The sequence below is a fragment of the Eublepharis macularius genome, chromosome 3 (assembly GCF_028583425.1).
Source record: "Eublepharis macularius isolate TG4126 chromosome 3, MPM_Emac_v1.0, whole genome shotgun sequence".
NCBI lineage: Eukaryota > Metazoa > Chordata > Lepidosauria > Squamata > Eublepharidae > Eublepharis > Eublepharis macularius.
Genome location: NC_072792.1, coordinates 182994800 through 183131420, shown reverse-complemented (window position 1 = coordinate 183131420; position 136621 = coordinate 182994800). Strand labels below are relative to the sequence as shown.

Below are 136621 nucleotides of genomic sequence, written 5' to 3'. Positions count from 1 at the left end.
GCGGACCAAAGCATCTCTGCTAAGAAACAAATCCTGTTTAACTTGGTTGGGCCTTCTGAGTAGATCAGTGCAGCTCTCCCTGTTGCTTTGTGCATTTCTGTTTTAGCCAAAAAAGAATAAATGTGCCCACCAAAGCAGTCCCATGAGGTTGATTCAGCAGCAGGAGGGAATCTGGGGCAGTGAGCTAATGACCCTTTATGGGTTCAAGTATTTATTTACTTCATTTATTATCCCACTTTCCTTCCCATTGGGGACCCAAAGCTGCTTACGCTGTTCTCCTTTCGTCCCTTTTATCCTCAGTTTATCCTGGGAGGTAGGTTACACTTTGTGTGTTGTGTGTTTTGTGTGTGAGAGAGAGTGAGACTGGCCCAAGGTCACCCCACAAGCTTCTGTAGCAGAGTTGAAATTCAAACCTGGATCTCCCAGATCCTAGTCTGTCACCCTGTATCAGTGACTAGAATGACAAAAGGGGACTCACATATATTGCAAATGGTTCCTTTTTATGGTTATATGTTCAAGGCTGAAACAAGAAAATAATTTGGTGTCGTGCTTGTAGGTTGGTGTTTATTTGCTTAGCAGTACCTTCTTCCTCTTGGGGTGGGTGCAGCAAAACCTGACGGATGCTGGACTGTATCCCTCAACTCCATTTAGTGAAGTTTGAAGCCTACTTTTAGTAAGCGTCTCTTCTGCTTAAGTTGGAGGAGGACCGTCCTGGGCGGAGTGGAAGGTAACAGGCTCCCATCTTTGACAGTGCAAAGAAATCCTTCCAGGCATTGAGATTTGTATAGCGCCATCCTTGTAAGCAAGGAAGACTGAGCCCTGCCCCAGAGAGAGTGAGGAAGGCAGTTTCAAAGAGGTGGGGGACGAGGGCCCCCTGGGGTGCAGCCACTTGAAATTTGTCCAGGGCACAGTATCTGTGTCAGTCTTTTGCAGCAAAATGAAAAAGTCTGGGTGAGGTGCTAGCCAATGTATTTATCGTGTCACAAGCTTTAGGAGACCCGGAGCTGTGTACTAGTGAAAGTGCCGCGCCAAGATCTGTCCGTATCGCCCTGCCGAAGGAACGAGAGATCCTGGCAGGAAGCGGGATTAGGGGCAGAATCATGGCTTGGTGGAGTTGACCGCCTTACCAGCTGGTGACATGGATGGGGTGCTAGCTCCCCACTTGGTTAATGGTCATTTGTCTCCATGTCAATGTGTAAGAGAAGAAGTCGGGCCTCGGTTTCCTCCAGGGTGCTTAGACATCTGGGCCTGGCCGTTGTCCACCTGAAAGGCAGCTGGCTTTCTCGCTAATAGAAAGGTCAAGCTGTTTTCCTCCTCCCAAGCTCTGGGAACTGCTCCAAGTTAACCTCTGTGTTATGATATCAAGAGGGGGGGAGAGGGGAAGCCACCGACTGAACAAGGATAGAATAATTGCAGACTGGCAAGTCTGGAGCCCCAGACTACGAACAGCAGGACTCGGGGCTGACGCATGTTGACCACGGCTGCACGGGGCCTGCTACGGGAGCACTTGCTGGGAAGCTTCGTCAGGCCTCGGTAGGGGTCCGGGACCCAAAATCAGATGATTTTGAGTTGGGATGGGGAAAGAGGCTGGAAGGTCAGCAGTGACGCACACAGAAGTCATAGAATCATAGAGCTGGAAGTGATCTCCAGGGTCATCTAGTCCAAGCCCCTGCACAGTGCAGGAAATTCACAACTCCATACCCCCGACATACCCCCGGTGACCCCTGCTCCATGCCCAGAAGATGGCAAAACACCGTCAGGATCCCTTGCCAAACTGGCCTGGGAAGATTGCTTCCTGACCTCAAAGTGGCGATCGGCATTACCCTGGTTGTGTAAGAAGGGGCCACGAGAACTAAGCACAGCGTCAGAAGACAGTCCTAGTGCAATAAAGGGGTGTATAAGGATGGTGAAAGCCACAGCCTTTTCCGATCACCCTGGTGTAACCTCTGAAACTCTCCCGGTCCAGCACACAAATACAGTCGCTGGGAGTGAAAGACAAACTTTGTTTTATTTCTACCATGTTCTAAAGAAGCCCTATTGTGGGCTTGCAGCTCAGGCTCTGGTCAAACGTGCCCGTTTTCCCTGCTGTATCTAAGCTAGGGTGCTACCTTACTCTAACAACGGCCACAAGCATTGGGTGGCTTTGAAGGATTCGTGGAGGAGAGATCCATCGATTGCCATGAGCTGTGGTGATTGAAGGGAGCCTCCTTAATCAGTGGCATCAAACATCAGTACCAGAGTTGGGCCCAGAAATCAAGAGACGGGTTGGCCTTTCCCTTGTTGGTCTTTATAGATGCTGGATTAAGTGGTGGTCTGACCCACCAAGTTCTAGTTATGTTCTTATGGCCATTAGGTGGCCCAGGGACTTGGCAGAGGCTCACTGTATGCATATTCAGACACACACACACCCCAAGCCCTTTTCAACTGACAAAGTCTCCCATCATCTGAAGAAGGGAGTTCTGACCCTCCAAAGCTCATACCCAGAAAATTTTGTTAGTCTTTAAGGTGCCACCAGACTCAAATCCTGCTGTTCTCATGCAGACCGACATGGCTACCCACCTGAAACTATCCCATCATAGGAGTCTGACAGAGATGTTCTGCTAATGAATAATATACATATTCTGAAGGATCATTTTTCCTCCAAATTGTGGACATGGGATTCATGCCTTGATCCACTGATTTTTTTTTTATTCCCTGCCCACCCCGCGCACCTTGTTTCTTTTCTCTCGTTCTACAAAATTTTCTGAGGTAACCTGACAGACCCTTCAGCAATAAATAGGACCATTTAGGAAGATTTTCAAGGGGGACCTGTCCTGGAGCCTTAAAGATATCTCTGAAAAGTTTGTCCTTTGAGTTATGGTGGTGCCACCCACGTTCTGAGAGTTTAACTGTCTTTTGTGTTTGTCTTGATGCTGTTCCCTGTGGTGTATAGCAGAGGCTTTTTGTTACCCTGGTCTGAATCGATCCAAAACGTCTTCTGAATTGACACTTTGGTTTGTGCCTATTCTGCTGAAGACAGACCTCTTCCTTGCATAGCCAAAATTCGTTTGACCTCTCGGAACAGTAAAATTATGCACAGAGATAATAAAACTCAGATAGAAAACCCATTGAGACACTTTGGCCTTGAGGGAATCTTGTAAAAATGCCAGCCAGATACCGTTCAGGGATTTAGTTTGTGCCATAGGAAGATGATGTATTTTATTTTCCTTTAAGATGAAGATATTTTTCCTTGCAGCCAGAGTTTTAACAGCATAGCACGATGGTGTGAAATTTATTTTAAAGCACCGAGGTTATAATCCCAAATATAAAGAGGTGCCTTATACCTGGAGAGGAATATAGTTTGGCGTGCGCTGGAATTCTTTACCAAGGCAATTCACGTTTGGAATTAAGTGAACCTGAATTTGTGTGTGTGTAAAGTGCCATCAAATCACAGCCTACGAATGGTGATGACCCCATAGCAATTTCAAGGCAAGAGACGAACAGGTGGTTTGCCGTTGCCTACCTCTACTTAGTAAACCTGGGATTTCTTTGTGGTCTCTGATCTAAGTACAATCCAGGGTGAAACCTGCTTAGTTTCCGAGATCTGATGAGACTGGGCCATCTAGAATCTAAAAAAAAATACACTTGAATACATCCAGAGGAGTTAGCCGTGTTAGTCTGTAGTAGCAAAATCAAAAAGAGTCCAGTAGCACCTTTAAGACTAACCAATTTTATTGTAGCATAAGCTTTCGAGAATCACAGTTCTCTTCGTCAGATGCATGGAGGGCCAAAATAAACTGGTCAGATATAGAGGAGGAGAGGGGAGGGCGGAGAAGATGCAAACAACTCCTCCTGATATGGAGATGCAAACAGCTCCTTCTGATATGGAGATCAGTTTGCTTCTGTAAAGGTTCAGAGGAGTTAGCCGTGTTAGTCTGTAGTAGCAAAATCAAAAAGAGTCCAGTAGCACCTCCAAGACCAACCAATTCCACTGCAGCACAAGCCTTCGAGAATCACAGCTCTCCCCGCCAGATGCTTCTGACGAAGAGTACATCGAATACATCGAAACCCTTCTCAACATGTAGTTTAAATTTTTTAAAATATATACCCCTTAGCTTTTGCACCTGAGGCATTTTTCAATAATATAAAAAGTTAAGGTACACAATAGCAAGCAATTATCATAAAACCAACAGCAAGACCAGAGATCAAACCAGCAATTTTGAATTCCTGCAGCATAAATCGGGGCCATCATATAAGTATTTAGGAAACAAGAAATGCCACGGAAAAGAGAGGGGAAATCAATGGAAGGCCTGCTTTAGGCCACCTAAAGCTCAAACAGCTTGCAGTAAATTGCTGTGCTGGAGGAAATGTACATTCAAAATATAATATGTCAAGGAACATCCAGACATGTGATTTCCTCCCACCTGCAGTCTAAAGCGATACAGTCCTAGAACAGTTTCCCCAAATTATCTGTTATTGCCTCTCTCGAGAACTGAGAAGCAAGCATCAAACAACTCACTTTCTCCCAACCTGTAACATGAGCCACACATTTATAGATTATAGCCATTGGAGCACTGGCATGGCATTGGGGATGAATCTGGGCACTGAACAATCTGACTGCCATCCATTGATATCCTTCCTAGCCCACCTGCTGAGAGGCAACTGTAAAATGGCTTGTCTTGGGATCCCCCACCTGGCCTGCACCCCTGTGGTTACCCAGCCACCTGGAAGCAAAGCTGGAAGATGGTCCCCAGCCATCCTTTAAAGGGACTCAAAACTGTGGTGAGAGCCAGCTGGCGCGGTCTCCCCCCAGATGGATCTGGCTCAATGCCCTAAGAAACCACCACCACATTTTATGACAACAATCACGTGCAAGCCGAGCATAATTCACTCATCATTATCAGCCGAGAAGGGGAGGCAGGTTGGTCGTAGCCATTGCCTTGTGGCTGAGGAGAGGGTGAGGCAGACTCTGAGGGGAACCCTGCCCCCTGCCTGACACGCCTGTCAGGATTGCATGGGAATGGGTGACCTGGTGCAGTGCTAGAACTGGACCAAGGAAGAATAAGCATTCAGCAACGAAACTTCCAGGGATAGCAATTTAAAATAACCCTGAAGGTTTTTGGTTGTCTGTGTTGGTTTGGACCGGTTTCAGTGAAGAGTCGATTTATAAGATGGAAAGTAATTGTTGCTCTTTATGATTGCAGTTAGCTAGGGGGGTCCTGGTTTTCAAGCATCTAAATCCCCTTAAATTCCATAGACATACTAATTAGGAACAGTTTTCTTTAAGCTTCTCCAGTTTCGATAAATTTAATGGATGCTTTGTGCTTGTCGTGAACGCTGTTACATAATTTTTCTTTCGAGCGTACCATAATAGCCTCCCGCATCCCCTGCTGCTTAAGAGTGACTTCTCCATGAGACAAGTTACTCGGCCTGGCTGACTTCAGCCTCCCCTTACGGATGAAAGCAGCGGGGCCTCATTAAACTCCACAGGCCTCCTCAGGAAAGGAAAAGGCCAAGGAGAAAAACACAAAGCTCTCCTCTCTCTGAACGAGTGCTCAGACTCGGTTCTGGGAAATCGCAAAGGTTTGCTAATGTGGACTGGGATGAGGAGTCCAGAGAAGAACAGCAAGAAGAGGAGGTGACTTGTTTCAGAACTTCAATCTGCTAGAGTGCCTGAGGGTAGAAGATGGTGGTACAAGATGTGTGGATTTGTGTTTCTCCCCTCTTTCTAAAAATGTGTGATATCACACAATGGGGTGTGTTCAACCATCTGTGGATTTTGTGGAGCAGGACTTTTCCCTCTTCCCCTTGTGCTGCACCACAGTTCACCAACCAACCTGGGGGATCCTCTGCAATAACGTTAGGGGGCAAAGGGGGGGTCAGCCGTGAGGAATCGGTAAAAATCACTACCCCCCCCCCTTACACAAAAGGAAACATGAACGTGATGCCAGTCCTCTAAGAGTCATTGAAAACTATGGTATTGCCATAGAATTCCTGGAGATTCCTAGAGAGGCATGATGTCGTTTCCATTTTTTTCCAGGAAGTGATGTGTTGCTGCTAGCTGCCCCCTTTGCCTTTGCTCCCCTCTGGTTTCCAGCTGGTGATTAGGCCAGGCCTGGCAACACTACTATAGATTCATGCCAATCCGTGGTTGCCCCATCACCAGCAGTTAGGTATGTAATGGAAATGCATAGCTCAAGGAGATCATATATTTTGTAGCAGTAGATTAACTTGCTGAACATCACACTGCCGTTAAACATGACCTGGAGGCCCACATCTACTGTGGAGTTACTTTTCAGATCACATGTTGCTTAAATGAGCGGTCCCCCTTCAACTGGCACCCGCTAAGTGTTTTTAGAAAGGCGGGGGGCTTTTGCCTTGTAGAACTTCTGATTATCTCTGCAGTTTTTTAAAAATATTCCTTCGCGCCACCACAGCACAAATATCTTCACTTAGGGTTGCCAGGTCTCCTTATCCTCTTGGTGGGAGGGGAGGGACCCAATGTTTACCTTTTCTTCGCTCTCATCGTGTTCTTTGTGCATGCACAAAGTGCACTGGCACCCCTGTGCCTGCACAATGACATTTCCTGTGCAAGTGTGGGGGTGCGAGCACTTTTCAGTGGGCCAAAACCAGCCCACTGCGAAGTGCAGGAGGGCTCTCAGGGCAGCGCAACGACATCACTCCCAGGACACCACCCTGGAAGCATGCCTTCCCCCCCCCCCACCGGCCGGCCAGCTTAGTGGGGGGGCAGAGGGTGGGAGCGGAGATCCCCTCCCCCACCAGAGAAATGGGATCCCTATCTTCACTGCATGACTGCAAGCTGGGTATATGCAAGAAAATATTATTAAACAACATGTTCATTTTAAAAGGCATCCTGTTAAGTGGAGCTTTTGCCTTAAATGTTGAAAAATTACTCTCAGAGGTGGGCATGACCCCATTCCCTGACTTTTTCTGGTTGTCTCCGCCTCCTGGGGCACCCGTTTTGTAATTGCGCCCGCTGCCCTGTATCGGGATTCCAAAGGTGCCCACAGGCTCAAAAGGGTTAGGAACCCCTGGCCTACACATTTGACTTCAGACTCGTACGTAGGATTGCCTGGCTCCAGGCCCTGGATCTTCCAAAATTACACCTGAAGACTACAGAGATCAATTCCCCAGGAGAAAAGGGCTGCTTTGAAGGACAGACTGTATGGCATTATAGCCTACTCCCAAACCCCGGCCCTTCTTACGTGCCACTCCCAAATCTCCAGGAATTTCCCAACCCAGAGTTGGCAACCCTGCTATCATCTCTTTCATCTCCCCCCCCCAACCTGGTTTCCCCCTGCTTAGCAGATCAGCTTCTTGGTGAAGACCTACTTTGTGCTTAGCTCCTGGACTCTTCCTTGGCCTATGATTTTAATTAGACACTGGTTGCCCGGTCCAACAACTACCTGGGCATTCGGCCCAGGTGGAATAACACAACTGTCATAAAAACAGTCCCATCATTCAATCCTTCTTTCCTGAACAGGAAGGTGGGGAGAGATCTTGTTCCCCAAGCCCAGGGCTTTTTTTCAGTGGCAACGCGGTGGAACGGAGTTCCGGCACCTCTTGAAAATACTTGGCAATAGCACATGAAAATAATATTACTTCAAAGAATCCCGCGTGCTTCTCCCTCATTTCCCTCTTGAGAGTTCCACCACCTCTTTTCCCAGGAAAAAAAACCCTTGCCCAAGCCCTTAACATGACTACCTTCCTAAGCACTTAATGAGTTTTCATTGGATTATATTTCCAGGTTGCCACATTCAAAGCTTGGCATGGTGACATCTAGCCATATCTGAAAGTCAGAGCATAGTTATTTTAGAATTTTCAGGAAGCCCCAAAAAGCAGAATTTACCACCTATTTGTAAGTCCTTTGTAAATCCTTCACCAATTTACCCATTTAGAATCATAGAATCATACGGTTGGAAGGGATCTCCAGGGTCATCTAGTCCAACCCCCCTGCACAATGCAGGACATTCACAACTACCTCCCCACCCACCCACAGTAATCCCTGCTCCATGCCCAGAAGATGGTAAAACACCGTCAGGATCCCTAGCCCAACTGGCCTGGGGAAAATTGCTACCTGGCCCCAAGGTGGCTATTGGCTTTACCCTGGGAGTGTAAGAAGGGGCCACGAGAACTAAGCCCTGATGTAACCCTTCCTGCCCTCGCTCTCATGATCTGCCCAGGTTCACAGAATCAGCATTGCTGTCAGATGGCCATCTAGCCTCTGCTTATAAACCTCCAAAGAAAGGAGGAGAGCCCACCACCTCCCGAGGAAGCCTGCAGCCTAGTTAGCTGATGGGGTAGCTTCTGCTCCAGGTTGGTCAGCTGGAATCTTGTGGGTTGATGCAGTTTGAGCCAGTTCCTATTGAATCAAGGCCTGGTGCAAGTTTCACTTCTGTAGAAAAGCGGGGGCGATGGGGACTGTTTCCAAAGTCTAGGAAACAGAGTTATTCCAGGTTACATTTGATTTGTTCGTTAGAAATATTTTCCGGCTGTTCTCTCCATAACAATGCTCGAGGCGGTACACAGGACCATTAAGGCATCACAGAGCTGTCAAAATTCACACGACTCTCTATATAAACATCGATAGAACCACCAAATAAAAGCAGCCATAAAACCTGTGGCGGGGCAACAAAAAATGAAAAAGTGGCAAGTACAAAGTGAAGCCATGTACATACAAGGGGGAAAGGCTTGGGCAAAGCACCTGGGCAAATATGTTTTCACATGGCACCTAAAATTTAACAATCCAGGTAGATTGCTAGAGGAAAGGCATTTTGTAATTAAGGTACCACCCCAGAAAAAATCCTGTCTCTGTCGCCTTAGACGTCTCAGGTAGAAGGCACTGGCTCTACCGCACTGGTGAACAGGAACTCAGCTAGAATTGCCAGCTCAGGATTGGGATATTCCTGGAGATTTGGGGGTGGAGCTTGGAAGGGGAGTATATGGGGACGGGAAGGACCTTAGCGGGATATAAGGCCAGAGAATCTGCCCTCCAAATCAGCCATTTTATTCTGGGGAACTGATATCTGGAGGTTAGCTGTAATTCTGGGGAAACTCCAGGCCCTGCCAGGAGGATGGCAACCCTAGAACACACTAAGGTTCCAAACGGTGGGTGTAAATTACTGACAGAGATTGATGGGTGAGGTCTGGCCTCTGATTGGCCCTGCAGATTGTTGCAGGGCCCGTTACCAACTCTCATCACCTTGAGATGGCCTCATCCAAAGACCGGGGAGTCTGATCAGCGACTGTTTTTGTTTGATTCAGATCCAGGAATCCATTTCTGGGTGGATCACAGAAGTATTGCAAGCACATTCCAGGAAACCCCATAATACATCGATTAAACTGCTGGCTCTGACTTCCCTCTTTCATAATTTTTGCTGCTCCTGTCAGTTAATTGCACAGGGTGGGGGGTGGGGATATTAATAATAACAATAACATTCGATTTATTTACCACCTTTCAGGACAACTTAATGCCCACTCAGAGTGGTTTACAAAGTATGCTATTATTATCCCCGCAACAAAACACCCTGTGAGGTGGGTGGGGCTGAGAGAGCTCTGAGAGAGCTGTGCCAGACCCAAGGTCACCCAGCTGGCTTCAAGCGGAGGAGTGGGGGATCCAACCTGGCTCTCCAGATTAGAGTCCTGCCGCTCTTAACCACTACACCAAACTGGCTTGATTATCAGAGATGCTGAATTTTGGTGGAGAAGGGTAATCCCACCATTTTTACAAAAACTATATATTCAGAGGATTTGGCTAGGTGAGGAAAACACCGGTTCACAGCACTTTTCTGTTGGTTTTTTTCTTGGCAACAGGTCCTGTTTAGAAAAGAAAAAAGGCCACCATGCACCTGTCCCACTTCAGAATGCTTGAGTAGTGCTGAGTGTTTGAATCGTTCCTAGAATTGCCAACTCCAGCTTGGGAAATTCCTGGAGATTTTGGGGGTGGAGCCTGGAGAAAGTTGGGTTTGAGGAAAGAAGGCATCACGGCAGGATGTAATGCCATAGACTCCACCCTCCAAAGCAGCCATTTTCTCCAGGGAAACTGATCTCTACGGCCTGGAAATCAGTTGTAATTCCAGGAGATATCCAGACACCACCTGGAGGCTGTTCCCCATTTGTGGAAAGTGAGCATGTGAGAAATGAAAAATTTTCACCCTTGACAATAATTTTAGATGGGTAGCCATGTCGGTCTGCAGTAGAACAGCAGTATTTGAATTCAGTGGTGCCTTAGAGACGAACAAGATTTTCAGAGTGTAAGCTTATGAGTAGACATGGGCATGAAACAAAAAAACCCAAACCATGTGATTCGTGGTTCGTAGCATTTCACAGAACCTCGAACCACAAACTTCTGACCTTTTCCCAGTTCGTGGTTCCGTGGCATTTCAACCGCCCTGCACTGGCTGCTGAAGCTGGTGCGGGGTGTTTGAAACAGACAGCCCCTTTCTTCTGCTGCCCGTGCAGCAGGAGAAAGGGGCTGTCAGTTTCACAGCCCCAGTGCTGGGTTCAGCGATGGGCTGAAACCAGCATGGGGTCTGTGAAACTCCAAACCAGCCACAGAACGGCTAGAAAAATTCGTTTGTTCCGGAAAAACACGTTCCCACAGAACACGTGTTTCGGTGCAAACGAACCGGCCATTCTGTACGGAATTTTGTTCCATGGTTCGTTTCATGCCCATCTCTACTTATGAGAGTCATGGGAGCTCTGGCTCTTGAAAGCTTATAGCCTGAAAATCTTGTTGGTCTTTAAGGAGCCGCTGGACTCAAATCCTGATGTTCACCCTTGACAAGTTTTCTACAAGCAGGGATTTATTTATTTATTTGGAGTACAACACAGTGTTCAGTAATGTAGTCCCACACCTGCATTCTGACGTGGTGGTGGTCCCAGGTGGGCTACAACATGTAACGTTTTCCAAACACGTGTTTTGATTCCAGTTCCCAAAAGCATGGAAGCCCAGGGTGGCCAAAAGGGGGCAGTGCAGTGTCCCATTCTGCCTCTCCTCCTATATGCAGGAATTCAAGGCTGGTACATGACACCTGCATCTTTGCCAAGTGAGCAATTGCCATTCCCTGAAGCCTTTAGACTCTGATAGCAAGAAGCTTGTTTCCTCCAAACAAGTTCTAACGATTGGGGGGGAAATTTAAAACCGCTCAATAAAATAAAATTCAATTATAAAGGCCCCGCTTGCCAAGCCTTTGTGATTGCATGGTTTGGTAGCTACCGATTGAGAGGATCCAAGAAACTAGAAAGAAGATCGGTGCTTGCCAGCAACATTAAAGGAAGAATCCAGGTCCTCTCCCGCCCAGCATTGCGCAACCAGCCAGGTGCATATGACAGTGCCGGCTGAACGTACTCTTTGAGAGGTTAGGGCGCTCTGACAGTTTGCTAGTAGGAAGGCCTTGAAAACGATGGGATTTCCTATATAGTGTAGCCATTGCTACGCCTCCCAAGCTCCCAATGGCTTCTGTTCCAATCCTGCCAGACTTATTCATTCAAAGGAATTTGTATCACACCCTTAACAGGCATCTGGCCAAAAACAGGTTGCCATTTTGGATGTTGACATGCCAAGTCTCTCAGGTACCTCTGTATTCTTCCTGCTCATCATGAAAACCCCTTCCCTTCAGCACAACTAGAAAATTATTCACTGTGCAGACAGTAATTCCTCCGTGGCCCAGAAATACATTGCTAGAACCCAGGGTCATCTGCCGGAAGTGACGGAACAAAGGACTTTACAAAATTCGTTGTCATCCTACAGAACTCATTGCCACAAGAGAGCCTGTGCGGTGTGATGGATAGAACGCTGGCCTATGAAAGATGCAGTTACGGCCCTTGGCTGACGTGTACTAGAAAGGGGCTAGACAAATTCAGAGACGGAACTGTCCATGGAACTATGTGAATGAATGAATGAATGAATGAATGAATGAATGAATGAATGAATGAATGAATATTGGGGAGGGGCTTACAGTGAGGGAGGGAGGTTACCGTCACATCTTTCATTGGCTTGCTAGAGGGGTCTGGCTGATTATTGTTGGAAATAGGATACTGGGTAGATGGATCTTTGGTTGTCGCGCTTCCAACTGACTAGAGATGGGCATGAACCAAAATATGAACGAAAATTCAGCACAAACCAGGCCGGTTTATGGTTTGTGAACCAGCGGTTCATCAGAGCCCATTTCTGATGAACCACCATGAACTTTAAGCTGGTTCGTTTTTTGGTTCATCACTGCAGACAGCCTGGCACTGATCAATCAGTTTCCTAGGCAACAGGGGATGGATTTCCTGCAGACCCGAAAGTAGCCTTCTGCTGGCCTGGAAGTGACCTTCTGCAGATCGGGAAGTGGTGATTTGCTGGCCCGGAAGTCACATTTTCACAAACCAAAACAAACTGATTTGTGAACCAGGGCAGGTTCGTGAAACTTCGTCATCTGTGAAATGTGACGAACCACGAACCGCATGGTTCATTTTTGTTCCCGTGCCCATCTTGACAACTGACAGATGTGGACTTGGGCTTGTCTGGAGGGGCACAGAGTTAAAACTCTGCTCCCCCTTTCTCGTAATCCAACTTCTGCACACCTTTTTCTGCTGTGGCACCTGATCTGGGGAACTCCCTTCCAAAAGAACTTGCCCTTTAGGTCTGTACAGGTGAAGACCTTTTTATGCCATAGGGCATTTGGAACTGAAGTAGAAATGATGGTGAATTTTACCCGGTGGTTGTTATTAGTCTACTCCAGTACTGCGGAGCAGTGGTTAGGGGTGCTGGGCTTTGATGGAAGAACCGAGTTCAAATCCCCACTCAACTTGCTAGGTGACTTTGGACCAGTCATCTTCTCTCTTTGCCTGACCTACCTCATAAGGTGGTTGTGAGAATAAAATAAACTATGGGAACTTCAGGAACGCTGTGGAACTAGGCTGCCGCTTGCTTACCAGCATATTTTATGCTTGACTCCATGGCTGAAGCCTATTTTCAATCTTTATTCAGTCCTCTCCCCCCACCACCCATGTCCTTACAACAATCCTGTGAGGTACTGTAGAACGAGAGACAAGGGACTGGCTTAGGTCACCTTGTGAGTCTCACGGCTAAGTGAACATTTCAGTCCTGATCTCGTAGGTCTTAGTCCAACAATCTAACCACTATGCCACACTTCAGAGTGGCCAATTAAGCCTAGTCAATGCCCTCTTTGTGGTTTAAGGGTGTCCTGGTGTCTGTTGTTTTCTCTTCCCAATATTTTTTCATTATCTTGTTCAAAACGGTGTGTCAGGATTACGGATTTCATGCCACTTGCCCTGTAAATCCCTTTTGATGCTCACCATGTGCTGAGAAGTTGCTCCACGCTCAGAAATGACTGTGCAAGCTGAAAGCCCTCCTCAGGGACAAAAGGCTGCATAAAGAGCCACCTACTCTATGCAACCATGGCCAGGCAGAGATGCAGCTATCCTTTCAGCACCCAGAGCTGTCTGCTTCCCGCCCATATCTGTGTTTTGCTTTCACTTGCTAGAGAGACTCATTTCACTGAATATGAAAGAGGAACACTCAAGAATCAGGTGGCAGGGAGGCCTGCCCATTGAGGCAGAGAACCTGGGGAGCAGCAGAAGATTGGAGACCAGTTGCCAACAGTGTAGAATTTGTCCTGGGTGGTTTACATGGTGCAGTTCTATCCCCCAAGCTATTCAATCTTTATGTAAAGCCTTAGGACAAATCATTCATAGATGGGAGATTAGTTACAGACAGCGTGCTGATGACGCCCAGGTTTATATCTCCTTTTTCAAATCTCCTGATAATGCAGTAGAGGCCCTGAGCAGTGGTTAAATGGTTAAGAGGGAATAAATTGAAACTACATCCTGACAACATGAAGGTGATGTGGATTGGAAAAACAGGAATATTGAAGGACGTTGAACTTCCCATCTTCGATGGGGTTCAGCTGACCAAATAAATTACACAAAAAAGAAGAAAAGAGTCCAGTAGCACCTTTAAGACTAACCAACTTTACTGTGGCATAAGCTTTCGAGAATCACAGTTCTCCATCTGACGAGGAGAACTGTGATTCTCGAAAGCTTAAGCTACAGTTAAGTTGGTTATTCTTAAAGGTGCTACTGGACTCTTTTATATTTTGCTACTACAGACTAACATGGCTAACTCCTCTCGACAAAAAAGAAGAAATGCTCAGTTGTTCCTACCGAAGATTTATCTCAGATACCAACTCTAGATCCCCTTTCTTGTCCTATAAATCGTCCGTGTAAGACAGTAAGTGGAAGTGAATTCATTCTAGCAAGAAAAAAACTCTGATAACATGGTACTGTAATACTATTGAAATAATGTGGTGACTGGTGTTGATTACAATATATGAGTATCCAAAATACATGGGCTAACATACACGCCAGTTCCCTTCCTGGAGACCTCCGTGGCTGCTTTACAATCGGTGCCCTTTTAAATAGAGCCATGTATTACTTTTTTGGCTCTCAAGGCCAGATCTCTGAAATAGGCAATAGAGAAGAAAGAAGCTTGGGAGCTTCCCAGGGGCATCCAAGCTGCCATGACGGGAAATAAGACATGGGACAGATTTGGGTATGATCCAGCGAGGTATTGCTCAGGTGCAGAGCAGAGGGATGTGTTAACTCCAAAGTGGGTTAAAACTTCTCCTACCAACAACAATGCTTCCCCTTCCAGCCCTTGGCTCTGAGCAGTGCTGCCGAAGGGTGTACCAGCCAGGTTCGCAAACCACAAGCGGGCGTGTTACCCTTGTACCTGCACCCCACCCCGTGCCGTTGAAAACCTTGAACTGGAGCAAGCTCCAAGAACAACACGAGAGCTGCTGACAATCCACAGCGCAGCCTGGCGCAACGGGGAGAAGGCCACATTGCGCAACGGTGCACCTGCGCTCAGCGGCACACCCCAGCTTGTAACCGGCAAGCGCTGGAGGGGACCAGTATGGCAAAAGGCACGTGGGAGATGTTTCTCCTTTCTCTCCAGTTCCGTTCACCGAAGAACTTCAGGAATGCTGCAGCGCCCAGGGCGAGAGGTGTTCCTTGTACGACTTTTCTGCCCCGCACGATTGGACGACGAAGCAGGTGCCTTGGGCATTTTACAAGTCATCGTAAAGGGCCAGCCTCCTCCAATAATGGGATCGTAATGCTTGCCACCAACGTCAATTTGTTACCAGAACTGCTGTGACAGGGAATGCATTGATCTTTGGGTCAATGTGGTGCTTTCCTGCCGCTTCAAAGATTCAATCTACAGCAAAAAGGGCCACATAGTTGAATGTAAGACAAACAACAATTGCAACCATGGAGTTGGAAAATTCCAAACAATATAAGGGTAAGTAGTCATAAGTATCTAGTAACAAACCTATCAATGACTCGTGTAGTCTACTGTTCGCACAATCAATGCAGCTGGTCATATGCAATCCAAAATAAATACCATTTACTGGCAAAATTCACATCGAATATAAATCCTTATATCATGCCCATCCTTATATGGCATGGAAGCTTTGCTGGGTTAATATATTTTTTATTTAAACTGTAAACGATACATAAGTGTTCTGTTTCAGTGATTCTTCAACCCCATATTGGATCCTTGCTAATGCTCTGTCTTTGCAAACTTGTATTCATTTACCCTATGACATTGTTTATGGAAATGTCCTTGACACTGTATGGAAATGCCTGCCCTTGTCCTTGCCACTGATTGTACTAATCTCACACTGTGTAATCCGCCTTGACTCTCAGTGAGAAAGGCGGAATATAAATTAATTAAATAAATAAATGATAAAACAAAATCATCTAACAAACAAACCAAACTAGCAATACATGTAAACAAGAAGAAGAAGAAGAAGAAGAAGAAGAAGAAGAAGAAGAAGGAAAGGTAGAAAAATAAGAAGAGAAAGATGTAGAAAAAGAAAATAAAAGAAGAGAAAAATACTAATTAAACTACAAGCAGGGTTCCAATTTTCTCTGCGACAAATATGTGTATCATTGTCAAATTTTCATTTGCTCTATGTTAAGAAAAAAAGCTCTCTTTTTTCTAAAGTTCGTAATCCATAAATAAATAAATCCTTAATCCATAAATCCTTAATCCATAAATCAACATACCATCAAATCATTATTATCTATTTCATGTAAAAATCTATAAAAGGTTTCCATTCATCCAGCTTTTCTGGATGTTCTCGGGGTAGTCAGTCTCAACCTAACCTACCTCTCAAGGTTGTTGTGAGGATGAAATGGAGGAGAGAAGAATGCTATGAGCCACTTGGGGTCCCCAATGGGAGAAAAGCGGGGTATAAATGAAGTTAATAAATAAATGTATTATAGTCATTGGGAATCATTGCTTCCCATTATCTATCTGTTTGTCCGCCTTCTTGCTTGTCCTGCCATGTGTGCCTAAAGTGTCCAGCCTCCAGCTGATGGCTGGAGATCTCCTGGAATTACAACTAATCTCCGGGTGACAAAGATCAGTTCCCCTGGAGAAAATGGCTGCTTTGGAGGGTGCACTCTATGGCATTATATCCCACTGAGGCCCCCCTTCCCAAACATGACCCTTCCCAGGCTCCATCCCCCAAATCTCCAGGAATTTCCCAACCTGGACCTGGCAACCCTATGCAACCAGAAAACTAGAACAGCAGGGGGAAAGCCAGGTGATATTTTTTTGCTTGTAGGGCATTTTCACATGGAGGGATGTGCAAAAAATGAAAAATGCAGTCAGATGTGGTCTATCACCTCATCTGCCTTCTATCACCTTCTTCTGTTGCATCCTGTGAAGAAGGCTAAAACACTGGCATTTCCAGTCAAACCCGGGGCAACGTTATAGAAGTCTACAGAAGTACATGCACTAGTCAAGAGGGGTCGGTCTTATAAGCCTCCCTACTACCTAGGGGGAAAGGAGGAAACCTAAAGAGCCCAACTGCATGTTTGTGCTCATCAATTGGTGGTGGAGAGTGCCCTCAAGTCATAGCTGACTTACGGCGACCCCTGGTGGAATTTTCAAGGCAAGAGGCTAACAAAGGTGGTTTGTAGAGATGGGCACAAACTGATTTGTATTTCAGTTTGTGCCCATCCCTACAAACCACCTTTGCCCATCTCTACAAACCACCTCTTGCCTTTCATGACAAAGTTTGTCATGAACCGGGCCGGTTCGTGGATCGTGAACCGGCAGTTCATCAGAGTCCATTTCTGACTAACTGCCACGAACTTTAGGCCAGTTCGTTTGGTTCGTTTTTCGGTTTGTCACTGCAGACAGCCTGGCACCAATCAATCATTTTCCTAGGCAATGAGGGTGGGGCTTTCTGCAGACTTTCTGCTGCTCTGGAAGTGACATTTTGACGAACCAAAAGAACCAGTTTGCAAACAGGGGCAAGTTCATGAAAGTTCATGGTTCGTGAAACACAACGAACCACGAACTGCACGGTTCGGTATTTTCCCGGTTTGTGCCCATCTCTAGTGGCTTGCCATTGTCTGCCTCTGCACCCTGGGCTTTGTTGGAGGTCTCCCATCCAATTACTAATCAAGGCCAACCCTGCTTAGCTTTTGGGATCTGATGAGGTCAGGTTCATCTGGGCTATCCAGCTCAGGGCTTTCATAAATTACTTTTTAAAAACTATCCAGCCCCTCATCCAAGAGCAAAAGAAGGGCAGAATTTTACCAAGGGTGGGTACCAGAAAATAGTGATGCCCTCCTCACAGTAGAGACAGAGGCTACCCCATTTGTGGTCTACTTGCAAGCTCTCTGGGGCATCTGGCAGCGGGAAACTGAATGCTAAGCGGTCCTCAATCTGATCTGCTGGATCAGAACTTTGGGAGGGAGTGTGGATTGTACACGCTGTTCCTGCACAGCACCTGTACCAAACAGAAAATACCCAAGGCTAGAGAGGTTAGAGATTCCAGCACCCTCCCGCTTTCCAAACAATCACACCTGAATGGAACCAGGTCTGTTTCCGTTAAGGCCCCGTTGTTCCCAGCTGGTTTCCAGGCAAGCCCCATGCTGTGAAGCTTGTGTTGGTGGTAAGTTTCTCCCAGCGGCTCCCTGCTGGGAAGGGCCGTTGGCCCAGGGTGGTAAAGGAGCGAAGGCAGAACAAAGTGACAGAGCCCAAGTCTCTTTGTTCTCGGCAAGTTTGCACTCCTTCCAGCGGAAGATTCTCTGGCAGCCGGCCAGCTGCGCCTTGCTCATCAGTCACGCTGCAGGAAACATCTTGGCTGGAGGGTCAGGCTTCTTGTGCCTGTTCAGGCACCTTCCGGCGGTGTAAGCTGTGGCACGTGAAGCCGTGCGCAAAACCCAAATGGGATGGCTAGTGAGCTGAAGCAATAGGTTGCATAAGAATGGGCAAGTATCTGCCATGCTGTGCTCCATGTGTGTTATTATGGGGCATGGGGAAGAGGGGTAGTTTGAAGGACATTGAAAGTCTAGGGATGATGGATGCCCATCTCTTCCAAAGGCTGAGGGAATAAATAATAATTACATTATAATAATAACATTCGATTTATATACCACCAGGGTTTTTTTTCAGAAGGAACATGGTGGAACGGAATTCCGGCACCTCTTGAAAATGGTCACATGGCTGGTGGCCCCACCCCCTGATCTCCAGACAGAGGGGAGTTGAGATTGCCCTCCGCGCCAGCACGGAGGGCAATCTAAACTCCCCTCTGTCTGGAGATCAGGGGTTGGGGCCACCGGCCACGTGACCATTGTCGCCGAGGGCAATTTAAACTTTAAAAAACGCCCCCCCCCTTTGGTCTAGCTAACCCAAAGTTTCGTCATTGTGTGGTCCTGAGTTCCACCACTGAGTTCCACCACCTCTTTTCCCAGAAAAAAAGCCCTATGTACTGCCCTTCAGGACAACTTAAGGCCCACTCAGAGCGGTTTACAAAGCGTGTTATTATTATCCCCACAACAAAACACCCTGTGAAGTGAGTGGGGCTGAGAGAGCTCTGAAAGAGCTGTGACTGACCCAAAGTCACCCAGCTGGCTTCAAGTGGAGGAGTGGGGAATCAACCCCAGCTCTCCAGATTAGAGTCCCACCCTCTTAACCACTACACCAAACTGGCTCTCTCCTAGTAGGGTCTGACCTCTTAGAGTCTTCCTCCTGGACAGAGGAAGATGAATGATCAGAGAGGGAACAATAGTCCTTAGCCTGGTGGGTTTTTTTGGAGAATGGGGTCTCCCAGCCCTTCCTTGAAGTCTTGTAGCACTACATACAGTGCATTTCAAAGAAGAGTTACTCAATGGGCTTAGACTGAAGTAATTCTTCTTAGGATTGCACTGTTAATGTCTTTGAGATAGTCACTTTTGGCCTGGCCTTAAAGGGAAAGAACAGCAGATGTAAATAATTCTATCTGAGTCGCTGTCGGTCGGGCTGTACAATGCTAGGTGCTCGATGGACCGAGGGTCTGGCTCCATTTCACTTCAGTTTACAGCGGAGGCCAGCAATGGTCCTCCATTACGCTCAGGAAGGGCTCGCATTCCTCCTGAGTTTTGGGTTTGCCTTTGGCTGTGTGCAGAGATGTCAATGGCGACCTCTCAGAACTGACTAGCTCATGGGACGCAACACATCTGGTGATTCATAGTGAAAACAATCCAAAAGGCCACTAGCTCATTTTCTGCTCAGCAATCGTCTCGCTACATAACCATAGACAAGACTGTAATAACATCACCTAACAACAACAATAATAATAAACAAAAATTCATTTGTACTGCTCTTCTGGACAGATTAATGCCCACTCAGAGTGGTGAACAAAGTCAATGTTATAATAATAATAATAACAACAGCAACAAGAACAGCATTTGACTCGTATACCGCCCTTCAGAACAACGTAATGCCCACTCAGAGCAGTTTACAAAGTCTGTTATTATTATCCCAACAGCAAATACCCTGTGAGGTGGGTGGGGCTGAGAGAGCTCCTAGAAGCTGTGACTGACCCAAGATCACCCAGCTGGCTTCAAGCGGAGAAGTGGAGGATCAAACCCAGATTAGAGCCCCATGCTCCTAACTACTACACCAAACTGGCTCTCCTGACAATATAAGTAGGGAGCTGGGCTGAGAGGAGTCCAAGGTCATCTGCTGAGCTCATGGCAGGAGTGGGAGTCGAACTAGCAGAGTGTTGATTTGCAGCCCAACCACATAACCACTATGCTACAGCAGCTTACATATCAGTGCACTTATACATCACTCTTCTAAATAGATTACTGCCCCACTCAGAGCAGTGAACAAGGTCAGTGTTATCATTAGCCCCACAATACAGCTGGGGAACTGGGACTGAGAGGAGTGGCTTATCCAAGGCCACCTGCTGAGCTTGTGGCAGTAGTGGGAGTCGAACTAGCAGAGTGTTGATTTGCAGCCCAACCACTTAACTACTATGCCACATTGGAGTAAGCAACCTACAAAACGACAGGCTTTCCTTTTACACAAGTTTAAGGAGAACTGGGGCCTGACAAATCACCAAGTCCTCCTCTTAATATCTCAGCAACTGCTGGAATCAGGAACTATGGCACTATTCCAAAGGACGCCATGGAGTCCCAGTTTCCTGTTCCTTGTAGATGCAAGAAAATGGGCCAATTTTCAATACAGTTTATAGGGTGCAGGGTACGCATTATCCTACTCATGAAAACAGCAGACTTCCCTGTTCCTCGTTTAGCAGGTTCTTCTTTAAGGGGTTTTCACTGACACCTGCTCAGACGGAGAATTCTTGTTGATCTGGGAGGTTCCACAGGTGGTAATACGACTTCTTCAGGGGTATAGTATTTTCTTGGCACACTGCTAGGGATTAGGGAATCTTGCCAGATAGTTTTTTCCGGGGACACGATTCGACACCAGACTGCTCCAGAAGACATGTCTCTGAACCACATCATTTCCCTATATCCATCTCCTCCCTGACTCCACCAAGAAATCCCCAGGAACTATTTCAGGGCAGCTGGCTCGGGAGGATTTCTCCCAAGCAAGACTCTGTGAAGTTGGTAGTTACAACAGTCCCAATGGGAGAAGGACCACTCTGAGAGCCAAACTACAAGTGACGCCTTACACAGGTTGGACACTTGTCAGCTTCCCTCAAGTTTTGATGGGAAATGTAGGCGCCCTGGTTTTACTGCTTGGCTCTCCATTACAGCAAATAGAAGAGGGAAAAAAACAATCCACAGGGAATACAATACTAGTCTACAAAATTACAAAAATGTATTCAGAGTGCAAAGGCTACAAAATTTCATCACTGTGTTCAAATAAATACTCTTAATACAATTTCCAGGCACATACATGAACAATACAATACTTTTTACATAATCATATAGGGCACATTGCAGTGGACATCCACAGTTTCCACAGTCTTTTTGAAATAATTATAACAATTCTTTCCAGGGCTCCCCTTGGCAAGTGAATGGTGAAGCCCAGCCGTGAAGCAGACTCCAACCCACGCTCAATCTGGGGCCGGCTATCTGTGGCAGATATCGGAATCCTTCATCAGGAGCGTGTGGAATGCTTTACAGCAGAAAAGGAAACTTCCAATGTATTCAAATCCTGCATGCCCAAAACATAAACTTGAAAATCTCACACGCATAAGAGATTTTCAAGTTTATGTTTTGGGCATGCAGGATTTGAATACATTGGAAGTTTCCTTTTCTGCTGTAAAGCATTCCACACGCTCCTGATGAAGGATTCCGATATCTGCCACAGATAGCCGGCCCCAGATTGAGCGTGGGTTGGAGTCTGCTTCACGGCTGGGCTTCACCATTCACTTGCCAAGGGGAGCCCTGGAAAGAATTGTTATAATTATTTCAAAAAGACTGTGGAAACTGTGGATGTCCACTGCAATGTGCCCTATATGATTATGTAAAAAGTATTGTATTGTTCATGTATGTGCCTGGAAATTGTATTAAGAGTATTTATTTGAACACAGTGATGAAATTTTGTAGCCTTTGCACTCTGAATACATTTTTGTAATTTTGTAGACTAGTATTGTATTCCCTGTGGATTGTTTTTTTCCCTCTTCTATTTGCTGTTTCATAAGGGAATAGCCATTTTGTTCTGCATTGGCTCTCCATTACAGCTGCAAGACCAGAATGCCTACGTTTCCCATCAAAACTTGAGGGAAGCCGACTAGTGTCCAACCTGTGTAAGACGTCACTTGTAGTTTGGCTCTCAGAGTGTCTGTTCTGGGGGAAAGTGGTAGCCAGTTTGGTGTAGTGGTTAAGAGGTCTGTTAGCCCAAGACCTTACTGCAGTGATCCGTGCAATGGCCTCCTCCAGATTAGACTACTGTAATTCACTCTACGCAAGACTTCCCTTGGGTCTGACTCGGACATTACAGTGGGTCCAGAATGCCGCTGCGCAGGTCCTGATAGAGGTACCATACAGGGCACATATTATTCTGATCTTACAGCAGCTGCAGTGGCTCCCCGTGGAGTTTCAGATCAGGTTCAAGGTTTTTGGTTTTAACCTTCAAAGCCCTAACCAGACTGGGACAAACATAACTGAAGGACGGCCTCTCCCCGTATGTACCCCAGAGAGCGTTAAGATGGGCAAGTAAACATCTACTGGTGGTCCCTGGCGCCGGGGAGGCTCGGCTGGCATTGACCAGGGCCAGGGCCTTTTCAGTCCTGGCCCCCACCTGGTGGACTATCTGTCAGAGGACACTCGGGCCTGACAAGACCTTTTTGATGGACCTGTAAGACAGAGATGTTCCACCAGGCGTATGGATGAGGCTGGTCTAGATGTTCTGGACATGCCTCCCAACTGGTGTCCCATCGAGGAGGAGGGCTACAAAACATCTCCCCCCCCCCAAGAAGTCACAGTGATGACATCGGTGTGTACCCCCTCCCCCCTTCATTTGTATTATGGCTGGATTTTAAACGTATTTATTGATGATCTGGTTTTAATGTATTTAATGGTTTTATGCTGTAGATGTGGTTGAGAGACGTGTATAACTACATTGTTATAACCCACCCTGAGCCCGCTTGCTGGAAAGGCGGGGTAGAATTCGAATAAATTATTATTTATTATTATTATTAAGAGCAGCAGGACTAGGGTTACCAGGCCCCCTCAACCTCCCGGCAGAGGACAGGGGCTTGGCACTTACCTTTGGGGAGGGGGGGTGAGCATGCGTGGAGTGCGCGTGCGTGTGCGCGTGCACCCCCACAGGCATGATGACATCACTTTAGGAGTGATGTCATTGCATGGCCCCTGGGCAGGCCTGTTTTCGGGCACTGTGGAGCGCTCCTGCGATTCATGCTGAAACAGGCCCATTTGGGGGCGCTGTGGAGCGCAGCTGCTGAAAACGGGCCCGGTTTGCTGTGGATCGGGCCCATTTTGAGCGCTGCAGAGCGCAGGAGCCCTCCTGTGCTCCACAGTGGCCCCGATCCGGGCCAAAATGGGCCCGATCCCAGCAGCTGTGGTGCACGGGAGCATGCCGCGCCGCACAGGAGCACGCAAGGAAGGTGCGCAACCCCCCCCCCAGTGCTCAGGTAAGTGGGGCAGGGTTTGGGGAGCAGGGGCGGCGGATCCCCCGCCCCCACTGGGGGTCTGGGATCCCTAGGCAGGACTCTAATCTTGAGAACCGGGTTTAATTCCCCACTCCTTTGCTTGAAGCCAGCTGGGTGATCTTGGGTCAGTCACAGCTTCTCGGAGCTCTCTCAGCCCCACCCACCTCACAGAGTGATCGTCATAATAACGCACTTTGTAAACCGCTTTGAGTGGGCATTAAGTTGTCCTGAAAGGCGGTATATAAATTGAATATTATTATTATTGAATGTTATTACAGCATAATCCAGGATGAAAGCCAAACTTTATGGAGCTCTGTGTGGGTTTAGCTGTCATTTCTCACACTCCAGGAGCACCTGGACGGAATGGAGACCTGCAGTTACAGTGAACACGTCGGCAAGAGACAGGTAGTATTGGGGGCAGCAGAGGTACTTGCTCTGGCATAATGATAATAATACCAACAACAACAACATTCGATTTATATACTGCCCTTCAGGATGACTTAACACCCACTCAGAGCGGTTTACAAAGTATGTTATTACTATCCCCGCAACAAAACACCCTGTGAGGTGGGTGGGGCTGAGAGAGCTCCAGAGAGCCGTGACTAGCCCAAGGTCACCCAGCTGGCTTCAAGTGGAGGAGTGGGGAATCAAACCCGGCTCTCCAGATTAGAGTCCTGTGCTCTTAACCACTACACCAAACTAGCTCTCAGATATAGAGGAATTTGCCTATTCTATACTGCGTGTATAGCTCATCCTGTGGGCCCTCGGATTAATCTACTACCTTTCAGTAGTGTTCACTTCCGTTGTTTTATTGACCCGGTTTTCCAACTGGTGATGGGTCTCCACTCAGGGACACATGCTGATAGATATGAAGTGTCATAGAAACATAAAGCTGGAAGGGATCCCAAGGGTCATCTAGTCCAACCCCCTGCACAATGCAGTGAATTCACAACTATCTCACCTCCCCCAGTGACCTCTGCTGTATTCCTAGAGGAAACCAAAAAGACCAGCATCCGACTCCAAAGTGGCAATCGGCATTTCCCTGGGCATGTAAGAAAAGGCTATCAGGAAAGATTGAAATTAGGAAAGGAAATTAGGAAAGAGGTAGGTCTGGAAAAGAGGCCCACCTCCACCCTCCCAAAGGGGGAAGAGGTGGAGAGGCAGCTTGCCTGCCCCCTCTTACCAATTCCATATAAGGCTGGGAGCGTCTCCTACATGGTTCTCAGGCAGGCAAGGTACTGCCTGGCCCAGGATGGTACTGGCAAGGTACAGGATGGTACAGGCAAGGTACTACCTGGCTTCAGAAGGGTTGGCAATGCCTCGCCCAGCCATGCAAGCTTGCTCATAAGACAAGGTTCCTTGTGCGGACGGGCCTGGTGCTGTCTACCAGCCCCGGCCCTTCTTGGACGTTCCTTCAGGAACTTCGGTTCCGAGGAGTGAAGGGCTATAAAGGTGATCCCTGAGCCCCTTGAGCCGACCTCAGAAACGGATCAGCAGCATGGGCAAAACTGCCGCTGCTTGCGAAATAGTCTGGGCACTGGCTGTGTGCCAACTGGTGTCTTACCTGTTCAGTTTTTACACTGCTATGTTTGTAAATCAGCAGAGATTCCAGAAATATCACATCTCTGATCCTGTTTTCTGTCAAAGAAAAGTGACCCGAGAAAGTTACTGTGTCCCCACCTCTCTAATTTCAAAATAAGCGAAGTCCATGAACATTTTTGAAAATGCAGCATGGACAGATGTTTTGTTTTTTTTTTTATAAAATTTTTTATTGGAATTAGAAATATTTGGTCATTTATAACAATCAAAATACTCTAATATTCCAGTTCTAACCCCCTCCCTTTCCCCCCCCCGTTTGTTGACTTCCAACAGTTTTCCAACCCTTTGTCTATTCTTCCCCTACTCATTTCAACTTATTTTGTCAATTAAACATATACTTTCACACTCTTCTAAGCTAATCTATTATAACACAGTGCTAAGTCAGTTTCCCTTCACTTATCAACTAACTGATATATTCCTGGCATATTATTCAATAGTAATAATACTGGTAATATTCTCAATATCCTGTACTCTAACTTATTCATTCTAATGTCATCAATATGGGACAAACAATTTATCCCTCCCTATACATAACTTGAGTACTCATAAGTGATGAATACATTTATAAGTCAACCAATTTAACTTATACTCTATATGTTACTCTTTACTTCCTCTTATATCTCTTATCTTTATAACATAAAGTCAATCAATTTGACTCGTTTTCTACACATTTCTAAATATAACTATAAACACAATATACATTCAACATAAGTCAATCAATTTAACCTATATTCTATATGCTACTTCTCATTCCCCCCCTTCTTGTATTCATGAATTTTAATTCTGTTAATTCTCAATTACACCCCTATCTGCCAGCAACGTAATTAATTAATTAATTTCTATTCTTATATATCACATAATAACTATTACTCAATACTGTATAGAATAATCAAATAGAATAATTGCTTAGTAATTCTTCTTTAACTCTCCTCCCCCCGGTATAGTCACTTCTCTCTTCTTTTGTTTTTCTTCAATAATTTTCAAACTGCCACAGTTCTCCTCCCACCTCCCATTTTTTCACCAAATATTGTTTCAGCTTCTCCCAATCTGTGTTAAACTGTCCTGGATCAAGGTCTCTTAGTTTTCTTGTCAGTTTATCCATCTCCGCCATGTACAGCAATTTGTAAATCCAGTCCTCGATAGTTGGCACTTCTTGTAATTTCCACTTTTGCGCATACAAAAGTCTAGCCGCTGCTGTCATGTAAAAAAGCAATGTCCTATGTTGTGCTGGAATATCTTTCATTCCCAAGTTCAGTAGCAGGAGTTCTGGGTTCTTATTAACTTGAAACTGTAAAATCTCACTTATTACTCTTATTATTTCCCCCCAGTACTGCCTGACTACCTCACAAGTCCACCACATATGATACAAAGATCCTTCATGCTTTTTACATTTCCAGCATTTATTAGACGTGTTCACATTCCCTAGCGCAATTTTCTTTGGTGTCAGGTACCAACGATAGATCATTTTATAGACATTCTCTTTAATGTTAGTGCATGTCGTAATCTTCAAAGTATTTTTCCACAAGTATTCCCACGCCTCCATTGTTATTTCTTTATTAAAATTTATAGCCCACTTCACCATTTGCACCTTAACTACCTCTTCTTCAGTATACCATTTTAACAACACTTTATAGACCTTTGAAATTTCCTTTTTGTCTTCTTGTAAAATTACTTCCTCCAAGTCCGAGTTCTCCATTCTTATCCCTCCCTTGGCACAATCCGATTTATAAAGGTCTCTGAGCTGTCTATATTGAAACCAGTCATAGTTTGGAGACAACTCTTCTTGCGCCTTTATTCTTAATTTAGAAAATTCTATTTGTGTTATCTCCTTATACGTTAAACACTGTTGTTCATTATCAACAGTTCTCGGATCTATCACTTCATAAGGAACCACCCAGGAGGGAATTCCTTCTTGTAGGTAATCTCTGTACTTTTTCCATATTGTGAAGAGGCTTCTCCGAATGTAATGGTGTAAAAACATAGAGTCTGCTTTTACTTTATCACAGCATGGACAGATGTTGACTGGCAAAACCGAAACAAAAAGCAGCATAAAAAACAGAAGAATTTCCCAAGTCTAACAGAGAACTGATTTCTAAGATCTTGCCTTTCTGTCAAAAAGAGTCCAGTAGCACCTTTAAGACTAACCAACTTTATTGTAGCATAAGCTTTCGAGAATCACAGTTCTCTTCGTCAGATGCATGGAGGGCAAGAAGAAACCGGTCAGATATAAATTGCTTATGTTCTGTTTCAGCATTTTCTTCAACTCTGAATTGGATTCTTGCTAATGTTATGTCTTCGTAAATTTGTGTTTATTTAAGGTTGACTCAGCCTTCCATCCTTCCGAGGTCGGTAAAATGAGTACCCAGTTTCCTGGGGGTAAAGTGTAGATGACTGGGGAAGGCAATGGCAAACCACCCCATAAAAAGTCTGCCAAGAAAATGTTGTGATGCGTCATCCCCCCATGGGTCAGTAATGAGTAGGACTCGGTGCTTGTACAGGGGACTACCTTTTCCTCTTTTACCCTATGGGGCCTTGACCTGGCTAGCCCAGGTGAGCCTGATCTGATCAGATCTCAGAAGCTAAGCAGGGTTGGCCTTGGTTAGTAATTGGATGGGAGACCTCCAGCGAAGACCAGGGTTGCAGAGGCAGGCAATGGCAAACCACCTCTGATAGTCTCTTGCCATGAAAACCCCACCAGGGGTCACCATCAGTCAGCTTTGGCTTGAGGGCACCATACACACACACACACACACACACACACACACACACATTTACCCTATGGCATTGTTTATGAAATTGTCCTTGACACTGACTATACTAATGGCACACTGTGTAATCCGCCTTGAGTCTCATCGAGAAAGGCAGACTATAAATGACATAAATTAAATAAAAATAAATTCGTGTCCAACACCTTCCTATTGCAGCATCCCAAGTTCTGCACCACGCATCTGTAAGATTCAGTGGTTTGTGGAGATGGATTCAGTCTTGTCCAGACAAGCTCCTTTCTCTGTTTTCTTTTGAAGGGGAAGTGAAATCCTCACCTGCAAAACATTAAATAGCCAAATTGTCAGATGGTGGCTTAGATAAAACGGCAGGTGCAAAACAATTCCTCAAGAGATAATAATTATTTATTGTAATCTACCAAGGGCGAGAATTCATGGGGAGGATGAATTACGATTGCAGGATTTGGGTGAGGTGCATCTGCCTCCGATAACATTTCCCAGAAAAAGCAACCGAATCTGTTCTCTCACTGGGATAACTGGCACAGTGTACAGGTTTTAACAGCTTCAGTGAGGAAATGGGTCATCGAAAAAGTACGGGGAACCGCACACAGGTGTGCAAGGAACCTCATACATTGGTCATGTGAGCAGAACGACTTGCAACATAGGAGATGTACTTGTAAACAGTGATGAGCAAAAGGAAGTACTTCTTCACTCAACGAGTAATTAAATTGTGGAATTCGCTACCGGGGGATATAATAATAAATGGCTGGAAAAGGATTAGACTGATTCAAAGAGGAAAGGTCAGTCTAAGGCTACTAGTCAAGGTGACTGAAGGGAACGTCCACATTTAGTGACAGAAGACCTCTGGATCTCAGCACGAGGAGTAGGGTTGCAAGGTCCAGGCCAGGCAATTCCTGGAGATCTTGGGGGTGGAGCCTGGAGAGGGCAGTGTTTGAGGAGGAGAAGGACCTCAGAAGGGTATAATGCCATAGACGTCACCCTCCAAAGCAGCCATTTTCTCTAAAGGAACTGATCTCTATGGCCTGGAGATCAGTTGTGATTCTGGGAGACCTCCAGCCACTACCTGGAGGCAGGCAACCTTAGGAGGAAACATCACATCAATGTCTTGGCCTCTATGCCCCGTTCATTATCCCTCCAGGACAACAGATTGACCGTTGTGGGAAATGGGATGCTGGACTAGATGGAATGTTTTGTTCCAGGTGAACTCATCTTGTGTTGTTGTGTTCTCATGTGTAGAACCAACATCACCTCCAACAACAAAGTGTTGCAGTCAGAACATGGGGAAATGCAATTTACCCTGAGAGAAGTGCTAGATAGGACAGCACAAACCAGCAACATTTCTTGTATGTAGATCCAGAAAAGTTAGCCGTGTTAGTCTGTGGTTGCAAAATAGTAAAGAGTGCAGTTAGTAAGACTAACCAACTTTATTGTAGCATAAGCTTTTGAGAACCACAGCTCTGACAAAGAGCTGTGATGCATCTGACAAAGACAGCTGTGGTTCTCGAAAGCTTGTCCTACTATATAAAAAGCTAAGCGTATTCAAGACAACTCATTTCCTACCCTGGTGAACCACAAGAGGGCGCTGCTGTGGAAGGAAGCCCAGATGAGGCAGCCAGACCTCCAGAGAGCACGCCATGGCAGGAGCCCAGGCCAAGATCAGGCATAGAGTAGGCAACAATGTCTGCTCCCCGCCTTCACCCAGCTGAGATCAGAAACAGAGAAGGCGGCAATGGCCACCCCCTGCCTTCACCCAGCTAGGATGAGGAGTGGAGCAGGTGGCAATGGCCGCCCCCTGCCTTCACCCAGCTGGGATCAGGAGCAAAGCAGGTGGCAATGCCCATCCCCCGTCTTCACCCGGAATCAGGAGGGGAGCAGTTGGCAATGCCCATCCCCCGGCTTCACCCAGCTGGGATCAGGAGTGGAATAGGTGGTGATACCCACCTGCCCTTTACCCAGCTGGGATCAGGAGGGGAGCAGGTGCCAATGCCCAGCCCCCCTTCACCCAGCTGGGATCAGGAGCAGAGAAGGTGGCAATCCCCACCCCCACCTTCCACCAGCAGGTATCAGGAGCAGATCAGGTGGCAATGCCCGCCCACCCTTTGCCCAGATGGGATCAAGTGTGGAGCAGGGGGCAATGTCTTCCTCTGCCATCACCCAGGTGGGATCAGGAGTGGAGCAGATGGAAATGTCCATCCCCTCTTCACGCAGCTTCCATCAGGAGCAAAGAAGGTGGCAATGCCTGCTCTTCTCTTTATCCTGCCAAGATCAGGAGCGGAGCAGGTGGCAAAGCCCAAACCACCCTTCACCCAGCTGGGGTCATCCATGGAGCAGGAGGAAATGCCTGCTCCCCTTCACCTAGCCGGGATCAGAAACAGAGCAGGTGCAATGCCCGCCCCTTTCACCTGCCCAGGATCAGGAGCAGAGCAGAGCAATGCCTGCCCCCCGTTCACCCAGCCGGAATCAGGTATGGAGAAGGCGGCAATGTCCGTTCCTTCTTCAGCCAACCAGGATCAGGAGCGGAGCAGGTGACAATGCCCACACCCCCTTCACTCGGCCAGGAACAGATGCAGAGGTGGCCATCTTCGCCCCCTCCCCTGCCTTTATCCGGCCGGGATCAGTGACAGAGGAGGAGGGAATGCCCACCTGCCTGCCCTCCCTTTTCTAGAGCCCGTTGTATTTTCACCCCACAACGGGCTTTGTTGCTCGTACTACAATAAAGTTGGTTAGTCTTAAAGCTGCTACTGGACTCCTTACTATTTCTTGTATGTGTTCTTCTCTAGGTAGAACACTGTCACAGTACCTTCTGTCTATCCTTCCAAGTCCGTGATCCTCTTCAGCACTCTTCTATTGGTCCAATCCAAGATCCACAGTTCGATGTATCATTGGAAATGTCGCCATGGAAGAGGCATTCCCCCTCCTCGTGAGAAATTAAAGGAGGCATCCCCTCTAGGCATGAGAGGTTCTCTGCCAAACTGGTGTCTGCCAGCTTGCTTTTATATGTACATGTATAAAAAATAATTAGCTTTAAAAAAATACCTGGTGCCAGATGAAATCTAGGACAACTTTTTAATCAATTTTCTGTACTGGTAAATGTAATCAATTACTTGGCTAAATGCTGCAGCCCTGCAGGATGATTATATAAGATTGTGTAACGTTAAGGATAATCATTTAAAAAAATGGGCACCATGTCAACAATAGATAATAATTTGTTTTTCTCTTCCTTCCTAATTTACACTGCTGGTTACAAGGCGGGGTTTTGCCGGATGAGACCGGCTGTGATGTTCTGGGTAAACGGACTCCTGTACCACAGTATGGCTTTTGAGAGTCTACCCATAAGGCCAACTCCATTAGGAACATAAAAGCACTAAAGCAAAAGCAGTTGATGGTGGAAAGGAGGAATGTGGCTGGAGCACAACTCCCCCACGGGCGAACCCAGAGGGAATGCAGGCTGTCTCTGATGCTCTACCCAGTTTTCTCTGCCAAAAAAAAATCAATCACATATAGCAGATAGAAACTAGACAAATAAAACAAGTATTCCTCTTTGGGTCTGCCCGTCTCAGGTTTCCACTCCACCACAACTTTGTGCCTAAAAAAAAAAGTCACAACTTTGGGGGAGGAGTAATTTTTTTTATCCTACAAAGGTGCAAATAGTAAAGAAATCCATAATTTCCTGCGGTCCCAGAAAAGGTGCCAAAAAATGGAACCCAAACAGCCTGCAACCATTTTGTAAACAGAGGTGTCTGGATTCCTGGAGAAAAGTCGCCAGTGTTCCGTGAGTGGGCCATCCCTATACGGATGTGCGGAAACAGCCTAAGAAAGTTCAGAGGTAATGAATGAAAAACATATAATAATAAAAAGAATACATAATACAATATTAGTTACAGTGAAATCCTAAGCAGGGCTGATTCCAGACGGCCCTCCGCATCCCGAAATGTCGCGCATCGTCACGCGGAAAACGTGAAATATCGCGTTTTCTCGCGCAAGTTTTGTGCGAGGTTGTGCAAAACTCGCGCGAGAAAACGCGATATTTCGCATTTTCTGCGCAACGATGCGCGACGACACGCGACGTTTCGGGATGCGGAGGGCCGTCTGGAATCGGCCCAGTTTTAGGTCACTTACACATGCTCCAATTTTTTGGGGTTTTCCCTTTCCCAAAGCCGCGTCTTCCCAAACTGCTTTGAGAACTCATCTTTCACATGCATCGCCCTCATGCGTGTTTTGTGGGTGTTTATTGCACACACAAAAAGAGTCCCAAAACAGAAAATGTGTTCTTTATCTGCGCCTCATCACAAATGACATTGGCGCATTCCCACCCAACTTTCCCTTTTTTTAAAAAGCGCATACGGGATTGCGCTATACCATTGTCCCGTCTTTCAGCTTCTGTAGAAAGTGGGCACGCGTAGTACAGCATTCTCTACCATTGATTTCCCACTCAAAGTTTTAAATGCTAAAGTGTTTCATAAATATGTGAACAGTAGAGTAGTGCAGTCACGTGATTCCATATCCTACTATATAAAAGGCAAACTGACCACTCGCCCCTTATCCACATGCAGGCGTAGTACGCAGGGATAAGAGGCAAGTCGGGGGCAAAACGGTTTGCCTCCCTGCTGCCTCCTTGGGTTTCCAGAGACACAGAAAGAACCAAGCCACAAGTGACGCCTGACACAGGTTGGACACTTGTCAGCTTACCTCAAGTTTTGATGGGAAATGTAGGCATCCTGGTTTTACAGCTTGGCTCTCCATTACAGCTGCAAGACCAGGATGCCTACATTTCCCATCAAAACTTGAGGGAAGCTGACAAGTGTCCAACCCGTGTAAGGCATCACTTGTGGCTTGGCTCAAAGGCTCAGTGTGGCTCCAAGACCCTTCCAAGGTCCTGCAGCATCCAGGGGCAGGGCTCCCCCCCCCGCCTCCACAGGGCCTTGGGAGGGTCATGCACAAGCTGAGCGGCGGCTAAGGGGCCAGAGGAAGAGCAGCCCCTGATCTCTTCCCCCATCCCTTCTTCGACTGATGCCGCTGTGGGAGGCGTGGGGAGGGGAGTGCTGCTAGGGCCCGTTGTAATTGACAATCCAATTGCTAAGTGATCCAATGTAGCAAGCACTGCAGTATGATTCCCTTTATCGTAATAGTGCAAGGACTGGTTTTAAACGTTTTTAAAAGGGGGAGGGTTTATACGATTGTGCATGCGAGCCGGACACTCACATGTGTCGGGGTAGGAGGAGTAATAGCGAGAGGAGGGATTGGGGATTTGTGGGAGGGCTCTTCTGAAGTGAAAAAAAGTCCTCCAGGTGCATCGATACAGTAGATAATTGCGCGAAAACAGCAGCATCAAAAATGAAAACGGAACAAAACAAGTTTCACAAAAAACGCTTAAAAACCGGGATCATTGTGATGTGAAATGATGATGTACGTAATGAGTGAAATAACCCACCAAATTTCTGTTAGCAAGCCGTCCCATTAAGGTCGTGTGGAAACGACCTTTCTCAGTAATCAGATTTACAGAAATCAGATTTGCTGATTTCAATGGGTTTAGGCTGGAGTAAATTTTCTTAGGATTTCACTATTATACACATAATATTCCTTCTGTACCTTCTTCTTTGGTTATATTTTAATCCAACAAATATACAGCTGTTAGGTTTTTTAAAAAACCTCTTAGGCACATTGCTTTCTCTCCCACTTATCATAGATCCAGAGGAGTTAGCCATGTTAGTCTGTAGTAGCAAAATCAAAAAGAGTCCAGTAGCACCTTTAAGACTAACCAACTTTACTGTAGCATAAGCTTTCGAGGATCACAGTTCTCTTCGTCTCCCCGCATCTGACGAAGAGAACTGTGATTCTCGAAAGCTTATGCTACAGTAAAGTTGGTTAGTCTTATAGGTGCTACTGGACTCTTTTTGATTCTCCCACTTATGTCTACTGTACATATTGCTACTTTTTCTAGGAATGTTGTAAATTATGGCTCACAGAGTCAAGTTTCTGTGGAAGTTACTATGTGTGTATGTGCCGTCAAGTCGTCTCCGATCTATTAAGACCCTATGAATGAAATTACCATACCCGCTGTTTATCCATATGATTGATATTAATCTCTAATATCACTGAGCCCATTTGTGGGGTGGGCAGGGTATAAATCAACTCAAATCAAATAAATAAATAAATAAATAATGCAATTTATCTTATATTCAGAAACATAACTAAATCTTCCAGAACTTCTGCTAAGGTTGAAACAGATTTTATAGAAACTTGCAGAATAAATACATCACCTGGATATAGCATAATTTTGCAATATGGCCCAAGTAGTTAATTTCTTGGATCAAATTGTGTTGACAAATCTTTATGACCAGGATTTCAATTGATATATGAAATGGAAAGGACCATGCAAGATCTCCTTACCTCACTCTGCAATGGGCTAGTAATAGGGGTGGATTTGAATAATTCCAATTATTCCAAACTCTTGCTTTAGAGGACTAATATGTGTATGTGTGTACCATCAAGTCACAACTGACCTCTGTGCCCCAAAATACTCTTTGGATCACCCCAAATCGCACAGCCCTGAATTCCAGAGACTGCCCCCTGCAAGAGGACATGTGCTGGTGCTGATCCGGTCCCTGGTTCTGGAGCTAAGGCCTCCTATTTGGACTGCCTCCCAGAGCAATCTATTAGACCTTGCCATGAATAAGGAACTGGGGAAAATAAAGGCCCTCTGTGCCCAAAAACAATCTTTGGATCACTCCAAATCACACAGCTCCACACTCCAGAGACTCTGCCCTACAAGACGGCATAATGAAAACATTAGTGGATTGCGCAAGACGGATATGTGAGCCGCACTTTCTCAATGAGGAAATTAATCATCTAAACCACGCACTTCAGGCAAATGGCTACTCCAGAAATGAAATCCGAAGAGCAATCAAACCCAGGATGAATCAAACAACCAAGGAAAAACAGTCTCCTACAGGAAAAGTGTTTTTGCCATATATCAAAGGAATTACTGATCAGATGGGAAAGCTTATGAAAAAGCATAACCTTCAAGCAGTGTTCAGACCCACCCGAAAAATACAACAGATGCTACGATCAGCAAAAGACAGTAGAGACCCCCTCACCTCTGCAGGAGCACACCGTATACCCTGCAGCTGTGGACAAGTTTACATCGGGACCACAAAGCGTAGCATCCAGACAAGAATAAAAGAACATGAAAGACACTGCAGACTTGGACAACCTGAAAAATCAGCAGTGGCTGAACATAGCCTAACTCAAACAGGGCACAGTATCTTATTCCAGGACACCAAAATACTGGACAACACTTCCAACTACTTTGTCAGACTGCACAGGGAAGCCATTGAAATTCACAAGCATAAGCAAAACTTCAACAGGAAAGAAGAAACCTTAAGAATGAACAGAGCATGGTTTCCAGTTCTGAAAAACACCAGGCTAACAAAACATTCTATCCCCGACAATAGCCCTGCAGAGAAGATGAGCACATCAAGCCCCAATCCATATGCAAAAGAACCTCCTCAGGATACAGTGAAGCCTCCCGCCATTAGCAGTCCACACCCTGGGAAACTCTTACGGGATGACTCGGCTCAACCCCACCCCTCCTGAGTAGATACAAATGACCTGCCAACATCTTTTCCACACTGTGACACTGAGAGATCTCTGTCTTTTGGTGCTACACCTCTGAAGATGCCAGCCACAGCTGCTGGCGAAACGTCAGGAACTACAATGCCAAGACCACGGCAATACAGCCCGGAAAACCCACAACAACCATCGTTCTCCGGCCGTGAAAGCCTTCGACAATACATCAATAATAATAATGTTCAATTTATATACCACCCTTCAGGACAACTGAATGCCCACTCAGAGTGGTTTACAAAGTATGTCATTATTATCCCCACAACAAAACACCCTGTGAGGTGGGTGGGGCTGAGAAAGCTCCAGAGAGCTGTGACTAGCCCAAGGTCACCCAGCTGGCTTCAAGTGGAGGAGTGGGAACTCAAACCCGGCTCTCCAGATTAGAGTCCTGTGCCACTACACCAAACTGGATATCTATCTATCTATCTATCTATCTATCTATCTATCTATCTATCTATCTATCTATCTATCTATCTATCTATCTATCTATCTATCTATCTATCTATCTCTCACAATGGTGAAGTGGTTGGGCTGCAAATCAGCACTCTGCTAGTTCGAATCCCACTACTGCCATGAGCTCAGCAGATGGCCTTGGGTGAGCCACTCCTCTCAGCCCCAGCAGCTCCCCAGCTGTATTGTGGGGATAATAATAACACTAATTTGTTTACCGCTCTGGGTGGGGCACTAATTTGTCTAGAAGAGCAGTATATAAGCGCTGTTGTTGTTGCTGTTATTATTATCTATCGCAGAAAATCTGTTTGTTGACATGTGAAATTAGGGTTGCCAAATTTAGGTTGAGAAATTCCTGGACATTTGGGGAGGAACCTAAGAAGGGTGGCTGTTGCAAACGGGAGGGACTTCAGTGGGGCATAATGCTCTAGAGTCCACCCTCCAAAGCTGCCATTTTCTCCACAAGAGCTCATCTCTGTTGTCTGGGGATACGTTGTATTTCTGGGAGCTCTTCTGAAAGCTGGCAACACTATGTGAAATATAGAATTGCCGATTTCTCACACCTTCAGCGGTGACTTCAGAAAACTTCTTAGTTAATTGAAGAGTTAGAGGTTCACCAACCCACACTTCCACCCTTTTCTTCCCTTGTGTATGGTGGGCAGGGGAAGGGGGAAGGGTGCCCCATCTGGAATGTGGATATCCATGAGATGTTATTTTATTGGTTTTACTTATTGTAGCTTATTTATGATTGTGACCTGCCCTGAGCCTGCTTGCAGGGAGGGCAGGCAAAAAATCCAATAGATAAATAAATAAATAAGACACCCTGGAAATGATCGAAGATCTAAGAAGCCTAGCCTACCTCACAGAGTAGCTGCGGAGATTAAATGGGCCGTGTTCCCTGGCCTTACGTACCTTGCCCGGAGCTCCTTGGAAGACAGATTGGATCAAAATAGGATTAATTAACACATTAAAAAACAGGAGCACTTGAGAAGGATGTTTGGCTTCGAAAATGAGTTGGATCCAACCTGTTGGGTAGAGATACGAATCTCCAAATAGATTTATCCAAACAGCAGCCTTGATTAAACCAGGGATAAGTCACGATATCACTGCATGGATCTCTGCAGCCAGTGGGTGGGAACGCAGGTGCGACTGGCATACTTTTCTCTTGCCACGAAGTGGTTCCACTTTCCTCTTTAGGAGGCTCACCCCTCCTATGTGTGTAGTACGAAGGATATGGGAAGAGATGCTTGGATTTGCCCTTGCAAAGTGCTAAGTTATTCAGGAGGGCTTTTCTACACAGGTAACAAGACTGTGCTATAGAGAAACCCTGTTACAAGGTTTTTAAGCAGAGGCTAGATGGCCACCTGACAGCAGTGCTGATTCTGTGAACCTGGGCAGATCATGAGAGGGAGGGCAGGAAGGGTTACATCAGGGCTTAGTTCTCGTGGCCCCTTCTAACATGCCCAGGGTAATGCCAAATCACCACTTTGAGGTCAGGTAGCAATTTTCCCCAGGCCAGTTCGGCTAGGGATCTTGACAGTGTTTCACCGTCTTCTGGGGTCACTGGGGGTGTGGGGGGCAGTAGTTGTGGATTTCCTGCATTGTGCAGAGGCTTGGACTAAATGGCTCTGGAGGACCATTCCAACCCTGTGATTCTATGAAATGGTTCAGAGAGATCCTTTGGTAAAGGAATAGGGACTGTAGACTATACTACTGTGCACTGTCTGTTGCTGTAAGTAAGTATGCTCCTACTGGCTAGTTTCCGTATCATCTTAAATTGTTTCTGTTCTGTTTCATAATTGTTTCAGCTCTATATCGGATTTCTGGTTGTTTTCAAAGTTCTGCAATCCGTACCCATTTGTGTTGTTTATTGAATGTCAATAAGGCCAACCCTGCTTAGCTTCTGAGATCTGATGAGATCAGGCTCACCTGGGCCATCCAGGTCAGGGCCTTGGATCCGTAGGACCCCATTAACAACAAAACAGACTCCATCACTCACATGCACCATTCCCATCCCTCATCTTCAGTGGGCTTTATATGTGTGCGTGAGTTTTAATCGGTAGTAGGACATTATAGCAATATATCTGCCGTACACATGTCTTTTTGAAATGTTAAAAAAGTCTGCTGGTGGCCAGAGCAGAGGAATGGTGAGTGCAAGGGGAAATGGTACCAGATGTAGGTGGGGAGGTGTGGGAATCTACACCTTCCTATCCACACTCTCTCTAAATCTGCTTTAGGTGTGATCATTAAGGACAGGAGGGCCCATGGCTCAGTGGTAGAGCATTTGCTTGGCATGCACAGAAGGTCCCAGGTTCGATTCCCAGCTGGGTCATAGGTCATGTGAAAGACCTCGACCTGAGACCTTGGGGAGCTTTTGTCAGTCTGAGTAGGCAGTACGGACCTTGATGGACCAATGGCCTCATTCAATATAAGGTAGCTTCAGGTGTTCACATGTGTGTGACAGGTTGTACCAAAACAGGTTTGAGAAACTGCAGAGTGGAGTCAGAGAAAATGCAAGAGTTGGATGACGGCAGGTTGATGTTGTGCAGAAACCTCATATGAAAATGGCTGTGAGTGTTGCAAAGAGGCTCTAAGAGTGGATATCAAGTAGCAATGAGTTCCATCCCCAGAAGAAACCTTTGTTCACAGAACCATAATTGACACAATCTTGGAAGGGGCCACGGCTCAGGGGGGGAGCACTGTTGATCTCCTAACCCATGTACGTAACTTATCACTAAAATCGGCCGCTGTATCAGAAGACTGGATACTAGCAACTCTTACACCAATTTTTGAGAAGCCAGGACCAATGCAGCCGCAACAGAACCAAACCCAACCCAGAGAATCCCACCAGAACCAATGTCAAAAAACCAAACTGAAGCAAGGACACTGTTGCAAGCCCAAGAGAATCAACAGCTTCAAACCATTACCAGACAAAGGGGGGGAACCTCACTCACTCACTCACTCACTCACTCACTCACTCACTCACTCACTCACTCACTCACTCACTCACTCACTCACTCACTTTCCCTTCCTCCTTCCTCATTCCCTGCTCACCTGGGGAAAAAAAGCCCTGGAAAGCCTTAGAAACCTTGGCAAACACAAGGGGGGAAGTAAGAGATGCCTCATATAGAGATGCGTTCATCAAGTGTAGGGAGATGCAATGTTAGCCGGGAAGCATAGTTTTAAAAGACAGAGCTGGCAGAAATCGCTCCTCAGAGGGTTTGTTAATTTCATCTCCGCCGCCTGAAGGCCATGTCAATTTCACCTCTCCAGTCTAAAACTGTGTGGGATGGCAACCAGAGGGCGGCCAGGAATGGAAATGGGCTGGAGCTGCCTTCCAGAGCCGGGCTTGGACCTGGAGAGGTTTTAAGAGGCTGACGTTTCCCTTCTGGCATTTCACAGCCCCTTCACACAGCTCCAGTGTATAGCACAGCCTTTGCCCTGCTGCCAGCTCTGTCTTTTTAAACTACCCTTCCCAGCTAACATTGCAACTCCCCACATCTGTTCTTCACATGCCAGATGTCTTGTGTAGAGAGACTCTCTGTGTTTGCGGAATAAACCCAAATGTATTTAGGATCCCATTTTATTTGGGATTCTCTAATGTTATTTGATATACTCAGAGAATGCCTAATCTCCCATTATTCAGGTATGTATTTGCTATACCAATACTGAATCGTACACCCCTATTAGGCACATAGAGGAAGAAAGCCTGCTGAGGGAAAATCAGCACGTCTTCTGGAGTTCTTTGAGAAAGCAAACAACCATGTAGATAACAAAGACCCGGTTACTGTATACTTGGACTTCAATAAGCTTTTGACAAGATTCGTTGGCCAAGATTCCTGGGTAAGCTTAGCAGTGAAGAGATAAAACGATGGGTCCTCTTATGGGTTAAAAACTGGTCAAATAACAGGAAGCAAAAAAGAATAAATGGACAATTCTCTCAGAGCAGAACCACAAGTGACAAAAGGCACAGATTGGACACTTGTCAGCTTCCCTCAAGTTTTGATGGGAAATGTAGGCAGCTTGGCGGAATGTTGGACAAGTGACAGTTGAAAAGTCCATTGGACAGCAGTCAGAGAGCGAAGCTGCAAGACCAGGATGCCTACATTTCCCATCAAAACTTGAGGGAATCTGACTAGCGTCCAACCTGTGTCAGGTGTCACTTGTGGTCCCGCTCTGAGGACAGAAGTAAGCAGGGGTCCCACAAAGATCAGTATTGGGGCTGGGCTATTTCAGTTGTTCAGAAATTACCTTAAAAGGGGGTGGTGAGCAGTGTGGTTGCCAAGTTTGCAGATGAGACTAAATTATTCAGGATGGTGAAAACCAAGACCGACTGTCAAGAGCTCCAGGAGTGAGTGGGCAACAATATGGCAAATGAAGTTCAGTGTTAGTAAGTGTAATATGATATACACTGAAACAAAAAAATCCCAGTTCTGTTAAATTGAGTATATGCTGATGGGGTTGGAACGTGCTGAAACTAAGAGAGAAAGAGACTTTAGGGTCGTAGTGGACAGTTCAATTAAAGGGCCAATCCAGCGTGCTGTAGCAGTGAAAATGGCAAGCTCTTTGCCGGACATTATTAGAAAACGGCTCTAAATGTAACACTGTTTAGGATTGAACTGGCAATCTGCAAGGAGGCTAGCACTGGTGCATGAATGCCGTTTGTTATGGCTGTGCATATTTCAGAAGTTGCATGCATTATGTGTGTGTTATGTGCTGTCAAGTCGCCTCCGACCTATGGCAACTCTATGAACGAAAGACCTCCAGAACGTCCTATCATTAACAGACTTGCTCAGATCTTGCAAACTGAAGGACGTGGCTTCCTTTATTGAATCAAGCCATCTCATTTTAGGTCTTTCCCTTTTCCTACTGCCTTCCACTTTTCCTAGCATTATTGACTTTTTCAGAGAATCTTGCCTTCTCATGATGTGACCAAAGTACGAGAGCCTCGGTTTTGTCATTTTAGCTTTTAGGGAGGCTTGAGGCTTGATTTGATCTGGTACCCGCTTATTTGTCTTTTTGGCTTTCTACGGTATCCGCAAAACTCTCCTCCGGCACCACATTTCAAATGGAACCATTTTCTTCCTGTCAGATTTCTTCACCTTCCAACTTTCACACCCGTACATAGTAATGGGGAATATTGTCGCTTGGTACTACATTAAATAAATACAAAAAATTATTCCAGTCAGGGCTCGTCTCCCTGCATCCCTTGAAGTATTCTTGAGTGGTTGGTCTGCACAAGTGTTCATCACTGCTGTGCTTAAAAGAAAAAGAGTTTCTGAAATCAAAATTGCTTTACAGGATAATTACTTTATTTTATTTACAATATTTGATCTCTCTTTTCAACCTTGGTTCTTAAATCTGTCAGTCAAGGGGGTTGCAATGGTGGTTAGGAGTTAATGCTTGGCTTTCCAATAAATAAATAGCTAAAGTTGAGTCACCCAAGACCAGAGTTAGTTGCAATCAACTGCCCTAAAGACTGCCCTATTGCTGGGGGGGGGGGATGCTTGGCCTCATTGGCTGTTGACAGGCTAAGAGCCAAGCTACAAGTGACATTTTACACGTGAAGGATAAAGGATCATTTTCGCAAGGCTTTCTGGGAACTGAAGTTCCTCTCCCCCACCCCTTTTCCTTTTGTTCCTTCCCCTCGCTACCTGAAGAGAGAGAGAAAGCCTGCGGCAACAGCAACTTTTGCAAATCGTTCCTCCAGTCACAAGCCTGCTCTCAGTGATCTTTGGGGCAGGCAGCTGCAACTTTCTCAGCTTTCTCCGCAGCATTCCCCCCCACCCAGCAAGACGATTTGCAAAAGTTGATGTTGCCGTAGGCTCTCTCTGTCTCTTCAGGCAGCGAGGGGAAGGAACAGAAGGAAAAGGGGTAAGAACATAAGAACATAAGCAAAGCCATGTTGGATCAGGCCAGTGGCCCATCCAGTCCAACATTCTGTCACACAAAGTGGCTAGAAATCCAGTGCCATCTAAAGGACTGTCAGTGAGGCCAGGACACCAGAAGCCCTCCCACTGCCTTCCTTCCAGCATCAAGACAACAGAGCACCACCTCCCCACAAAGAGAATACCATCTATCTCCTGTGGCTAATAGCCACTGATGGACCTCTGCTCCATATATTTGTCCAGTCCCCTCTTGAAGCTGGCAATGCTTGTACCTGCCACCACCTCCTGTGGCAACGAATTCCATGTGTTTATGGGGAGAGGAACTTCAGTTCCCAGAAAGACTTGCGAAAATTATCCTTTATCCTTCACGTGTAAAATGTCACTTGTAGCAAGGCTCTAAGAGGCGGCCAGAAGTTCTCCTGCACAGAAGCAATGAAAGAGCTTGGTGGTAAGACTTTCTCAGAGGACTGAGCCCTAAGGCTTAAAACTCCAAGCGGCCCAGACACTAAAATAGGCCTAGGAGCCTTTGCACAAGAAGTGTCATCCTTATGGTTGCCAACCTCCAGGACAGGCCTGGAGATCTCCAAGAATTACAACTGATCTCCAGGCTACAGAGATCAGTTCCCCCGGAAAAAAAAGAACTGCTTTGTACCAGGGACTTTATGGCATTATAACCTGTTGAGGCCCCTCCCCTCCTTAAACTCCACCCTCTTCAGGATCCACCCCCAAATCTCCATGATTTTCCTACCCTGGAGTTGGCAACCTGCCCCCTCTTGGAACATTTCAAAAGTCCATCTGCCTCTCCGTGGGAATTCGAACTGGGACTCCAAGTGGCCGGATTATTCTTAGCAGTGGTGTTTGCTGGTGTTTTTGTAGAGCTGGCTGTAGATTGCGTGTCCTCTCATTGCTGCGATAGATGATTGAATAATGAAGTTGGTCATATATATTAATATAATATACTCTCTTTCTGTCCTTCTTCTTATAAGTTCCTCGTTTCTCTGTCTGGACTTTCCATAAGCTTCACTTCTTGCCCCTGCACCAGAAACGTGTTCCAGTGGGCTAGAAACAGAAGAGAGATGAGAGAAAGTTCATTAGTTACTATTCCCATGGAATCCATATCCACAAAGACAAAACACAATTTACAGACTTTTATCCCTCTGTCAGGAAAAAGAACCCAACAGCAAGAAATAAAGTCAAGAATCCTGCAAATCTTTAAAGGTTCATTTATTGCAGTGACAGCTTTTCTTGATGAATTTCCTTTTAATAAAAATAGTAAAGAGTCCAGTAGCATCTTTGAGACTATTGTAGCATGAGCTTTTGAGAACCACAGCTCTCTTTGTCAGACGCATCTTTTCTGATGATGCATCTGACAAAGAGAGCTGTGGTTCTCGAAAGCTTATGCAACAATAAAGTTGGTTAGTCTTCAAGGTGCTACTGGACTCTACTATTTTGCATCTACAGACTAACACGGCTAACTCCTCTGGATCTTTTGAGAAAAGAATTTATTTCTCCTCTCCACCCACACCCCTTAATGCAAGAAAGACATAGTGGAATTGTAAGACCAGTGAAAAATAGATTTCAGCCAACTATTTATTTACATCCACCTTTCTCGCTGAGGCTCGAAGGGCATTAACTTATTGAATTCCATACCCCAAGATGTAGTGATGGATCAGGGAGACTTGAAATGGGACTAGAAACATTTAGGGAAGAGGAGAAATCCATGTTAGTGGCCGCATATCTCAGAATATGAGAAGAAAAATATAGGGAGAGAGATGTTCCCTTTATGCCCTGTTTGTGAGCTTCCTGGAAGCATCTCGTGAACACATGACCTGCCTCCCACTGAGTCAGACCTTGTCCCTTCTGAGTGGCAGTGGCTCTCTGGGGTCTCCAGTTGAGAGCTGCAAATCAGCACTCTGCTGGTTCGAATCCCTCTCCTGCTGTGAGCTCAGCAGGTGGCCTTGGAGAAGAAGCCGCTCCTCTCAGCCCCAATTCCCCAGCTCCCCAGTTGCATTGTAGGGAAAATAACTCTGACTCCGTTTGTCATTTTGAGTGGGGCACTGATCTGTCTAGAAGAACAGCATATAGGCACAGTTGTTGTTGTTACATCACCTCTTTCCCCATCCTTTTGACTAATAATGCTGGGGACTGAACCTGAGACCTTTTGCACACAGAACGTACACTTTCTAACTGAGCCACAGCCCTACGCCCACCTGGTTGGACAACATGAGAAACAGGATGTCAGGGTAGATAGATCCTAGTTCTGGACTAGCAGTCCTCTTCTAACATACTAAAGCCTTGACTATACATTACAATTCCTTTCAAATTGATTTAATCGGAGGCATGCTGTGAGTCCAGTGGCAGAATATCTGCTAGCATGCAGAAGGTCCCAAACTCCATCCCCACAACTTCAGTTAAAAAGATCAGGTAGGAGGTGAAGTGGAAGACCTCTGCCTTGAGAAGGCAAAACTGGGCCCTTTTCACACTACACACCTGCTTCCAGAACATCACGAAACGCAGCGCAAAAACCGCGGAAGATCGCGTCTTCCTGTGAGAGTTTTGCACGATGTTGCGCAAACTCACGCGACATCACGCAAAACTCTCGCGAGAAGACACGATCTTCCGTGGTTTTTGTGCTGCGTTTCGCGATGTTCTGGAAGCAGGTGTGTAGTGTGAAAAGAGCCCTGGTCTTGATAGATGCTGTCGAAGGCAGCTTCCTCTATGGGTTAAATCGTCGTCCTTTGCTTGTTTTGCAAACTTAGCTGACAGGATTGCTTTATCAAGGAGAAAGCCATCCCTGATGATCTTTTACCCAGTCAGGAACAATGAGGGAAACTGGAAGGCTTAAAGCTCCCCTACCATTCTCTTCTCTTAGATAAAGCAATCCTGGAGGCAGTATTTGCAAAAGAAAAAATTATTTAAAATAAACATGGAAGAAAGACTAACGAATAGTTGACCCCGTCAGCCTGCATTTTCAGGAGATGGAGTGAGGGCAGAGTTCTTTTATGTCTTTATAGTAATATAATCAAAATGTTGCTCCAACGGAATATATTTCATGCCCTCTATGGAAAAGGGTTGTCTCCTGATGACTCTCAAATTATGTTTAAAATTACAGTTAGCCAGTAGCCCAACTACACATGTCAATGCCTATTCATCCATCCAGTGCTTTGAGATCCTTTCTGAGATTTGTAAACAGCATTGTAGCGCTGTATTTCCGGGCATCGTGAAATCTTAGGGAACCAAGATGGAATCCTTTTCAGCCAAAGAAATTGTGGACTCCTAAGAGGATTTCCCAGTTGTTTGCTGGGATTTCTCTTCACACCAACTTCCACTTTTGAACTCGGTTTGGCTAAAAGAATTTCTCAAATTAGCTCTGGTTTTGGATTGCAAGCAGTGTGGTCCTGCGGTCTGTTCTTCCAGCTTTTCTTCTCTTCCCTGGTGTTGATGTGGTTCCATGCACATGCAATGTACGGCAACCATACTGCACAGTTGCATTGAGTTTTTCTTGTGTTGTCTTTTAGCAATCCACAGTGCACCACCCTGCACACTGTTAAAGTACAACACAACAAAAATCTTGATGCACATCCCAAGCCCAGAAGGAGGAAAAGAAGTTTTGGAACAGAACGTGGCAACAAACTCAATGTGCGCAGCCTTCTCTACAAATTCCAGAAATCAAAACAGGCATGGGAGAATTCCTAAGGCATCAGTTGCACTCCAGAAAGAAGTTATTCAGAACTCCCAACATCTGGGTGGGAAATTTGGATGAGAAGGTTGGAAGCATCTCTAAACATAACCCCCTGGGGGCGGAATTCTGTTCTTTATTTTCTGAACTCTTTGCTCTTGCAGCCTCTGGTAACGCTATTAGCATATTATGACTATTATCAGAATGTTGCAGTAGCAATTTTTAATATGTGGGGAGAGGGGAGTGGATTGCCCTCCTCCCCACTCCTAAATTGCATAACCCCTTTCCAAAACATTGAATGGATTGCACAGACAAACTTCAGTAGGAGGAACAACATTTCAGACTCCTTTGCTCCCTTTAGAGGTGATGCAAGCGACACGATTGCCTTTAAAGATCTGCTTGGTCATTTAGGGACCTATTAAGGTCAGCTGGGTGCCTCTATTAATTGTTCTTTACTATTTCTACTGTTTTCATGTTCTTACATTATTGTATATTAATTTTTAATTTTAATGTCTATTTATTGTATTTCATTGTTTTATACTTGTTGTAAACCGCCCAGAGAGCTTCGGCTATGAGTTGTATAGAAATGAAATGAAAAGAATAAATAACTATAACAACAATATTAAACAACTGTGGAACCTTATACATAGATACTGTTTTAAATACATGTTCTTATTTGCTCCACATTCTATTAAATATTTTTGTGTTCGTTTTTCTGTTTTTGGCCTATCCTTTGCATTTGTTTCATTTTGGTTTGTTTTTCTCACCTTTTTGGTTACCTGATTTGGGGGCAGATCCTGGGGAATGCGGGGTTTGGTGAAGGGAGTGAATTCAGCAGGGATGTGATGTCATGAAGTCCACCCTCCAAAGCTGCCATTTCCTCAAAGGGAATTGATCTCTGTAGTCTGGAGATCAGTTGAAATTTTGGGCACTCTCCAGGCTAGACCTGGAGGTTGGCAACCCATAAACAGACACACCTTGCTTGGCTTGACCAAATGCCTGTCTGCAACACATCCACATGACCCAACCCACCCATAATCATTTCCACTGAATTATTTTTACCTTCGTTCGTCTGGGAGACCAAGCGGAAATTCTCCATTTCTTGCCTGAACTCCGGTTTGTTGACCTTCTTGATCTGAACCAAATGAAATATACCTGAAAACGAGCACACAGAAGGGTATGAGCAGATTGCGTGCGAAATTTCCTGCTCATGTACTAGAATATCAGGACGCCCTTTTATTTATTTTATTTTTATTTATTTATTTCATTTATAGTCCGCCTTTCTCATGGAGACTCAAGGCAGATTATACAGTGTGAGATTAGTACGGACAATATCAAGAACAGTTCCGTAAACAAGGCCATAGGGTACATAGATACACGTTCACAAATCTAATTTAATTTATCAATTGTAAAACATCCAACATCACCAGAGCATTACAGAGGATATTCAACAGATGGAGGATGTCACTAGCGGGGAGTGTGCGACCCATACTTGACCGGACAGGGGGGCTCCACCTAGCACCAACCATACGTCTGGCGGAACAGCTCCGTCTTACAGGCCCAGTGGAAGGATAGCAAGTCCTGCCAGGCCCTGGTCTCATTAGACAGAGCGTTTCACCAGGATGGGGACAGGACCCAAAAAGCCCTGGCCCTGGTCGATGCCAGGCGGGCCCCCCTGAGGCCAGGGACCTTCAACAGATGTTTACCATTAGAATGAAAAGTCCTCCAGGGTTCATATGTTCACAAAGACATAGCATTAGCAGGAATCCAATACAACATAGTGGTAAAGTCTATGGTTCCTAACTCATTCGCAGATCATCTGAGATCCCCTCCCTACAATATGGCTCTCCTATCTGAGTAAAAAGGCCTTTTTGAATAATTCGGTCACCACTGAACCCATCTTGGAAAGCCAAAGGACTGCCTGAGTTGGCTGGTTTGCTAACTCTGAATTTACACAACTCTTTGGCTCAACACGATTTGACAACCCCTTGTTACATACGATTTTTTCTGCTGTAGTTTCATTTTTCTTATTTATTTTTTTATTTATAACATTTTTATGGTGTCTTTCCATCCAACTTACAGTCCCCAAGGTGATGAAAAATCAAAAACTTTAAAACAAGTTTTTTTAAAAAATGCAGATTAGAAAAACAATAAAAAGCAACAATACAACAAAACACATAAGCCGTTCAAATGCACAAGTCATTAACAGTTCTTCACCTTCACGGGCTTTGCAAAGGGTCTAGAGAGTGGACAAACCTGGGGTAAAAACGTAAGCAGGGTCGTTTTTTTAGCCAAATCCCTCCAAGCAACTGCTTGAGGCTGTGTAAGGAAGAGGAGCGTGCTGATATGCTGTGGAGGTATAGCTCCCTCCCAGACATGTACAGGACTGCTGTCCCCTTCCTTCCAAGGTATTGAAGCCAGTCCCAACCGTTCCACATAGGGAACCTGTATAATCCATAGTCAAGGGTAATATGCAGATCCCACCGCTGACACCTGAAAGCTCGCTCCCAGGCATGTGTATGATTGCTGTCCCCTTTCTTCTAAGGTACTGCAGCCTGACTTCCAGCTGTTCCACATAGGGAACCTGTATAAACCATAGGAGTTAGTCGGCTTAGTCTGTAGTAGCAAAATCGAAAAGAGTCCAGTAGCACCTTTAAGACTAACCAACTTTACTGTAGCATAAGCTTTCGAGAATCACAGTTCTTGTATCTGACGAAGAGAACTGTGATTCTCGAAAGCTTATGCTACAGTAAAGTTGGTTAGTCTTAAAGGTGCTACTGGACTCTTTTCGATTTTGTGTAATCCATGCAGATCCCACTACTGACACCTGGAAGCTAGACTACAGAGCTCCACTAAAGTAACGTCCACTCAGTGATCTGACACCTTCGAGTTACTTGAGTGGTGGTGCTATTCACATGTTTAGATGGCAATCTGTACGAGACTCTAACATTCCTGACTCCAAGCAGTATTCCCGCTAACGTGCGCACCTGCTCACATGCACATGGATTCTCCCTGCTCCACTGATAGCGTCTCATCTAAAGTGCAGGGGTGCTTCCTCTTGGGGGTGCTCCCCCTCACTCAGCCAGAACTTCTCACCCAAGTAAATACTGCTACAAAGCGAGCAACTGAAAAGACCCATCTGAACACCACAGGATGTGCGCCAAAGACGCATACATACCTTTCACTGGTTTCCAGATATAGATTTCCACATCATCCGAGGATTCCCTCTCTATGGCGATTTTCCTTAAGTTCTCAGAGGAGGTGGCAATGAACATGTAGACAGACACTCTGCATTTGTTGGTGTTGATTGCTGGGGCGAGCATCGTCTCGTCGTCTGAAAGTACACAAACCCCAGGGTCAATGTGAGCAGCTTCTCAGGAACACAAGAAGGGAAAGTTACAGGAATTACCATGAGGGTAGAAAAGGAAGAGAGCACCATGTGCAGCCCTTCTGGTATTCAGCCAGCTCGTCAGGTGAGAGGTACACTAAACCTTTCTCTCTGACGCACTAGTGAAAGCCATCATGGAGTAATGGTTAGAGTGTCGGACGAGGATCTGGGGAGACCCAGGTTCGAATCCCCGCTTGGTTTTGGAAGCTTGAGCTTGCCGTGTGACCTTGGGCTTGTCACACATTCTCAGACTAGCCTACCCCGCAGGGTTGTTGTGAGGATAACTGGAGGACAGGAGAACAATGTAAGCTGCTTTGGAGCTCCATGTAAATGCATTTGTACATATGCATGAAGCCGCCTTCCAAATGAGTCAAACCACTGGTGTATCAAAGTCCGCCTTGTCTGTCCCTTTCATCTCCAGTTAAAAGGATACGGCCAGAGGTCCTGGAGACTCATGGCCAGTCAAATCAGACAGTACTGATTTTGTGTGTGTGTGTGTGTTCAGACGGAACCCATGTGTTCAGAAACATAATACGTTTGAACGTCCACTGCAGGGGAGAGCTATCGCCTTCATGACTAGCTGGTGCGCTGGCATCGCTTTGGCCAATGTGGGGAATGGCATGCTGGACTAAACGGGTCACCAGTCTGGTTCAGCTCTTATTCTATACATTCTTTAGCCGATGGGACAATGAGCCCGTGTGAAACGGTCCAGGGCTTGGCCAATTCCGCAGCCTAAGCTCCAGTACAGGAATGAAGTCCTGCCCCCAGCCTCCTGACATCCATACACCAAGATGTTAGCTGAACTCTCTCCTACCCACAATTCCTGGTTTGGGCCTTGGCATGTTCATTCTTAACCAGCCAAAGGTCCAGAGACAGCTTCTAGCACTCCCATCCGTCCCAAAGCTGTTAACATTTCGTTTTTCTTGTGGTGTAATTTCAAGTCAGTGTTTGGATGTTGGCATATTAACCCACAGAACACACAGTCTCTCTAGTCTCTACACATTACTGTTTACCTAGGGATGCTCAAATAAACCTCATTTCATGTGTGTGTGTGTCCCCTTCCAACTTCCCATGCACTCACTCGCACAGTCCCACTTCAATTTGTTCCCCATGAGTACATTCACATATTCAATATCAGTTCCTCCTCAACTGCTAAAAGTATCCCCGTTTCCCCCACCCTCCACTTCCATTCATGGAAATGCAGATCTTGACAAGTTTCTCGCACCGTAAAGAAATGAGAATTGGCAAGTCAAAGGAGCCTCACAATGAAAACAGAGCTGGACTCACTTGAAGATACAATCGCACCAAGGGAGCTCCCGTGAAAGCGGCACGCACATGCACTGAGCAAGGACAGCCTGCATATGAATTGAGTATCACACATAAAATCCTGCACTGCGTCTCCAGGTAATTCGCAACGTGTAGAGAGACTGACAGCCGTGAGTCCATTCCTCCAGACAGCATGATTGTGTTCGCCGCGCTTTTCTCACTGAGGCATTGCTCAACAGTAGTCATTTGAAAAAACTCTGCATTATAACCTCTTTCAGGTTCATGATGGCAGACCAGCGGCAACAACCCAAATCTCAGGAGAAGATTCTTTTGCTGTGCTGGAACCCACCTAATCACAGAGCGGACGTTTGTCTCACCAAACATCCATGCTGTTCCAGCATAATTTGACATGTTTTTATTCCTCTGGTTCCCGCTTTCTCCCTCTTTGCTGTTACTGTCCTTGGCTTCGCTTGCCCCTACTGCTCAATTCTATTGGCTGTGGCAACCAATGAAGGCCACATACATCAGTTCCAGAACTCTCACAAGAACCTCATGCAGCAAGTTGCTTTCTCAATATTGTGAATGTTGGTGAGGTGGGCTGATGCAGGGAGAATGGGGCATGCCCAAAGCAGCCTTGGGAGCCTACAGCTGAGACGAGATTTGAGACTTCACACCTTCAGCCACTCAGCTGCCCAAGTGTTCAAATATGGCACAGTAGTAGAGGACAATCTTGACCAATGGCCTCAGGAAGCTGTTTGAGGGCAGGTGGCATAGCCTCCTGATTGAAGCTACAAGAGTCTCAGAGTCAAGCTACAAGTGACTTTTTTCACGCGTAGAACACTTGATCGTTTTCGCAAGTTTTCCTGGGAACTGAAGTCCCAGAGTCCTTCCCCTCTCTGTTAGAATCGCTGCCTGAAGAGCCAGAGAAAGCCGGCTGCAGGAGCAGCTTTTGCAAATCTTTCCTCCAGTCACAAGCCTGCTCTCAACGATCTTTTGGGGCGGGCAGCTGCAGCTTTCTCCCTGGGCATCTTGCTCCCAGGGAGCTGCTCTGGATTTGCAAAAGCTGTTGATGCAGCCGGCTTTCTCTGGCTCTTCAGGCAGCGATTCTAACAGAGAGGGGACGGACACTGGGACTTCAGTTCCCAGGAAAACTTGCGAAAATGATCAAGTGTTCTATGCGTGAAAAAAGTTACTTGCAGCTCTCAGAGCCAAGCTACAAGTGACAAATTACACTTGCCTGGCAAGTGAACAAACTCACATGTATTCCTCCCTGTTCACTTGCCATTCACTTGCAATCCACTTGGAGTGCAAGTGAATGGCAAGTGAACAGGGAGGAATACACGTGAGTCTGTTCACTTGCCAGGCAAGTGTAATTCGTCACTTGTAGCTTGGCTCTCAGTCTGGTTAGTTCCTGGAGGGGGGCCCTCCCAGATGAGATCTTGGGAGTTCTGTGAATGGAGCTCCAGGCTGTTTTTAAATTCGATTACTTGGTGCACAGATGCCTGGTTTCAATTGGGAGCACGGCACAAGGGAAGGATGGGTTAAACCTACTATGTAATTTGCTGAAGGAAAAATGGTTCCAGGGAATGGCTGTTGGCTCCTTCCTGGAAGACCCGTATCAGTGCCCAGATACGACAAATGGAGCCCCAGTGCACCCAGGGCCGTTTCCACATGGCTTATCTTATTCTGCAAAATAGCGAAATCTTGCGCGAAATCTCGTGAGAAGACACTGTTATCACGTCTTCTCACGCGATAACTGCGTCTTCTCGCGAGATTTCGTGCAAGATTTCATTATTTTGTAGAATAAGGTAAACCGTGTGGAAACGGCCCTGGTGTTTGAATTAAAAAATAAATCCTCGGAGCTCCAGAGATGGCAATCTCAGGATCACATCTGGTTTGGCCCCCATGAGTATAGAAAACTGTCTGATGTAAGCTTTTGATGTGGAGTCAGACCATTGTCTACCTCTGGTCAAACACGATGGACTAGAGCTAGTTTTGTGCAGCGAAAGGACGGAGGCTGCTTGAATAAAGTCCACACAAGACTGGTTGTTTTTGGAAAGAAACGGATAATCTTTATTGTAAAAGAAATCCACGCTGTGATAGGAAAGGCAGAAGAAGCATTCTATCTCGCTTTATCCAGCTTTCTGACTAAAGGATGGAGACAGACGCTGAGAGCACATCTTGCTGTCCTGGAGGTTGGAGGGGAGAGGCAGGAAGAGAAGCAGACAGCCGGAAGGAAGGAAGGAAGTCCCTGAGAATAGCAATCTGGGTAAACAAAGAGACAGCGACAGAAGAGAGAAAGAGGAACCTGACTTGTCTACTGCCTCCTCTGGAGTACAGCTGTGCTTGGTACAAAGAGATGTTGCGTAGGCATTCACTCCAAGCATTATAAACATTTTTCCTATCATCAGAAATCTGTTGAATGAATCCCTGAAGTGTTTCAGGCAGTCTTCTTGGGTATCGGAAGGAGAAGCTCTCTATGCCTGGCATTTACACCCTGGGCCTCTGCTCTGCCCACTAAGTCCCAACGGCAGCTGCGCTACCCTGCAGCCGTAACACAAACTGCTCAGATGGGAGAAGAGGCTACTTCACCTGGGCATACTTTGCAGCATTTCCCTTCTACATGCCGAGGCTCTTCGCAAGGGTACTCTCCGGGACACACAACTTTTTGGCAGTCTTGGACCCCATCCTTGCAAGTGCACAAAATGCAAGGCAGCGGTACAAAGTAACGGAAGGTTGGGTGCCACACGTCCCCGTGGGAGTAGGTCTTCCCGTTGTAGGCACAAGCTAAAGGAAGAGGAAAAGGGTTCCAGGAGAAAATAGAAACAGGAAACACTTAAAAAAACCCTAATCCTAACCCCCACCCAAGTAGGCGTTCAAAATGGCTTATAACCGCCATGGCGGTTTATAATGTCTGTCTGTCTATTTATTTAAAATATTTATACCCCATCTTATCTCCTAAGACTCAGGGTGGTTAACAAAGCAGCAAAAGGACACAACATCGTAAGTCTCCAACAAATTAAAGCCAGTGCACAATAAAAACTGGATCGAGAAGCTTGGCACTTGTACAGTAATTTTTGTTCAACAGGGCCAAGCTTTTGGTTGCTTTTGACCAGTCCGAGAAACAACTTTATCATACAGGCATGTATCCCCTTGAGCCAGGGTTGAGTCATTATAGCAACTTGTATTATAAAGTAAACTACTTTTATTATAAAGCAAGGAATCACTTGCAGTTGGTTTCCTTTATACGCCTGTGAAGTTGGATGCGTCCTTTAAAGGACCAATATCAACTATTGTTTGCTTTCTGCACCTGCACAATTAGGGGTATCTATTCAAGAAATGATCGCAATAAATGACTGCAAATTTAGCCAGGTTCATGGACAGGCACAGAAGGCCCACAAAGACACTAGTAGTAGCTCTCAATACAAAAATAATAAACTGATTCCCCCCCCCCCTCATGTGACTGTGTGTCTTTTAAAATTCGAGGCAGTGGGAGACAAGTTGGGGAGGGGCTACAAAAAACTACAACACTGAAATATGTGGAAAGTGGCATAATCCTGCAAACAGACACATCCAAACTAGGGTTGCTCACCGCCAGGTGGTTGCTGTAGAGATCTAGGGTTGCCAGCTCCAAGTTGGGAAATTCCTGGAGATCTGGGGGGTGAAACCTGGAGAAACCTGGAGAAAGTGGGGTTTGGGGAGGGAAAGGACCTTGGCATGGCATAATTCCATGGAGTCCACCCCCCAAAGTAGCCATTTTCTCCAGGTTAATTGATCTCTGTGGCCTGGAGACCAGATGTAATTCCGGGAGATCTCCAGCCACTACCTGGGGGCTGGCAACCCTAGAGAGATCCCACAATTACAAATGATCTCCAGGCTACGGAGAGCAGTTCCCCTGGAGATGATAGTTGTTGCCATAGTATTCCTGCTCAGTACGAGAGGAACCACCGGTTCAGACATTTGGTGTATGCCCCTGGAGAAAATGGCTGCCTTGAAAGGTGGACTCTATGGCAATATGCCCTGTTGAGGTCCCTCCCTTCCCCAAACGCCAGCCTCCTTTGCTTCACCCCAAAAATCTCCAGGAATTCCCCATCTCAGAACTGGCAACCGAAAACCAAACATCTGGCTGCACAAGCGGCTCCCTGCTCATATCTGGCGAGTGTGACAAGAGTAGCCACAGTAGCTTGAATGTGAGAGTGCTTAATCTGAACCCACGTTACCTCTCTTGTGCCTCTCTTTCAAAATGATTCTGACCGTCGTGCCACCCCCTCTCAGCTTGCTGCTATGAGGGATGAACTCTAGCGAAGGTCCGGTTGGCATATCTGCTGCTTCCAGGGGATCTTCATTTCTCGCCTCCCCTGCACACCGCGATTCACTCTGGAGGCAACAAGGAGAGACCAGTCAGTTCAGCAGATCGGCTATCATTTAGAACAGTGTGAACAAACGGGTGTGGAAGCTCCCCTGGATGGCCTGCTAGCCAATGCTCATTCATCCCACGCACTTAACTACTCCTGCCAGCCACTTGTGTGCCAGCGCTGGCACCCCACTTCCCTAGGATACCAGGCATGTACAACAGTTAGGTTTGCCACCTCTTACAGCAACTTATGCTATTTTGTAACTTCTCTTTGCCAGAAGTGATTGCTTCCAATTATTTGGCAAAGAAATAAAAAATTGAAGGGGTCTACTTAGCTGACCCGATTCTATGTAACGATCGGAACAGCATTTGGCAGTGACGCCTGGGCAAATGGAGGTGTTTGGCTCAACACTTATGCACACACATGAAGCTGCCCCATACTAAATCAAGCTAATTATTGTCTACTTTGATTGGCAGCAGCTCTCCAGGGTCTCAGGCAGAGGTCTTCCACATCACTTGCTACACAATCCTTTTAACTGGAGATGCCAGGGATTGAACCTGGAACCTTCTGCGTGCCAGGCAGAGGCTCTCCTACTGAGCCACAGCCCCTCCTCTAATGCAATGACTTAACATGCTGCTGGTGGGATGTCATATCTTCATTTCCCATGGCATTGAACAAGAAAGGAAGGGGGGAAAGGGGGGAAGGAAAGTGGGAAGAGGGAGATGATGACAACAACAACAATAATAATAACATTCAATTTCTATACCGCCCTTCAGGACAACAGAAGGTTTACAAAGTATGTTATTATTATCCCCACAACAATCACCCTGTGAGGGGGGTGGGGCTGAGAGAGCTCTGAGAGAGCCGTGACTAGCCCAAGGTCACCTGGGCTTCAAGCGGAGGAGTGGGGAATCAAACCTGGCTCTCCAGATTAGAGTCCTGCCCCTCTTAAGTGACTGACCCAAGGTCACCCAGCTGGCTTCAAGCGGAGGAGAGGGGAATCAAACCTGGCTCTCCAGATTAGAGTCCTGCCCCTCTTAAGTGACTGACCCAAGGTCACCCAGCTGGCTTCAAGCGGAGGAGAGGGGAATCAAACCTGGCTCTCCAGATTAGAGTCCTGCCCCTCTTAAGTGACTGACCCAAGGTCACCCAGCTGGCTTCAAGCGGAGGAGAGGGGAATCAAACCTGGCTCTCCAGATTAGAGTCCTGCCCCTCTTAAGTGACTGACCCAAGGTCACCCAGCTGGCTTCAAGCGGAGGAGAGGGGAATCAAACCCGGCTCTCCAGATTAGAGTCCCGCTGCTCTTAATTGCTACACAAAACTGGTGTAGCGGTTAAGAGAGATAAAGAATCAGCACACACACACCCTTCAATGGGCATGGAAATACACTTTTGTGCATGGAACACACATTGTGTATCTGACCACCAGGAGGACATGAGGAAGTGTGACGTGTAGTTCGATCTTTCAAGTGGCAGGCTTTGGGAAAGGCCTTTGTTGGAGAACCACTGTCAGCTTGATTAGGCAACGCTGCGGTAGATGGGGCAAGTGTCTCTCAGAGCCAAGCTACAAGTGACACCTGACACAGGTTGGACACTCGTCAGCTTCCCTCAAGTTTTGATGGGAAATGTAGGCATCCTGGTCTTGCAGCTGTAACGGAGAGCCAAGCTGTAAAACCAGGATGCCTACATTTCCCATCAAAACTTGAGGGAAGCTGACAAGTGTCCGACCTGGGTAAGGTGCCACTTGTAGCTTGGCTCTCAGTATAAGACAGCTTCGTATGCTCAGTTCAACAACCGAATATCACAAATGCACTTATGTGCTAGGTGCAGGCACCAAAGATCAGAGGCTGAGCATCTTAATGAATTTTAAAAATCATAGCTGCAATTCACAGAATGGAAACTTCACGTACATCTCTGTTCAGCTGCAGGGGTTCATCGTCTGTCAAGCTGTCGTAGGAGCTATCTGCAAAAAGAAAAGAAAGGGTCGGCGCTGGGCAGGACCGTCTAACCCTGGGCATTCATGCCATGCCCTCTCGGACACTAATTGGAAATCACTGTGCCCAGTTCACCTATGAAGGTGTTCAGGCTCCCCCTATCACAGGGCTGGAGCTAGTCATCTCCATCAACTACCAGGAATCAGATATCGGGCAGGATGTGAATGCACTTCTTTACCAACATACAAAGACTGCATTTGAACAAGATATTACTTGAGTGGTGGAGCCCCTTTTTGTAGTTTGATGCGGGCAAGGAGACAGCACGAGGCCGGATTCTTTGCACAAGTTTTTATGCTTCTCTGTCCTTCTTACAGGTTCTGTTCTATTTTCTCTTCCATCTTTCTTTCCATTTCTCCCTCTGCTTTTTCCTTTTCTGTCTATAGGAGTCCAGTCCGCTCAGCAACAGGCAGTGGTCTCCCTAATGGGCATATTTGTAAAGCGCCGTCAAGTCACAGCTGACTTATGGCACCACCCCCACCTTCCCATAGGGGTTTCACAGCAGGAGACAAGAGAGGTGATTTTGCCATTGCCTGCCTCTGGGTAGCAACCCTGAACTTCATTAGTGAGTCCACCTGTCGTTATATTTTGGAGGATGGAGCGATTTCAGATGCCAAATGACAAAAGCTGGTGAACGACAATAGAACAGACCGACTCACATTCTAGCTGTATCAGAAGTGAGCTGTGACTCACGAAAGCTTATACTCAACCACAAATTTTGTTAGTCTTATAGGTGCCACTGGACTCTTGCTCTTTTCTACTGCTACAGACAGACTAACACGGCTACCCATCTTGATCTATCACACAAATTGTACATGCATTCATGGTGAACAGGGCTTATAAACCCATCTTTCCCCTTCCCTCCCCTCCTGCCATTCACAGAGCAGTGTTGTGATGCTTTTAAAAACGATAGCACTAAAAAACAAAAACAAAATGCCAGTGGAGATTTAAGTGATTACATGCAGGCAGCATCTGTGGAAGGCCTTGGCCTCTAAGCCCTGTCTCGTTGGTCCTCCAGGGCAACTCTTTGGCCACTGTGCAAGAAAGGATGCTGGAGCTGGCAACCTAAGACAATTTGTAGGGTTACTGAGAGCAGCCAGAGGGGACTGGAGGAGATATGCTGTTCCTTGAGGGGAAGAGTGAGGCTGCTCTCAGGCTTATGGCTAGGTGTCTACCTCTCCCCTTTTCCAAACCATCACCGAGAGGGGAAATGGATGGCTCCTCCACCCACACAACAAAATGCAAGCAAGGCGCCAGATGCATTTTCTCCTAGGATAGCAAACTAATTCAAGCCAGCCCTGTAAACACAGCCAATTACAGGGAGGGGGGAGAGTTTTAGCAGAGAACGCCACCTGGAAATGGCCATGCAGCTATTAGGGAGGGGCTTTGGCTGCCATTTTCCATCGCTCCATGGGCGGAGGGTCTTGTCAGTCCCTTACAGTGCGGTCCGTTAATGTCATTTGAGAAATAAAGTCAAGATCTTACCTTTGCAGACTGGGCAGCAGGAGTCGGAGATAGTCTGGGGTGAGTCACAGAATAGATCTGGACAGGTCACCAGGCCACAGTAAATCTGGCCTTCCTGAGAAACATGAGAAGAGCCCAGACATCATTCAAAGCACCAGATACCAGCAGAGAGATCCCCTTTCTAAAGATCTTCCACTTGCTCTCAGGGGAGGGGACTAAATGGGCCACATATTCCTAGGAGTTTTGGGGGTGGAGAGTGGGGAAGGACCTCAGCAGAAATGTGATATCATATAAAGTCTGTCTTCGAAAGTGGCCATTTTCTCCAGGGAAACTGATCTCTGTGGTCTGGAAATTAGCAGTAATTCAGGGAGGTCTTCACTTGGAGGTTAGCAACGCTACACAATCCACTGAACTTGCACAGGGAGTATCTATATTACAAACTTATACCAGTTTTATACCGCTTTAACTGTCATGGCTTCACAAAAGCAATCCTGGGAACTGGTCCCGAGAACAATCTTCTAGGAGAGCCCTCCGGCTCTCTGTCCCACTCTTGTCCTTCACCCTTCAAACAAGAACCTGACCCCATTCTCTTCATCTGCTTCCCATCTCTTTCATCCATGGATGGTGAGCTATGCACACCCTGTCGATCTCCTTGAACTCTTGTGAGATCCCCCTGATCTTGCAAGAGATTGGGTGCTATTTGCTGGGTAGAGGAGGAGGAGGGTTTGGACTTCAAAGATGAGCTCCTAGTGCCCACCAGGACAAGCAATACTGGTAGCAGAGCACTGAGCTGTATTCCTAAGCTGTAAGTGTGAATGACCAAGAGGAGGTCCAAAGTCCACCAGTTTAAGGAGGCCCATCACCACCGGGTCAGTTCCCTTGCCTAAAGAGCTTGCTTCACAATCTTGAAAAGGGGTAGGAACCAGAACAGAGCATCTTTTCTGGATCTCTGGAGGAAGGAGAAGAATGGAGAAGAGGAAGAGCATGCAGGAGATAGGCTTGATATGTCAAGATTTTCTTGATACGTCAAAACACTATGCAATGGGATGTTGTAAGTGTTCGCAAGATCCCAGAAACGATGCTCTGGCTAGGATTGGAACTCCTGGTGTTTGGAGCAAGGTCTTCCGTTTCTCCTAGACTTTATAGTATACCACAAAGTCTGCTTTCTGAAGCTGCCATTTTCTCCAGCGGAACGGATCCCTGTCATCTGGAGATCTGGAGGCTGGCAACCCTAGTTTGGGCCCTGATTCTAGAACACCATGTCATCCTGGCAAAACAAACCCATGGCTCATGTCTTGTGCTGCTTGTGAACTAATTTGGGGGAATTATTTTAAGGTAAATCCTGATAAAACTGACTTCAGCTGGTGGACTTTGGACCTCCTCTTGGTCATTCACACCTGCAGCTTAGGAATACAGCTCAGTGCTCTGCTACCAGTATTGCTTGTCCTGGTGGGCACTAGGAGCTCATCTTTGAAGTCCAAGCCCACCTCCTCTACCCAGCAATGCTCTCCAGGAAGAACAGGCAATGCCCCCCTGCCTCCCTTGCCACATGTAGCGGCAGCCGCCCTGGCCCACAACTGCTATGAAAAAGCTACCACTTCTTTTGCCTGGCTCAGATCTCACCCTCTCCTTTTTAACTTTTCTGGTTGCCTGCTCTGCTCTGGAGCTGCTCCCCGTTGTGTCCTGATCCACTTACCGAGCAGCTGCATTGTGTGCATTGGTTTGGCTGCCTGGAAGGGAAGAGTTCACTGGCAGTAAAAATGTCACCGTGTTGGTATGTCGCTCCGTTGTATTGGCAAGAGGAATCGATGGGCTCCTCGAATCCAGGCTGACTGTAAATTTCTGCAGAGAAAGAGGAGCAGGAAGCAGAAAGAAAAGCGATGACCTGATTAGAAGCTTTTCTAAAGAGAGCAATCGTGTCCTAGTGGTTAGCGTGTTGGACTAGGATCTAGGAGACCAGGGCTTTTTTTCTGGGAAAAGAGGTGGTGGAACTCAGTGGGTTGCCCTTGGGGAAAATGGTCACATGGCTGGTGGCCCCGCCCCCTATTCTCCAGACAGAGGGGAGTTTAGATTGCCCTCCGCGCCACTGGAGCGGCGCGGAGGGCAATCTAACTTCCTCTCTGTCTGGAGATCAGGGGGCGGGGCCACCAGCCATGTGACCATTTTCAAGAGGTTCCGGAACTCCATTCCCCCGCGTTCCAGCTGAAAAAAAGCCCTGTAGGAGACCCAGGTTCCACAGAAGCTCGCTAGGTGACCTTGGGCCAGTGACACACTCTCAGCCTAACCTACCTCACAGAGTTGTTGTGAGGATAAATGGAGGAGAGGAGAACAAAGTAAGCTGCTTTGGGTTCTCATTGGAGATAAAAGAGTGGTATAAATTACACAAATAAACAAAATGGCCACCGCCAGCACCCCACAGCAAATTGCACTGGAAGGCCCATGGCATAAGGGAAGAATATACGCTTTGCATGCCTGAAGTTGCAGGTTCTAACTAAGAGCAAAACTTAACATAGTGGGGACAGTGACATTTCTTTATGTACTTCTTTGTGCATAGGGTGGGGGCCTTATTTTAATACAAAAAAGGGACACTTGGGTGAGTGAAGCTGGACCTTTCCCTCGCCTCACACCCCTTGGCTTCAGTTAGAGCTAGGCTAGGAGAAAAGATCTTGGTTCGAAGGTACGGTAGGGGAGAATACAGGAGGACCCCTTGCCTGCTTTAAAATCCACTCACCTGGGCACCTGGCACAGCACTGTTGAGGGTCAGTGATGGGGTTCAGGCATGGAAGAACAGGGCACTGAATTCGATAGCAGCTGACATTGGTATCCTAGGTGAAGAAAGGGACAACCCGCTGTCAGAATGAGCTCTGAAACAAAGCAGGGAAACCCCGGATAGTCAAAAGCTACAAGAAACAATACCGGGAATATACAGTCAAAATTTTTGGATTTTTATAACAATATATTGGTGCAAAATGTGCAAAAGTGCAAAGTGTCAACAATAAATACAATCTATAATAAATACAATCTATAATAAATACAAGGTAACAATTATACAAGGTAACAGTTGTTTGTCCGTGTTTTTGTAATGTTCATAAAGAAACGTCTGGGTGAGAGCTGCAGTAGAGCCTTCTTAGGAATGTAGGCAGACAGTCCCACAGAGGAGGGTGACCACAATCCAAATCAAATGAAAATATTGATGTGCCGACGGGATTATGCTTGCATATTATACCATTCCCGTTGGTCCGTTGCACTGAAATGGTGGTTCATGCCAGTAATGAAAATATCATGTGGTGAGCTGTTCTAATTGAAGACCATTAGGAAGGTGTACATCCAATAACTGTGCCCAGGAAGAAGTTGTGTATACGAAACGGGAATGGTATAATATGCAAGCATAATCCCGTCGGCACATCAATATTTTCATTTGATTTGGATTGTGGTCACCCTCCTCTGTGGGACTGTCTGCCTACATTCCTAAGAAGGCTCTACTGCAGCTCTCACCCAGACGTTTCTTTATGAACATTACAAAAACACGGACAAACAACTGTTACCTTGTATAATTGTTACCTTGTATTTATTATAGATTGTATTTATTATAGATTGTATTTATTGTTGACACTGCACTTTTGCACATTTTGCACCAATATATTGTTATAAAAATCCAAAAATTTTGACTGTATATTCCCAGTATTGTTTCTTGTAGTCAGAATGAGCTCTGGCCATAATAAATGGAAAATCTACGACAGCCTGAGATTATCCATGTTTTTTACTGAAAGTATAATTGTGTCCTGAATTCTGCTTCAAAGCTGTGTGTCTGAGTAAGACACACACACACACACACACAGAGAGAGAGAGAGAGAGAGAGAGAGAGAGAGAGAGAGAGAGAGAGAGGTTTTTTAAGGCAGCAAAGAACATCAGCGAGTTTGTTGAAAATGCAAAAAAACAAAAAAAGAATAAAGGTAAGTTATTTTGCTGTGACTTGTTTTCCAGCTCTTTACCTGACGATTAACTAGAGATGGGAGTGTAGCCTGGGGGGAGGGGTTTGTGGAGGCAAGGGACCTCAGCAGGGTATCAGACCATAAAGTCCACCCTCCAAAGCTGCTGTTTCCCCCAGGGGAACTGATCTTCGTACTATCTGGACGTTGGCAAACCTACTGGCTGTGTCTAAGCCAAGCTGGATATAGCGACTGGTGGAATAGGACAAAGCAATGGAGGGAACTTCCTTAGAGGCAAAAGAATATTTTCACTCAGCCCTGTTCACTCAGCGTGGTACCATTCATCATAAAATCACATCTGGCAATCCCTAGGACAGAGATAGGGTTAGTGTTAGTTATCACACGGTGACCTTCGAGTGATACCTCAGAACAGGTGCATCGGATGCAGTACATCACGCCTTGTGGTTCCAGGTAAGGATGCCAACTTTCTCCTGGATTGTACCTCTGCCCATTAAACAAACAGAAAATATCCGGATCTGGAAATCAAACACAGGGGTTTTATTTGTTTATTTAGAAAATGAATACGCTGCCTCTGCAGAGACATGCCCGAAACGGATCACAAAGTAAAACACGATCAAATGATAAAAACAGCACAAAAATCATTAAAATTAACAGACCATAAAAACAGGCATTAACCTAAAGCATACATTAGCAGCTTTGTAAGAGAGGACTCGTACTAGAAGCAGACAGTAAAAAGCAAGCTCTTCAGTTTCAAGCATGGGTAAAAAGAGAGAGAGTAGGGTAGGCATCAAGCTAGCCTCCAGGAGAAGGGCATTCTGAAAGCAAAACGCCGGCGCTGCCAAAGCCCTCTCTCAACAGGCTTTCAATAGGCCTTCAAGTGATGGGGTTCTTGTAAATGATACTGCACAAGGCAAGTCTTCTGTTCTTGAGCATAAGGATGTTGATTCAGGAGCTCTTAACACACGCTAGTCTTGCTTTATCTTGAAGACATCCTGCATTCGCACTTTGCTTTGTAAATTAAAAAGTTCTGGTGGTGCATTGCGATGCGCAAAGTCACCCATGTAGAACTGCAGCCTGCTCTTTCCCAGACACACTTCCTTTCCCCATAGGTGAATCAATGAAAGAGTTCCTCACTAATCATTGAGTCCACTCCTCTTCATCTTTAGGTAAACACCTAAAGATGTGTTACACACCGTTTTCACACTGCTTACTGATTGCACGAAACTCCTGGAATGACGCGCCTTCCTGGCGCGATTTCCCGCGATAACCAGAGTTATCGTGGGAAATCGCGGCAGGAAGGCACATTGTTCTGGGAGTTTTGCGCAATTGGGTAAGCAGTGTGAAAACGGCCCATGTTTGTGTTACACACCATGAGTTCTATGGAACAGAAGTAAACAAAGTGTGAACAAACTATGAGATCTGGCAGCCTACACAGCCCATCAAAAATGTTCAAAGGGCCCTTTCTGTTTGTATTAGCATCGTAAATCGGTGTGCCCTGAATTTGTGGCAAACCTGTTCAGCAGACAAGCTTACCACATTCAGCTGTAAAAGTCAGACATGAGTGGATCACCCAGTCCATTCACACTGAACGAGTTGGATGTGGGCCAAAGAGTTTTGCGTTGGCTTTTTTCAAGACTGCAGATGCTCAAAAATCCTGCCGCTCCAAACAGATCAGCAGCCATTAAAAGTCACTAGAAATAGTTCGGCCAACACTAAACAGTGGGCGCTTTTTAAAACACAAGAGTTTATTGACAACTGATTTCTATGATTTGTGACTGATTTAACTGTCCATTTAAACAATTTTCTGCCAAGTGGACATCAAGGAAGGAGAGGGAAGAACTCGGTCTGGCTGTGTCACGATGTGAAAAGCCAGTTGCTGTGTGCTGTGCTGTGAGAAAGGAATATGATAAAGCCACCTGCCAAACAGCCACAACTGGATGAATGGATGAACTGTCGATCAAAAAAACCGGCTCCCTGTTTAGTACCGGCAAAAAGGATATCAGCTGTTGTTAATCTATTGCAGCAGAACAAAACAGAAGGTCCAATAGCACCTTTAAGACAAAGAAAATTCACTCCAGCACAGCTTTCCTGAGCCAAAGCTTACTTTTTCAGGTGCACATTAAAGGGACATCAACATGCGCCTAACTGATGGATGTCTGAGCATCCATAACGGTAAACTTGAACCCGTTGCACTGATTGATGGGCCACTTCTAAGCTATTTGCCGGTTCCTTCCCATGCCACGAAGCCTTCCCCAGGCAACTTTCATTCCTCAGGCTTCTGACACCACGTCCCTGTTCACTGCTCCTTCAGGATCTGAGCAGCAGCAGCCGGCTTCTCTCTGCCCAAAGTCAATTCTTGCATGACTTTGTACTATAATTTATTCAGACAAGGCTATACACTAAATGGAGCTCCTGCTGGGAGCGATGATGTGCCGCCACTGAAACTCACATTTCTACTACTTTGACAAAGTGGAGCTGAGTCAGACATACTTGTGGTTATCTGCCAAACCTTACTTCTCCCTTTCAGCAAATGTTTCATCTACCCTTCCCGAACTGTTGCCTTATACATTTAGATTGCCCTCATTTGCCCTCAATCACCCTCACTGATCCTAATCACTTAACCAAATCTGATTGGCTGTGTAGCATTGCTATGTCATCCTGTTTAGCATCCTTCAGATGCATCTGACAAAGAGAACTGTGATTCTCGAAAGCTTATGCTACAATAAAGTTGGTTAGTCTTAAAGGTGCTACTGGACTCTTTTTGATTTTGCTACTACAGACTAACACGGCTAACTCCTCTGCATCTGTTTAGCATCCTTAAATCGGTTAGGATCACCCACATGAGTAATCCAGGAAGGAGAAGGCAGGGGTAGCAGGCAAGGGTAAACGGGACTCAAACAGTGAGAGCCAGAGGAAGCAATGGCACATACAAAATATGTTTGTGCGAGGCGGGGGGTGGGATAGTCACACAATAGCTGGAGAGGGACATTTCTACTGATAAAAATTGCCTGCTTAAAGTTGAAGGTGGAGATAATTAGCGAACTTCGGCAGCCAACTGCAACAATAAGGAATGTTTGCTGTTTTGTCTAGCCTTGGTGACTTCTCTAGGCAGCAGTCAGGATAGGAATCAAGCTTTATATCCCCCCTATCAATGGCATCCTAGCCAGCAGCCACCACAAATTCCATAAACACGCAGATGGGTTAGTGTGGGAATTACTCATTAAAAGAGGAGAGGAGATACGTTTGTGATCTTTTAAAGCTTGTGGTTCTTCCCTCTGACTACCCACAGACACACATTAACCCTAGACAGCTCCAACCAATCACCAGAGCCCATTTTAAGACTCTTCCCTTGCCATGTTGCATTACACTGTTTGAGAACCACCATACAGGGACTGGATTTATCATCACCCTGCTGGAATGTGTCTTGAGGTGCGGGGGGGGGGGGGATTGTTTTACTTACAAACCTTTCAATGAATGAGATCATACATTTTTATCACACCTTTCCTCCAAGGAGCTAAAAGTGGCATATGTGGCTCTCCTCAGTTTATTCCCCCAACAACCCTGTGTGGTAGGTTAGGTTGAGAGCAAGTAACTGTCCCAAAGTCATCCAGCAAGCTTTATAGCAGCACCCAGATTTCCCAGATCCTAGTCCCATACTTTGTTGCACACTAGACTTGCTCTGTGTCTTGTAGATTTTAGGGAAGGATCCAGGGTCCCTCGTGCTCTGATGCTCTCCTTTGCACTACTTCAAATGCATCATGTTAAGGTCACTGACTCCCTCTGTAAGCCCCTGGCTGGACCCTCCAACTCTCCCAAAATGTCTTTGTAGCTTGCGATCAGACAACTGGTACAAACGGCACAGCTGTACAGCTGTGTCTCAGCGAGACCCCTGCTGGATACAAAGGTCACTGCAACGTTGCCTGCTTATGTTCAACAGCATCTGAAGTTTATGGGTTTTGTTTCCCCACCCCACCCAAACATACCATTAAAAGCAACAATCAAATGTGCTTAGCCCAGAATGCACAAAACTGCACTTTCTATCTTTCACAATATTAAAAATAAATAATCGCGAGATTTGTGTGTGCTAGAGAGACTCTGCTGCAGAGCACATTTTGTCTTAGAAACATAGAGCTGGAAGGGAATCCAAGAGGTTGTCTAATCCAGCCCCCTCCCCAATGCAGGAAATTCACAGCTACCTCCCCACCTCACTCCCCCGGTGACTCCTGCTCTATGCGCAGAGGAAGGCAAAAAAAACCCTCCAGGATCCCTGGCCAATCTAACCTGGAGGAAAATGCCTTCCTGACCCCAAAGCGGTGACTGGCATTACCCTGGGCACGCAAGAAAGGGTCACGAAAGCCTCGCTCTAGCACTTCTGTTTGCTCAAGGGATCATTGAAAACCATTGATCTTGCACAAATGCTAGAGGAAGTACACTCCACAGCAGAGACTCTCTAGCACATATGGGCCCTTTTCACACTACTTGCCTGCTCCCGGAACGTTGAGAAACATCGCACAAAAAACACAGAAGATAGCGTCTTCTCGCGGGAGTTTTGCACGACATCGCGCAAAACTCTCACAAGAAGACGCTATCTTCCGTGTTTTTTTGAGCGATGTTTCGCAACGTTCTGGAAGCAGGCAAGTAGTGTGAAAAGGGCCCTGGATCTCATTAATGGGATGCAAACCTAAATCTCCACATCCCTCTCCTGTGCTAATACGGCCGCTTTTCAACTGGGACTCCTTGAATGCTCCCTCAAGGCAATGATGAACCATAGTAGACAAGTTTTCTTGGAAGACAAGTTTGCCCTCCACAGCCCCACCCACAAGAGAGCACGGGTATGTTCTAAGATGTACGGTGGGGTACAAGTCCACCAGGCCTGGCTAATGACTGAGCCTCCTCATGAATTTACTTACAGTTTAGCCAAGCACACGCTTGTGCCCCGAGGCTCCATGGTTGAGAATGAGAAATTTGAAAAATAAGCGTTCATCTGTTGGATACCTTTTAACTCCATGCTTCCTCAGACAGGCATCCATAGTTCCACCCATGTGGAATTTGCATTTGCATTCAGTATTCTGAGGGGAGAGGCTGTGGCTCACTGGCAGTGCATCAGCTTGGCACGCAGAAGGTCCCATGTTCAATCCCCGGCATCACCAGTAAAATGGACCAGGCTGTAGGCAATGTGCAAGACCCTGGAGGGCCACTACCAGTCAGAGTAGTCGACCTTGACTGGCCAATGGTCTGACTCAGAAGGCAGCTTCAGGTGTTCACATGAACTTGAGTCTCCTAATCTGACACTAACTAGGTTTCCACCCTGATCCAACCTCTGCTGCCATGACTATCTTGTGCTTTTGTAAAAAGTGGAATGTCGTACCGATTTCAGGTTTTGAGGAGTGAGGAGCTCCTAACTTCTCCTTCCCCCCTCAAACAACCTAATCGGGTAGGATTTTATTTTCTGTGTGCATGCTCTGTGATATCGGAGCCTTCTGAATTTGTGAGAAATTGCTTTTGGGTGGCGTTAAATGTTCTGCACTCTGATCAAATAGTTGAGTAATAAGCAAATATATTCCCATGCTCCATTGCACAGGGCTTCCCCAGCCTTCTGGGAGTTCCAAAGTTCATGTCCCAGAACTAAGGGCTTCCCCAGAGCCTCCGGCGCTCCTCCATTGACAAATAGGGAGCCAGCTCTGATGTCAGCTATTTGGTGCCTTTTCCTTTGGGGAAGGAGGTGTTCCCCCTACATAGCGCAGGAGCACCAGTTTTGCATACCATGGATTGATTTTCCTTCCCGGCTCCACGTTTGCCAGTTCCTGGCCCGCACAACATGCCCGGGTCGAATACAGATCCCAAGACTTTGGGGCAAGGATTAGCCATTCAGAAAAGCACTTGGCACTACTGGACCAGTGCAAGTCAGGCCTGCTTCACTTGTGTGACCCATGAAGGAAAATGCAGACCCTCTATAGTGGCCCAGCCAGAACTCAATAAAGCTGCCTTGATTCATTTCCTCAGGCTGCAAAAACTGGAAAATATCAAGGCCCTCAGTAAAGGGAAGCATGCTGCCTCTGGCTTGATCGGGCCTGCCCTGGACTCATGAAGTGCCCATAGCTGCAGGAAGAGTGAAAATACCCCGGCAAGGGCTGGCACAGAATGCTGGAAAGAAAGTGTCCAAGACACAAGGGACTTTCCTTTTTCTGCATTGATTCCCCCTTCCCCAAGAGAGGCAGTACTGGTTAGACATTTAAGTTATTTTCAATGAGAAAATTGAAATTGTTCAAGATTTTCTATTCCTTGTCTCAATCACCAACCAAAAGGGAGACTGCAATGAAGAATTCAGAAGAAGATTGAGACTTGGAAGAGCAGCAGTGAGGGAGCTAGAGAAGATCCTTAAAGATAGAGATGTCTCTCTGGGAACCAAGATCAAGATAATCCAAACTATGGTATTCCCCCATTACTATGTATGGGTGTGATTTTTCTGTTCTGTTGCCTAGCCGGCTGGTGCTTTTAGCAGCCACTTTAGACTGCTGCTGGGTGTGTGAGTTTCTTCTTTCTTTCATCAACCTGGTTGTGGGAGGTTTTATTCTATTTATTTTATTTATTTATTTCAATTTATTTCACTTATGTATGGATGTGAAAGTTGGACGGTGAAGAAAGCTGATAGGAAGAAAATGGATTCACTTCAAATGTGGTGCTGGAGGAGAGTTTTTCCATTGTCAGGGAAGGAACAATTCTGGGAAGGTTTCAGGTGCCTGGATGGCTGTTGATGTCCATGAGCAAGCTGAGATGAGCCCCTAAGCCCCAGCAGGGAATGCTAAAGGGGCTTCTCAGCTCTGATGTGGCCCCACCCCGGCAGCGGCGATGCTGGCCATAAGGCTTGGCTGTTACCACCCCCATCCCCATCCCATTGCAACCTGGAAGGAAGTGATGGGTGACGCTAAGCCGGGATTTGCCATCACACCATTCAGCCAGCTCCGGGGCCATTTTAACTTCCCAGCCTTCCTTCACCCCCGTCCCTTTGGCCTTCTGGAATATGGTTACCAATTCCGGTTTGAAAATTCCTGGAGATTTAGGGGCTGGTGCCCAGGGAGGGTAGAATTTGTGGAGGAATCTCAGCAGGGTATAATGCCATGGAGTCTGTCCGCTAAGGCAGCCATTTTCTCCAGAGGAACTGATCTCTGTAGTCTAGAGATTCATTGTAATGCCAGGAGGGGATTTTTGTATCCTGTATCTCAATAATCCTTGTAGCACACAGCTACATATCTGTCTTGCTTGTCCCCCTTTTTTTCTCCCCTTCTTTTCTGTACCCCCTTTTTGTTCCAATAAAATAAAAATTATTTTAAAAAATTGTAACGCCAGGAGATCTTAAGGCCCCACCTAGTTGGCAACCATATTTTGAAACCAGGGCCGATTCCAGACGGCCCTCTGCCTCCCGAAACGTTGCGCGTCGTCGCGCGGAAAACGCAAAATATCGCGTTTTCTCGCGCGAGTTTTGCACGAGATCGCGCAAAACTCACGCGAGAAAACACGATATTTCGCATTTTCCGCGCGACAACGCGCGACGACGCGCAACGTTTCAGGAGGCAGAGGGCCGTCTGGAATCGGCCCAGGTGTGCTTCTGCACAATGGGGCACAGAGATTGGAGGGAGGGAATTAAGAGTCACCACAAGGTTGAAACGCCTCTCTGTGTGAGATTTTAAGAAGATTTGATCTGTCTCCTATTTAGATATTATATGATCTGAAACCTTGAGCAAGGGCTGCCCCCCTCTAGGAATGACTAGCCATTGGGAGTGTGTGTTTTGGAAAAGTGCAGGGTGGGATATAAACATGAGAAAGAAAAAAGAAAAGAAGACGATCAGAGACAGGGATTTTTCTGTGGGGGTCCCCTGAATGGAATGCCCTTCATCTGGCACCAGCCTTAGGGACCAAGGAAAAATAGACATTTTAATAAATACAGCGCTGTTGCTATGTTTCTATGTTTTGTCTTAATTTTATTTATTGTTTTATCATTGGCTATTGTTTATGATTTTAATTACTGCAGTAAGCGCAGCATATAGGAAGATCAACTGAATTGATGTCCAGTGCTGAATTCAGCTGGAAAAGAGGGGAAACCCCCAGACACAGCCCCCGATTGCAATTCCCCTCTGCTTCTGACACTTTCTTTTTCCCCTCCCAGAGCCATGTGCAAATCTGATCTGCCGTATAGTGGTTAGAGTAGGATGTGGCTTCAGATCTCACCTCTGCTATAAAACTCCCTGCGTGACCTTAGTCTCTGAGACTAACCCACTTCACAGGGTTGTTGTGAGTATTAAAAAGAAGGAACTGCCCCAAGCTTCTCAGTAGAAGGGTGAGAGAGTTATATATCTGGGAATCTTCGTTGCTGCTTTGTATATACTCGCTGTCAATGCATAAAGAGGGTCTATGATAGCCCAGGCAAGCCTGATTTTGTCAGATCTGGGAAGCTAAGCAGGGTCAACCTTGGTAAGTAATTGGATGGGAGACCTCCATTGAAGACCAGGGTTGCAGAGGCAGGCAATGGCAAGCCACCTCTGATAGTGTCTTGCCATGAAAACCCCTCCAGGGGTTGCCATAAGTCAGCTATGACTTGATGGCATTCTCCACCACCATTTGGCAAATATCTTCCTTGCCTCTTTTAAGAACCTAAAGGAAAGAAAAAATCTGAGACATACAGAGAGAGAATGAGGAAGCGAGAAAAAGGAGAAAGATGGCTATGCACGATCAGTGTTTTAAAGTGGGGAGTAAGGAAGAAGACTATCAACCCTGAAAAAGGAGGCGATTATTTCCCATCCTGAGTTATCGTACAGCCACCAATCTCGTGGTATGAAACAGACTGCAACAGATAGATGCGTAATGTAAAACTAGTCAGGTGCTATTTAGTTTGGACATCCACGACTCTGCAAATTGGGGGGGGAACCATCTCTTTGTAGGCCTTTCTAAACAAATCTCTGGGTTTTTTAAAGTTTCATTGCATGATCAGTGTCTGAGTCCAAGCCACAAGTGGAAACCAGGCTCCAGGGATGACCCCCTTGGTGAAGACCAGCTTAACTGATGCTCTGAGTAGGTGCCGTGGCTACAGAATTTATGACACTCTGATTTGCACATTACTTTTTCTGAGGAGCACACCTGAGGTCTTTTAAGTTTACTTATACAAATGGGGCAAATACGTGTCAGAAATATGTATCACCTGAGCTTCCCTGAAGATTCCTGGTGCCAGAAGAAAGTAACAATGGCTGATTCCGCACATGTTGGATAATGCACTTTCAATGCACTTTATCAATCGTTTGAGGCGGATTTTTTGTTCCGCACACAAAAAAAATCCATTCCAAATGATCTATAAAGAGGATTGGAAGTGCATTATCCAACGTGTGCAGAATCACTCTGTTTGTGCAACAGACACACACAATCCAACCTGTTATCTAATTGTTTGAATGCATTTAGAATGTCCCCAGAATCCAATGGAACAATGTTTCCATTTCATTTTTCACTGGCTTCAGCAGAGTCTCCAGTGGCCCTCCAGCTCCTACTGATCTTCAGGTATAAAGGATGAATGTATTGATGTGGATTAGTGGTTAGGGCATCTGCTTGGCATACAGAAGGTCCAGGGTTCAATCCTCAGCATTTCCAGTTGAAAGAATCGGATAGTAGATGATATGAGTCCTTAGCCTGAGACCCTGGATAGTGGCTGTCAGTCAGAGCAGACGCTACTGGCCTTGACAGACTCCATAGGAGGCCAGTTCCAACTGGGTTTCAATGCATCTTACTGTACTTACTTTCTCCAAGAATCCCTGAGAATTGCAGATTTGCAAGGGTGTTGAGAACCTGGAGAGCCGCTGTAAGTCTGAGTAGACAATATTGATCTTGACAGATGGATGATCAATATAAAGAACAATATAAAGCAGTCATGTGTTCAATTATATGCTAAGGCTATGGAGTTTTGCGGATACCATGGACGGCCAAAAAGACAAATAAGTGGGTACTAGATCAAATCAGGCCTGAAAATGACAAAACTGAGGCTATCATACTTTGGTCACATTATGAGAAGGCAAGATTCTCTGGAAAAGTCAATAATGCTAGGAAAAGTAGAAGACCGTAGGAAAAGAGGAAGACCTAAAATGAGATGGCTTGACTTAATAAAAGAAGCCACGTCCTCCAGTTTGCAGGATCTGAGAAAGTCTGTTAATGATAGGATGTTTTGGAGGTCTTTCATTCACAGGGTCTCCATAGGTTAAAGGCGACTTGACAGCACATAAGACACACATGGAGGCCAACTTTCAAACCACCTCCTGTAACGGTGCCTTTGGTATATAGACACTGGCTGGCTGCAAGGTTTTTTTTCGTTATTTATGTTTTATTTCCATGCTAAGAAAAGCTTAACTTCTTAATTTCTCCAGAGCAAACATCTTGTTAGAGGCATAAGATTAAGCCTGGTTGGGTTTAGTCTGATAATCTGACGGCCCTTCTTCAGCTTAGCAGACACGCTCACAAACCTGTAATGCAACACCCAGGTTTCCTTTTTCAGAAAATCTGACACTTCAGCCAGGTTCAACACGTGGTCTAGACATGAGTCACTCCACCAAAGCTGCACCAGCCACCTGTCGAAAAGTCCCAGATTCTTCAATGATGGACTTATCGGGCAGAGGATGCCACGTGCCAGCGGAACAAGTTTACGCAGAACTTGCGCATTTGCATGTGTTCTAGCGACTGGCGGAGTCTGCATTTTTCTGGCTGCACAATGTGAACTGAAGAAGTGCCAAATCTGAATGCAATATCGTCTGCCAGTAAGTAAGTAGGACAAGAAGACGGGATAGTTCTCTGTTGCAATCAATGCTTAGTTTGTAATGAAATCGGTGCTGGGTCTCAGCTGAGGACTCTGAACTAGAAGATTCTCCGGGATTGTTCGTAGGATTTTGCCCCCTCCACACAAAGCTCACCTGTCGCCTCGTGCTGTGGCCCCACCTACTGGGTCTGATCTGAGTTCCTCAGGCACGGGTGCTTGGCTCAGACATGGCTGGTAATGGCAGAGGCCCTAGAGACAATACCCATCCTCTCCCATGGTGAGAGCAAACCAAGGCCCTGAAGTCCTGACGCAGGTTTCAAAAGGCCCTAGGGCAGTGGTAACGCATCAACTTTGTACATAGGAAGTCCCAGGTTCCAACCCCAGCATCTTCAAAATATTAGGTAGCAGGTTTTGGAAAAGACTTTTCTCTGTCTGAGAGGTACTGTCAGCCAGGGCAGGCAAAACTGGGCTCGACAGACCAATGGCCTCACTCTGGTTGCTACCATGCATCCTTGGAACTCTAGAACTCTCTCCCCAAACTTGCCTGTTACCTTCTGTTGCTGTCTTCCGCCAGTAGGTGAAGACTTTTTTTGTTTCATCTGGCATTCCCTCAGTCATCACACCTAATTATTTTTATGCATATTTTATTTTATGGCACGTGTATTTTAATTTGGTTTTAATTGTTTGAGTGATGCATTTTTGGTTTGGTTTTTAATGGTTTTTAAGATGTGTTTTATGATATGCTAGCAACAACGCCCATTGCAGAGGGAAAAACAACAAGCTCTAGAAAACATTTGGCTGCGCTCCACAACGGGCAGAATTGAGCCAAAAGGGGCTCAATTCGGGCTGAATCGGGTCACTGCAGAGCCTGGGAGCAGGGGGGGTGCAGAATGAGTGGTGGAGTTAGGGCTGCCAGACCCCCCGGTGGGGGTGGGAGATCCCCCGCCCCCACCCTCCCACCCCCACGCCTACTTACCTGGCCAGCGGGGGGGCGCACCTTCCATGCGCACCCTCCTGCGGTGCTGCGCACCCTCGTGCACAGCTGCTGCCAGGATGCCTGTTTTGGCCTGAATCGGGGCCACTGCAGAGCACAGGAGCGTTTCTGCGCTCCGCAGGGGCCCACAACGGGCCCGATCCGTGCCAAAACGGGCCCAATCCGCGCCCATTTTGGCGCATTTTGGCACAGTGACGTCATCATGCTTGGAGGAGTGCGCGCACGTGCGCTTCGCGCGCATACCCCCCCCCCCAGGTAAGAGCCAGGCCCCAATCTCCCGCTGGGAGATTGAGGGGGCCTGGCAACCCTAGGTGGAGTGCTTCTGCAGTCTGCAACCACCTGATCGGATGTGATTTAGGATGGATCGGGTGGCTGAGAGCTCAAGAGTGTGTGTGTGTGTGTGTGTGTGTGTGTGTGTGTGTGTATAGAAAGGGTGGAGGAGCGCACCTGTGCTCTGCAGATGCCCGATCCAGCCCCAATTCGGGCCGGATCAGGAAGCTGGAGGCCCGGGAGCACGGAGGGGGGACAGAAAGGGTGGTGGATCGCTCCTGTGCTCTGCAGCTGCCTAATCCGGCCCTAGTCCGGGCTGGATCGGGTGGCTGCAGGGTCAGGAGCACGGGGGTGGATGGGTCGAAATCGGCCTAGTATGGTATGCAGGAGCATGCTGTGCAACTAGGGAGCGCACCTGGGAGGTGCGTTCCCCTACCTTTCCCCATTGGCCAGGTAAGCGGGAGTAAGGTGGAGAGTGGGACCCAGGAGTGGCACTTTTCATCCCCATGGAGAGGCATGTGAGTGCCCCTGCGCAGGGATAAGAGGTGAGGTCACCAATATGGCTTGCCTTTTACAAAGTAGGATGTTTTTTAATCGGTTAGGAGCCTTGGTGGTCCTTGATGAGGGCAAAAGGGCAGGGTATCACTTCTGTAAATAGAGGGAAAAAACAGGCAAGCAAACTGGATAGCTGGTATAGCGAAGTGGTTAAGAAGCTGGGATGCAATACGACACTTTACTGGTTCAGTTCCCACTACCGCCATGAGCTCGACAGGTGGCCTTGAATAAACCATGACCAACTTCCCAAATGCATTGTGGGGGTAACAACACTGACTTAGTTCACCACTCTGAGTCGGCACTAATCTGTCCAGAAGAGAGGTATACAAATGAACTGTTATTATGTATATTTTATTGTATTGCGAGTGTATTTTAATTTGGTTTTAATTGTTCGATTGATGCATTTTGGGTTTGGTTTTAATGCTTTTTAAGATATGTTTAATGATTTTTAAAAATCTGTTAGCCACCTTGATGGCCCTTAATGTGGGTAGAAAGGCATGGTATAAATTTTATAATTAAAACAAACAAACTGGATGGCTGCTTTATCCTTCTGCTATGACTGTCAATCACAACTTACAGTGCAATCCTGAAAAGAATTATTCCAGTCTAAACCCATTGACTGGAGTAACTCTTCTCAGGATTGCACTGTAAATGTTCCTGTGTAGACAAGACAAACCAGTTTAAACAATTGTTATATTGCAGTGATGGAGCTGACGTGTGAATGGATGTGGCGGTGGAGAGTGCCCTCAAGCCATAGCTGACTTATGGCGACCCCTGTTGGGGATTTCATGGCAAGAGATTAACTGAGGTGGTTTGCCATTGCCTGCCTCTGCAACCCTGGCCTTCACTGGAGGTTTTCCATTGGATGTACTCTCTGTATAAGGCAACTTTACATAAAAATGGATAGAAAGTACTTATAAAAGGAAAAGGACTGTGGACTATAGGACATATTATATGTTTGCTGAATGGACTATTCTTCTCTTACTGCATTATCTACTAATGAAATACCATTTTCTGCATTGTACCTACATTCTGTATATCATGACTAATATTATATGCTTGTTTCAAATTTCTGTAATTCAAGTCTAGCACATTGCATATTAGATGTTTCATCCTATGATTTCATTGACTTACACTGTGTATTTCACCTCGAGTCTCAGTGAGAAAAGCAGACTATAATTAAAGAAACAAACAAGTATGGTACAAAGTAAGTTGCTGAAATCTAGTTTAGTGCACCAGAAAGAAATCACCAAATTTCCAAGTTGCATCAGAGAAAGGCACCCATTTCTACAGGTGTAGCTGAGAACTGGAGCTGATATTTACTGGTCCTGGACTGGAAGAGGACAAGATGCACTACCTGACTGAGAACTGAAAAAAATGAATTCCTGCCCTCAAGTCATAGCTGACTTATGGTGACCCCTGCTGGGGTTTTCATGGCAAGAGACTAACAGAGGTGGTTTGTCATTGCCTGTCTCTGCATCCTTGGTCTTCATTGGAGGTCTACCATCCAATTACTAACCAACCAAGGCCAACCCTGCTTAGCTTCTGAGATCTCCTAGGCTATCCAGGTCAGGCAAACAGAGAAATACTATGGTCTAAAACTTTAACAGTAAAGATGTATAGGACTGAAAAAGAACTAGAAACCATCAACACACACACAAAACAATACCATCTGCATAGTCACCCTGTAACTACCACAACCCAAATCACAACAGCTCACAAAATCTATATTGCACTATGATTTCCTGGAGGAGCAATGTGACTGCAACTCAAGCCAGACAAGAAACCACAGAAAGCCAGCAGTTCAGCAAGAATTCATGGCAAAAAATATTTCCTGATTAGAGATGGGAACGAACCGAAATATGAACTGAAGCTTGTCACGAACCGGGCCAGTTCGTGGTTCGTGAACCAACAGTTCTTGGGAGTTCATTTCTCACAAACCGTGATGAATTTTAGCCTGGTTCATTTAGTTCATATTTCGATTTGTCACTGCAGACATCCTGGCGCTGATCAATCAGTTTCCTAGGCAATGGGGAGGACGGGCTCTCTGCAGACCTTCTGCTGATCCAGAAGTGACATTTCAACAAACCAAATGAACCAGTTTGCAAACCGGGGCAAGTTCGTGAAAGTTCATGGTTCGTGGTTCATGAAACGCAATGAACCACGAACCACATAGTTTAGAATTTTCCTGGTTCATGCCCGTCTCTATTCCTGATCCATTCACTGAATGTTATTGAAAGCTAAGTCCTTATCTCATTCCACCTTTAAGGATGCACATCTAAACACATTCACAAGCCTTTAAGTCCCATTGAATTCATTGGGATTTACTTCTGGGTAAGCATCAGGCTGCACATCTGGTCGTTCCCAACTGCTCAATGGGAAGGGAAGAAGCCCCATAGGTGAGTGAAGGAAGCAAATCTTCCTAAATTGCAGCGAGTGGGAGTCTCCAAAGTAGGCATGTCAAACAATAACCAGAAGGGACTCCAGAACCAGAAGGGACTCCAGAACCAATACAGTTCTTTCTCTCCCAGTTGTTTTCTAGCAATCATTTTATTATATGTTTTGCCTTTCCTTGCCATAAATTGTGTGGCAAAAAATTCTGTCTCCCACTTAATCAGGATAACATTGATAACCAAGCCACCCAAGCGTGACAAAACTCTTCTGGGTTATTTTGCAGCGCCATCCGAAGTAGAGTTACAACATTCTAAGTCTGTTGAAATCAACTGGTTTGAGGGGAGGAACTCTGCTCAGGGTGCGCATTGTCATCTCTCTGGGTTCTGCAGCTGAGATGTTCATCTTGAATTTGGCCTTTGGTTCCAAGAGACGTGGGCTGGCTTTGGGCAGATCACCACGACTCCCTTTCGCACCCTGCCCCAAAGCGTAAAATTGAAAAATCTATGAAATTCTGCCCTCAAGTCATAGTTGACTTATGGCGCCCCCTGGTGGGGTTTTCATGGCAAGGGACTAACAGAGGCCATTGCCTGCCTCTGCAACCCTGGTCTTCATTGGAGGTCTCCCATCCAATTGCTAACCAAGGCCGACCCTGCTTAGCTTCTGAGATCTGACAAGAGCAGGCTCTCCTGGGCTATCCAGGATAAAATGGGAAGAATGTTGTTAGGAATTAAAGGTCCAACCCCTTTTTGGCATGCAGAAAACAAATCAGCCTCCGTGGTCATCTCAGCAGTGGCATATATATTCCAGACCAGCAGCAGCAAATACAGTTGCCAACTCTGTACTGGGAAATTCCTAGAGATTTGGGGGTGGATCCTGGGGAGAGTGGGGTTTCAGGAGAGGAAGGACCACAGCAGGATATAATGCCATAGAGATTACCCTTCAAAGCAACCGTTTTCTTCAAGGGGACTGATTGCTATGGTCTGGAGAGTGCTGTAATTCCAGATCTCCTGGCCCCACCTGGAGACTGGCATCCCTAGCTGCAGTTACACTCATCACCACCTGAGCCCACACTGCCGCCTAGGAGGTAGGGGCAATCTTAGCCAATGAGCGACATGAGCAGTTGCCCTGGCCCCTGTGCTGGGTGGAGGGCTGATCACCCATCGCCCCATGCCCAACAGAAGCGGGAAAGAAGAAAAAGAGTCAGCTCCCAGTACCATTTGCACTCATCCTGTCTGGGGTTTGGGCCACCGGTTCACAGCAATAGCCACTTGGGCCTGCCCCATCTGGGGCTTAGGGAGGTGGCTGCCAGCAATGACTTCTACCCTCCGCAGATGGAGTGAAGGCTGCCCTTGCTTGGTTCTGGCAGGGGGTGGGTGGGGCTGGTGGGAATGTCACTGATTCTGGGACTCCATGCTGGACTTTTGTCCAAGACCCCTAAGACCACTCCTGCCAAAAGGAGAAGCCAGTTGCCTCCAGTGCCTCTGGTGGCTGAGAGTGAGCTGTCCTCGCGGTCCTGGGGCATCCACTCTAGCCACATGGGTGGTTGGCTGGAAAACCAGCCCTGGGGAGATGAGGTTAAAGGAAAGAAAGCAATAGGACCAAGGTTATTCCTCCACCCCAAAACAGAAAGAGCTGAACAAAAGTCTGAATCCCAGTTCCTGACCCACAAATCCACAGTTATTAACGTTCTGCTGTTTATGACAGGACCGTCGCAATGGTGAGTAACAGACAGAAATGCATATTGCTCATTTACAGCACAACCCACCAAGATTGCCAGAGGCATCGCTGATGAATTGAATGGAAGAGCATTCATTTCAGCGAGTCTGGGATTGTTGGAAGAGACTTACAGAAGTGACTTGACAGAGCTCTTAAGAGGCATTCCTTGCTGTCTCCTCAATACAATATAAAGCCACTAGATAAGCATTTTCCAAGTTCTTGTTTCTGCTAAATGCAGTCAAATAATGCTATTTGCAATGCAGGGTAGACATGTAACATTCTCTGCTTTCCTCCTATCAATGGGCTACATCCTTTCCCTTCATACCCCATCACCTTTCAGTCATCCTGTTCTTGTTACTTACTGGCTGTTGCATCCGAAGTCAAGGAAAGAAGCAAGAATCCCAGGCCAAAAATAATCTCTCTCACTTCTGCAAACATGTTTCCATTCAAGGTGGGATAACAGGAGAGAGGAAGAGGTGGGGGAAAGGAATCCAAGCACTTTCTCTCCTAAGAATTCCCAAAGGGCAGAGAAAGCACTAAGCAGTGGCTACAGAATCAGCCTGTAGAGAGACACTTGGGAAAAGCAAAATTGATGCTCTATGGGTGCCTCAGCCAAAGCTGCCTCTTATGCCAAAGCTCTTCAAAGACGCCTCCTTCAGGGAAAACAAAGAAGTGGGTTGCAATTTTGGAACACCAGCCTTTTAAAATCTCTCCCCCACCCTTAAGTTTTTTTAAGCAAAGAAGCAGGAGGGGCTGAAGACTGAAACACTTTAACCCTTCCTTCCCTAGGAATTGCCTCTCTCTTTATCAACTTTATTATCTCTCTTCCTTCTTTTCTTTCATTTTGTTCCTTTCTCTCTTTCTTTTTCATTTTCCCTTCTTTTCTTCCACTTCCTTCCTTACCTTTTTTCTTCCTTCTTTTCTTCCACTTCCTTCCCTTCTCTCTCTCTCTCTTTCATCTCTTCTTTTTCTCTCGTCCTTCTTTTCTTCCAATTCATTCCTCGCTTGCTTTTTTCCTAAAAATAAATTGGTATCCATTAAACAAAACACCAGTATTAATTTAGAAAATTTATCAGCAACGTTACCCGCTCCCCCCCCCCCCCCGCAATATAGAATAGATTGAAATGCTTGCCAAAGACCGTCACAGCTTCAGAGTAATTTCAGAGTCCCTAGCCAATGCACCAACCTGGTCTCAGTGATGGATAAGAGAGCAGGGTGGGGGTACAGAAGCAGACCAACGGCATTGGAGAATGGCTGGATAAAAGATTGCAGGGGGGAAAGACCCAAAGCAGTCTTGATGTGACAATGCTTAGAATTGCATCAATGCATCTGTAAACTATTGTACAAAAAGAATCTTGTGCACATGTAACATGTAGACAAGCATGGTTGGTTGGCTAGCCAAGCCTGCTACACAACTGCTTGGCGCAGCACAGCGAGAAGGATACTTATGCAGCATAGGAGCTTGGGTGGCTATCACTGGTATGGCGAGAAGGATACTTATGCACCGCAGGAGCTTGGGTGGCTATCAGTGGTACGGCGAGAAGGATACTTATGCACCACAGGAGCTTGGGTGGCTATCAGTGGTATGGTGAGAAGGATACTTATGCATTGCAGGAGCTTGGGTAGCTATCAGTGGTACGGCAAGAAGGATACAGGGCTGTTTCCACACGGCTTACCTGCTTGTGTTATGTCCCAGCAGATCATGCAAAAAATGCGGAAGATCGCGTTTTTTCGTGCGAGATTTGCACGACGTCACGTTTTTTGAGCAATCTGCCAGGACATAACACAAGCAGGTAAGCTGTGTGGAAACGGCCCTGGTCACAGTTCAATCTAAATTCCTGAGAACAATCTTACAAGTGCCCCACGGTGTCCCAAATGCACTTATCAGAACTGAAACTGGTATGATTACAGTAGAGGCAGGGTTGTGGATTGCAGTAACCCTGTACTGGCTAAAGTTAGTTTTTTCCCCAAAGGGCTCACAAGTCTAATAACATTGGATCCCTTTGCGCCCCCGCCCCACATTGCTTAGGGCGCTGGATAAGAAGTTACTTCTACACGGTCTTTCCAAACAATATGGGTTATGAAAAAGCTAAGGATATAGTAAAACAGAGGATATTAGATATTGCAAGGCAACATGACATAAACAGAATAGAGAAATGGTGAGATCTTTTGGATTCCCCCAATAGGGTAACACCAGTGCCTTATCTCCTCAACCTACCAAATCAGGAGTACAGACGAATTTTTACACAAATGCGTCTGGATGTTTTTCCTCGGCTGTCCTCGAAGGGAAGTTTAAAAAAATCCCTTATGAATACAGGATTTGTCCCTGCTGTGAGGAAGGGATAGAATCATTAGAACACATTATATTTGATTGCAAGTTGTATAGCAATCATCGCAAATCTCTTCCTCTTTTTTCAACTTTGCCCCTTACCTGTAGCCAAAGAATATGCATTCTGAGGGGTTTCTTTTGAGATAAGACACCCTAAGATCACGCACCAGGTAGCCAAATTTGGCTGGATTGCCTCAAGGATCAGGAAATCCTTAGTGTCTAAGTGAATGATTTTATTGTATCACCGAGAATTTTAAAGTTTATACTATTGTATTATGAATGATTTTATCCATGTACTGCGAATGGTTTTATTGATGTTTTATTCCCTTCTGTGGTACCTTCTATTGGTGTCTTTTTTAATTGCTGGTCATTGACCGTGAAAAATAAACTATCTATCTATGCATCGCAGGAGCTTGGGTACCTATCAGTGGTACGGCGAGAAAGATACCTATCCACCGCAGGAGCTTGGGTAGCTATCAGAGGTATGGCAAGAAGGATACTTATGCACCGCAGGAGCTTGGGTAGCTATCAGTGGTATGGAGAGAAGGATACTTATGCACTGCAGGAGCTTGGGTGGCTATCACTGGTATGGCGAGAAGGATACTTATGCAGCACAGGAGCTTGGGTAGCTATCAGTGGTATGGCGAGAAGGATACTTATGCAGCACAGGAGCTTGGGTAGCTATCAGTGGTATGGCGAGAAGGATACTTATGCAGCACAGGAGCTTGGGTGGCTATCACTGGTATGGCGAGAAGGATATTTATGCACCACAGGAGCTTGGGTGGCTATCAGTGGCAAATAACAACAACAACAAGAAAGTTTATTAGCCAGAGGCCATCACATTCTTGAAATCAATTCAAAATTGCAAGACTGCACATCAATGAGACACACACCATTTTAAAATAAATATTTAAAATGTACATATTTCAACAAATTACAACCTTTAAAAATTTACTTATAAAATTGATCAGTCCTAAAAGCATAATTATTTGGCAACAATATAAACTTAAAATATCCAGGCAATCATTAAAATTGTAGCTTACTATAATGTACATAATATAAATACCTAAAATTCAAATTACCTTATATTATCAAATTATAACAATACTTATCTAGGATTCTGCACACTAAGCCAGGATTTCCTCCTATTAATGACCATCTTATGCACCATCTTATGCAGTGGTATGGAGAAAAGGATACTTATGCACTGCAGGAGCTTGGGTAGCTATCAGTCGTATGGAGAGAAGGATACTTATGCACCACAGGAGTTTGCGTAGCTATTAGTGGTATGGGATGTGATGGATGTTGCCTCCTAAGCCTATGCCACTAATCCGAGCTGTGCTTCAGTGGCATGGGAGAGACAATGGTTGGGGCCATGCTTGGACGGATGAACTCCTTTGAACTAGCCCTGGGTAAGGGGACAGATGTACATACCCCCATTCTGGAATTTACATTAGAAATTCTCCTTGTTCAACCAGAATATGGGAAGACTGGTAGACAGGGAACAGCATACCAGAAGGACCATCTACTCCCTTACAAATCTATGCAACTGCTGCAGTCATCTTTGGAGGCCTTGCTTTGGATGCCCCTAGCTTCTGAGATCAGGTAGGTCACAACCCAAGAAGGGTTTTCTCAGTCATGGCACCAAAACTCTGGAAACTTTGCCCCAGGGAAACTTGCCTGTCCCCTTATGTTGCCATCTTCTGCCAGGATGTGAAGAGGGGATTTTTGTTTGTTTATTTCATCCGGCATTCCCTCAATGAGCCCTTCTTCTGCCCCGTTCTTAATTGTTGTTTCTATATAGGTGTATTTCATTATATTGTATGCATATTTTAACATGGTTTTAATTGTTTTAATATTTTTTTTGTTTTGGTTTTAATGGTTTTGAAGATGTAGTTTTTATGATGTACAAATTTTTATTTGTTAGCTGCCTTGATGGTCCTGAGGACAGAAATGTGGGCTATAATCAAATGTGTGTTGTGTGCCGTCAGGTCACCTCCGACCTATGGAGACCCTATGAATGAAAGACCTCCAAAACGTCCTATCATTAACAGACTTGCTCAGATCTTGCAAACTGGGGGATGTGGCTTCTTTTATTGAGTCAAGCCATTTCATTTCACATCTTCCTCTTTTCCTACTGCCTTCTACTTTTCCTAGCATTATTGACTTTTCCAGAGAATCTTGTCTTCTCATAATGTGACCAAAGTACGATAGCCTCTGTTTTGTCATTTTAGCTTCGAGAGAGAATTCAGATTTGATTTGATTTAGTACCCACTTATCTGTCTTTGTAAATAAATAAATAAATAAAAATACAGACCTGTCAAAGCACAAAACTGGGAAAAATCTGCTGATGCCTAGAGTTACTTTTTGAAAAAAAGATCAGGATAGAACATGCATTGAGGATGGATCTTTCAATGGCTATGAGCCACAATAAATTAATGCAAGCTCCAATATTGGAACTAGCATACCAGTTGCTGGGACTAAATAACGGGGCATATCAGTTCAGTAGCATCCATCTGGTCAAAGCTAAAAAGAGGACATTGAACTCAATGGTCTGATCCAACAGGACTCTGCTTATGTCCAGCTGAGTCAATCTCAGAAGCCAGGCTTCTTGAGGGCACAACCATCCTCATGTAGGGTCAGTACTATGCACTGTATCTGGTTGCAATTCTCCAAGATCTTAGGCAGAGGTCTTTCACATCACCAAATACCCCATCCTTCTAGCTGGAAATGCCAGGAATTGAACCTGGAAACTTCTACTTGCAAAGCAGTTGCCCTGCCAACATATGTGCCTTCCTCGGAAGCTCAACTTCCTTAGGAGAGCATTGCCTCAATTTTAAATTGTAGGGCAAGCTAGTCTAGACTCCGATCTGCCACCCTAGGGCAGAGAGAGAAACTGTTACTCCTGGTGGGTGCCATTGCCTTAACCCCAATCAATAAAACTACCCTTAGCATAATGGCTCCAGCTCAGTAAATAGTATTGGGATGCTTGCAATAATTTTGATCACTAAAATATATAAAGACGCAGAGCAAGGAATAAGCAGGTGAGTTCTCCATGAAATAGTAAAACCATTTTCCAACGTGTACTATTTGAGACTTTTGCCCGCTCCAGGTTGGGAAATTCCTGGAGATTTGAGGGGTAGAGCCTGGAGAAGATGGGGTTTGGGGAGCAAGGGGGCTTCATCAAGCTATACTGCCATACATGGTTGTTGTGGGTTTTCCGGGCTGTATTGCCGTGGTCTTGGCATTGTAGTTCCTGACGTTTCGCCAGCAGCTGTGGCTGGCATCTTCAGAGGTGTAGCACCAAAAGACAGAGATCTCTCAGTGTCACCAAAAGATCTCTGTCTTTTGGTGCTACACCTCTGAAGATGCCAGCCACAGCTGCTGGCGAAACGTCAGGAACTACAATGCCAAGACCACAGCAATACAGCCCGGAAAACCCAGAACAACCATCGTTCTCCGGCCGTGAAAGCCTTCGACAATACTGCCATACAGTTCACCTTCCAAGACAGCCATTTTCTTCCAGAGAAGTAATCTCTGTGGCCTGGAGCTCAGTTGTAACTCCAAGAGGTCTCCAGCTCCCACCTGGCGGTTGATAACCCTACTGAAATCCCCCCCCCTAGATGTGGGGGAAGAAAAAGATTTCTACATACAGGCAACAAGCATATCTTAAAGAAGGACAGACTGGATAGAATCCTTCAGGATGGTTTTTGAATGTAAGACTATCGGGTCATACAGCCCAGCACCTGCAGTCTGTGGTGGTATAGCCCAGGCACAGGTTGACTGCTGAATGAAAACTTGGCCTCCCTTGGAAAAATATATGAAACATTATATTAATCTAAGCTAGGATTATAGTTAACTATAGGAGGGGTAGAATTTATAACTGATATTTAGAAGTGGGATTGATACACTAGAAAAAGTAATATAGCATACATATAGTAAGGGAAGAGGAAATTATTTAGAGTAATAAATGTTAGTAAGTTAGAATACTAACGTAGTTATCATTAAGTTTGAATTATGGTTAAGTATAAGATATGAGAAGTATGCTGTTAATTATGGGAAGAAGTATTAGTAAAATTAATTTGATAAGTATGTTATTAATTTTGCAAAGAAATATCAGTAAAACTAATATAGTATGTATAGATTATAGAGTAATTAGGGCTTAGAGTAAGGATTGTTATGTAGGGATGCTTGATTGTTTAATATAGGATATGTTAAGTAATAAAAGGGGTAGAGGGTTGGAAAGCTGATGGAAGTCAAGAAGGAGGGGCGGAAAGGGGGGGTTAGGTTAGATTTAATCAGATAGGGTTTAATTGAAATATTGTTTGAAATTATGCTCACCAATAAAAAAAATTTTTTTAAAAAGAAAAATATATGAAACCACCATATCCTGGGTGATCCATTAGCCAATTTAGCTCAATAATCTGGCTCTCTGAGGTCAGAGGCTGAACAACAATCCATTTAACAGGAAATGCCAAGAGGTGAACTCGTCTCCTGAATGCGGAAAAAGAAATAACTTCACAGGACACTCACTTTGCGTAAAGGGAACTCGTCAGCCTGACACCACACTCTGAAATATACCTGTGAAAAACCAGCATCCATAAAGGGGTGTCAGACGAATCTTCAACGAGGCTTGCATTCCTCCAGCGCAAGAATGGCAATGCAATATGGGGTAGCGTTGTCCATCCAGACTCTTCCCTCTTATCACAACCTTTCCGGCTGCTTCTGTAACATGGAGAATAAAATAGGCTGATGAATGGATGAATTTGCATTGAGGGTATTTAACACCACAAAGGCTGTCTGAGATACAAAATCAGTGCATGTGTTTCTTTTGTCACCTAATCTTGGCAAGTGAAATTAATGCATCACTATAAAAAGCTCTCATTGGTAACAATGGCAAACCCTTTGAACAGGTTAATGAGATTCTAACATATAATTTCCCAGCCAAGAAGGACTATCCTAAATTAATGATTGTTTGGAGTGAGTTTTGCCCTTTGAAGGATGATGTTACTTTAGCATCTGGAGCCATGCCTCATACATGGCTATTTTAACTGACCGGGCTGATTAGGCTTATTCACTTAGCTGGTGAAAGGCAAACTTGCTCTTCTTGTCCAATATGGGCCAAGGTGACTGTGATCTTGTAGCATTTAAGTGAGTATCTCCAACTCTTGTTCACTTAGCTGCTATTTAGAATGCTATGACATGTTTCTTTTGATGTGCTAGAAATTATTCTCCCTGAAGAAATCTTTATTATTTTTTAATATGTCCCTGAGTTGTTCAAAGCAGTAACTACCCACCAAGCCTTGCCTAAAGGGTTGGAACTTGCAGAGTCCATAAAATACAAGAGAGAGAAACACAACAGAAAAATGGAGCCCTGAGCTCTTTAGAGGAAGGGGTGGGGGGGACAAAAATGCACAGACAGATAGCATGGTCTCCCCCTTTGTACAGTGCATAAGCTATTTTTGGTTGTGTGAACAGAGCTCACATTCAGCCCAAACATATTCCCATCACTACCACCTCCTGGTTTTGTAATATTCTTTGTGTTTATCTCGTTAAGCAAAGGTCTGGCAAATTTCCATAAAGAAAGAGTCTCTCTACACAAGACATCTTACATGAGGATGTTCAAGTGAAAGATCCTACACTAGTTCTCCCATTGTTGATACACATGCACTGCTAGGGAGTCAGCGTACAACTGAATATAAGACCGCACAGAAAGTAAGACGCTTGAGCATCCCCGCATGTCTTGTGTAAAGAGACTCAAAGATGTGTTGTTTTGCTGTCAGACACACAATTTTGTATCTTAAGGCTTCCTGACAAGCTACCTTTCTGCACTGGGTTTTTTCTTAATTTGAATGGAGCAGCGTTCCACCATATGAGCCCCCCCCCCCAACTGTTGACTATGGGATGGAACGGGCCGGGGGAACAGGTTTATCACAATCCATAGTAGGCATACATCGGGATGGGGAATTGTCACCCTCTTTGCTGGCCTTACCCGTCCTGAAGAGCAATCAACTGAAATGAACTGGTTGAAGGGTCCTTCCTAACTATTAACACTCAACCATGAACCGTTTATCTCTGTGCAACAGAGACATCTGCTGGAGAACAAAATATTTGAAAGCGTGTGCTTCAGTGTGGATACCTGCTTCCCAGATTTACTGCACAAGTACAATTAAATCCTCAATAGGGAAATCAGATGTTATTCTATCTATCTATCTATCTATCTATCTATCTATCTATCTATCTATCTATCTATCTATCTATCTATCTATCATCTATCTATCATCTATCTATCTATCTATCTATCTATCATCTATCTATCTATCTATCTATCTATCAATCTATCTATCTATCTATCTATCTATCTATCTATCTATCTATCTATCTATCTATCTATCTATCATCTATCTATCTATCTATCTATCTATCTATCTATCTATCTATCTATCTATCTATCTATCTATCTATCTATCTATCTATCTATCTATCTATCTATCTATCTATCATCTATCTATCTATCTATCTATCTATCTATCTATCTATCTATCTATCTATCTATCTATCTATCTATCTATCTATCTATCTCATTGTGTATTTTTTATTTTTCATAACTACAAAACACTACACAGCACTACACAAGACTATCACAAGGAAAGGGAAGAGGGAAGGGACAAAGGGGGGTGAAAAAAGAAAAAAAGAAAAAGGGGGGGGAATGAACTACAAACACTAAACACTACAATGGTTGTTGGGGGTTTTCCGGGCTGTATTGCCGTGGTCTTGGCATTGTAGTTCCTGACGTTTCGCCAGCAGCTGTGGCTGGCATCTTCAGAGGTGTAGCACCAAAAGACAGAGATCTCTCAGTGTCACAGTGTGGAAAAGATGTAGGTCATTTGTATCTACTCAGGAGGGGTGGGGTTGAGCTGAGTCATCCTGTAAGAGTTTCCCAGGGTGTGGAATGCTAATGGCGGGAGGCTTCACTGAATCCTGAGGAGGTTCTTTTGCATATGGATTGGTGCTTGATGTGCTAATCTTCTCTGCAGGGCTATTGTCGGGTGTGGAGTGTTTTGTTGGCCTGGTGTTTTTCAGAACTGGAGCCCATGCTCTGTTCATTCTTAAGGTTTCTTCTTTCCTGTTGAAGTTTTGCTTATGCTTGTGAATTTCAATGGCTTCCCTGTGCAGTCTGACAAAGTAGTTGGAAGTGTTGTCCAGTATTTTGGTGTCCTGGAATAAGATACTGTGCCCTGTTTGAGTTAGGCTATGTTCAGCCACTGCTGATTTTTCAGGCTGTCCAAGTCTGCAGTGTCTTTAATGTTCTTTTATTCTTGTCTGGATGCTACGCTTTGTGGTCCCGATGTAAACTTGTCCACAGCTGCAGGGTATACGGTATACTCCTGCAGAGGTGAGGGGGTCTCTGCTGTCTTTTGCTGATCGTAGCATCTGTTGTATTTTTCGGGTGGGTCTGAATACTGCTTGAAGGTTATGCTTTTTCATAAGCTTTCCCATCTGATCAGTAATTCCTTTGATATATGGCAAAAACACTTTTCCTGTAGGTGACTGTTTTTCCTTGGTTGTTTGATTCATCCTGGGTTTGATTGCTCTTCGGATTTCATTTCTGGAGTAGCCATTTGCCTGAAGTGCGTGGTTTAGATGATTAATTTCCTCATTGAGAAAGCGCGGCTCACAAATCCGTCTTGCACGATCCACGATCCATGTGAGCCGCGCTTTCTCAATGAGGAAATTAATCATCTAAACCACGCACTTCAGGCAAATGGCTACTCCAGAAATGAAATCCGAAGAGCAATCAAACCCAGGATGAATCAAACAACCAAGGAAAAACAGTCACCTACAGGAAAAGTGTTTTTGCCATATATCAAAGGAATTACTGATCAGATGGGAAAGCTTATGGAAAAGCATAACCTTCAAGCAGTATTCAGACCCACCCGAAAAATACAACAGATGCTACGATCAGCAAAAGACAGCAGAGACCCCCTCACCTCTGCAGGAGTATACCGTATACCCTGCAGCTGTGGACAAGTTTACATCGGGACCACAAAGCGTAGCATCCAGACAAGAATAAAAGAACATGAAAGACACTGCAGACTTGGACAGCCTGAAAAATCAGCAGTGGCTGAACATAGCCTAACTCAAACAGGGCACAGTATCTTATTCCAGGACACCAAAATACTGGACAACACTTCCAACTACTTTGTCAGACTGCACAGGGAAGCCATTGAAATTCACAAGCATAAGCAAAACTTCAACAGGAAAGAAGAAACCTTAAGAATGAACAGAGCATGGGCTCCAGTTCTGAAAAACACCAGGCCAACAAAACACTCCACACCCGACAATAGCCCTGCAGAGAAGATTAGCACATCAAGCACCAATCCATATGCAAAAGAACCTCCTCAGGATTCAGTGAAGCCTCCCGCCATTAGCATTCCACACCCTGGGAAACTCTTACAGAATGACTCAGCTCAACCCCACCCCTCCTGAGTAGATACAAATGACCTACATCTTTTCCACACTGTGACACTGAGAGATCTCTGTCTTTTGGTGCTACACCTCTGAAGATGCCAGCCACAGCTGCTGGCGAAACGTCAGGAACTACAATGCCAAGACCACGGCAATACAGCCCGGAAAACCCCCAACAACCATCGTTCTCCGGCCGTGAAAGCCTTCGACAATACACTAAACACTACACTTCAATGTTTCCCTTCATACTGTCATAATACAAAAATAGCTCCATAGGATAATGATGGAGTGGTTAATCATACAGAGAATAAACATTTCAAATTCTGATTAAACTTTCCTCCCCCTTCTAGGTCCCGGACGCAGTTCTCTCTTTGCAACCGCTGTTGCGGTGCTCTCCTCCTCCCCCCCCTCCGGCTCCTCCTTTTCTTCGTTCTCGGTGCAGCAGAGTTCTGGGTTTTTATTCTCAAAATCCTTTAGTTGATCTTCTGATAATATCTTATAGGCCTGATCTTTATATCTGAACCATATTCCTTCCGGGAATAACCATTTGTACTTTATTCCATGGTCCCTCAGAAGAGCTGCAAACTTTTTATATTTAAAATGCCGTTTCCGGACTAGAAATGGAACGTCCTTCAAAATCTTGACTTTCAAACCCATAAAGTCCAAATCCGCATTGTATGAGTTATATAGGATGGTGTCCCGAATCTTTTTAAATGAAAAGTCAATAATGATCTCACGAGGCAACTGTCGCTTTGTTGCATATTTTGAAGAAGCCCGATGGACCTCCAAAATGGCGCTTTTAACCTCTTCTTTAGTCGTCCTCGCGGGTATCGCCAATAGTTCCGAGACCACCTCCCACAGATCCTCTTTTTCCTCCTCTTTCACGTTTTGGAGACGCAAAATTGTCTGCGTTCGTTCCATCTGTAGCCCGATCAGCTGGTTCTCAACCAGCTTCAGCTCCTTTTTTGTAGCCTTCACAAGTGACGCACTTTCCAGAGCAGACTTCTCTGCCCCCCCCCGCTGCTGCCTTAATGGTTTTCACTTCGCTTTCAATTAAGCCCACCCTTTGATCAGTTTCGTTCAGCTTGTCAACAAAGGGTTTTATGGCTTCCACCACCGCCCTGCGCACCAACTCTTCGAGCGACTCCCCCTTCAAGGTAGCCGAGATTGACTTACCGAGAGCAGGACTTTGCTTCTTTGCTGCCATTTTGGGGGGGGGGGCGCCAACAAAATTCTGGAACTCAGCGAAGGGGAAGAACGAGTCTTCTTCAGATCAACCTCTCCTTCACAAACGCTTGTAGAACAGAAGGGATTCGCTTGTTTATGGGCTTCCGCCTGTTTCTTTTATTTGCCGTTTCTCGTTGCCCGGCGGCACTCGAGGCGCCGCGCACGTCTGCCGGCCTCCATAGGGACAAACAGGCAATTCCCCCCCCCGCATTGATTTCGGGGAGTTCTTCCCGCCGCGTCCCGGACCCTGGCTCCCTCCCTGGGAATCCTGGGGGCTAATCCTTGCGGATCAGCCGCCCGGTCAGGGTGCCCGGTCGTTTCCTCCCGGACCAGCCGAGAGGAGCGTCTGGCATGGCTGAGAAAACGAAACCGAATCTATCTATCTATCTCATTTGTTCGTTCATTCACTCATTCATTCGTTCATAGTCTGCCTTTCTCATTGAGACTCAAGGCAGATTACATAGTGTGAGATTAATATCAACGACATTTCAATCAACAATGCCATAGCATAAATAAATCAAAATTTACACAGACATAAGATTAACAACAATCCAATACAGTTGGGAAAAAAAAGATTAACAACAATCCAATACAGTTGAAAAAATGCTGAAACAGAGCACAAGCAATTCTAGGAATGACACTAGACAACATAGAACTACCCAATAGGATCATACTTGAAGCACAGGTAGCACATAGGAGCATATACTTAAAGCCACAGATAGAATTTAAGGCAACATAGTGGTGAAATCTATGGTGTCTATCTCTTTCATGAAACATCTCTTTGAGACTACCTCCCTTCAATACGGCCCTCCTATCTGAGTAAAAAAAGCCTTTTTGAATAATTCAGTTTTGCATTAAGGTGATAAAACTTCCATCTTTGGTAGTCAGCTTTTCAGAGGGCAACCAGCATGAGGCAGGTGGTGCTAGAGTAGATTGTCCTGAAACACCAGCCTCTCTTTGCATTTTGAACAAGCAAGCATGGCCCAGATGCAGCTTGTGTTCGTGTCGGTGGGGGGTGGGGGGGTGGGGGTGGGGGGAGGATCATCCAGATTTCAAATGATCTGGGAGAAGCCAATTCGAACCCCTACTCTGCTACGGAAGGTTGTGGCTGGATGACCTGGGGCCTGTGACACTCTTCCACCGATCTTAGAGGATTATTTTTGAGAGAATCAGGTGAAGGAGAAGCGAACCATGTTGTAACCTGCTTTGGATGCCCAGGATAACAATCAGTAATCAATCTGTTCTTGCCCTTCTTTCTACAGGCTGTGAGGATGGAAGCCTTCCTGATAAGGTTGTCAACCTCCAAGCGGGGCCTGGAGATCTCCCAGAACTGATCTCCAGATCGCAGAGAGGAAATGGCAGTTTTAGAAGGTGGCTCTATGGCATCACATCACCTCTGAGCTCCCCCACCTCCAAATTCTGCCCTCCCCAGGCACCACCCCCAAATCTCCAAGAACTTTCCAAACTGCAATTGGCAAGCCTACTTCCTGACAATATTCAGAAGGCTGTTCCATAACTTTGGGGAGGCATCTGGATCGAGGCGGGTCAGCGCTGCTTGTGTTACTTGATCTCACAGCAGCGTTTGACACGGTTGACTATGATTTGTTGGCCAGCCGCCTTGCCGACGTGGGGATTAGGGGGACAGCCTTACAGTGGCTGGTCTCCTTTCTCCAGGGTCGGGGACAGAGGGTGGCGCTTGGGGGAGATCTATCGCCCCGTCACCCCTTGGTGTGCCGGGTTCCCCAAGGGGCGATACTCTCCCCGATGTTATTTAACATCTACATGCGCCCCCTCACCCAGTTGGTGCGGAGGTTTGGGCTGGGCTGTCATCAATATGCGGATGACACCCAGCTTTTTCTGTTGATGGCCGGCCGGCCCCAGACAATCTGGCCAGAGCTTTGGAGGCTGTGACGGCATGGTTGAAACAGAGCAGGCTGAAATTGAACCCAGTGAAGACGGAGGTCCTGCAGCTGGGATGGGGGCTGCCAGATGTTGGGATCCAGCTCCCTGCCCTGGATGGGACACCAAGTAAAGAGTCTGGTGTGCTCCTGGATGCCTCCCTATCGATGGAGGCCCAGGTCACGGCGGTTGCCAAGTCTGCATTTTTTCCATCTTCGTCAGATCAGGCAACTTGCCCCCTACCTGACGCCCCAGGACCTGGCTACAGTGATCCATGCAACGGTCACCTCCAGGCTAGATTACTGTAACTCACTCTACGCTGGGCTACCCCTGGGGCTGATCCGGAAACTACAACTGGTCCAGAATGCGGCGGCGCGGGTCCTGACTGGTATACCTTACCAGTCACACATCACACCTGTCCTACGCCGGCTGCACTGGCTTCCGGTTGAATTCCAAATCAGGTTCAAAGTGTTGGTTCTTACCTTTAAAGCCCTGAGTGGGTTGGGACCGGCATATCTTTGGGACCGCCTCTCCCTGTACGTTCCCCGGAGATTGCTCCGATCAGCGAATAAATATTTACTTGTGGTCCCCAGCCCTAAGGAAGCCCGCCTCGCTTCAACCAGGGCCAGGGCCTTTTCAGTCCTGGCCCCAGCCTGGTGGAATGCTCTGTCAATGGAAACCCGGGCCCAGCAGAACATATTATCGTTCCGCTGGGCCTGTAAGACAGAGCTGTTCCGCCAGGTGTTCGGTGATTGAAGGGGGCTGTGCCATGTCGGCCTCCCACCTTTGGGGTGGGGGAGGGTTCTCCCCACCACTGCACTTTGTTAATTTGTTTTATTGTTTGTATATTGATTTTAGTTCTTGTTTTTATCGATTTTAACTGTTCACCGCCCAGAGCCCCTGGGGATGGGCGGTATATAAATTGAAATATAAATATAAATAAAATAAAATGTAGGGTAGTTAGAGAGTTCCTGGAATTACAATTGATCTCCAGGCAACAGAAACCAGTTCTCCTGGAGAAAATGGCTGCTCTGAAGGGTGAATTCTATGGCCTTAAATCCCACTGAGGCCCCTCCCCTCCCAAACCCTACCCACTCCAAGCCCCACCACCCAAATCTCCAGGAATTTCCCAACCTGGACCTGGCAACCCTATGGAGAGGTCAAATTCAAAATATAGGCAGGAGAAGTTCTCAGGAGTCTAGAGAAAGGGTTGGACAAAATATATTCCTGGGGTGATTGGAGCTGCTGGATAAGTTCATACCAGGAGAGATGGTCTTTTGGGTAGGTGGGACCTAGGTCATTAAAGGCAAAAACCAGCACCTTGAATTTAACCTGGAGATCTTCCATGCCAATGCAAGAATTTCAAGCCTGGAGAAGTAGATACAAGCAGTTAGTATCCCAGATAATGAGATTTCACATTTCATATCAGTGAAAGATTGCAGGGTGTGTTCAAGGGCAGCCCCAAGAACATCATGCTACAGTAGTCTAGTCTGGAGGTGACATATTGCAAGATCTGGGCTTTATCCTAGTCACTGACAGTATGGGGAGGGTGGCTTTGCATAATCTCTTGAGAATGCAGCACTGCTGGCCAGGTGACATCCAAGCTGCTGGCAATGCCTGCAGTAGTAGTGCACAAGGAGGACTTGTTCAAGGGACTAAATACCTTAAATTGGCCCTGCAGCTTGCCACTGGTTTCTTAAAAGAACATTATCTCTATTTTACCGCACACAAAAGCAGTGATGCAATTAAAATAAATTAACAGTGCAATCCTAGGCAGAGTTACTCCAGTCTAAGCCCATTGATTGTAAGCGAACTCCTCTGAGGTCCCTCCTATGTGTAGTGATGTTCCATGTAGACCTAAGATTGACTCTATCCAAGAAGCCTCATCTTGCCAGCTTCACCTTTAGGAAAATGGTGGTGGCAGCTCTTTTTCAAAGGGCATTTGACTTTCTTAGGTGTCTGGAGCTGATGATAATAGGACTTAAACTGGGTAGCTTAATAGGACTTAAGCAGAATAATAGGACTTACTCCTCCTCAGCCAAAATCTCAGCAGCTTACATTCAGCCTGTTCTTGTTTCTCTGCCTAACTGTGGGGGAAAAGTAGTTACCATATTCATGTATAGCAACAGGAACTCTTTGCAGGAAAGATGGTATATAAATATGATAATGTGCAGGGTATTTTGCAATGTGTGCACTCAAAGCAATTGGGAGAAACAAAGCACCTGGAGTTGATGGAATATCAATAGAGCTATTTCAAGCTACAGAAACTGAGTCCATCAAAATCTTAACAAGAATCTGTCAACAAATATGGAAAACGAAACAATGGCCCGCAGCCCAGAGATGCTCAGTTTACATTACAATTCCAAAAAAGAAGGATGCCAAAGAGTGTGGTAACTATCAGACCATCATGTTAATTTCCCACACAAGCAAAGCATGCTCAAAATTCTACAGCAAAGACTGTTAAAATATATGGAGCAAGACATGGCAGATGTTGAAGCTGGTTTCAGAAAAGGAAGAGGCAGTAGAGAACACTAGCAATTTATGGTGGATAATTAAACGAACCAGGAAATTTTAGAAGAAAATCAGCCTATGTTTTATAGATTACAGCAAAGCTTTTGACTGTGATGATCATGAAAAGCTATAGATGGTGTTAAATGGGGATGCCACAATATCTGATTGAAAAGATCCTTAAAGATAAGGATGTGTGTCTGGGGACCAAGATCAACATAATCCAAACTATGGTATTCCCCATTATTACGTATGGACGTGAAAGCTGGACAATGAAGAAAGCTGACAGGGAGAAAATTGATTCATTTGAAATGTGGTGCTGGAGGAGACTTTTGCAGATACCATGAACAGCCAAAAAGACAAATAAGTGGGTACTAGATCAATCAAGCCTGAATTCTCCCAAAAATGACAAAACTGAGGCTGTTGTTCTTTGGTCACATCATGAGAACACAAGACTATCCGGAAAAGACAATAATGCTGTGAAAAGTTGAAGGCAGTAGGAAAAGGGGAAGACCTAAACTGAGATAGCTTGACTCAATAAAAGAAACCACGTCCTCCAGTTTGCAAGATTTGAGCAAGTCTGTTAATGATAGGACATTTTGGAGTCTTTCATTCATAGGGTCGCCATAGGTTGGGGACGACTTGAGGGCATATCTCTGTCTCTCTCATTTATACATAGGGTTGCCAGCTCCATGTTGGGAAATTCCTGGAGATCTAGGGAGGTGAAACCTGGAGAAACCTGGAGAAAGTGGGGTTTGGGGATGAAAAGGACCTTGACATGGCATAATTCCAGAGTCCACCCGCAAAGTAACCATTTTCGCCAGGTGAACTGATCTCTGTGGCCTGGAGACCAGTTGTAATTCCAGGAGATCTTCAGCCGCTACCTGGAGGTTGGCAACCCTATGTAATCACCAACATTTTGGCATCAGTATTTTGTAGGGCTGTCTTCTTTACAATTGTAACCTACTTCAAGAGTACATTTGGAAAAGGCTAGGGAAGATAGATTTTACTTACAATCATCTATCTATCTATCTATCTATCTATCTATCTATCTATCTATCTATCTATCTATCTATCTATCTATCTATCTATCTATCTATCTAATACACCCATATTTGGTGCTTGAGGACGGTTAGTTCCAACCTATTGGCATAGTAGTTTATGTTATTTTAAACTGAATATATGTTTTTAAAGCATGAGTAAACACACAAATTAATATAAAGTACAAAGCTTATACCACTGAAAAATCTTTTTGGTTTCTAAAAATCCTGCTAGCATAACATTGTGTGTGAAAGAAAAATAACTCTACAAAATAAACATTGCGAGGTGTTTGGCCGTTTTGAGTTTATTTCAGTAAGTTATTTTAAGTCCCAACCAATTGGAAGCATGCCTTAAGTTGTTTAAAACTGATTCGAAAAAAATATATGTGAAAATGCATGAAAAAGTCACTTTCCCTCACACAAACTTGAATATTGTGTTTATGCGGGTGAGAGAAAAATGAACACAGTGCTTGTGAAGTGTTTTAATGTTAATATTTTAAAAGCATGAACACACACACATTAATATAATATAGTGTGTGAAAGAAAAATAACTTTACCAATTAAACATCGCGAGGTGTTGGGCTGTTTTTGAGTTTATTTCAGTATGTTACTCTAAGTCCCAACCTATTGGCAATATGTGTACCTTATGTTGTTTAAAACTGATTAGAAAAAATATACATTTAAAAACACATGAAAAATACATTCTTTCATGAACACAGAACTTCGGAGCTGTTTTACTGCTAATTCATATTTTAAAAAGCATTAACACGCGCGCGCGCACATTAATACAATATAGTGTGTGAAAGAAAAACAACTGTACAAAATAAATATTGTGAGGCGTTTGGCTGTTTTTGACTTCATTCTACGTTATTGAACGTAAGTCTCAACCTACTGGCAGTAGGTGCCTCGTGTTTTTTAAAACTAGTTCGAAAATAATATATTTTAAAAAGCATGAATGCACTCTCGCAGTCTTCCCCTCACACAAATTTTAAACACTGCGTCGGCGCGTGAGGGAGAAAAATAAACATTAGGCGGGAAGCGGTTTTTTCCCCATGCTAATTAATATTAATGAGGAGGCTGGGCGCTCCCGTTGGGCTGAGTAGGCGTGGCTTTCCTTCTAGCTTACATAAAACGGCGGCGAGGGGGCGGGGCGAGCCCGGCTGCCTCCGCGGGGAGGGAGAAAGGGGCGGGGCCGGCGCCAACGGCCGCGGCTGGCGCGCGTCCCGAGCGGCTCATGACTATGGATGAGGGGGCGTGGCCGCGGCCGGGCCCCGCGTCCCTCCCCTCGCGCCGCGAGAAAATGGCGGCGGCGACGGCCTCGGCGGCGCTGGGCGTTGGGGCCGCGGGCTCGGGGTCGCCGCTGCTCCGGCGCGGCCGAGGGCGGAGGCGACGCCCCCGGGGCGGGCGCGAGGAGAAGCGGGAGGAGGCGGAGAGGGAGGCCGGCGGGCCCGGAGGCCGCTGCGCCTGCCGCCCGCTCTGCCGCAGCCGCCCGGACAGCCTCGGCCGACTCCAGCAGCCAACCCGGCCTGCCTCGGGAGGGGAGCCGCCGCCGCCTTCGCCCGCCCGAGGTGCTGAGCCGCGCGAATGCGGAGACACGCGTATCGTGTGAATGCGTGTGCGTGCGCGCGCCTCTGGCGGGCAAGCTGGAAACTGGGCAGGGACTGAGCGCGTGTGAAGGGGCTGACGCGTGTCTTCGAGTGGCCTCCCTGCGGGCAAGTGTTGTGCGTGGCCCAGAGGAGTGTGTCTTTGTGTGTGTGTGCGTGTTTACTTCGCCTTGCAAACATTTCAGCCGCAAGGGAGGCGTCCCACGTTTCAGTCTTAGATGCGCACCTGAGAGTCTGCACAAGACGTCTTACACGGGGACGCTCCAGTGAAAGATCTGACACTTGTTCCCCCATTGCGGATACGCGTGCACCGCTAGGGAGACAGAATGTAAGACTGCACAGAAAGTAAGTCACTTCAGCGTCCCCACATAAGATGTCTTGCAGACTCTTGAGAAGTCAGATTTCCAGGGTATCAGCTGTGGAGAGTCGAAGCTTCCTTTGAAAGCTCACACCTTGGAAGTCTAGTTGGTCTCTAAGATGCCGTCGGACCCAAATCTTGCTCTTCCTGTCTAGACCAGCACTATCTAGAAGATAGTTTCAGGTATGTATCCCTGTTGGTCTGTAACAGAAGAGCAAGATCTGGATCCAGTAGCACCGTAGAGATCAACCAGATTTCCAGGGTATGAGCTTTTGAGAGTCCTTTGGAAAACTCACACCGTAGAAGTCTAGTTGGTCTCTAAGGTGCTGTTGGACCAGGATTTTGTTCTTTGACTGCAGACCAACACGGCTAGATTAGCACCATCTAGATGATAATTTCAGGTGGGTAGCCGTGTTGGTCTGTAGTAGAAGCGCAAGAGCTTGGACTCTTGAAAGCTCATACCCTTGGTCTCTAAAGTATTACTGGACCCAAATCTTGCTCTCTTACCTAAGAAGCTAGTGTGACCCACCTGGCTGTGGTGCTACCTGCTCCGCCAACCTGTGGGTATCATGGATAAAGAACACCAAATTTGGGGGGGGGGGGGGGATGAGAGATGACTTGCAGTTCTGAGGCTCCAGTGACATAATCTGTGTTAATAACTGTCAGTGTTGAATGCATACATCACAGTATATTTATGTGACTTGATAAGGCTCCCCTCCCCACCTTATCCTTGGAACACCCCTGTCAGGTTGTCCTATCTCTAACCAAGTGGACTGTTGGACCAGCGTCTGGGAGATCCATGTTCAAATCCCTACACTATCACAAAGTTTGCTTAGTATCGGGTAGGCAGCCATGTTGGTCCCCAGTAGAACAGCAGGATTTGAGCCGAGTAGCACATTAGAGATTAACAAGATTTTCAGGGTATAAGCTTTCAAAAGTCAGAGCTCTCCCTTCTTCAAAGTCTGAAGAGCTGAACTCAAATCCTTTGAGGCTCCCAAGTTGGCTATACCTTCTCCACTCCCCAGCATAACTTAATTGACATCCCAGGAGAACCCTCAAGCATCTGCCCAGCAAGCAGGTACGCTGCACAGGTAACCTAATCATCCAACTATGCCCTGTATCTGAAGAAGAGAGCTTTGACTCAGAAGCTTATATCCTGGAAATCTTGTTGGTCTCTGAGATGCCAGTGGACTCAAATGTTTTCTCAGGTAACCTTGGCCCGGTTACACTCTCTCAGCCTAACCTGCCTCACAGGGCTGTTGTAAGGATAAAATAGGGACAGTCAGGTGTACCACTCTGAGCCCCTTGGAGGAAAGACAGCATAAAAATATAATAAAGCCATGGCCTTAAGGTTCCACAAAATTTTACTATTTTGCCTGTGCAAGGTTATGATGCTGGTATAATCGAGTTTTACACCTGCATGACGCTTTGAACCCATGTCATCCTAGTTGTAGTTTGTAGTCATCTGACTCACACAAGTTCATACCCTACCACAAGCTTTTGTTAGTCTTAAAGGTGCTACTGGACTCTTGCTCTTTTCTACTGCTAGTTGTAGTTTGACTCTAACCACTAAGTAACACTACTTCTGTGCCACAGGGTTTGAACTTGGTATGGTACTCCCTTATTGTCTGCCCTTTAGCCATAGCCTTTCTCCATAAAGCTCATATAAACGTGCATACAATTACTGGCCGTGCATACAGTTAGTCACGCAGTAGAGGTGGTGTTTGAACCTCTCTATTGCACTGAGTTGTAGTGACACTTGTGAGAGGTGTGTAGTGTTGTGTTTGAAATCACATTTTTCTAACTTGACTAACTGCCTGTTCATTCTTTGTTAAGAAATCACTGCTGCCTTGCGATTTTTGTGCTATGAATCATTAATATGGGTTATGAAAAGTGTGTGTGTGATCATTTACTCAAATGTTTTTAGACTGCTTTTCTCCCAAACAAAACACTTGTGTTCAGAAAAGGAGGTAACTGCTTTACATGATGCTAGATGTGCTCTCTGACTATATTGTACTTGGGGCCTGGTAGAGTGAGTTCGGCGCATAGTCTCTGTAAGTGTGTCCTGGGAACCTCTGGACTCTTTAAAGCGCATGCGCTTTAGTTTTATTGCTTGTGTTGGCCACTTTTTATTCCTAGGCTTTATGGACTGCGGGTTGAACTGGTAGGACCAGATCAGGGTGGAAGGCTTGAGGCCATCTAAAAAGAAGCAGGAGTATGATTTGGAAGGAAAAAACAGGTAGGGAAGGAGAGCTAAATCCTTCTGCCCACTTCCCCGTCTAGCTGTGGCTGTAAGAAAAATGTCTGGGGGAGTGCAGAGGAACAGAAAAGCTGTACGCTTCCCCCCAATGTGTGACTTCTCCCTTACAAATGGTGTTTTCCATCACACCCAAAGCTGCTAGTTATTTGGTAGAGATGACCAAGTGTTTGCGGTCTGCTGATAACCATATTTACCTGTGTTCTGAGGTTACAGTGCTCTACGTGTCCCCACCTTCAGTGCATCCGGTAAGGACATGGCCCACTTCAAGTTGGCATCCTGATTATGAGCCAAGCCACAAGTGACGCCTGACCCAGGTTGGACACTTGTCAGCTTCCCTCAAGTTTTGATGGGAAATGCAGGCATCCTGGTCTTGCAGCTGTAATGGAGAGCCAAGCTGTAAAACCAGGACGCCTACATTCCCATCAAAACTTGAGGTAAGCTAACAAGTGTCCAACCTGTGTCAGGAGTCACTTGTGGCTTGGCTCTTAGAAACTCTCTCCTCGCTCGCATTTGTTGGCTTTGGGGTCAAAAGCGTCCTTTCAAAGTTGTGGTAGAATTGAATTACTGTTTGTGGGTTTTGTCTCTGGTTAATGCTGGTGGCTGTTTTCCTTTTTGTATAAGCCGCCTTGGAGACCGTTAATAGACATGTGGGGTATACCTCTTTTAAAGGAATAAAACAAATGACTTAGTTTGGCTGAGCCACTCAGACAGGATGGGTGGAGTCAGGGAGTTGCCCTGCCCCTCCGCTGCTGAGTGTGTGAACGGGTTGACTGCTCTCAGGGGTGGTTTTAAAAAGTGCAGTGGTGGCTGGGGGGTGTCCTGCTTAGGGAATGGCTAAGGTGGAGCCAGTTCACATTACAAAGTCCTTGTGTTCCCCCACATTGTTTGCCCCAGGCATCGTCTAGAAGTTGTGTGCTTGGAAGTGAGCCTTCCGTGCTGCATCATGGAATCTTTGCCAACCGGTTGTTGTTTTTACCACTGCTTGTATTTCTGGGCCCACCTAACTGCAGTGTTATGTTTTTCGTTTTAACAGATCATATTTATTGTTTTGATTGATTAATAGTTTTCAGTTGTTGTAAACCGTCTCCGGCTTCATTGGAGGGAGAGGCAGGGTAAAAACTTAATAAATAATAATCATTTTTGCAACCTGAAATGGCCCTGGGGAGTTGGAGACAGGGACTTTGATGTGTGAATTGGCCCTTAGAGTGGAGTTTGGGTTAGGCAACGAAATTGATAATGATGCTGTCTAGAGGACCTGAAAGGACATCAAGGTAGCTTTGTACCCTGCCTTTCCTTGTTAACCTATCTGGGCTCCTGTTTAGCCATTTGCCTTTCGGTAGCCTAGTCTGCGTTTGGAGGGGGCACACCCTGTCACTTGCCACAGTAAAGCTTATGCCATCTGGTAAATGGCTTAGATACCGCTTGCCAATAGATGCAGAGGAGTTAGCCGTGTTAGTCTGTAGTAGCAAAATCAAAAAGAGTTGAGTAGCACCTTTAAGGTCTGACCAGTTTCTTCTTGCCTTCCATGCATCTGACGAAGAGAGCTGTGATTCTCGAAAGCTTATGCTACAATAAAGTTGGTTAGTCTTAAAGCTGCCACTTGACTCTTTTTGCGCTTGCCAATAGAATCTCTACCTGGCCTGCCTATCGATCTCCATCCACTTTGCAAAAGGCTTCCTTGCAGTTCTGCAGTTTCCCCCTTATCTCCACAGCTTCGGGCTATTCTGGTCTGTCACCCAGCTACTGAAAATAATCAAGTAATGATCAGCATTAAGTTGGCTGGCAAGTCGGAAGCAATACTACAGTTTCATTCAAACGGGCTACTTTATATTCCTTTATGTAATATATTGAGCATTTGTCACTCCCAGGTATCTAGTCAGTACCTGGGGATGTGTGGGTCGAAGCAACAAGGACCAGTGGCCCTTCGGAGTGTTAAGCTGCCTTTTGTGTTAAGTTACCCTTAAGGCAGAAATCATCGCTGATTCCGGGGTACACAAGGTAACATAATTGGGTAACCTGTTAATATTTCAGAAGGATTGTGGTTAGAAGGTAACGAGTTACCCACAACAATGTAGTGTCATGTATTGTCGAAGGCTTTCACGGCTGGAGAACGATGGTTGTTGTGGGTTTTCTGGGATGTATTGCCGTGGTCTTGGCATTGTAGTTCCTGACGTTTCGCCAGCAGCTGTGGCTGGCATCTTCAGAGGTGTAGCACCAAAAGACAGAGATCTCTCAGTGTCACAGTGAGTACCTGGGTGAGTACCAGTGAGTACAGTGTCTCACTGTGACACTGAGAGATCTCTGTCTTTTGGTGCTACACCTCTGAAGATGCCAGCCACAGCTGCTGGCGAAACGTCAGGAACTACAATGCCAAGACCACGGCAATACAGCCCGGAAAACCCACAACAATGTAGTGTCAGTTTAATTCTTGGATATGAGAGGCAACTTGAATTTCAACTTATAATATGCTTTTAGTTTACTTTTTGTTGGAAGATATCATGGTCTTTTGCCTACCACCTAAAAGGATTTTCTGTGTAAAACATAGATTTAGATCACGTAGGCCAAATGCTATTTAGGAAGAATAATGGTATTTAGGAAGTAAGTCTTGAGGAAGAGAAACTGGCCTGTGGGTTTTTTGTTTTTGTTTTTTTGCTGGCAGTTGTGGCACACTCATTTAACATGACATCACTAGGTTCTTTTGGAGCGAGTTCTGTCATGGTGGCATGCTGCTGTGCCTTAAGCAGCCTTGTAACCCCCTCCCTCCCTCACACACACGCACACGTTAGTTGTCTGTTTACCCTCTGACCAGCCTGCCTTCCTATACACAACCTGTGTTGGCCATCTGTGGTCTAAAAGAATCAAGCTTTCTTCACCTGGCCTTGGAAGTGATTCATTCTGTCTTTATTTAAAAAGATTTTCCGTACTTTCCACCAGTGTCCAGGAGTGCAGTTTCTTTACATACCTATCTTACAGTGCAGCCTTGTAAGGTGAACCCCAGACAAAGTAAGCCGATTGAATTTTCTATCACTACTTTCCTTCCAGAGAAAATAATTGACCTGTGTGTGAAAATAATTGGCCTGTGTGTGAATCTACCCTCTTTCACAAGGGTAGATTCGCTGGAAGGAGGTTGTAGCTATACAGTCCAGCTATTGTGCTTTCTCTTCTGCAGGTGACAGCAAGTCGAGAGCAGTGATTGTAGGCAGAGAGCGGACACTTTATCCGATAACTGTTTGTTTTCAAATGTGTAAGTGGAAAAGAACAGTGAGCATACGTCCCCTAATCAACTTGAATCGTTCACGTTAACTAGCAAGGTCCCATCTTGCGTATCTGAAGTTCAAACAGGTGCTTTCCGATGCATTCCCATTGGCAGGACATGATGCATGTGATGTGTATCAGGAGTGAAGCAGGTGTTTTGTTTTGCTAAAAGATTCCTTCTGAAGTTTTCAGCATCCCTTCCAGGGCCCCACCCTTCTTGGCATCTGTAAGCTGAGGGCTTTCTGGGTCCTGCCCTGTCATCACGCCTGCCTCTTGCCGAACTCTTGAGTTGTCATCGCTTCACCCCTGCAATTTAAGGAACGAGTGAGTCGGTAAGGGCGTGCCTGGGTAATACTGGAAGATGGCAGTCAGTTGGGGTGGCTTCATGCCTTATTTAGACCCGCACGCTGCCGCCTTTGTAGCATCATATCCACGTGCATCCTGTATTTGAAAATAAGCAGGTCTGCGTCATCTTGGAATGAGTCCAGCATTTCATAATATAAAAAACTGTGGAGTGTATGGAAATGTTTTTTTCAGTCTTCTGTTAAGGAGCTATACATGTTTAGAGTATTTTCACTGTGTCAGTGATTAAAGTCCAGTGGTTCTTCAGACAACTCTGCCTTGAATTCCTCTGAAAGGCTTCTTTGATTCCAGAGTAACTTGCCTGGGCATGTGTTTTGCCAAAGCGGGTGTGACTCTTAAAGCTGCTGTTAGAAATTTCATTAGAGATGCATGAGAGGTAATGAAACCTGTGAGAATGCTCATCCTGTGTGCTAAGGGTGCTTTGTTGTTCTGCCATGAAACAGATTAGACTGTGTATGTAGCTGAAGGCTACTATTCTTATACTTCTGGTGTTTGCGTTTTCTTGAGTCTAAGGGCAGCTCGTATGTTACTTTTTCCCTGGCATGCACATGTCAGGTGGGTCCATTTCCCTGTGGCAGGGAAATGTATTACATACTTAGCATTTCTGGGCATTTAAAGTGCCTCCTAGTTCTGATTGCTCAGAAGTGTTGCGTCGATATTATGCTATTCTGCTAGCTCCCGCATTTTCACACATGCTTTTAGCGATAAAATAGATACGAAGGGAGTGGATTTTTGGAACAGGACAGCCAAACAATTTAGCTAGTACTCCTTGGGACTGTGTGTTTTATCTCTCTCTCTCTTTCTGCAGACTTCATATTCAGAGCGCCCATCACATTAAGCAAGCCCGGAGAGCTTCACGAGGAATACAGATGCCAACTCCGAAAGGTATGTTGTGTACTGTGTTAAATCACTACTGCATCATCTGCTAGGGCTGTGACTCTTAATGTTTAAGGCAGTTGCTAGTAGCAACTAGTATGTGTCAACCAGCAAGTATTTGGCTCCATGTTGAAGACAATGTGTAGTCTGTGTTCTGCACAGCAGTGAGTAACAACTTAGAGAGCCAGTGCGGGTGCATATGCTGTTTTTAAGACCCTTTTTTCCTTCTTTGCTATACAGATTTTCTCTGCTCTCACGCAATCCTATTTTCATTTTCTCTTTACAAGTCTGAAATGAGTCTTAAACTATGACTCCTAAGCATTGAGACCTTTACAAATGAGATGGGGAGGGAGGCATCATAGAATTCTTAAATTTTCCTTGGCCTGGTTTAAAGTGCCTGCTTCTCTTACCTAGAGGGACATGATATATGCATTTCCTTTCTGCAGCTTAAGTAGGCTTGTTAGGACGAAAGGAGAACTTTTTCCGTAGAAAAGCAAGCTGTTTTCTGTTAACTTGATCTGAACTGGTAAGAGGAAGCTAAAAAATTACATAAGGCAGTGTTTTCCAAACTTGTTACAAAGGATTATAGGCAGGGCTTTTTTTCAGCAGGAATGCGGTGGAACGGAGTTCCAGCACCTCTTAAAAATGGTCACATGGCTGGTGGCCCCGCCCCCTGATCTCCAGACAGAGGGGAGTTTAGATTTCCCTCTCACATCTGTGTGGAGGGCAATCTAAACTCCCCTCTGTCTGGAGGTCAGGGGGCGGGGCCACTGGCTATGTGACCATTTTCGCCAAGGGAGATTTAAACTTTAAAAAACTCCCTCCTTGTTCCAGCTGACCCAAAGTGACGACATTGTGCGGTCCTGAGTTCCACCACTGAGTTCCACCACCTCTTTTCCCAGAAAAAAAGCCTGATTATAGGGTAGAGCAGTGGTCCTCTGGGGAAACTGGGATTAATGTACAAAATGTTACAAAAATGAAAAGTTTAATGAGTTATAGAGAAACTGTGATTTTAGTTTAAATCATCTTGAGGAAAGAGGGCATAGAAACTGAATTCCTCTGCGTTTTTCCTCTTTAAGCTGCAGTAAGGCTTTCATGATGCTGTAGTTCCCTGACATGATTTCTGTTGCATCAAATATGTGGGCAAATGTTTAAAAGTTCCTGGAACTCTGATTGTGCCACGTGTATGGGTTGGAGATGGATTTTTTTTGTCCATTTCCTATTTAGCCTGCTGGCTCTTCTCTCTTCCTCTTTAAAATTACTGGCAGATCCAAGATACGCATTCTCCGCTGCTCTCACCCTTTCTGAACAACTTTGGGGGTGGGGGGAGTGGAGCTTGGGACAGCTCCTAAATTTCTGTCCCAAAAGAACAGATATTCAGTGTCTAAATTCTTCAGTCGGTCATTGCCAAGCGTTGTGGTTAAGTATTGAAAAGTTGCTGCTAAAATAATTACTTACAGCTGATTCCAGAAATGACAGATTAAATTGGCTACTGATAACAGTTTAGTGGTGGAGCATCTGGTTTGTGTGCAAGTTCACTCCCTGGCATCTCCAGTTAAGAATCTTGAGTATCAACAGAGACCTTCCTCATTTTTTAAGATAAGGAGTAGAAACAGGTTGGAATTCCCAATATTACTTTACTTGAACCCTCTTATGACAATTAGTTATATTAAGTAATAAGCATTGTTATTGTTAACAATTGTTATTGTTAAGAAAAGGTAATGATAAGATGGGGTAATAATGGAATAATGGGCTTTTTATTATTTTTTTAAAGTTAGGAGTAGAAATAGGTTTGAATTCTACACGTGTTGTTTATTTGGAAAAATATCCATTAAATAGGCCTTATTATTCTAATTACTATTCTAATATCTATAAAAGTTATGATTTTTGTATTCTGTACAAGCAGTCCTTGTAGCACACAGCTTTATATTTGCTTTACTTGTTCCCTTTCTTTTTCTGTATTCCTCTTTTGTTTTTAATAAAATAAAATACATATTTTTTTAAAAAAGAGACCTTTCTGTACTTGAGAGCTATGCCAATCTGAGTGGGTGTTACCAAGTTAAGTGAGCCAGGGGGCTCGATCAGTATAAGACAGCTTCCTATGTTGGCTGTCATTCCTATGTTGGCTGTCATTGCTAATAGTGTTTTCAGTTTTAACTGTTACCTGACAAGTAGCTATACAGTGAGATGTGCTGTACTCTTTAATGTGATGCTAAGGGGTTCCTTTCTGAAAGACGGTCCCCCCCCCCATTTATTACACTACGTGCATCTCAAAACGAAGATCATAATTTGTATGTATAGTGGGGGGGAGGGGTTGCGAAGATGCTCATAGTAGAAGGTTAGGTGCAGGAGGCTGTGGAAGATGTATATTAAGTAGTTCCACAGTACAGGCAATTCTGTAAGAAGTCGTAACAGTTCAGTCACACACTGTTTTGCCTTTTTGTCCTCTTTCCACATTGAGATCTTGCAAGGAAATGTATGGCAGTGCTGGTCTGTAGCTTTCCCAGGAACATTGGGAGGTAGTGAAGTCGCTCCATAACACAAACACCGAATGACAACAGGTCAGAATGTACTTGTGTTGTTCTGGGGCAGCTTTTCAAGCAGCAGTTCTGCATCTTTGCAGTCAAGAATTTGTCTGCTCAGGCTGCTCTTCTGATCCAGTTTCAGTTTTTGATGCTATAAACAGGACAATCTGTCAGAGGGGCCCTATCCTCCTTAACTGCTCTCCCTCTGCCTCCTGCAAAGGAGGCAAAGGCCTTCATCTGAGTTGCTGTGCCGGAAGGTTCTTTTTCTCCCACTGGGCCTGTAGACCATCAGCACTTACCAACCAAGGGGGCTTAACAATTGATAATATTTAGAAGGAATTAAGGCCGCCAGTGCAAGGGCAAATAATTACAGCCTCTTTGGCTGGGCTGGGGACCAAGCCCCGTGGTTAAATGATTCACAAGGAGGATATGTTTTGAACCCCTTATTTGCTTGCAAGTAAAACTGCCCCCACTGTCACTTGTTTCTAGCTGAGAGATGAAAAATTGCAGGAGGAGAGAGCTTCCGAGGATCTTATTCACAAGCTAATTTTTGAGGATATTGAAGCAGGGAGGAGAAAAACAGAAGATCAGAAGAAGGAGGAGTCTGCAACAGCCAAGATGACACAAGAACATGTGAGTGACTCATGGCCGTGCCGTAGCCATCATTGCCAAGGAAGTGTGCATGTGGTTTCCCTGCCTCCAAAACTTGACTCAGCTCAAACGGGACTTACTCCTGACATACATTAAGGGTTGTAGAAAAAAGAGCTGCTTTAAAGAGGAGGCAAAAGTCTTACCTTCTGTTCTTATTGTCGAACATGCTAGGAGCTGTGCAGAAAGAGGCCATCTGATGGAAGGGCACATCCAAACACAGTGCCTCTTCAACTCTGCCCAGAATAGTGTTGTCTTCTGGGGTGACACAGGCCCTTTCTTGTGTTGGGAAGCCAGCTTCATGGATGAATTGGGGTTTTTGCTCAGGCATGTAAATTAGCACACAATAAAGTTTTCCATGCATTTGGACGGGGGTTGGGGGCGGTGTCCAAGAGGGTCAGAACAGGATTCCTATTTCCAGCCCTTTTCTAACTAGGGATTCGGAATCCTGTTCTACTTAGAAGCTTGTCAGCACGCCTGAAGAGAGATGGGCTAGAGAAAGGTGATGGGTTGGGGGAGGAAGATGAATTGGCACTGAACGCACTCCCAGGTCTGTGCTGTCAAAAGAAAGTGGACCCTGATTGTTTCTGGAAAAGGCCAAGGGACAGCTTTCAGACTGGACCCTTAGAGCAGGCGCATTTCCTTGGAAGTAAGCCCCATTGATTTCATAAGGATGTGGTTTCAAATATGGGTGTTTAGAGTCTCAGCACACGGTTGCATCTGCACAGTGCTTATTATGCCGTGCTAAGGAACAGAGGGAGGAAGTGGAGGTACCAGGCACCTTCGAGTAGGATGTGGATGAAATAAGGATCCAGGTGGGATGACTTTTACGCTTTACTCTGTATTTTGTCAGTTTTTATTATTGCCAAAGTACTTTAAGATCCCTAATTTATTTTTCCTCATACGCATTTCTCAGATAGAGAAATCTTGCCTTAAATTTGGTGACTGCTCCTGACAAATTCGTGACTCTGTTCCATTATGCGCTTCCAGTGTAACCACTCTGGGCTTTCTGGGGGTTCCACAAGGGTGTTGAAAGCAGCGTATTGCTGGAGTGAGACTGTTCACAAAATAGTAAAGAGTCCAGCAGCACCTTTAAGACTAACCAACCTTATTGTAGCATAAGCTTTCGAGAACCACAGCTCTCTTCATCAGATGCATCTGACAAAGAGAGCTGTGGTTCTCGAAAGCTTATGCCACAATAAATTGGTTAGTCATGCTGCTGGACTTTTTACTATTTTGCAACAACAGACTAACATGGCTAACTCCTCTGGATCTGTGTTCACAAAATGTCAGCTAATTTTTCCTTGATTTAACTTCAGTTCCCTGAGCATCTCTCCGATTCTGAGAATGAGGAACCATTCCAGGGTAAATCTGGCCATCGATCAGCCTTTGTCTCCAAGGGGAGCACCTACTCGTTTGCGCTGCTGTCAGGGTGAGTGCTAGATCAGACTCAGTGGCCAGAAGGGAGGTAGAGGTGCCGGCAGGGAATAGGAGCATGAACAGGATGCTGTCTTAAAAGGCCCAGGTTCTGTTGTTGGAATAAAATTTGCAAAATAGAAGGATGTGTGCAAAGGCCATACGTAAATTTGTGCATGTGTGTTGTGGAGCTTAAGCCAAGGGCTAAGGAAAGGAGTCTTTCAGGGACTGGTAGGATCGAAATTGTGCTGTGTGAAGGAACACCTGATGGACGCCTTTGGTTTCTAAACAGCATTTTGTGTGCCTGGTTTCAGATGTGTTTTGGTAGCCACAGGGACTGGAGATCGTCTGGATCTAAAGATTTCACAGCCCCTTTGTGATCCCTGGGAGGAGAGACAGGGAGTCAAGAATGTCTTGCACTCCCTGTAAGAAGATTTACTCCAAGCTAGAAACGCAAGGGCTATGTATGACTAAGCCCGACTGCTGTCGAGCTTAGTGCGCACCTCCAGTTCCCCTGTAAACAGAGTCCATGCTGATCTCCCTCCCCCCTACACATACGCACATTTATCATGCATGTTATATCTTCTATCTGAATAGCATGATTTTGGTATCTTGGTGGCTTTAATAAACTTGCTAACACCTCCCTATAATGAACATAACGTCTTATTTTTAATATTTGTAGAAACTTGAGCTCCAGAGTAGAACGGAGCCAGAGCTGCAATGACACCCTTCGGGAGAGATCTAAGAGCAGACAGAGATCAGCACCAGTAAGAACAAAGGTAACTAGGAATGGTTTTGAATCTGCTGTAGAAGCCATCGTGGGCCTCTGTTGCCTGGAAACAGCCTGCAAAGTGTCTCTGACTTCATTGTGTGTGTGCGTTGCACATGCTGGTTTGTTACGTTCTATCCTGGTACCTTAACAGATTATTTTACTGCTGCAAAAGACTGTGGGGGATGAATGGCAGGTCACAGTAGTTAAAAACGAAGTCGCTTGCACATTCTGAAACAGGAGGAAGCTCTTGGTCGCCTCCTGTGCTTGGCTGTGTTGAGATGGCCGATTCCATCGTGCCGCCCTGACTCCCTCTTGGCCCCTGCAGCATTACAGCAAAAGATGGAAAGCTGGAGGGTTTTTAGAGACTTGCATTCTTTGGCACGTGCCAAGGTGGCATTTTGTGTTCCGGTAGGTGAGAAGTTGAGGAAACCTGGCATCTGCTAAGAGAACAACAAGACTTGAGTCCAGTAGCACCTTAGAGACCAACTAAGCGGAATAGTCTGAGCCCTCGCTGTCAGGTGAATGCCATCCTCAGTCCGTCTCACCCGGCTGCATCAGAGGGAGAGTTCAGACGGCAAGGGCCCCTCAGACTGCGTGGAGCCAGTTGCCCCTTGACTCGACTCAGAGTTGGCTATTCCAACTGGCCATTAAGGAACCATCACCTAAGAATTAGTACCCAGATGTACTTTGCCACCTCGGGAGGGATTAAGAACATAAGAACATAAGCAAAGCCATGTTGGATCAGGCCAGTGGCCCATCCAGTCCAACATTCTGTCACACACAGTGGCTAGAAATCCAGTGCCATCTAAAGGACTGTCAGTGAGGCCAGGACACCAGATGCCCTCCCACTGCCTTCCTTCCAGCACCAAGACAACAGAGCACCACCTCCCCACAAAGAGAATACCATCTATCTCCTGTGGCTAATAGCCACTGATGGACCTCTGCTCCATATATTTGTCCAGTCCCCCCTTGAAGCTGGCAATGCTTGTAGCTGCCACCACCTCCTGTGGCAACGAATTCCATGTGTCGTGGGATGTATCGTGGGATTCTGCTTCCCACGATACATGAGAGTGCAGAACTCATGGAAGGACTTGGTAAAGAGTTTAAGAATCTTACCTGATCCTGCCTTCTTGCTGGAGAAGCAAGTGAATATGGTGGCGAAAAGTGCATTTCCCCTCCAGCTACATACGCTTCAGAATGTTGCTCCTTTTCTGCCACACTGATCCTTGCTACCGTACCCTCTAGTACACGATGCTGCTCTTGACGATGGCTCAAGCTTTAGCTGGTGCACAATGTGGTACTCTGCCTGTCGGCACAGATAAACGTTGCGAGTATGTTGCTTCCGCCTTTAGGCCTCTTCATGGGCTACTTGCTTCTCAGCCTAATTCTGGCACTTACTTTTTCAGGCCCTTTGTGAGCTGGGATTCTAATAATCAAAGGACCACCTCTTCCTACATAATAATAATAATATTTGATTTATATACCGCCCTTCAGGACAACTGAATGCCCACTCAAAGCGGTTTACAAAGTATGCCATTATTATCCCCACAACAAAACACCCTGTGAGGTGGGTGGGGCTGAGAGAGCTCTGAGAGAGCTGTGACTGACCCAAGGTCACCCAGCTGGCTTCAAGGGGAGGAGCAGGGAATCAAACCCGACTCTCCAGATTAGAGTCCCGCGCTCTTAACCACGACACCAAACTGGCTCTCACCAAACATGCGCCCACTTGTCAGCTCCGCTCTTTACACCTCTGCCTTTAATAATTGAAGGACCACCTCTTCCTACATGCGCCCACCTGGCAGCTCCACTCTTCACATCTCTGCCTTCTCACTATCCCCTCCCTTGCTAGGATGTGGCAAGCTGTTGCCTGGATACAGGCTTCTTAATCTGTGGCTTGTTCTGTGGAAATCATCTCCCAGGGCATGTGAGGAAGGCTGCCATCCTCTTGTGCTTCTGTGGTGGTGGGGAGTGCCCTGAAGTCATAGCTGACATATGGCATCCCCTGGCAGGGTTTTCATGGCAAGAAACTATCAGAGGTGTTTTGCCATTGCCTGCCCTCTGCAACCCTTGTCTTCATTAGAGGAATCCCATCCAATTACTAACTATAGCCAGCCCCGCTTAGCTTCTGAGATCTGACGAGATCAGACTCACCTGGGCTATCCAGGTCAGGGCTGTCATTCTGTAGAGACTGTGAAACTGATTGCTGATGAGAGGGTTTGGAGCTGGGTGAGCACTATTTGGACTGAAAACACAGCTGAGAATGCTCGAGTTTTCTACGAGTTTTCTGCCAACTACATATTGGCTGACAGCGATTTTTAGTTGTAGATTTAATTGTCTTGCTGTTACATGAATTTATATATTCTTAACCTTTCCTGAGCCCCAGCTATGTTATGACAAAAGCAGTCTTTCAAATATTTGAAATGAATAAATAAAATAACTACTTTTCTTCCCTTTCCTTGGTGCTTCTGAGTTTTAAAATGTGTGGATGCTCCTGAAGCATCCTAAGTGAAATTATTTACTGTTCTTCTCATTGGATCTTCTCTTCGGTGTTGCCATTGGTGCTAAAATGTATTGGATGGTGGGTTGAAAATTTTTGATTAAAAAACTTTCCAGTGCTTTATTTCTTTCCATTTTGAGAAGTTCATTGTTTCATAAAACGAATAACAGTGGACAGATGCTATTGCTGATATGTTAGGCAAGCTTGGCAGTTTCAAAGTTATGATTAATATTTTTCATATGATTATCCCTTGGAATTGTGTGAGAAAGAGCAAGTGTAGTGAGTTTGGAATCCCAGGTCCCTTTGAAGCCCTAGGGGCGGGGTGGGGCGGGGTGGGGCGGGGGAATTACCTTGAATTTATTAACAAATTCTAACTCAGCAATTTTGCGTTAGATGATGTCTTTGAAGAGAACCGTAATTGCCCTGAGCAGACACTACCTGCCTATAATTCACACGTGCTTTGTGAATTGGCATTCTTATTGGCGTCAGATGTTCTTTTCACACAGTTTACATTGGTAGCAACAGGACTAAAAAGTGGCCACTTGTCTTGCAGGTCAACCCGTTGGTGAGCGTGTCTACCCCCGTAGCTGGAGTTCTCTCGTCCACCCAGAACAATCGCTGCCTCTCTGCCCCAGACTTGACAGCTGACAAGCGGGCGAGCCTCGGTGCTGCTGCTCCACTTTCCATTCTCCCAAAGCCCGAGCGGTCCATCAGTCCCGAGAGTAACGACAGCATCTCGGAAGAGCTCAATCATTTCAAACCCATTGTCTGCTCGCCGTGCACCCCTCCAAAGCGTCTTCCTGATGGCCGCGTTCTCAGTCCTCTCATTATCAAGTCAACTCCGAGAAACCTGACGCGGAGCCTACAGAAGCCCACCACCTATGAAGCAAGCCCTCGCATTTTGAGAAAATGGGAACAGATATTTCAGGAGCGCCAGATGAAAAAGACACTCTCCAAAGCCACCCTGACATCTTCAGCCCCAGAAATGGGGGAAGATTTTCTTGTTCCTACCGTGAATTCCCTGAATATCATCAAAGAGCCCCTGCAAATGTCAAATGACTCGCTGCCCCCTGATAGCACAACGCGCACACGGGCAGAGTTAGATTGTTTCCCTTCCATCTGTGGAGCAAAACTTGAAAGCTCCAGCAATATCAAGAGAGACTTGGAAGCAGCGGACGATGGCCTTGCAGCGCAGACGGGTAGAACCATCGAGACGACCCGTTACCTCCGGCCGTCTGAGGTCTCCGATGCAAACCCAGCCTTGCGCCTGCCTGGGTCCGGCCTCAGCTCCGATTCAAAAATGGTAACCCGGAAAGCGATTAGAGTCGACTCGGCATTTCCGGAGAACGGTACACGAGGGCGCTGTGTCAAGGCAGTGGGGAAGAAGCAGCTCAAGTACCTGAACGAAAGCGAACTGAGCAACTTGCCAAACGGCGTCTGCCTCGAGAGAGTCCGAGGCGAGGAGCCCCCACCTCTGAGGCGGGGCCGGAAGAGGCAGTGCAAAACCAAGCATCTGGAACAGAGCTGCTCCGTCAAAAGACTGAGGCAGGCGGCCTGCCAGGGCACGCTGGTTGCAGCGGAGCCCCTGCGGAGAAGCCAGACGGAGCAGAAGCGGCTGCAGGAGGAGGAAGACCGAAGGCTGGCTTTGCAGCTTCAGTGGAAGTTTGACAGTGAAAACAGGAGAGTGGCGAGGCGGAAAGGGAGAACGGATCAGTATTTCTTGCGGTCAAAGAGCACCCTGGGTGCCAAGTAGCACTTGCCAAACAACTTTGCCTTCTCTGGCTAATGTGAGGCGGATCAGAAGGATCTGGGCAGGAAGAAGAGCCGTTTCCTTATGCTACTGCCAACGTACACGTTTCTTCTTCATGGTTAGAGGAGTTAAATCCAGTTCATGCTGGAGCCTGGGTCTGCACAGGTCTAAGCCGCGTTTCATCCCTCTTGCTGAAGCTGCTTCTGACGTTACAGATTTCACTCACGAGAGCGTGTGTGCAGTTTGCCGTCCGGCGAGAGTCCTTAGGTCAGTAGGATCGAGACCTGCATTTACTGACAAGTTGCACACAAACCTGCTTCCAGAATTCTCAGTTTGGCCAGGTCTGGTTTATCGATCGGTTCTTTTGGAATCGCTGCTCTCGTTTCAAAGGTTAATTGCTTTGAGTGGCATTTTGTAGCCTCAGGAGCAGCCTTTCAGTCCAGAGGGAGGCCAGCCCCGTGGATACACAGAAATGTATTTCAATATACAGTGTATTGTATCTGAATGTGTAGTTTGGACAAGTGGCTTATACTGAACCCAAACGAATAACCATTTGTTGTAGCTGCCCATCTGTTTTTCTGGGTGCAGCTTGGTTGCCCCAGGGCAGAAAGCTTTGCAGTGGGTGGTACAGGCTGAGTCAGGCCAGCAGTGCAAAAATGCAAGACAGCCCGGTTTGGACGTGATAGAATTGGCGATGGGGGAAAGTACACCAGTTCTTTTCCCTCAAGTTGCACACTCTTGCTGCTTGCGGTCTCCTCCTTGTAGCTCCTCCTTGTAGTCACCAACACGGAGAGTGGATTCAAACGTTAACTTTTCCAGGAGAGTAGCAATTCTGAGAATGGTTTTGGTGACAAGCCACCCAAGCAGATGTGTGACTGAGGAGAAGCCTTTGTGGATCCCTGTCGAACCCCCCCCCCCCCCCAAAAAAAAACCCAGGGCACTGAAGGGGCCATTCCAAGTAGGATTCGAACTGGAGAGTGGTTGGGCCATAGGACTGTTTTCGTGGAGGCAGCTCTTGAAAGCTTCCTCACAGTGGAAAGATGGCACATAAATGGCGTCTTAATATGTTGGGGGATCTGGGAAGCTGTGACTTCCCCATGTAGGAGGCCTGTCACCGTCTGGATCCATTATATGGATTTGCTGGGGGGGGGTGGGTTGCTGCCTGGTGACTCTGCTGCAGCCGGTTGATCTGAGCCCACCGTAGAGTCGTGTTTTTAAAACCTTGGAATTCCAGGTATCCTGCAAGGCTCGAGAGCTATTTTGCCTGTTTGCTGCTGTTAATACAGCACAAAAGCAAAAAGTACGCAAGGCGGCTTTTAAACATTTGAATCGGTATGTAAAGGTTAGGTACACCCAGTGCACTTAAACTCTCCATTGGGAGAAAATCTGGCCGTCTCTAAAAGAAGGCTGCAGTTCAAAGAAGGCCTAGCACTTCAGAGAGCAATTGTGGGCACAAGTTTTTATTTCGTATTGGAGCGTGCGCACACTTCTCCCTTTTGTGGGGGCAGCTAAAATGGCGCTCATTTCTCAAGACCTTCATGTAACTCACACCACAGAATGTTTTTGGTTGCTGCCCGGAAGGGCCTCATAGCCTAGCATGTTTCAATGCTGCCTTAAGATGTTTTCCATGGCGGTGCTGGGAGCTGCTTGCACAGTGGAGGTTTTGCCAACTGCGTCGCTGAGAATGAGCTCCGAGCCTTACTTGGGCTGAGCAGAACTGGAGCTCCAGGCATTCTCTGAAGCCAGCTTGTCGAAGTGACGAGTATCTTTGTTTCTTGCCTTCATCCCAGTGGCTTTGAAGCAAGCCTGCATCACGCTGCCTTTCTGGTTACCGGTCCGGAGAATTGTGTTGGGCTTTACTTTTGTGGTTGACTCCTTTGCGTTGGAATGACCTAAACAGACTGATCTTCAGCATATTTACTTAGAAGTAGTTCCCATTGATTTGTGGGGCTTTCTTCCTAGTAAGGATGCAAAGAATTTCAGTCGAAAGCATTTTGTTGAATTTGACGTTGGGGCTAGGAACGGCAGTGAATATTTAGTTTCACGTTTCTTTCTTAAACTCAGCACTATTGTCCGTGCGCAGCAAGGCAAACTATTAATACCAAAATCTTGGCTTGGTTCGGAAGCAGCAGCCTTCATATTGTGCTGTTACGGGAACAAGATGGGGGTGGAGCTCATGATGACGCGCTCGCCCATCCCATCGCTTGCTGTCTTCGCGCACAGCCAGCTAAATAGAGATGGCCATAGATTGCCCATTGTGCATAAATTGGTTTGCTGATGTAGCTGCCATCTCTGGATAGTTGTGTCTGAACCAGGCTTTTGAGGCTGCCTTTTCCAGCATGGTGGAGGAGCTGCAGGGCACAGCTGTGAAGCCGGCGTCCTATTAGTGAAGGAGAAGTTGGGGGTGATCCTCGGGCCTCAGTACCTCCAGGGGAAGGTATTCTGATGCTAAGATTTTAAAAGGCCGTTAAAAAAAACAGAAGTGACTCCAGCCCGGGTCAGTGCCTCTGCTGGCAAAATATTTGGCAAAGCCTCTGAAGTGATTTCATCCATGGACAAGAAGCGTTGACGTAATTTGTGGACAAATTGGTGGTCGTGGCCTTGATGGGAGGTTTACAGTCCTGCTCACAGGATCAGCTTTGGAAAACTGATGTAGAGGAGCAGTTAGGATCCCCCCCCCCCACTTTTTCACAGATGCAGTTAAGAGATCACTTCAGCGTCATCCCATGGATGCCAGATATTACGCTGGCCTTGAACTCAGAGCCACTGGTAGATGCTTTTTTCCCCCATTTTAACCATGGCTGGAGGGGGAGGCCCACACTTCTGTCTTGCCTTTCTGGGGGGGGGGCAGTAGACGGCATGTTGCTCACACCCGTAGATTGCAGCCCCTTCCCAGAAGGGGCTTCACACTGATAACGCCGGAGTGTAACAACTGCCTCTTTGCAAGCAGCAAGCTCAGCCCGGTCCCTGTGGCCCCCTCCGGCCAGACCATGCGCCAGGCAGTTCTGTGCCGCCTTCTTGCTCAGCTTGGGGTGAGTCCCAGCTTATGGCTGCCCTTCCTTTGTTGTGAGAAAGTCGACATCTCACACAGAACCATTCCACGCATAGGGTCGCAAACCTGAGTGTGCACACAGCTATATCTCCCATTCTGAAGACGTGTGTGCATGACATTTCCTTGTCTTGTTCGCACATTTTTAGGTAGGCACGCTCCTAGAAAGCTGAGAGGGCACCCAGTCTAACTGCCTCAGTACGGTGGGGGAACTGGAGAGCCGTTTTAAGCACGCCTATGGCCTTGGGGAAACCAGGGCAACATTGGGCTTTTTCTTTTGACCTGCAGACCCTTGCAAACTGTGTGAAGCTCCCCTTAGTTTCAAGGAGCTTTTCCTTGTGGCACAGGAGGGCTGCTCTTTGAGGGAAATGTCTAAACTGCCCTTGAGTGCCCTGAGCTGCTCATACAGCCCTTTGGATCCAGACCAATGTCTGAAGGAGAGCCTGAGGGACACTTCCCTGCTTGAAGCGAGCTCTTGCTGAAGTGGCTCTATTTATGAATGCAAAATAGCAGAGAGTCCAGTAGCACCTTTTAAGACTAGCAGCTCTCTCCGTTAGATGCATGCACGCAATAAAGTTGGTTAGTCTTAAAGGTGCTACTGGACTCTTTACTACGTTGCAAGTACAGACTAACACGGCTCACTCCTCTGGATCTCTTTATGAATGAGCACAGTTGGCCTGTGGGACAGAACGCCGGCTCGAGTGCCCGTCTGCAGTATTGTGCGTGAGGCCTGCAAACATGAATGTACCAGAATGAGGAATGTAAAGGGAAGGGAGCATTCTGGCACAGCCGAGGTGGATGTTCAAAGGCACAAAGCTGCCACCTCTCTGCACGTACCTCTCTGTTCTCTTGCAGCACCCTGTGCAAGGAACGCAACGATGTGTTATGCGTTGCCTCGGCCAGCCAGAGATGCAAGGCTGCTCCACTTGCCATCATTGGCTGTCCAGGCCTGGGAGACCTAAAGGGCGGTGGTGGTGTGAGCCTGGGAAGGTGGCAGCAGCTTATCTCGTAGAAGAAGACTATGGCTTGGCTCTTCAGGTGGTTCAGCCCAGGAAGCTGCTTTACTTGTGGTTCTGGGCGACCAGCCCAGGTGTCTGAACATGGAGACCCCTCTGGGTGTATTGACCCTGATAGAAATCTGTCTCTCTGGCTGTCCAGGCTATTGAATGTATTGAAAGGGCGATTCTTGCTCTGTATAGGAGGGGCGGGGGCCTTAAAAACCATATGCCGTTTTTATATGTAATAAGGTTTCTAGCTCCAGGAAGGCTGACTTTAATGTTTCAAGGACCTCTGCTAATCTCGTAGCCTAAAAATGCGTGCAGTGTTTTCTTCCACCACCCTTTCCTTGTAAGATCGGCTTTCTGTTTAGGCCTTTGACTCTGCCCGGCCCTAATCCTCGCTTGTTTCCTCAGCAAGGGTTGGGCCTGAGCCCGCAACAGTCAAGGAGAGTCTTGCCCCTGATATCTGCAGGTGCCAACTTTGTGTATCTGCCTTCTTTTAAAAGAAGTGTTCCTATTAAATGGGGGGGGGGATCTATAATGAAGGGTTCTGCATACAGCCTAGCCCACATACAAGTAGCATACAACCACAGTCAGAGGGTTGCGCAGCTATAGAAACTCTTCCTTGTGGCCCAGCAGGAAGGGGAGGGGGTAAAGACGTGACAGTATCTGAATGACGGCAGCTGCCAAAGACATCATCCGACTCGGAAAATCCACTCTGGCCCCCTGGAGATATTTTTAACAATATAAATATTCCTGGGTGACATTGCTACAGATGCTGGTAAAGAATTGAAGGGGAAGTGCCAAAAGGGAGTGGGTTTAGAAAACGATTGTACTGCATTCAGTTGTATTCTGGGGGTTGAAGAGATGCTTGGTCCTGTTTTCCTTGATGCAAGCAAAGAGCACCGAAGCCTTAAAGATGACGATGTGTTGCTGTTTGCAAAACTGGCCTTGGAGCATTACTTCAGTGTAGGCTTGCCGTGCTTCCTGTTGGGGTCTCTGGGATCATATTTGTATTTTGGCTTTTAATGGATGGCCGGACAGGAAACTTAATCCTTCAGGAAGACCTTGTTCAAGCTGAGTTTCAGCTCATGGAGAGGATCTGCGGAAGTCTCTTAAAGCGGCATTCTTTGCCCAAGACGCAGATGTGGGCGTCCGTCACACTACTGAGTTGCTGTGCGAGATCTTCCTTCCGGGATCTTCACAGAGAAGCCAGAACTGCACGAGGCCCACTGAACTTTTGCTGGCTGGCACCACCGGCTCTCTCAGTGTTGTCGTCTAGGAGCCTGGAGATCCCTCCTTCTTTCCCCTAGCTTTTTAAAAACATTGCAAACTGGTATACAATTAGCTACTCACTATGCAAACCAACCCCAATTTTTGGTTACAGTTCATGGCGCTGTGTGCGCTCACGCACACCTGGTGTCCTCATTTGTGTAGTCAGACTGTTTCCAGCAAAATAGATGTTGCTGCGTTCCTCCTAAACTCAACCCCCCCCCCCCAGTATGCTTTAAATCATTTGTGCTTTGATGTGTATCCTCCGCTTGGTACTTGAAAACCAGTGCAGTATGACGCAAAGCATCATTTTTGAGATTGCAACTGAATCACTGTGGCTTCATCAGATTTTTATAAAAGAAATACGTTTACTGAAAAAATGAATGTGTCTGTGTCTTTGTTAGCGGAAGTACACCAGTCTCTTATGTTTTTCTTTTTGCCACAAAAGAGAAGACGTGATATTGTGCAATCTTGAATCCCCCCCCCCCCAAGAAAAGCAGTATCTTGTCTGAACCAGAAAGTGGACAAGCGGGAAGTGGAGTGCAGTATAGTGAATAGAACGCAGGACTAGGATCCGGCAGACCAAGGTTCGAATTCCTGCTCTGCCATGGAAACTTGTGCGAGAAAGCAGTGTGCTTTGAGAGAAATGAGAACAGCCCCCCCCCCCAAAAAAAAGTCCAGAGGTTGTGGGGCATATGTGGTATTTCTGGCTTTACTCCCAAGGAGCTGGGCGTGAAAGAGGAAGGACTAGAGGCTGTATTTGCCGCGGGGAGGAAAGGGAGGTCTTGGCGTGCATGGATCCGCTTGCAGAAGTAGCCTCAATAAGGCTTGGAGGAAACCGGAGCTTGCCTGTCCCCTCCTCTGTTAGTCATACCTAAGAAGTTTCTATCGTCTGATACACAGTGGCCATTCTCAGGATAAGGCCGGGTGTCAGAAGAACACTGCCCCTGCCTCTCCTGCCCCCAGTTTCCTGGCCAAGTCACTTCTTCCCCTCTCCTAAAGAAGCCATTGGCTCCTTGGTGGATGAACAAGAACGTTAGCTTATGTCGATCAGCAGTGCGTTTCTCAGCAAAGTTAACACGCTTCTAAGTCCACTAAAGTCAACGGGTTTAGAAGAATTGTACTGTAGATGTCCTGCACAGAAGCTGACTATATTGGGGAGGTGATAGAGGTTTATATAATTGTGGGATGCAGAAAGGGGGCAGATTTTTCTCCCCAAACCCTAGAACTCAAGGGCACCGAATGAAATTGACGAGCGCTAGCTTCAGGACAGATATAAGGAAATATTGCTATACGCCATGAATAATTAAACTGTAGAATTCATTGCCTGTTGACGTAGTGATGGCCCCAAGTTTGGGTGATTTTCAAAAGGGACGCATGGAGGAGAGATCCAGCAGTAGCTGCTAGCTATTGTTGGAAGAGGAGGATTCAGCGCTGTTCCTTTCCTTAGGTTTCAGAGGGGGGCAAACCAAAGAGTTAGAAAGATAGAGCGGTAGGGGCACTCTGTTTACTGCTCTGACTGTCCCTTTGATATGTAGATTGCTATTCTCAGGATTGCCTCCCGACTTCCTCCCCCTCACTCTTCTCTTCCTGGCTTTGTTCCAGACATCATCCCCTTTTCTCCCTCCATCCATGGATGCAGGAATTATCCTAGCATCCACGCCCATCCTTAGACTAGATTGGTGGTTAGGATCTGTGTCTCCCTCTTTCCTATCAGAGTATAGAGATCCAACAATAAAGAACTCTTATTTCCTTTCTAAGTATGAGCAAGTATATACTTTGTTGTTTCCTCTCCTGCACACACACCAGCCAGCAGAAACAGCTCACAGCCACCTATAATCACGCTTCCTCTGCTAAACGATAGACTCCAAACATGGAATCCTTTAATTCAGTTTCTGGGGCCACATCAGTTTTGATGTGGAAAGGGAAATTCCATATTCAGAGACAGCATCATGGAGAAGGGCCTTGGCCTCGGGGCCCTCTTGGGCAATTGGCTGGCCACTGTGTGAAAGAGATGCTGGAGCACAGGCTTGATCCATCAGCGCTGCTCTTAAGTCAGTAAAAGTCAGTCAGCTACAGGGGCAATTGGGCGAGCAGTTCACAAGCACATATTCTGCGGGGGATAACTTTTTGAGTCAAACGGCACTAAGCTTTTCTAGTATTGAAGGCACCCAGACAAAGAGTTTGATTCACATTTTTCAAAAAGTAAAAGTGGGGCCAGAGCTTCATTGGAAGGAAGGCACCGCTGCATTGCCTTCTCGCTCTTTTCAAACCTTGTGAAATGTTTGCATCTGTGCTCTCCCCACCCCACCCATCCCACGCAGATCTTTGGGTTGGAAACCCACCTGGCTGAGCGCTCTTGGGCCAGCTCCCCGTAGCCTCAGCTTGCTGCTTATACAAATTGGTGCTTAGTGGCTTCCTCTGGGCAGCTGCTGGGTAACAGCAGAAGCCCATCTTCGCCCCACGCAGCTGCCATTTTTTCCAGTGGACTTTTTGAGAAATGGTGCTTGCACTGCGCTGGCATTACTGAAATAGTGGTTGCACTGCAGACTTAGAGCCAAGCTACAAGTGATGCCTGACACAGGCTGGACACTTGTCAGCTTACCTCAAGTTTTGATGGGAAATGTAGGCGTCCTGGTCTTGCAGCTTGGCTCTCCATTTAATTGAAGTTTATAGAACCCCCCCCACACACACACCCAGCGGAGGGGATGGGGGGCACCCAGCGAGAGCCCAATGCCTGCACTCTCCTCCCCAGACGCATGTTCTCCCTTCCATAGACTGCTGCTCTGTAAACTTCAATTAAATGGAGAGCCAAGCTGCAAGACCAGACTGCCCACATTTCCCATCAAAACTTGAGGGAAGCTGACAAGTGTCCAACCTGTGTCAGGCATCACTTGTAGCTTAGCTCTCAGGCCCATAAATTGCTGTTCTGTGTTTACCATTAAAAGACAAGGCTGTTGTGATGGGGATCTTTGAGGACTAGAACCCGGCATCAGGTGTATGAAGAAAATGAATCGGTGGGTTTAAAATACATAACATACTGCACCATTTAATGCATGTCCACCAGGCATTTATCTTTCCCAGAAAATCTGTCCTTCACAAATGGGAAGATACGGACAAGGAACACCAGATTCTTTTTGTGGCTTGACTTCCAGCCAGCATATCTTTACTAGCAATTAAGGAGAACTAATTACCCTTCAATAGCTAATCCCCAGGGCCGTGCAAAAGCTATCATCAGTAAGTCGCTGTCTCTTGCTTCTTGTTAATATGCATATCAGGGCAAGTCACTTCTGAGATCTGTAAAAAAGATGCCCGGCAGCAGTCTTGATCTGCACAAAACCAAATCCTGTGTATTGCTTGCTGCCTTTAAAAGCCGGGGAAATTGCTGCCTTGAAGAGCACGCTGACCGGGAAGGCCTCTTTGCTCAAGTGGAATATCACATCGCTGAGAGTGAGAGCCCCTTGTGCCTGTAAAAACTACTACAGGCGTAATATAGCAGACTCAGGGACTGTGAAACAGCAGTCGTGCAAGTTGTGGCAAAATACTTTGATGCTGAAGGCACAAACGAGCCTCTGTGAGCTAGAAATGTTTCCAATAGAGGGATCTTGGAACCAAAAGAACCTGAATGGGCTAGCTTAAAACTCTTAACACCCCTGGCCATAATTTGGAGGTGGACAGAACACTGCATGATCCTCGGCCCTGCTTACTTGCACGGTTCTTCAACACCTGACATCTCAGCAGTGCTTCAGCCAAAAGCCAACTGCTACTAAAGAAAGTGGAAGCCAAAACTTTTAACTATCAAGCCCCAATGTTTCTCCTCCATTTCATGGTCTTTTAAGCCTTCTGTCCACCATTTTTCCATGTGTGTGCAAGTGTAATGCATCAGCTGATTAAATAATAAACTTGGTTAGTCTTTAGACGGCCACAACACTCCTTGTTTTTTAGCGTGTGGGTGAGTGTTAATTAACAGAAACCTGAAAGCCCGCCCATGACGTTTGTTTTCTGGTGCTGAAAAAGCAGATTGCAAAAGCTACACATATCAGAATGCTAATTGCTAAGTATCTTAATGCTAAAAAAAAATAATTGCATTAATTTTCTGAAGTCATGCATGGGGGGAAAGGAAGTGAGCGCATAACTGTATCACTGAAATTGCAAAGATTTTTAAAAAATCATTTTCTCAAACTACATTGTTTGCCACATTGGGATTTGCTTGAGCTCTCCTGGTACGTGGCAACTCAAGACAACTTCCAGCTTAACTGCTTGGCAGTGGAGGTTGCCAGAATCATAGCAGGAGGCACTGAGAGCCAAGCTACAAGTGACGCCTGACACAGGTTGGACACTTGTCAGCTTCCCTCAAGTTATGATGGGAAATGTAGGCATCCTGGTCTTGCAGCTGTAATGGAGAGCCAAGCTGTAAAACCAGGACGCCTACATTTCCCATCAAAACTTGAGGGAAGCTGACAAGTGTCCAACCAGTGTAAGGCATCACTTGTAGCTTGGCTCTGAGAAGGACTAATTTTGTGTGCTTCCTTGTGCTCCTGTGGAAATCCCCTGCCGTGCCTTCTTGTTGGATCTCCTCTGCCGGAGTCCAAAGAGGAGGTTCTTCTATCAGACACACTTTGGGTCAGAATCGCTTTATGAAACCAGAGACTCGGCTCTAGCACAGCTGTTTATTTTGCAGCGAGCGGCCAGTACCTGCACTTCGAGGAACGTGAGCGAGGTGGAAATTCTGTTCTGAGACGGGCTTTTGAGGTGTGCAGCGGGTTTCTGCTGCTTTTTCAAATGGGACTAAACGATTCTCGACGCGTTGCTGGGCGTTCCTGTAAGAGCCGGAGTGATCATGAGGAGGTTTGGAAGCGAAGGTCACCTTGGGCTCTTCGCACAATGCTGCTTGAGCTTTCAAAACAGGCGCTGCTTCAAAATCTACAATAAATAGGGTTTTGTCTCCTAAAGGAGGAGGAAAGTCTTTGTCCCGTAAGAGGGATCATAGCCCTTTGCCATCTTTGGTGACCTGAGCTGGAGGAGCTTTTACGCACAGCCCACTCATTGTGTCTCCATCCAGGCTTCCGAGGCTCTGATTTTGGCTTTGCTTGTCTCTCTTGCTCGGCTTTTTTTGGAGTGCCCTGGGCTCGTTAGCTGAACAGTATGCAGCGACTGTAGCTTTATAGTTCTTCCGGAATTCCTTCAGCAAACCTAAGGCCTCCCGATACTCACGCCAGTTGGACGTCTTCCTCCGCAAGACGCATGCTGCAAAGAACACAACCATCGTCTCACTACCTTGGGAATAACGGAGGGCGACGGCTGCATGAATGCTGTTTTGCAGCTCTGTGGTCTGAATAAGTTATACCAAGCAAGCAAATAGATTGGACTTGTATGGTATGTTTCTGCCGGCTACACAGCACAGGGACAACGGGAGAAGAGGGGACATAGAAACGTGACCACTACACATGCAAATTGCTGATTCCAGGATCTTCTAAGGACTAGAAACAAGTTCAGCGATGGAACTATTGTAAACTCTTCTTTAAAATTACTCATCATCTCTCAGTGCTTAAGGCAAGACTCCACAGCCAGACCTTTACTGGGGGAGGGGGGCGTGTTCTAATTCAACATCTGGTAGCACGAATACTTGTTTTCCCTGAACACAGTATAATATTATGGTCAGGTTGGTGGAATGTTGGACCCCCTCAGAAAGAACAGACAGTGGCCCTCCTCCCCATGTTGAAGAAATTGGGCCGCGACGCACTTTGTTGCATGCATTGTATCATCATGTGCGACACACTTTTCCAAATGGCGAGGAGTTCTGGAGCAGTGCAGGCAAGTCTGGGTGTTTCAGCATGAGACACGGCACTTGTGTGCACTGTCATGTCCCAGCCAACTTATGGTGACCCCCTACTGAGGTTTTCAAGGCACGAGATTGTCGGAGGTGGTTTGTGATTGCCTGCCTCTGCGTAACGACCCTGGCCTGCCTTGGTCTCCCATCCAAATAGGGACCAGGTATCTGCTTATCTTCTGAGATCTGGCTAGCCTGGGCCATCCAGGTCAGGGTGAGAGGCAACACTGGAGACTGACAATTATGGTGGATGGTTAACATTGGCTTTATAGACAAAAATAAAAGCAGAGCGGGTGGGGGGATGCAGAGGGGCAGCAGACCCACACCCCTATCAGGTGCCCAGTGAAACAGATCCTTTAGCCCATGACTATTGGACCTCTCTCTCTCTCTCTCTCTCTCTCTCTCTCTCTCTCTCTCACTCTGTCCTCTTCCCCCCACCCCACCCCGTACCAGGCTCCTTTATTTACAAGCTCAATTGACCATAGGTCTTAAGCTGAATTGCATAGTTACATCAACCGAAATTTAAGCTGTCATAAAATCATGAAAACATCCAATCCCAAGATAATTCAAGATAAACTATCCCGATAAAATATACATAGCATAAAGCTGTGCCATGTTGTGGCTCAGTGGTACAGCATCCACTTGTCATGCAGAAGGCCCCAGGTTCAAACTTTGGCATCTCCAAGTAAAAGAATCAGGCAGTAGATGACATGAAAGAGTTCCGCCTCAGACCCTGGAAAGCCAGTGCCAGTCTGAGTAGACAATTCTGGCCTGGATGGACCAAGAGTCTTGAGTTGGCAAAAGGCATCATCATGTGACTCAAGCTCCTCTCACCCACCCCACCCCACCTCCAGGCTGTGATGGGTACTCCACTAAGTCACCGATGGGACATCTGCTAGCAATTAGGGCCCACGGAGAAACATCAGTTGACTATTCTGAACTATGATCTTCACCAGGGCTTTTTTTCAGTGGGAACGCGGTGGAACGGAGTTCCGGCACCTCTTGAAAATGGTCACATGGCCGGTGACTCTGCCCCCTGATCTCCAGACAGAGGGGAGTTTAGATTGCCCTCCGCGCTGCCAGCAGTGCGGAGGGCGATCTAAACTCCCCTCTGTCTGGAGATCAGGGTGGGGCCACCGGCCATATGACCATTTTCACCAAGGGCAATTTAAACTTTAACCCCCCCCCCCATTTCAAAGTGACATTATCCTGGAGTTCCAGGTTACCACTCCTCTTTAGCTACCGCTGCTGACCCAAGGGATTCCATTCCCACTGACCCAGAACTAACTCACAGTTCAGCCAAGAGACGGATGCTTCTTGTGTCTTATAGCAGTAGTTTATTTAAGATGATCGCGGTAAACGCAGTCATTTCCCCCCTTTCTTCGTGGGAGATGCTCAGTACAGACAAAGGGAGGAAGAGAGGTTGTAAAACATTACACTAAAAACAGGAACAAGGTCATTAAGGCTTCAAATATCCCTCGTCTTGTTGGTGGCAGTGTAAACTACAATTCCCATCATTCAAAGCCTTAAAGAGGCCACACATATTTCTGATAGATCTAATACAAGCTTCTAAGCTATAGAGCTAATACAAGCTTCTAAGCTGTGGCTAACAGCACACTCCCCGCCTGGGATCCTGTGGATTCCACCCCAACATGCAAGGCTAGTAGAATACTAAGCATATACTACATGCACTACATACGTAACTGAGTATATAAGGCATGCTACTCTACAGGCTAAGATAAGCAAAACAGTGACATGCAAAGCTTGAGATTCAGTCTTCAAGATCAGTCTTCCGTACAAGCAGGACCACCTCGGTGACTGGTCTGGTGAAAATCTTCGGGCCGTCATGTCTAGCGACACGGATGTCAACCTTGCGGACTAACCCATCTGCACTGGGCAGAACTCGGTCTATGAGTCCCATGGGCCATGAGTTTCTGGGGGCGTCCTTGTCTTTCAGGAGGACGATGTCACCTTCTCGTAAGTTGGGCTCGGACTTCTCCCACTTGCGTCGGCATTGTAGAGTGGGGAGGTACTCTTGCTTCCATCGCTTCCAAAAGGTGTTAGCGAGGAGTTGAACTTGCCTCCATTGCTGCTTGAACATATCTTTAGAGATGAAGTCTCCCTGAGGTGCAGGCCAGTTGCCTGTCTTCTGTGTCAGCAAGGTGGCTGGTGTTAAGATGGTAGGGTTCTCAGGATCAGAGGATACTGGAACTAAAGGTCTGGCATTGATGATAGCAGACACCTCTGCCAGGAGGGTGGTTAAGGTCTCATGAGTGAGAGAAGGTTTTCCTGCTAGCATAGAGTCTAATATTCTGCGTGCAATGCCAATCATGCGTTCCCACACTCCTCCCATGTGAGAGGCATGGGGAGGATTGAAGATCCATTTACAATTCTGGTCACTCAGGTAGCTGCTGAGGGTTGGATCAAGATCTGTGCTTCCATTGATTCCCAGCTCCTTGCAGGCGCCAACAAAGTTCGTTCCACGGTCAGACCTCAATAGCTTGACAGGTCCCCGTATGGCAAGGAATCTTCTGAGGGCATTTATGAAGCTGGAGGTATCCATGGACTCGATCACTTCAATATGCACGGCTCGGATACTCAGACATGTGAAAAGCACTGCCCATCGTTTGCTGTTGGCCTGTCCTCCCCTGGTTTTGCGCGTCACCACATTCCAGGGTCCAAACACGTCAAGTCCAACATTGGTGAAAGGGGGCTCAGTACTGAGTCGTTCCGGTGGCAGGTCAGCCATCTTCTGTTGTTGATGGGGACCCTTGAGTTTCCGACATTGTACACAGGCCTGTAGGACTGTGGCAATACATCTCTTTGTTCCTACAATCCATAGACCTGCTGCTCTGATGGCTCCTTCTGTGAAGTGGCGTCCTTGGTGATGTACCCGCTTGTGGTGGTGTCGCACCAAGAGGACAGTCACATGATGTCGAGCTGGAAGGATGATTGGATACGCTACTGTAGGGGCCACATCAGCCGCCCTAAGGCGTCCTCCTACCCGAAGCAGACCATCATCATCAAGGTAGGGGTTCAGCTTGAGTAGCGTGCTGTTCTTGGGTATAGGTAATTCCTTTTTGGTACTGTCAAGTTCTTCCAAGTAGAACTCGTGTTGTACACTCTGGAGGATCAGGATTTCCGCCCTGCGTTGCGCTTCTGGTAGGGTCGGATCTTTGTTCCAGCGACGAGTGAAGTGGATGAGGCATGCCACTCCTAGTACAAGTGGCGTCCATTTGGAGAAGCGTTCGAATCGCCGTGCTTCCAGGTAGCAGCTGGTCTGTATTTCCACTTTCATGCAAGTGACTTGAGGCCGTACCTCCTTGTCGTGGTCTGGGTCTAAGAGCTCATAGTGTTCCTCCTCGTGCCATAACAAGTTGTCTGGATGCAGGAGGAAGTCAGGTCCCTTTAGCCAGGAGGACCCAGCCAGCTGAGAGGCAGGAATAGACCGCGTTGCATGATCTGCCGGATTCTGATCCGTAGGGACATGTCACCACTGGTCAGGGCGTGAAAATTGCCGGATGCGTTCTACTCGGTTGCTAACATACACATAGAACCGACGGCTTTGATTGTGAATGTATCCGAGCACTACTTTGCTGTCCGTGTAAAAGGTAGTATTATCAAACGTAAGGTCCAGTTCTCTCTCTATTGTTTCTGCAAGCTCTACAGCCAGCACAGCACCGCATAGTTCCAAGCGTGGAATGGTGTGTCCCTGTTGAGGGGCTAGCTTGGCCTTTCCCAGGACAAAACCCACGTGGACGTGGTTCTCCCCGCCGACAACCTGTAGATATGCTACGGCTGCGATAGCCTTCGTTGACGCATCTGAGAAGATGTGCAGCTCTCTGCGTGAGGCGGCGACAGGTGATACTGACACGTAGGTGCGTGGTATGTGGATGGCTTGCAGGCAGCTGAGCGAGTCTCTCCAGGCCTCCCATTCCTTCCTTTGGTCAGGGGGAAGAGGCTCATCCCAGTCTTTGGTACCTAGGGAGAGAGTACGTAAGAGATGCTTCCCTTGGATGGTCACTGGTGCAGCAAACCCCAAGGGATCGAATAGGCTGTTTACTGCTGACAGGACTCCTCGTCGTGTGAACTGCTTCTCTTGGGCTGGTGCTCGGAAGGCAAAGGTGTCCTTCTTCAGGTCCCAACTCAGTCCAAGGCTGCGTTGGAGGAGGGGAGCATCACCACCCAAGTCCAGATCCTGTAACCCCTTGGCGTGGTCTTCCGGAGCAAATGCCTCTAACACCTTCGCGCTGTTGGATGCAATTTTGTGCAGCCTTAGGTTAGCTGCAGCCAGCATTTGTTGCATTCTCTTTAGCAGGTCCACGGCTTCCTCTGGAGTGGGCAAGGACTTCAGCCCATCATCCACGTAGAAGTCCCGTTCCACAAATCGCCTTGCGTCCGGGCCATACCTCCCTTCTCCTATGCGTGCAGTTTGATGCAACCCATAGTTAGCAATTGCTGGGGATGGTCCGTTGCCAAACACGTGGACTCTCATGCGATATTCTGTGACGGTCTGGCTGTGTTGCTCGTCACTAAACCATAAGAATCGTAGGTAATTGCGGTGGTCCTCTCTGACAAGGAAGGAGTAGAACATCTGCTGGATGTCTGCCATGACAGCTACGGCTTCTTTCCTGAAGCGGATGAGTACGCCAAGTAGGCTGTTGGTCAGGTCTGGTCCAGTTAGGAGGGCCTTGTTCAACGAGAAGCCCCGGTATTGGGCACTGGAATCGAAGACCACTCTGATCTGGCCAGGCTTTTGGCGATGGTACACCCCAAAGAATGGCAGGTACCAACATTCTTCTCCCTCTCGTAGTGGAGGTGCAATTTCTGCATGGTTATTCTGCAGCATCTTGTCCATGAATTCCACGAAATGGACTTTCATCTCGGGCTTTCTTGCCAGGGTTCTGCGCAAGGTATTGAGTCGAGATAAGGCTTGTTCATGGTTGTTGGGTAGTTGCTGTCTAGGCGTGCGGAAAGGAAGTGGGGCGATCCAACTCCCGGAGTCGTCTTGCTGAAGTTCCCTTTCCATTAACTGCAGGAATTGCTTGTCTTCTCTAGATGGGGCGAGCATGTTGTCCTCTTTGGTTGTCTGGAACACTGTAGCTCCTAAGTCATAGTCCTGTTCAGTCAGCGTGAAGTGTTCTAGACATGGTTTCAAGTGTGAGGCTCTCCCATTATCTAGGACAGTTGTGGCAAAGACACTCACCTGGCTTGGCATCTGCAGACGATCAATACAGATATTCCCTATGATGACCCACCCCAGATCATACCTCTGGGCGTGTGGAGTGCCAGGGGGTCCCATGAGCAGCTCACGGCAGGCCAAAAGATCAGAGACATCTATTCCGAGCAGAAGCATGATTTGTGCATCTGGATCTAGGGCAGGAATTTGATCTGCAATCGGTCGTAGATGGGGATGATGGATTGCCACCTCTGGTGTCAGTATCTGGTCGCGATCACCGGGTAGGGCATCACATTCTAACAATGTTGGTAGGGAGAACTGGTTGCCGCCATTGAGTGGTTCGATCTGAAACCCGATAGCTGTCCTCCCCGCCGTGCGCTGGACCCCAGCGCACGTCCTGAGGATATATGGAGTTTCGTCTCCCTGTAAATTGAAGAGCTCAAAGAACTCCGGGCTGGCTAAGGACCGGTTGCTTTGACCATCTAAGACTACGTACATCTTCTGGGCCAATTCCGGGTGACCAGCAGGGTAGACCTTGGCGAGACATATGTGATGGCAGGAGCGGTCACTTTTCCCATTGCCGCAAACTTGAGTACAGTGGGCTGCGACGACCTTGTCTTGGCCCGATGTGTCCTCTTGGCTTGTGGCTGTAGATGTGGGTGCCGCTTCCAGGTCAGGATCTGGATGCATGGCAGTCGGGTGCGCGTCACTACTGCATACATAACACTTGACGCTGGCCTTGCAATCTGTAGCTGTGTGATCCCGAGTCTTGCAACACTTGGGGCACACTTTGTGCTGTTTTAACAGGGCCGTCCGTGCCACCAGAGGCATCTCTCTGAAAGCCTTACATCTATTCGCCGGGTGTTTGTACTTGTGAAGTGGACAATAGTACTGCTGTGCAGGTGGTTCCTGAGCGTGTGACTGGTGAGCTGGTTTCTTCCCAGGGTAGGATTTTGCTGCAGCGCTTGAGACTCCCGTCTTCAGCACGGAGACCGCTGCCTTAGGCTTGTTGTCTCGTAGAGGTGCCTTCTCGATGCGGGATTCAGAAGTGCGCACGGCATATCCGCACTGTGGATCATTACGTGACCTAGCCAGCCAGCAAACAAAGTCCACCAGGAGTGAGAAAGGAGGATACTGCCCTTCATTTTCAGCCTTATAGGCATAAACTTCGTCGCCCCATCTGTCTTGTAGTGGAGCTGGTAACTTTTCCGTGATTTCCCTCTGTGTTAAATGCTGATCAAGAGTTGCCAGCCCTGGTAAAGCTGGGTTGCGCATGGCATTCCTTAGCTCCACAAGGAGATCAGCCAGGTCCCATAACTTACGAGGGTTAGAGGCGGGTATCTTGGGAAACTTCTTCAGTTTCAACAGGAATGAGGTTTCGATTTGCCAAGATGTTCCATAGCGCTCATCAAGGCGTTCCCAAATCAAGTCAAGGGCTGTCCAGGGGTCTTCGATGTATGCGTTGTAAATGCGACTTGCCTGTGCAGCAGATTCAGGTCCCAGCCATGCGGTCAGGAGGGTGATTTCTTCATCGGCCTGAAGCATCATGTCCCTGATTGCTGCCTGGAAAGATGCCCTCCAGATCATGTAGTCCTCTGGGCAATCCGAGAACTTCTGCACACCACGGTCCATGAGGTCCCTTTTGGTTCTCCGAGGCACCTCACTAACCTTAGGTTCCTGATGTTGCACTGGATCTCGGTTCCTAGGGACAGGAGTGAAGGACAGAGGCGGATGTTGCGCTGGATCTCAGTTCCTAGGGACAGGAGTGAAGGACAGAGGCGATCTGGGCATAGGCTGACGCGCTGCCATCAGTCTGCGTGGGAAGAAAACTGGAGCAGTGGGGTTGAGCGGCCTGCATTCGCGTGGGTGCGCGTGGTCCTTCACGTAGGACAGGACTCGATGGGACGCATCTTCCACCTCCAGCGCAGCGAGACTGGACTCTGCTTCCAGTGGACCACCATGCAGGAGTTCACAAGTCGCTCTCGTTCATCAACCTTGGCCTCAAAGTGTAGCTGCTCTTCCCATGCTTCTTCCGTGTCCAACCTCTTCAAGGTGCTAACAATGAATTCATTGTTAGAAGCCCATTTGGCTATACGATACAGCAGACGTGCCCGGGTAGAGGACAGGTCCTCTGGCTCACAGACGTCTGTTAGGCTATCCAGCTCTTTCTTTAGCTTGATCCATTCCGTCTCTGCCTTCTTATATCTTTCTGCCTTCATTGCACACAAGTGTTCACGCATTTTAGCTGTCAAGGCTCTGTTTCGTGAACCAAGAGCAGGCTCTGCTTCTTGCTCATCTTGCGCCATTTGGTTGGGGTTAGGGACATTATCTGATGGATTCTCAGAAGAATTTCCCATTGCAATGTCGCCTTGGATCCACTGGTGGCGCTGTGACGGTGCTGCAGCAGCCTGTCTAGCTTTGGCTTGTCTGCTGCTCTGGGTGGAAATTCACTGTAGTAACATGAACTGACCACTAGATGTCGCTGTGCGCTCTTTAACCCTTCAGTCTCCTGCTTTAAGCCAGCTTCCTCTCCCTTTCTTCTTCAGCAACAAGTATTAGATTGGTTATCCTTTAGGTATCTGTAAAGCTGCACAATTTTCCTGTCTGGCTCTGGGCTTCGGAGGGATCTGTGCTGCTAGGAGATATCTCTAAAGACTTCAATCCTTGGCACTTTTACGCCGCTGGGTGAGGGGGAAAGGGCTTGCAGCCCGGCAGTGGCTCTTGAGTTGTGCTGAGCGGTTAGTAAATGGAGCAATTTGCATCACAGACAAACTTTACAAGGCAATCATTAGCAGTTACTTTCTGCTGGGAAGGGATTCCTCCGTCCCTTTTACTGGCAGTGAAGCAAAACGATGTGGATGAAGGTAGCATGCAACGCAGACGCACATTTTCCCTCCCGGTCCCTGGGGAATATATTAGTTTCCGTCCCCTTTTACTTTTGGGAGCTTCTCGTGATGCTTTCTGATGCCAGAGCAGAGAACATGCTGACTTAATCTGCGGTGGGTGGAGAATTCTAAAATTCCATCCCTTTGCACTTCTCCTCGTTAGGAGAAGGGAGAGAAGCTTTGATTGCGTTTACTATCCTGGAGTTCCAGGTTACCACTCCTCTTTAGCTACCGCTGACCCAAGGGATTCTATTCCCACTGACCCAGAACTAACTCACAGTTCAGCCAAGAGACGGATGCTTCTTGTGTCTTATAGCAGTAGTTTATTTAAGATGATCGCGGTAAACGCAGTCATTTCCCCCCTTTCCTCGTGGGAGATGCTCAGTACAGACAAAGGGAGGAAGAGAGGTTGTAAAACATTACACTAAAAACAGGAACAAGGTCATTAAGGCTTCAAATATCCCTCGTCTTGTTGGTGGCAGTGTAAACTACAATTCCCATCATTCAAAGCCTTAAAGAGGCCACACATATTTCTGATAGATCTAATACAAGCTTCTAAGCTGTGGCTAACAGCACAGACATTATTGTGCGGTCCTGAGTTCCACCACTGAGTTCCACCACCTCTTTTCCCAGAAAAAAAGGCCGGATCTTCACAAATAAACGGTCTGACATTATTTGGTTGCAACATTTAGGCAGTTTAGATGTTTCTCTTGCTTGTAAAATGTGTCAAGCAAGACTTCCCTTTAAGGTCAGTGGGGAGGGGGTGTGGCCCAGCAAGAGAGCACCTGCGCAGCAAGCAGAAAGTCCCAGGTTCATGCAGGCCTCATCCCCTCCAGGTGAAAAGATTCTGGGGTTATAGGCCTTGGTAAGCCACTGTCAGTTAGAGGAGACACTCTGAACTAATGAGACTGGTGGACTGATTCATTCTCGAGGCACTTTCACAGCATCACCTGCGCAATTTCCTAAGAAATTGTCATGTTCAAACACCCCTAAGGACTATCACGAGTAGGACTCGTTCTCTGTGCCTCCAGAGGGCAAGGCTAGATCTCATGGGTAGGTTTTGATTGAAATTTAGGAGAAACCTAATGGTAAGCGCGATTTGACAGGGAAGCTGATTACCTGGGGGCGGGATCTACCTTGCTACAGGTCTTTAAGCAGATGCTTAGACAGCCCTCTGTCGAGGGTGCTCTAGCTCTGGATTTTCTGCTTTGAGCTGGGAGGGCAGTTGTGCTCCGAGATTCTTGATTTCTTCACAGTTGCCAGGAATAGCCCCCCCCCCCCCGTTCTCATGCATGCGCCTCCTTCCTCCATGCAGGCACGTTTCCCCCTCATCCCCTCGTCCTATTTGGCGATAATCAGTTTTTTGTGGCTGCGCAAGCATCTTGCCCAGCAATTCTCCAGCCGCTTTCTGCCTGGAAAGTGCTTGCCCGTGCTCGGCTCGCTTTCCCCCTCCTCCCCCAGAACTGGAAAACAGTGGCCTGGTGTGTGTAATGTGGGGACAGCGTGACAGCTGTGCCCAGGAAGCCGGTGGCACGCCCCTGCGCACCCCACGAGGGCTGGCACGTGGGCAGTTCCTCCGCTTTTCCAGCAACTCGGCCCATCGCTTAAAGTCACTAGACCTCAAGAGTCCACCTTTGGCCAGCCGCAGCTTGGGGCAGCTCTGGGTTCGACCTCAAGGACATACCTAGTGGGACCTCCACAATGTTTGTGGGGGTCCGCATCTGCAGGAGCAGTTCTTCCAGTTTCTGCGCTTTGGTCTTTTGAACAGACGGGGCCGGGACCCTCAAGACCTAGAAGGTAAGCAGATGAAAGGGAGTGGCTCGTTCACAGCCTTTGCTTGGTTTTGATGAGATGCCCTCTTTCCTTTCTGCCTCGCACAGTTTCCCGCTTGAAGCAGCTTTTGGCAGGGCCAGGTTGGTGCCTTAGCTTCGTCGGACGTATGCCATACTTTTCAGGATGTCAATAATCGCCACCATCACCCCCAAGGAATTGTCTTCTTCAGGATAGCCGGAGCTCTGACTCTCAAGCGCTTATCCTGAAAATTTTGTTGGTCTCTAAGGTGCCACTGGACTCAAATCCTGCAAAGCTCCCTTCATCGGATAGAACAAACTTCCCCAGCTTAGCAGTTGCAAAAGCAGTTGAATTGCTCTTGCAATTCACTAAAAGGCAGAACCAGGGCTTTTTTTTCCAGCTGGAACACGGGGGAACGGAGTTCCGGAACCTCTTCAAAATGGTCACATGGCTGGTGGCCCCGCCCCCTGATCTCCAGACAGAGGGGAGTTGAGATTGCCCTCCGGATGGCAATCTAAACTCCCCTCTGTCTGGAGATCAGGGGGCGGGGCCACCAGCCATGTGACCATTTTCTCCGAGGGCAACCCACTGAGTTCCACCACCTCTTTTCCCAGAAAAAAAGCCCTGGGCAGAACGCTTTAGCACAGTGCCTAAAAGACAGCGAGGGAGGCAATCACTGGGTGAGCCTCAAGGGAGAGGCCATTCCACAGCTAGGGCACCATCACCGTAAAGGCCCTGTTGCTGGTCACCACCCTCCTGACCTTTACAGGAGAAGCCACAACAGCAAGGTTAGAAATGATGTTCTTAACTGCAAAGCAGAACAGTACTAGGTCTTTCGGCTTCTGACTGGTGCATAACATCTGAGCGACCTCCAGCGTTTGGAATGCAACGTCCCTCTGGTTTAGCATCTATGTTTTGCAAAAGAGCTTAGTCTCTCAACGATCCCGGGAGGCTTGCTTTTATTCTTTTTACCTCAACCTTCCCATTTCATAGATGGCAAACTGAGGGCAAGAGAGAACAGTCTAAGGGCTAAGCTAGAAGTGACGAATTACACTTGAATGGCAAGGGAGGAATACACGTGAGTCTGTTCATTTGCCATTCAAGTGTAATTCGTCACTTTTAGCTTGGCCCTAAGTGCCTCACAGACGTCAAGCCATGCAAGAGTTTGAGCTCCAATCAAGAGCCAAGCGACTGCTCTGAAATACTGACCTTCTTCTCCATGGGCACGTACGGCTTTTGGAAGCTGTCCAGCCTGGCTCTTGG

At 46.5% G+C, this 136621-nt stretch overlaps 2 protein-coding genes across 3 annotated transcripts; one reads left to right on the top strand and one right to left on the bottom strand.

Moving 5' to 3' along the window:
• Positions 1-41153: 41153 nt before the first annotated feature.
• On the bottom strand, positions 41154-79211 carry CHRDL2 (chordin like 2). Its single transcript, XM_054973035.1, has 11 exons — positions 78921-79211; positions 62246-62358; positions 60625-60718; positions 59590-59735; positions 57915-58008; positions 56349-56401; positions 54305-54461; positions 52677-52871; positions 48609-48764; positions 46493-46585; positions 41154-42810 (listed from the first exon to the last, which is right to left on the bottom strand). The coding sequence occupies exons 1-11, from the start codon at positions 78994-78996 to the stop codon at positions 42731-42733; spliced, it is 1257 nt and encodes a 418-aa protein (XP_054829010.1). The 5' UTR covers positions 78997-79211; the 3' UTR covers positions 41154-42730.
• Positions 79212-97326: 18115 nt separating this feature from the next.
• Positions 97327-120035, top strand: RNF169 (ring finger protein 169). Of its 2 annotated transcripts, none has more exons than XM_054973733.1 (6): positions 97327-97598; positions 104679-104755; positions 107761-107904; positions 109239-109351; positions 110018-110114; positions 113158-120035. In XM_054973733.1, the coding sequence occupies exons 1-6, from the start codon at positions 97331-97333 to the stop codon at positions 114355-114357; spliced, it is 1899 nt and encodes a 632-aa protein (XP_054829708.1). In that variant the 5' UTR covers positions 97327-97330; the 3' UTR covers positions 114358-120035. The 2 variants fall into 2 exon arrangements, with proteins under 2 accessions (XP_054829708.1, XP_054829709.1); XM_054973734.1 differs by lacking the exon at positions 97327-97598 and adding an exon at positions 104122-104246.
• Positions 120036-136621: the final 16586 nt, after the last annotated feature.

Excerpts from the sequence above, each read along its gene's own strand:
- CHRDL2 (XM_054973035.1), bottom strand. The coding sequence starts at position 78,996 with ATGTTTGCAGAAGTGAGAGAGATTATTTTTGGCCTGGGATTCTTGCTT. Across the intron at positions 59,736-60,624 it reads GTGCTGTGCCAGGTGCCCAG|AAATTTACAGTCAGCCTGGA; the intron begins GTGAGTGGATTT and ends CTTTCTCTGCAG. Across the intron at positions 58,009-59,589 it reads GCACACAATGCAGCTGCTCG|GAAGGCCAGATTTACTGTGG; the intron begins GTAAGTGGATCA and ends CATGTTTCTCAG.
- RNF169 (XM_054973733.1), top strand. The coding sequence starts at position 97,331 with ATGGCGGCGGCGACGGCCTCGGCGGCGCTGGGCGTTGGGGCCGCGGGC. Across the intron at positions 104,756-107,760 it reads ACAGATGCCAACTCCGAAAG|CTGAGAGATGAAAAATTGCA; the intron begins GTATGTTGTGTA and ends ACTTGTTTCTAG. Across the intron at positions 107,905-109,238 it reads CCAAGATGACACAAGAACAT|TTCCCTGAGCATCTCTCCGA; the intron begins GTGAGTGACTCA and ends ATTTAACTTCAG.